Source organism: Diabrotica virgifera, chromosome 7 (genome assembly GCF_917563875.1).
Source record: "Diabrotica virgifera virgifera chromosome 7, PGI_DIABVI_V3a".
In the NCBI taxonomy this organism is placed as follows: domain Eukaryota; kingdom Metazoa; phylum Arthropoda; class Insecta; order Coleoptera; family Chrysomelidae; genus Diabrotica; species Diabrotica virgifera.
This window is the reverse complement of record NC_065449.1, coordinates 24,618,134-24,729,710: the sequence shown is the minus strand read 5'-3', so window position 1 is coordinate 24,729,710 and position 111,577 is coordinate 24,618,134. Positions and strand designations below refer to the sequence as shown.

The 111,577-nt window shown below is 32.2% G+C and overlaps 2 protein-coding genes across 2 annotated transcripts; both read right to left on the bottom strand.

The window, feature by feature from the left end:
- Positions 1-5,485: 5,485 nt before the first annotated feature.
- On the bottom strand, positions 5,486-65,466 carry LOC114333076 (serine protease gd-like). The gene is made up of 7 exons (XM_028282900.2): positions 65,173-65,466; positions 50,786-51,001; positions 42,493-42,646; positions 37,031-37,367; positions 21,862-22,094; positions 17,787-18,035; positions 5,486-5,730 (listed from the first exon to the last, which is right to left on the bottom strand). The coding sequence occupies exons 2-7, from the start codon at positions 50,990-50,992 to the stop codon at positions 5,531-5,533; spliced, it is 1,380 nt and encodes a 459-aa protein (XP_028138701.2). The 5' UTR covers positions 50,993-51,001; positions 65,173-65,466; the 3' UTR covers positions 5,486-5,530.
- Positions 65,467-83,545: 18,079 nt separating this feature from the next.
- LOC114324801 (uncharacterized) lies at positions 83,546-109,361 on the bottom strand. Its single transcript, XM_050655458.1, has 5 exons — positions 109,251-109,361; positions 109,139-109,178; positions 104,905-105,124; positions 100,694-100,850; positions 83,546-83,985 (listed from the first exon to the last, which is right to left on the bottom strand). Exons 3-5 carry the CDS (start codon positions 105,112-105,114, stop codon positions 83,684-83,686), a joined length of 669 nt encoding a protein of 222 aa, XP_050511415.1. The 5' UTR covers positions 105,115-105,124; positions 109,139-109,178; positions 109,251-109,361; the 3' UTR covers positions 83,546-83,683.
- Positions 109,362-111,577: the final 2,216 nt, after the last annotated feature.

The window sequence follows — 111,577 nt, the reverse complement described above, 5'->3', positions numbered from 1 at the left end:
CCTATGTCCAGCAGTGGACGTGAATTGGTTGGAGGATGATGATGATGACAAATACTGTATATTCCAGTGTAGATAGAATTGAAACGAGACAACTAATGTGGTATGGTCACGTGACACGAATGAATGAAGATATATTGCCAAAGAAAGCTTTACATACCACAACAAAGAAGAAGAAAGGAAAGGCCTTCGGTGGCCTGGGAAGAAAATGTACGGCACATCATGAGAGATAGAGCAATCAAAGAAGACGAATCGATGGACACAAAAAGATGGCGATCGAAATGCGAGAAGCCGCAGAGGCTGTAGGAACCTCGCTTATAGATAGATAGAAATTTTAAATCTTCATACTTGTTCCTTGTAGCCAATATCAGCGTGATGTTCTCATGAAGTATTTCTTACTTACTTAGTCCCAAGCATTTCTATAATTAAGTATACCTAAGGCTGGTGGAGTTGAGTTTTGAATTGTTGTCTTCATTCTTTCCAATCTTGTGTTCGGTTTTTTGTACTTTCCAATGTCAATCCCTTCTTCTCGACTTCTTTTCTGATTTCATCTACCCATATACCTCTTGGTCCTAATCTTTTGTTTTCCCCTGTACTCTCGTTCCGATCACCCGTTTTGTTAGTCTCTCGTTCGACATTCTACACACGTGCCCGAACCATCTAGGTTGTTCCTCTACTATTTTTTCATTGATTGGTTCTAGTTTTAGATTTTGTCTGATTGTTTCGTTTCGTATTTTATCTGTCCTCTTTCTGTGTACTATTTTCCTCAGGAGCCTCATTTCCATAGCATTGACTCTGGATTTTTGTCTCACCGTTAATGTCCATGTCTCCCTGGTATTCATGATTTTTGGCCTAACTACTGATCTAACTACTACCATTTTTACCTTCTTCGGTGGTATCTCTTTTTTCCTCAAAAATGTTGTTTTCATAGTGTTAAATAAGTTTCCTGTTCGTCCCATTCTCTCGTTTATTTCCGTATCTTGTTTACCAGTTGATTCAATTACTATTCCTAGGTATTGTATTTAAAATATTCCACTTGCTCTAGTTGTTTCCCGTCTAATTCTATTGCGTGTGTTTTTATCGTATTTGAAATTATCATTGTTTTTGTTTTCTCTGTATTTATTTCAGTGCGGCGGCTCGTATCACTTTAAGTAGGTAGTGCCAGAATTCGGGCAGCTGCCTAAATTTTTAGTGACGGGTTCACGATAGTGTCAAAAAAGGTATAAAATAGAAATTTAAAAAATAGGTACGGATACTTTTACATTATGTAGAGGTATATACCATTTCTGGGGTGTCAAGAAATTTAAACATTTAAAATACATTCAGTGATTGATTTGACATCATGTCCGTCCAACAAGTAAAATCCAAAATCTCTCAACTTATTGCCCTTTAGACAAATATCGGAAAACTATAACCAACTGAAATTCACCAGCTATGCGACGTCTGTCGTTTCATCTACGATGCACTGAAGGAGTTCATTTTGTGTTGTTTTGAGGTACATGCTTTTAAAGATTTGGAAATTTGAATATGAACCTAAGTCGTTGTCTAATTCGGCTAACATTGAACAGTTCCATAAAGATGATTCTATTTTCTGAATTTTCCTTTTCGTCGTGATTTCTCAAAACTGACTCGAAAGCTTCACAAAACTATATAGATATAATTTTTAATTTGATTCAAAACATCGATTGTTTATCTACTTCTTGTTCATTGTGTTTAATTAGACTATCACGATAAGCTGAATTTAACTGGGGTTTTATTAAAAATTAAAAAAATTTAAATTACTTAAAAATATAATAGTTTATAATAAAAAGTTTAATCAATAAAAATGTAATAATTATAAATACAAAAACGAGCGAGCGAGCGCGTAAAGGAACTCGAAAATATAATGTACTACCCTGTACGAGAATCTTTTTGCATCTACGATCCACTATTCACTATGATAACGCTATGATCATAGTAAAAAATATTAGATCTTCCTTGTCGAGCCAGGCACGAATAGTCTCATTTAAACGTGTATTAAAAGTGCAATATCTATCTCTATCTCTGTCACTTATATGGAATGCCCGTAAAATCTTTCTCTTTTCAGCTGAGCCATCTAAGCTTTTGGCACTGGCACTATGCGATCATCCGTCCGCTGTGAGTGGCGCGGGTTGTACTACACTGCACAGTTGCCAGATTTTATATAATTTATAAAGAGAAAAGAAATACGCACAAAAAATGAACGGGCATTAAAACGGTTTAAAGATAAAAAAATATGTTTCTGCATAAAAATAAAGTAGTGCCATGGCTCCATGGTACTACCTCACCGGCCGCCACTGATTTATTTTCATATTTATGTTTGATAGTTCTTCTTCTAGGATTTCAAGATTGTTCTGTAAGTCTTCTCTATTTTCTACTATCAATACCACGTCGTCTGCAAATTGCAGCTCCGATATTTAAGTCTGTTTCATTTGCCAGCATCCTAATGTTCGTTTTTCCTCTCTTCTCTTGGCTTTCTTTATTGCTCCATACAGTACCACTGAGAATATCAGTGAACTCAACACGCGTCCCTATTTGATGCCTTAATTTGTAATAAATTCTCTGGATTCCTCTTTATTGGTTCTTACTCTATTTGTATTATTTTTGTACATAGCCTTTATTACTTCTATTATGTTCCTGTCAAGTCCCCTTTCCTCTAGTGTCTTCCATGCGTTCTTTCTTCGGATTCTGTCAAACACCTTTTCCAGGTCGATGAAGCATATACAAATGTATTTCTCTCTCCTTACTGATTATATTCTCACTTATTTGTCTTATTGTAAATTTAGGTCTTGCGCGCTTCTGTCCTTCGTGAATCCACACTGTATATCTTCCATAGTTGTTTCTATTCGGATTTTTATTCTTGTCTCTATTATTCTAGCGAATACCTTCCCAGAGATACTTGATATGGTGATACGTCGGTAATTATTACAGTTTCTTTTGTATGTCTTTTGTCTGTTCTCTTTTTATGTATTTTTAATAAATGTCTTTCTTCCACTTCTTTGGTATTTCTCGTCACCCGTCAAAATAGCCCGGTCAAAACAGCCCCGTCAAAAAAGCCCTGTCAAAATAGCCCCAACACAAAATAGCCTCGACAAAATAGCCCGCAAACAAAATAGCCCCGACAAAATAGATCGCACACAAAATACAGCCCCGGCTAAAACAGCCCCGGCTAAAACAGCCTCTTATAAACAATTACATAATTATTTATACAAGGTGTCCAAAAACTTTTTTTTAATTTAAATTATGTAACAAAAAGGAAGAATGCATTTAATTTATTTAATTTAAAATGCATTTTACTGTTGCTCAAAAACAGAAAAAAATGTTTATATCATAAATTAATATTGATTTTCGCTTAACTTAAATGTTCAAACTTCCAAGAGGCAGGAAAGAGAGGACTCGAGTTCTCTGAAAAGACAATTTTTATTTAATGTGGTTAAGATAAACATCTGAATAGACGATAATTCTGTCTCCGGTCATTTCGTTTAACTCAAGCATAGGTCTTTTGCATATTCCTGTAATTTGATCGATCCATTATGTTGGGGATCTTCCTCGTGTTTTTCGGCGTTCCACCTTTCCTTTTATAATGAGTCTTTCCATGTTTTCTGTATTTGCTCTCATAACATGTCCAAAGTATTTTAATTGTTGGAGATGGACTTTACTGGAGAGTCGTTATCTAATTTTTAGCTCTCATAAAATTGAATTATTTGTCCTACAGTCGAGTCGGTCCAAGGAATTATTCGTAGCATTCGTCTCCAACAGGATAAAAATAAAAGTTTGTAAGTTTTTATTAAATATAATATGGACACACTCTTTCCTTAACATAAAATATAAATACATTTATTGCGCAAAAATGTATTGCTTGAAAAACATTGCAATGTTGTCGGAGTTGTTTTATTTATAGAATGTGGAATATAGCTTTTCAGAAAGATTTCTTACCTATTATGATCTAATCTAGTTACCATGAGTAAGGTGCCTATCCATACATTGCGTTGGTGCTCCGTGCTTCCTTTGACGCATAACTCAGAATCCCTTACCCATTTTGATGATTTCGATTGTAAATAACTTTCTATTGTTTGTCAAAACTTATGTTCCACGGGTATAGTTGTTCCACAGGTATAGTTGTTTGGTCACTTGTTTCAAAATAGTTCTATAGGTTTTCTAATATGGTTCTATTAATAATAACATGATCAAATCATCAAAAAATTACATTTCCTCATATATATATATATATATAGTGGCTAAACACCCCTTTAGGGGTTACGCCGCTTACGCTCTCTAGATCTATGTTTTGAGGTAGATCAGTCCTCATGTTCGTTATTTAATTTTCTCTGTTATTTTTCTCCACTCTTTCCTGTCTCTGGTTTTCCCTTTCCAATGTCGTATGCCCGCATTGTTGAGATCACTTACTACTTCTTGTAACCATGTAGATCTTGGTCTTCCACGTCTTCTTTTGCCAGCTGGTGTCCATTCCAATATTGAGTATATCGTCGTAGTTGATCCGGATCTCCATATGTGTCCTAGCCATTTTGCTCTTTGCTGTTTTATTTTACATACTATATCCTCCTCAATTTCTTCCAGTAACTCAAGGTTCGTTCTTTGTCTAAATTCATTGTCATTTATTTTTATTGGTCCTAATATTGCTCTTAGTATTTTTCTTTCTTGTATTCTAAGGTTTTCCTCTTGTTTTTTTGTCATGCTAAGAGTTTCGGCTGCATACATCATCGTCGGTCGAATTATTGTTTTGTATACTTTCATTTTTGATTTCTTACTCAATAACTTATTTTTAAGTAATTTTTTATTTGCATGGAAGCTCTTATTTGCTGTAATAATCCTTTCTTTGATTTCGGTTTCTCTTTCTCCATTGTTTGTTATTAATATTCCTAAATATTTAAATTTTTCGACTTCTTCAAAAGTGTATTCTCCTACTCTAACCTTTCTGTTTTCAAAGTTTTTGTCAAATCTCATTATTTTGGTTTTCTCTTGGTTTATTTTTAATCCCATTACTTTTCCTTCTGTTACCATTTCGTTTAACATTCGTTCCATTGTTTTTCTATTTTTTGTTATTAGCACAATATCATCAGCGTATGCTATTATTTGTCCTTCTCTCGTTCGGAGGGTGCCTTTGTTGATCTTCCTGACGACGTATTCTAGGGCAAGATTAAACAGAGTTGCTGATAATGAATCTCCTTGTCTCACCCCTTTATTGATGACAAATTCTTCTGTGTCGCCTACTTGAGTTTTTATACTAACTACAGTTCTACTCATTGTCATTTGTATTAATCTTCTTAATTTATGTTGTATTCCCATTTCTTTCAGAGCTACCATTAGTTTTGATCTATTTATTGTATCAAATGCTTGTCGAAAATCTATAAAAAGCAGTTCAATTTCTATTTATTTCCTCATATACAATGCAAAATAATGCATTACTTACGTAGGAGTATTCTATAAGAACTCGTAAATAAACAACACGTTCTATTATAGCTTTATTTCTTACAAAAACTTAGACTACACTCATTTACGTCATGTGGGATTTTATCCAATCTAGGAATTTGGCAACGTCACTAAACACGGCGTATCTGTTTATCAAAGCACATGTTCCATATTTATCGAAAACATTCGATGCTATACCTCTTAAATAGTATGCTCCGTCCATGAATATGTAAAATCCTGCACCAACGTCTCCTATGCAAGGGCCAGTAACTGTTTCGCGGCGTTCTAAACAAAAAAATACGTTAATAATATTTAAAAATACCCTATAAAGCGAACAGAATAGCAAGATGTCTTAAACACACTATCTGACACGCCAGGTACGATAGCCGGAATATCCGAAATTCGGATGAGTTCGCGCATGACGTCACAATGAGAGTGATTTTAAATATTCCCCATTTAAAACATTAGCGCTCGGAACATAATTATTCTTAAATTGGTCATACAGAGTCATTTTAATAGATTAATATAATTTCTGTTTAACTACTTCGGATTTATTGAAATGTAGGTGTTTTATTATTTTGATTTAAAAAATTAATTAACAATACAATGAACACAACTAAATTTCTAAAATAAATTTGTGAGTTATAATCAAATGTTTTTTTGTATTCGTCGCTTTTTAAATAAATTTTACAAGCTTGTTTTTGATTGGCTTGTCTTATTTGGGGCCAGTGTTAAGGATGGGATCGAGCCATGGGCGTACATATAAAAATTTGTAGGGGGGCTACACTTGAAGATGTTGCACATTACATTTTCTATACTTTGGATGACAATATATAGTTTAAAGCACCCGAAAAGCCATGGGTGGCCACGGCCCCCCTACTCATATGTATGGGCGTCTATGAATGAATCCTTCATTTAGTTGCAGGTAAACATATGAAAATAATTGATTATTAATGGTGTGAAACACAATCACAAAACAAATAAAACACAAGACTTTAAGTTACAATTTTCTCTTATTTCTCATATTTTCTTTAATTGTTAAGTTCAATTTCTTAATCCTAAAATATATGCGCGACCGAAAAAACAGGTGTTTGCTTTTGTAATCACATTCAATCTTTTCCGACAAATCAATCAGTCTTCGCAAATAATTTTTCCCTGACTTTAACTGAAGTCCAGATACATTGAAATCATTAAATGTAGTATCCAGTTGATGCATTTTTACCACCAATTCTTCTGGAGGTTTCTTTAGGCCCCCTTCGGAGACTTGGTCAATCCACGTGTAAGTGGAAGATATTTAATTACCCTATTTTTACCTGCAACGATTTAAACGAAAAAACTGCCATTTTTGACCCTTATTGAACCCATTTGCAACCTGGCTGCTCAAGTGTCCCGACAAAAATCTTATTTCTCTGTTCTAAAATGGAGGTAAGTATATAGGGTGAGGCAGATAATTGGCCTATTAGAAATATCTCGAGAACTAAAGGCAACAGAATCATGAAAATTTGAATGAAGGGGTTTTGAAGGATGATCTATTAAATGAAAATATTTTCATCTCTTTACAACTTCCGGTTATACCCGAAGTTGCTTATAACTTCGTTTTTTAAATGGGACATCCTGTATATTTTTACATTTTTGGATTCTCTTCGATGTCTTCTTTCTTAAAATATAAGGTTTTGTAATATTATACAGGGTATTTTAAAAGATAATTACGTGTTTTTATTAATTTCTTAGCAATATTCACACCCTGTAGAATTGTAGTAGTTTTACATCTAAAACTCTACTTACGTTCAAATGATTTTTAATATACTCTACTATTGTTAAGAATCATTAGTATAGCTAAATTTTTAATTTTAGTATACAGGGTTGGTCGAAACTCGGAATGAGTATTTTCAGAGTTTTCTTAAATGGAACACCCTGTATTTTTGTATTGTAGTGAAATAATATTTTATAGTACTTTTTTATTTCTTAAGCATTTCCTATACCTAACTGCTTTAATTTGTGAGTTATTGGTGATTCAAGTTAAACATTAATTGCAACAAAAAATACGTAAAATTTTATTAGGTTGGCCGTGAAAATACTCAATCCCAAATAATTTTTCAGAAATAAATACATATTAATCCAGACTGGCCCTTAAAATTACCAATAATGGTTTAGCTATCGAAATACCTACTCAGTTAAGATTGTTGGTGCGATTAACAATTAAGCACAAATTAAAGCAGTTAGGTATAGGGAATACTTAAGAAATAAAAAAGTACCATAAAATATCATTTCATTACAATACTAAAATACAGGGTGTTCCGTTTAAGAAAACTCAGAAAATACTCATTCCGAATTTCGACCAACCCTGTATACTAAAATTAAAAATTTAGCTATACTAATGATTCTTAACAATAGTAGAGTATATTAAAAATCATTTGAACGTAAGTAGAGTTTTAGATGTCAAACTACTACAATTCTACAGGGTGTTAATTTTGCTACGAAATCAATAAAAAAACGTAATTATCTTTTAAAATACCCTGTATAATATTACAAAACCTCATATTTTAAGAAAGAAGACATCGAAGAGAATCCAAAAATGTAAAAATATACAGGGTATCCCATTTAAAAAAACGAAGTTATAAGCAACTTCCTGTAGTACCGGAAGTTGCAAAGAGATGAAAACATTTTCATTTAATAGATCATCCTTCAAAACCCCTTTATTCCAATTTTCATGATTCTGTTGCCTTTAGTTCTCGAGATATTTCTAATAGGCCCTTTATTTGCCTCACCCTGTATACATGTGGCAGTATCTAAATAGGTTCCTTTTTTTATTGCCCAATGCCCAGCCGGGGTTGAGTCACTGTAAGAGGATATTTATTTTTTATCTAATAACGTCCAGTCGGAACTATTGATAACTGATACGAATTTATGTCAGAATTTTGTTTTGTGATAGGGCAAAATTTGATGAATAAATAATTATTACATTGGTCTTCAATATAAAATAGTTACCACAGCAATTTTGAAATTTGAACTATTTAACATAGGAAAAATATTGAGTTGATATATACCGACATATATAGCGTAAATAGTAATTAAGAACCTTGGATTTAATTTATATAGTATATCAAATCATCAATATTATACATAATTATATAGTTGTCCATCTTTAAATTTCAATCATTTCTGTAAAATTCAATAATTTGTCGACCGAATGAAATTTCAAAACTAATTTGTACATTATTTATTTAAGGTGATACAGTAGCTATCAACAGGTAGCCAAAACGCGTTCCAAGATTGCAGCTATAATTGAAGACCCTGATGTAAGAAGGGGATAAGTAACAATATGTAAATTTTACAGGAGAAGCAAAAAAAGTTTTATTTTTTAATTTAAAATTTATGTTGTTCATGAAGTAGGGCCTAACTAATACAACAGGTATATGATTTTGCCGCCATTCTACAGCCAAACAACAATGCTATTAAGGAAAAAAAATTTGGTGCAATAATAGGATAAGTTTAAGCCTTTTTTGTACTGTAGTTTACAGCAGGTGCAAAAAGGGGATAAGTTACATTAAAATCCATTTTCAGAAGAAATACTTTATTATTAAATGTGGAGTACTTATTAATAAAAATGAATATAAAATAAAGCAACGCAAATTTTAACAGAAAGTCTATTTCCTATTACCGATATTATTTCCTGCTGTTTTTTGAAAGTTTTTCTATGCATTTCTTACTACATTTGCAACAATCGCCTTGTTTCTTTCTGGTACCACTTTTCCCGTTGTCGTAGATTTATAAGGTTCACATCTAGCTCTTTTTATTTTCTGCACATTTCTTTTCCAGCTCTTGTGATCTATTGTTTTCTTTCGTCCATGTTTATTATTTGCAGCTTCTTTATCAGCGGACTCCTTCTCTTCATATAAATTATTTTCAGATGCACCAGAATCATTCGAAGGCAGAAACTCGCTGCCTGAACTTTGAAATGGTTTATCCTCACTATTTGAACTCATAATGATATCCTATGTTTTAGTAATAATAAAAAAATCCTCGATATTTTACTAAACCGTACCTCTCGCACTAGCACTATGTTAACTCTCCAACAGTTTCTCGGTGACTACGTGACTTAGATCGCGTTCGTGGCTTGTGCAGATACCGGTACCTTACCCAATCGCGGCAAGCCACCGGTGCAATAGTGTGACAGACTAACACACATATAAAAATTAATTCAAATTTGGTGCAAGAATGGGATAAGTTACACATTTCTTATATTGTTCTTGCACCAGACCATACCAGGGGATAAGTAGTTTTCTCTTATAATTTCAGTATCTATTACCTGTACATATCCTATACTTGCGCCAGGCAAGAACAGTTACTTTTTCAACCTAAATAAGCACCTATCTCGCTTTTGCAGAATTTGGTACTTATCCCCTTCTTGCACCAGGGTCTTCAATTTTGAATATTTTTTCGAGATATTTGGCACACGTATTCGTAATATAATAAAGAATGGCGGTACAGAGCCCAATTTGAAAAATATATTAATATGTGGAAATTACTCTGTAATTAAATACAATATTAAAAAAACGAGCCTGTACCGCCATTAAGAAGAACAAAAAATACACTTTCTTCAAATAAACTTTTTTATCCGATGCGTAGATTTTGTGTCATTTTGGAACTACTAATGAAATAAAAAGTTTTAGTAGTTCCAAAATGACACAAAATCTAGGCATCGGATAAAAAAGTTTATTTGAAGAAAGTGTATTTTTTTGTTCTTCTTAATGGCGGTACAGGCTCGTTTTTTTAATATTGTATTTAATTACAGAGTAATTTCCACATATTAATATATTTTTCAAATTGGGCTCTATACCGCCATTCTTTATTAAATTACGAATACGTGTGCCAAATACCTCGAAAAAATATTCAAAATTACAGTCGCAATATTGGAACGCGTTTTCGCTACCTGTTGATCGCTACTGTTTCCTCTTAATAACGGCATGTATTTACAAAAGTTTTAAGAAAGCTGTACTTTATAAACAATAAATTTTCAACTATCAAACATCTCAGAATAATAAACTATAACAAACTTATTTTAAGATACCCTTCAGTTGTTTTTTAAATAAACTAATTTTGGAGACAATACATTAAGGAGTAAATAATAATTCTTTCACACTAACAAGCCTACTAATCAACTTAAATCTCACAAAAATCTCCTCAAAACCTAAAAAATCGATAAAACTTCCATATAAACATATGTATTCCAACAGCGGCTACTCTTATTGTGACGTCGACAGAACGCGATTAGCTGATAGTCGCATGCGCAATATCGTACCTGGCGTCTTTGTACCATGATCTGACGTAACACACATCTACGGACAGAAACAAAGGACAAGATTTATAGGACAGTAGTTAGGCCAATTATGACTGACACTGCGGACACAAGACCCGACATCACAAGAATAATAAGACTGATGGAAAAGTGTGAAATGGAAATATAGGCCAATCAAGTTAGGTTTTTACTAGACATATCGGAAAAGACGAGGTTTGACAGTTGAAATGTGTAGTATGAGATATTACAAAAAGACTACCATCTTTGGATTCATCAATTTTTTAGTGGAACATTTTTTAAATAAACAATCAAAACGTCAAACTTAGTTTTTTACTCATAACTTAAAAACTTGTTTATTTAGAAATTTGACGTCCACAGTTAACTTTCTTAGAAAAAAAAGATACATCGAATGAGATACGCTAAATAAAAATCGGTTAATAAACAAAAAAGTTATTGCAAAACGGATGACAAAATCACTGTTTTTGAATATAGTTAATAACAATTTTATTGTTTGATAAAATACATTTTAATATACCCAAAATTGAGGGCACTATGGTGTTTGAATGGTGTGCAAAAAATGGTCCAGATCTGTTACATAGTTTTCGTAAAATTGAATTTGTTTATAAAATTTTTTGAAAAACGAGCTAATTTCTGAGGCTGGTCCAGTTAATATGGCTGAATGTATCTCAATAATCGGGGACTCATTTCCTTCGTTAAGATGTGTACTAATAAATACCCTATGAAAAAAAAAGTAAAAAAAATTACACGTACGTACACAAAATTATTTGTTAATAAATAGCAGTTTTTAAGCTTAAAAACAATTACAATAATTTCGTAGAAATGAGATCAAATTAAATGACAATAAAAAATACGGAAAGCTGGTTAAAATACACAACTTTCAAAAAAAATTTTTAGGTCTTACGACCCTTGGGGTCTGAGATAGCCCCTTTTTTTGAAAAAAATCACTATTACGTTAATTAACAACACTAAGAGCTGAAATTAACCAATCTTTTATAAGAAAAGTCAAAGTTTTTAACAAAGTTTTTAGTAAGAAAAAATGTCAAAAATTGTTTAAATAGGAGTGTTATAAACACGTAGTATTTTGCGTTCCGACTAAAGTAAAAAATAGCGGGCGTAGTCGACTGACTGAATAGTGGGCGCGGTTGGCGACCGGCATGCGGCAGCAACTATTAAAATTACGTTATCCCGACCACAAAAATCCACTTTAAGGTGAATGACAAATTTTCGTCATTCCTTATGTTTTCGAGGTCTCTGAATCCGAATATGGAGTTAATTTCTTTCTAGGATTAGTGGAACATGTTCAAAAATCAAATTTTATGCAAAAATGCGAAAAATCAATTTTGATGATTTTTCAATTTTAACTCACTGTATTTTTGGTCGCTGTAAATATTTCCTTTTGAAAATTTTACTGTGTTATCTTTGAAGCATTTAGATAACAATGAGATTTGTCCAAAATGACTCGACATGTTAAAAGAGAAGTTGTTAATTTTTAAACATTTTGTCGTCAGATTTCGTTAGTTTCATGTTTACTTAAAAAAGTTGAGTGACAAACTTTTTAGTTTATAATTTTAATTAACACAGAAATAAAATATAATTTATGAAGAAGTTTTCCAAAAAAATTTCATTTAAAATATGCAATAGGAAAAATGTTATGTGACTTTATAGACGAGCGGCACACCCCAAAAAAAAGCTTATTTCTCGAGATACTGATACTAATCTTGGTCATACTTTATCTTTTTGATGGTGCTCAAAACTAAAATTAGGGTTGTTTTGAATTTTACGTGGGGGAACATTATCAAAATCGCAACTTTACCCTAAAAATAAAAAAAAATCACGTTTTTTTGAGTTTAATTTGCTACAACTCTGTTCCATTGTAATATTTTTTTCTGATATTTTTATAGTATATATTTCTCACCTTTCTGAAGACAATGGGACCTGCTTCAATATTTCTGTCTTGCCATAAAGAAAGTTATAAATTGTTTGAAGTAAAAGGTGCAGATTCTTGAATTGCAAAGTTTAATCGCAAAAGTTGAGTAACAAAATTTGAAATTTAGCTATTTAATTAATTTTAAGTTAAAATCTAGAGTACAGAGAACAAAATGTTTTATAGAAAAAAAGGGGTGTAACTTTTAATTTTAAGAAAAACGTGATTTCATTTTTTTTTTATTTTTAGGGTAAAATTGCGATTTTGACAATGTTTCCCCACCTAAACTTCAAAATAAAACTTATTTTCGTTTTCAGCACCATAAAAAGTATAAAGTAAGACCAAAATTAGCCATTCACCACACCGTGGTTGATATCTCGAGAAATGAGCGTTTTTTTGGGGGGGAGTACCACGTACCACTCGTCTATAAGGTCGCGTAACTTTTTTTCTGTTGCATATTTTGACTTTGTGGCCTTTTTATTGTTATTTTTTAAATTTAATTATTTAAAATATAATTTTACTAAATAAATATGCAACATAATAATATTCATAAAATTAATAATATTCATAATAATCTCATTCGGCTGCGCCCGTCATTTTTTTTACTTTAGTCGGAGCGCAAAATATTCTTTCTTTATAAAAATACTGTTTAAACAATTTTTAACATTTTTTCTTGCAAAAAACTTTGTTAAAAACTTTGACCTTTCTTATAAAATATTGGTTAATTTCAGATCGTAGTGTTGTTAATTAACGTAACAGTGATTTTTTCAAAAAAAAGGGGCTATTTCAGACCCCAAGGGTCGTAGGACCTAAAATTTTTTTTAGAAGTTGTGTATTTTAACCAGCTTTCAGTATTTTTTATTGCCATTTAATTTGATCTAATTTCTACGAAATTATTGTAATTGTTTATAAGCTTAAAAACTGCTATTTATTAACAAATAATTTTGTGTACGTACATGTAATTTTTTTTAATTTTTTTTTCATAGGGTATTAGTACACATCTTAACGAAGGAAATGAGTCCTTGATTATTGAGATACATTCAGCCATATTAACTGGACCAGCCTCAGAAATTAGCTCGTTTTTCAAAAAATTTTATAACCAAATTAAATTTTGCAAAAACTATTTAACAGATCTGGACCATTTTTTGCACACCATTCAAAAACCATAATACCCTCAAGTTTAGGTATATTTAAACATATTTTAATAAACAATAAAATTGTTATGAACAATATTCAAAGACAGTGGTTTTGTCGCCCGTTTTACAATAACTTTTTTGTTTATTAACCGATTTTAATTTGGTGTATCTCATTCGATGTATCTTTTTTTTTTCTGAAAAAGTTACCTGTGGACGTCAAATTTCTAAATAAGCAAGTTTTTAAGTTATGAGCAAAAAACTAAGTTTGACGTTTTGATTGTTTATTTAAAAAATGTTCCACTAAAAAATTGATGAATCCCAAGATGGTAGCCTTTTTGTAATATCTCATACTACACATTTCAACTGTCAAACCTCGTCTTTTCCGTTATGTCTAGTAAAAACCTAACTTGATTGGCCTATATTTCCATTTCACACTTTTCTATCAGTCTTATTATTCTTGCGGTGTCGGGTCTTGTGTCCGCAGTGTCAGTCATGTCGAAAAACGGCTTATTTTTTACTAACTTGATTGGTCTAATAGTGCGAAATATCACAGGAAAATCATTATGGGACAGACAACGTAGCACAGGCCTCAAACAAAGCTGATATAGAGAACATAAATGACTGTACACTGAAAAGAAAAAAGAATGGTATAGCCATATAAGCTAAATGGGAGAAGGCAGACGAGTAAAGATAGCACGAGACAGATCACCAAACGGCCGAAGGAGTGTAGGAAGATCAAGGAAGAGATGGAGCGATAACCTGGATATCTGATGAGTAGGCATCCGAAGATGGAACAGGCGCAAGCCTATTAAGGAAGCAGAAAGAATAAGTAGAAAAATTTTACGAAAAAAAAATTATTCGTCATAAAAAGTTCTGCATGGTCTGAAACCTAAAATACAACCATCTTATATCAACATTTTATCAATTTTATACGAGGTAAGACAAAAAAGATGATTTTCGATCAAGAGTAAAGTACCTTCATATTTCGGAATATTTCAATTAGAAATATTATTACATTTTTCATAATCACTTTTCATAATCACAAATTTCGATATTGTGAAAAATAAAGCTATTCTATTTTTTACTCTTACGAAATTCATATTTTTTGACATACCTCGTATATAATTTATAAAATTTGATATAGGATGGTTGTATTCGAGGTTTTAGAACATGCAAAACATTTTGTAAAGAATAACGTTTTTTCATAAAATTAATAATAAAAGAGTTATTATAATTGAAATAATTGAAAATAATATTGATTATCCATAGTCCTGTCGCCAGGGGGGGTACAACGGCCTCGTTAATTCAGATGGACTTACTCAAGTTTTTTTTATGTATTTTGACCCGTAGAACACGAATTTTTTTGGTAACAGTTGATCCGGATGTCGATAAGATTGTTATAGACCAAGAACTTGAGGAATCAAATAACAGCGATTTTTGGCAAAACAAAACAATATTTTGTATTTTTTGGGCCATTTTAAGTAAAAAATATTTCTACAAGTTTTTTTGTAGGATGCACAGTTTTCGAGATAAACGCGGTTGAACTTTAAAAAAATCGAAAAATTGCAATTTTTGAACCCGAATAACTTTTGATTAAAAAATAAAATAGCAAGTCTGCTTACCGCATTTGAAAGTTTAAGTCAAATTATATCGGTTTTGATTATTTGCATTGGTAAAAATTTATTTTTTTATTGTTTAACAAAGCTATAAACACGTAGGGTTTCCCGTGCTTTTACATGCGTTTTAACGCATGTAACGTAGAAATAGTCTTGATTGCACTAGTACCTATTCTACCTACTCGTTCGATTTTAAATGAGAAATCATAGAAACATCACTCACGCACTAGTTGTTTGTAGCTTTGTTTAGCAATAACACAATAAATTTTTAGCAATGCAAATAATCAAAACCGACCTAATTTGACTTGAACTTTCAAAGGCGCTAAGCAGAATTGCTATTTTATTTTTTAATCAAAAGTTATTCGGGTTTAAAAATTGCAGTTTTTCGATTTTTTGAAAGTTCAACCGCGTTTATCTCGAAAACTGTGCATCCTACTAAAAAACTTGTAGAAATATTTTTTGCTTAAAATGACCCAAAAAATACAAAATATTGTTTTGTTTTGCCAAAAATCGCTGTTATTTGATTCCTCAAGTTCTTGGTCTATAACAATCTTATCGACATCCGGATCAACTGTTACCCAAAAAATTCGTGTTCTACGGGTCAAAATACATAAAAAAAATTTGGGTAAGTCCATCTGAATTAACGAGGCCGTTGTACCCCCCCTGGCGACAGGACTACCATAATTATCCGATAATCAATTAATCCGATTATCCGATAATCAATTTGGCTTTATGCAGGGCAGATCAACAACAGATGCAATTTTCATTGTAAAGCAACTGATGGAAAAATACAGGAATAAAGAGACCAACGCTCATATGTTATTCATTGATCTTGAGAAAGCATATTATAGAGTTCCTCGAGAGTTTCTGTGGTGGGCACTCAATAAGAAAGGAGTCCCTGGTGAATATGTAAAGGTTGTGAGGGATATGTATGAGGGAGTAACGACTAGTGTTAGGACAGGTGTAAGCGCGGATACAGAGGGGGGTCAACGGGTCCATGGACCCCCTATTGTGTTTAGTCTATAAGTATTTTTTTATTATTTATTATTTTTTCTGTCAACCAGAGCTCAATTCTTTTGATATCGTAGGTATCTGAGATGACTGAATTTTATCCTTAGAGTAAGCGTGAGTCGTATGGCTAAATCGAGATAATAAAATATTTGCGGTACCCCCTGTTTTGAATTTCTAGATCCGCGCCTGGGTGTGGGAGAGGCTGATAAATTTCAGGTGAAAGTAGGATTGCACCAAGGCTCAGTGCTTAGTCCGTATTTATTCTCATTAGTTTTGGACCAGATAGCAGCGAAACTACAGGGTATAATTCCATGGTGCTTAATGTATGCTCATGATGTAGGAAAAAGGTTTAAAACTTAGTAGGATAAAAACAGAGTATTTGGAATGTTCATTTAAAGATGGAGTTATTACAAATAAAATGGTATCTTTGGATGGTGAAATTATTGTGAAAAGCAATAGTTTTAAGTACCTAGGATCGGCATTACAGAGTAATGGAGACATAGATCGAAATGCATGCAGTAGAATTAGGGCTGGATGGATGAAGTGGAAAGAAGCGAGTGGTGTGTTGTGTGACAAAAAAATTCCAACGAAGCTGAAGGTAAAATTCTATAAAACAGCCATAAGACCGGCTATGATGTACGGAACTGAATGTTGGGCAGTGAAAAAGAAAGAGGAACAACGAATGCATGTGGCGGAAATGAGAGTGCTCAGATGGATAAGTGGAGTGACAAAGAAGTATAAAATTAGAAATGAGCATTTTAGGGGAAGTCTAGCTGTGGCACCAATTGATGCCAAAATGAGAGAGCATAGGTTAAGATGGTTTGGTCATGTTCAACGTCGAGACGTTAATCACCCAATACAAAAAATAGCTTAAGTGCAGATTCCTCGAAGGAGTAGGAGAAGAAGACCAAAGAAAACTTGGGGGGAGACGATAAGGCAGGACATGTTGGTAAAGGGGATTAACATTGATATGACCCAAGATAGAATTGTGAGGAGAAATGCAATTAGGGAAGCCGACCCCGCAAAGAGATAAGGCAAAGAGAATGATGATGATGTTAATTATCCAGAATTTAAGAAAAATTATTTTTTTCCAAACAACTTTTCGTAATAACAATTTTTAATATTGTGAGAAATGAAGCTACTTTACTTTTTGACATACCTCGTATAATATTCATAAAATTTTATATCTGATTTTAGGGTTTAGACCATACAGAACCTTTTATGAACATTAATTTTTTCGTAAAATTAATAATAAAAAAATTTTCCACATGGTTCCAACTTACAGGGATATACTGTATAATATAAATATCCAAACATCTTTTTGAGTTACTTACTTGAGCAGAACGTTTTATCAGACGTAACGTCCTGGAACCCCAGGGGGGTTCCCAGGCATTCGCTTTGAGAGATAATGGTCATTTCCACTCGTTTTTCTCTTAATCTATGTGTCAAACCTATTTCAGGAGTATCATTATCTTGTTCCAAGCCTGTTATAATCCCCAATTTATTGACCAGAGGAGAGAGATCTGTGTTGCCTTTCCATAGACATACTGGACTGAGGACATTGGAAAACTGTACTGGACGGCCTAAAATATAAATTAAAACATGAAAGACATTTCGTTAGCTGCCTACTATGAAGAGGGTTTCACGTGTTCGTCCTTCAAGTAAAGATTATACGATGAGTGGAGGTCACAATTCTAACTGGACTATAAATTTCGAAGAACCGCGTTGAGAATTTAAAACTCGACGTTCCGTGACCCATTTTGGAGCCATTATCAAGAGGGATATGGTTCCGTTCGAGTTAGGGGGTCTCAACCTACCTATATATAAAATGAACTATATAAATATATAAAATTAAATGCAATACATAATATTCAGTGTCCCCACCTCATCAGCCATACGGGTAGAATACGAATTCACAATCAGAACTGAATCGATGTGTCTTGGAACTTCACAGTTTCAATGAAACACCGAAACAGACGCCGAAACATGTACCATCCTATTGAATACCAATTCATATGTACAGGGTGCTTGGACCATTTATTTGGTTTAAAATCGTAGCGTGGGCAAAGATCTTGCCGAAACCTAAATGCACACAACATTTTATAAAGCACAAAAGACATAGAAACCGACTCGATTAGAGACGGCTCTTTTCAAAGCCGTCAGAGTAGATGGCGCTTTTGTGCTTTTCACCAAACTGTGAAGTTTCAAGACACATCGATTCCATTCTGCTTGTGAATTTGTATTCAACCCGGATGGATGATGAGGTGGGGAGACCGAATCATGTATTATCATATTGAATACCAATTCATATGCAGAGGGTGTAACAAATTATGCTCTAGGACCGTTTATTTGGTTTAAAATCATGGCGTGGACAAACTCTTGCCGAAACCTAAATGCACACAGCATTTTATAAAGCACAAAAGATATAGAAACCGACTCGATTCGTGACGGCTCCTTTCAACGCCGGAGTGACAAAGTAGATGACGCTGTTGTGCTTTTCACCAAACTGTGAAGTTTCAAGACACATCGATTCCATTCTGCTTGTGAATTTGTATTCTACCCGGATGGCTGATGAGGTGGGGAGACCGAATCATGTATTTTCATATTGAATACCAATTCATATGCAGAGGGTGTAACGAATTGTGCTCTGGGACGATTTATTTGATTTAAAATCATAGCGTGGACGAAGCTCTTACCCAAGTCTAAATGCACACAACATTTTATAAAGCACAAAAGATATAGAAACCGACTCGATTCGTGACGGCTCCTTTCAACGCCGAAGTGACAAAGTAGATGACGCTGTTGTGCTTTTCACCAAACTGTGAAGTTTCAAGACACATCGATTCCATTCTGCTTGTGAATTTGTATTCTACCCGGATGGCTGATGAGGTGGGGAGACCGAATCATGTATTTTCATATTGAATACCAATTCATATGCAGAGGTTGTAACGAATTGTGCTCTGGGACGATTTATTTGATTTAAAATCATAGCGTGGGCAAAGCTCTTGCTGAAGCCTAAAAGCACCCAATATGTATGAGGATGTATCGTTAAGAGAGTATAAGCTCAAACTTAGGCGACCAATTCTTAAAGCCCCTGCAGGCCACCCGGATCTCTAAGGGTCCAGAAACCAAAACCATCGTGGGATGATGGCAGTAGGAACTGGGGGTATGAGGTGTTTGTTAGGGAATTAATGAGAGAAGATCAGGAACGGGGCCCAGAAAGAAAATTAAGATTGATATTGTTATAGATGAGTGTTAAGTTGGTAATGACAGATTGAGAAGGTACGGTGAGAATGGTCCTATGTAGAAATATGATGATAGGTTATGTAGATGGAAATTTATTTAATGAGGATGTATGTGGGTGATGATGTCAGTAATTTATATATATGTTATGGATAGATAAAAGTGATTCGATGGCTGAAGATGAAAAAGAAATATTGTGGCTAGTACCAGATGAATTATACTGTGAATATAAATAAGGCAGTGTAAGGGATGGTGAAAAGTAGTATTGTAAATGTGTTAAGAAAAAATTTGTCGATGGAGTGGTTGGATGTCCCGATTGAACGAGACATGTCGGTTGACAAAATTCGGACTTTTTTGTTTTTCTTTGATTATTTCTAGGTCCTCGTACAAGTCTAGTTTTAGAATGACTTCCTAAAACTAGACTTGTATGAGGACCTAGAAATAATCAAAGAAAAACTAAAAAGTCCGAATTGTGTCAACCGACATGTCTCGTTCAATCGGGACTTCCAACCACTTGTCCCTCTGTCTTTGCCACTCTGTCTTTAAATATGACAGGCTAATTTTTCAACTTCCTGTGGAACTGTTATTTCTGTCCTGTCAACATTCGGAGGTCTACATCCAACTCTTTGTCACTGTCACTTGCTGCCTGTCTTCCACTATGTAATCAAGTCACACTACAGCTCAGATGTTACCTGGGGCATTTTGAGAATATTTAAAACATCCATGCTTTATTTGGCATTTTAAACTGATGCTTCCTTAACGGACCATGTTTATAGGGCTCTGACCCTCATATTTTTATAAAACTATATTTTGGTGAGTATAACCGACAGCTTTTTTAACTGTAGTCAAAATCTCAATCTTTGCATTATTTTATCTGGTTATATTCATTTTAGGTAAGCACTGATGATGACTGGTAAACCAGTCGAAAACTAGTTATGTATTTGTGATGTAGCCCTTTTTAGGGATTTTAAATATACCTTTTATACAGGATTTGCTGTTTTTTTTTTTAAATCTTATCCTGTATGATCAGTTGCGCGAGCCGTTACTTTTCGTTTCTCATTATGTGTCCATGTAGCTAACTTTTCTAACGTTTATAATCTTTAGCAAATGATCATTTACAAGTTATTAAGGACTTAACAGAAATGAGTGTTGAATATAACAAGCCATTAGTCCTGATATTTGTTGACTACGAAAAAGCTTTCGACACCGGGAGTGCGACAGGGAGACACAATTTCGCCAAAATTGTTTACAACATTATTAGAGCATATGTTTAATAACGCAAATCTGAGTGAAAAAGGAATTAATATCAACGGAGAAATACTTAGTCATTTGAGATTCGCTGACGAGTTTGTTCTTTTTGATGACAGCATCGATGATGCAGTATCGCAACTAGAGAAACTATACCTAGCCTCCTTACAAGTTGGATTAAAAATCAATCATACAAAAACACAAATCATGACAAATCCTGTGTTAAGCGAAAAGATTTCAGTAAATGGCATGATTATTGAAGAAACCACCTCTTATAAGTACTTACGGCATGAGATACGCATAGGAAGAGATAATCAAACGTGCGAACTAATCCGTCGCATAGGACTCACTTGGGTGGCATTCGGCAAATTGAGCTATGTCCTTAAGTCAGAACTGCCTATGTGTCTCAAAAGAAAAGTCTTTGATCAGTGTGTGTTGCCAGTACTTACATATGGTGCAGAAACTTTAACAATAACCAAGAAAGTAAGAAATAAAATTTGTGTTACCCAAAGAGCCACGGAACGCGCAATGTTAAGCATTTCTCGTAGGGATCGAATTACGAACAGGGAGAACGGTAAGTTTTTGTTCCTTGATATTTTCATAACTTTGATGTTTGCCGCATTGATCTGAATCCACAGTTTTTATCAACTCTCAGTAACCCTATTCAACAGTATCTGGAGGCTATGATGGTCCGAATTAGTTATTAAAACCGTGTCATCTGCATAACTGATATTATTACCTCTTTGACCGTTGATCCTAATTCCTTCTGAAGAGTGCGATAAAGCTTTCGAAGACATTACCTGAGAGTAGACGTTAAACAGTATCGGTGATTTCATACAACCCTGTCTGACTGAATATTTTTCAATAAATAATTTAAAAATTCATGCAATTAAATTACTAAAGTATGAAGTATATTACCGGTGAGAACATGTTTATCTGAAATCAATGTTGCAGAGCATTTATAGTCGCATTTGTGTACCATCTTCGAGAACAAAGCGACTAGCCAAGGGTAATGTGAATGTCCAATCCTAGTGTTAGTACCACCTAATATAAACGGTAGTACCTCGTTTTTCTGTTGTTCCTTACCGCATTTGAAGTCGCTATTGGATGATGGAGTCGTAAATGGTGTAGTAAAGAGGTTGTCGATAAATCTGAAAATATACAGCATTGATTAACTCACTGTAGAGTCAATATAGAACGAAAACATGCACTGTTTTGGAAAAATTCAAACAAGCTTATATTTTTCTAAAACGTTTTTGGTTAGTTTCAGTGGCGGCTCGTACCACTTTAAGAAGGTAGTGCCACAACTCGGGCAGCCGCCAAAATTTTTAGTGACGGATTCACGATATTGTCAAAAAAAGGTATACTGACAACAAAAACTAAAAAAAAATATGCGCGGATACTTTTATCTTATGTACATATCTTAAGTTTATTGATCTGAGGTGCCAAGCAATTGTCCAACATTGATCAAAACAGTTCCGTAAATTAATCTATATATATAAAAGAAAGTCGAGGTTGTGTTAGTTACACCATTTATAACTCGAGAACGACTGAACAGATTTTTATGAAATTTTACATGTATATTCTAGCGGTCTGGGAATAGGATAATATGGAGTTTCATACCCGTACGTCATAAGGGGTGTTGCCCCCCCTGATATATTTTTTAAATTTTTGGAAAAACCGTTTTTTACTATTTTTATGAGATGTAGAAGCAAAAGATACATACAATCCTAAATTTTCAATTTTTTATCTCAGACCGTTATTTTTTAATAGCCATTTAAATATTTTACATCTATATATATAAAAGAAAGTCGATGTTGTGTTAGTTACACCATTTATAACTCGAGAACGACTGAACAGATTTTTATGAAATTTTACATGTATATTCTAGCGGTCTGGGAATAGGATAATATGGAGTTTCATACCCGTACGTCATAAGGGGTGTTGCCCCCCTTGATATATTTTTTTAATTTTTGGAAAAACCGTTTTTTACTATTTTTATGAGATGTAGAAGCAAAAGATACATACAATCCTAAATTTTCAATTTTTTATCTCAGACCGTTATTTTTTAATAGCCATTTAAATATTTTACATCTATATATATAAAAGAAAGTCGAGGTTGTGTTAGTTACACCATTTATAACTCGAGAACGACTGAACAGATTTTTATGAAATTTTACATGTATATTCTAGCGGTCTGGGAATAGGATAATATGGAGTTTCATACCCGTACGTCATAAGGGGTGTTGCCCCCCCTGATATATTTTTTTAATTTTTGGAAAAACCGTTTTTTACTATTTTTATGAGATGTAGAAGCAAAAGATACATACAATCCTAAATTTTCAATTTTTTATCTCAGACCGTTATTTTTTAATAGCCATTTAAATATTTTACATCTATATATATAAAAGAAAGTCGAGGTTGTGTTAGTTACACCATTTATAACTCGAGAACGACTGAACAGATTTTTATGAAATTTTACATGTATATTCTAGCGGTCTGGGAATAGGATAATATGGAGTTTCATACCCGTACGTCATAAGGGGTGTTGCCCCCCCTGATATATTTTTTAAATTTTTGGAAAAACCGTTTTTTACTATTTTTATGAGATGTAGAAGCAAAAGATACATACAATCCTAAATTTTCAATTTTTTATCTCAGACCGTTATTTTTTAATAGCCATTTAAATATTTTACATCTATATATATAAAAGAAAGTCGATGTTGTGTTAGTTACACCATTTATAACTCGAGAACGACTGAACAGATTTTTATGAAATTTTACATGTATATTCTAGCGGTCTGGGAATAGGATAATATGGAGTTTCATACCCGTACGTCATAAGGGGTGTTGCCCCCCTTGATATATTTTTTTAATTTTTGGAAAAACCGTTTTTTACTATTTTTATGAGATGTAGAAGCAAAAGATACATACAATCCTAAAATTTCAATTTTTTATCTCAGACCGTTATTTTTTAATAGCCATTTAAATATTTTACATCTATATATATAAAAGAAAGTCGAGGTTGTGTTAGTTACACCATTTATAACTCGAGAACGACTGAACAGATTTTTATGAAATTTTACATGTATATTCTAGCGGTCTGGGAATAGGATAATATGGAGTTTCATACCCGTACGTCATAAGGGGTGTTGCCCCCCCTGATATATTTTTTTAATTTTTGGAAAAACCGTTTTTTACTATTTTTATGAGATGTAGAAGCAAAAGATACATACAATCCTAAATTTTCAATTTTTTATCTCAGACCGTTATTTTTTAATAGCCATTTAAATATTTTACATCTATATAAAAATTCGCCGGTCGCAGTGTTTGTTACCATACTCCTCCGAAACGACTTAACCGATTTTTATGAAATTTTGCAGGTATATTGGACTGTACTGGGAGTAGGTTGCTGTCTATATTTCATACCCGTATGTCATTAGGGGGTTGCCCATGACGCCGTAACTCTCACAATAATGACGTGAAAAATATGAAATTAAGTAGGTAGACTCCTTGCTGAATTCCGAGCAGAACCGTACTAAAATTTTTTGTCTAGCACAATCGGTGTCCGAAATACAATATCTCAAGCCGTAGGAATATTCTGAGGACAGAAGAAGAACGAGCGACAAATTTCATAGAAGAGAAGTGGCACAGTTTAACTTTGGGACTCAAATTGGGCAAAATATGAATTTTTTAATTTTGCGAAATTTTCAAAAAATATCTCTAAACGGAACCGTAAGCAGGAGAAAAATTCTGAGCACACGAAAAGAACAAGCAGCAAATTATAAAATTTTATTTAATTTTAATTCATTTTGTTTAATTTTATTTAGTTTAAGTATTTTATTTATTTTTGTTTATTTTATAAAATTTTATTTAATTTTAATTCATTTTGTTTAATTTTATTTAGTTTAAGTATTTTATTTATTTTTGTTTATTTTATTTTATTTCATTTTATTAAATTTTATTTATTTTTATTAGACTATATTTTCTTTTATTTAATTTTATTATTATTTTTTAATTTATTTATTATTTTTATTTAATTCTTTTTTAACTTTATTTAATTGTATTTAAGTTAATATGATTTTATTTATTTGTATTTAATTTTATTCAGTTTTTTTTATTTTTATTTACGTTTATTCAATTTCATTTAATTTTAATTTACTTCATTTACTTTTTATTTAATTTTAATTGAATTTAATTTTATTTAATCAACACCTATAGACTTGGAATCTCCCCGAACCTAATAATAAATAGATGGTTGTTTTGAATGTAGATATAATAAAGCTGTTATATTCATTATAAGATAAACAAATTTAAGATTGTAACTGTTGCACTACAAACTTTATTTTGTTACTTCTAACTAAACTTTATTATTTCAAACATCATGTGTAATTAATTAAAAATAATAATAAAACCTCATTCACATCGAGCATTTTTGTTTATTAATTACGAATTCCTTTTGTTAATTTTAAGTTTATTGTATACAACAGTTTGTTTTTATCTATTGAGGCAGTACGAAGTCTGCCGGGTCAGCTAGTTAATAATAAAAACCTCTTAACCTACCACCAGCATTTACTGCTGATAGTGCTTGAAAATTGTTATTACGATTTAGTCTCTATTTACCAATTTATAAAAATAATACTATTTCATTATTCACACACATGCACAAATTTTTGTAATGTCACTTTTAAAGTTTACGATATATGAAGTTCATTCTTCTATTTTTTGGTTGCAAAGTTTTCAATGACTTTATAATTAAAATTATCAATACAATTTACAAAATGCTTTTCTGCAGATAGCATACCTAAAGCACTAGGTTTCGATGTAAACATCGAAAAACAGCGTTCTGCTTCAGATGTTGATATAGGAATGGTAACTAAAATACTTAAAAGTTTAATAGTTTCTTCAAATGTGCTTTTTGAACCTTCCCTCTACAATAAAACCGATAGCGAAACAGCCCCAGAGGTAGTACTTAATTCGTCTCGCTAATACAGTACCTACTTCTAATTCAGTTTTAAACCGAGTTTTGCTTAAAAATTAAAATTGTCTCCAGTCTCCATGGTTCATTAAGAAATGATTCGGAGAACTGATGCTTATAAGCAGAAAACTTCTCCGACATAAATAAATTAGAAGCAACTAAATGTCCGGAGAAGGTAGACCTTTGAAAGATCTGGTACTTTGAATAATATGAACCTTTAAGTCGTTGTCTAATTCGGCGCTAAAATTGACCAGCTCCTTAAATATGCCTCTATTTTCTGAATTTTCTCTTTCGTCGTGACCTCTTAAAGCTAACTCGAAAGCTCCACAACACCTTATAACATTTGTAGTTTTTTTTCTAGCGAAAAACCACCAAAAAAAAATTTAAAATACTAATCTTTATTGTCAATTAATAAATTAAACTTAAGAAATAATCAAAATATTATCAAAATACCCATGATCATGATGCACCAAAAGTTTAATTATAAATACAAAAACTTTTTAACAGAAAATATACATAATAAAAGCGACAAACCAGTACGTAAAGAAACTCAAAATAAATAGACCTGGCTTCATACCCTCGTGCCTGGCACAGAGATTCTAATAGCTTTGATCGCGCAGTACGTCCTGGGTATACACAGAGGGAGAACGCCTGCGCATTACAAAATTGGGCGTTCGCGGAGTCCAAATCTTTCCCTCTGAACACCCTCCGGATTTTTAATTCGGTGTTCGCGCAGTACAGAAAAAAGATCCTGAACATGCCCGGGGTACGCTCTCGACGTTCGAGGATTTTGTTTCGGATTTTAAGTTCGCACAGGCGCACAAAATATTTGGGAAGAATTTCTTGACATTCTGTTCTTACTCCTTCCAATTCTTAACCTAAAATATTGTTTTGTTAAACAACTTGTAGATGTAGATTCTGGTTGTTAAAGTTTTGAAATTATGTAAAGTGTTGTGTCATTTAAATATTCTTCAAACAAATTTTAATATTTTTTATATTAAAGCTTTTTTAGTTGTTTTTGTCAATGTTTTCAATTTCGTATGTTTATAAATAAGTAGGTACCTTTTCAAGTATTATTTTCATTCGATATTCGATAATTATCTATTACGGTAGTATGTATTACAATAAATTGTACTCTGTTTTTACTTAATTTCTTCTATCTAAATGAGCTTATAAGTACCTAAATATTCTTGTGGTTTATTTTTCAGTTTAATTTATGAGTTAAATTAGTCTCTAATTGAATATAATGAAACATAAACAATACATCAAACTTATTCTGAAACTATTTCTTGTGTCTTGTTATATTTCATTATTTTTGTGGTGTAATAAACCACAACACAATGCCACAACCCATTAAATTCAATACATAGATATCAAAATTGGAAATTATTGTTTTACTAAATTATTCCTTCCTTCAGATAATGTTAAACCCTCATGAAGTTAAAGGTAATTTTTATATCTACATATCAACAATCTTTTACTCTCTACAAAAATGTAAGCTGGATTTCAGAGTGGAAATAACCACATTATATTGTGGACTTGTGGAAATAATAAAGAAAGACTCTAATCAAATTTCTACCTTCTAAGAAAGGCATTGAATTATTGAATAGAAAGTTAATCCTTTGCCTGTTGCCTTTATTCTCTTTTCTTTTTCTCTTTGTTGACATACAAATTTGTTGCATTTGCATTTTTTTTGACATTTATTTCGAAATAAGAAAGAGACAACAAAAAGCTTCCTTCTCTAACCTTAATGTATGCAACCCGTCATTACATTGCGAATCCGAAAATTGTTCGCGGAGCGAAAAATCCTGAGCATGTCCAGGATAAGTTTACGTTGACGCCTGCGCATTGGAAACTAATCCCGAACTTACTCTGGGTATGCTCGATTTGTACTGCGCGAACACTACTAATGTTAAGGTATACTAATAGTCCAATATAGCTCTTTCTCTGTCACTTACATATAATGCTCGTAAAATCTTTCTCTCTTTACTCGTGCCAGTACTGACTTCGGCGCGAAGGAGATTCTCCTGTCGAATACTCTCCGCTGTCGGCAGGGATTGTATTGCGCCCATAGTTGCCATATTTTATATAATTTATGAAGATCAAAAGAAATACACACAAAAAAATTAATAGGAATTAAAAAGTTTTGAAGATAAAAAATATGTTTATGGATAGTTAGCAAGGTAGTGCCATGGCTCTATGGCACTACCTCACGGGCCGCCACTGGTTAGTTTACATGTTAAAGTAAAAAGTTCTGCTCACAGATTTTGCCGCTAATTGTTTATGAATTGTTTAAACAATAACAATTGTTTTGTATAAATAATTTTAAAAATATAATAGAGGTAGGTTGAATGCTCGAATATATGGAATTTATAGGAACAAAATGCAGATTTCGAGCATATAGTTTAATCAAATCTTACCCAAGTATATTTTCGCTAACTAAGCATCATCAGGGGCATCTGAAATAAGCCAAAAGAACGCCATTGTAACAAAAGAAATAAGTGGAAAAAACTGACAAAAAATCAAAGTTGATATTAGACAAAAAATTACAATAACGTAGACTTACTTCGTCGAAACAGGAAGATATCCCAGCAAAATGTAGATATAGCCTAATAAAATAAAAAAAAGTCAAAATTTAAATTCGTACAGGTTGAAACAAATTTTATATCAAAGTTTAGGTGGGTACAAAAGATATTTTCAAAAAAGTATCCAAATCATACAAGGGGATCATTGTTTAAATAATTAAAAGGGGTCATTTTTGCAAAAAAAAAATACTTTTTTAACTGCTGAGGTAATTCACTTATTAACGAAGGTCTATAGGATTTTTTTCTGCAAAGTTTAAGGGTAAATCTTTCACATAAGACTTACTAAATTAAATTTGACTCCCTATTTATTTAAATAATTGTATATAAAAATTTAAAAACAAATTTGCAAAAAATTATTTTTAGCTTTTTAAATAAGCATTATAAAATATCTTATTTTACAGACTAAGTTGCGCTATGTTACCAGTATTAAGCAAAAAAAATGGTCGAAAAATATTTAATATTTTTTGAGATATTGAATTTGTTTTTTAAATGTTAGTATATTTTCAATTGCAAAAACGCGGTTGTTGCCAAAGATATATTCACCTGCGTAAGATCCAATTATTTTTATTTTTATGTATGTTTTCGATAAATGTATTGATAAATTCAAATTTCAATTAAACTCCCCCCTAAAATAGAATTTGAAAATTATTCAAATTTGTTTATGATTTGTTTTTTTAATAATGTCGCGGGGATATTTTGAAATGCCGTTTCGATAATTGGGTTCCTGGGAATTTTTTACTAATTAATAAATTTTTTTGTCGTTCTTTTTCTTCTTCTTTTTTTTCTTGGACTTATATTACTACGGGCCCTATTAGGGTTAAATTTCATTAAGAATATTGCATCTCTGGGTTGTAAATTCTAGACCTAAAAATATTAAGATTTAACTAAAGTCTCTTAAATAAAATGTGGCTACTTACTCAGTTACAGGGTGTTTTATTTAAAAATTTAAAAATTATTGTTACCAAGTACTTTAAAACTATTTGACGTATCCTTATCATACTTGGCATAAAGTGTGGCTATTATACACCCTACTAAATTATAATTAATAACCGTTTGTAGCTACTGCCAGAGGCGTGTGACAGGGGATAGTGAATGATTGACCCTTTCCAAATTCTACGCCACTGAGTGAGTTAATATTTTAGCGAAATTTTTCGATTCTCCAATACTTTGTGTGTAAATAACTTTATTGGTATCGATAAAGTCATCAGTTTGCGAGATATTGGAAGTTTAAAATGAATGAATGAATCAAAATAACTATGCCGTTTCATTTTGAACGTCCAATATCTCGAAACCTAATGACTTAATCGTTACTAATAAAGAGAATATTATTTACAGAGAAGGTATTGAAGAATCTAAAAATTTTGCTAAAATAGTAATAGCCTCAGTGGCGTAGAATTTGAAAACAGTCAACCATTCACTATCCCCTGTCGTACGCCTCTGGTAGTAGATAGAAACTTTTGTTTATCACAATTTAGTAGACTGTATAGTAGCCACATCACGTATAGTAGACGCTGACATCAGTGATACTCAGTTCGGGTTTCGAAACGGGCTTGGAACAAGGGAAGCACTATTTGCACTTAATATCATGTGCCAAAGATGCCTGGATGTTAACCAGGATATATATATGTGCTTTATTGACTACAACAAGGCGTTCGATAAAGTTCGCCACGAACACCTGATGAGACTGTTGGTAGAGAAAAACTTGGATAAAAGGGACCTCAGAATTATTTTCAATATTTACTATAACCAGAAGGCGAATATTAGAGTAGAACGGGAAACAACCGAGGAACTCGAGATCAAAAAAGGCGTAAGGCAGGGATGCATACTTTCACCAACCTTGTTTAACTTATATTCAGAAGATATTATAAACAGAGCCCTTGCTGACCAAGATATAGGAGTTAAAATAAATGGCACTTTAATAAACAATTTGAGATACGCTGATGACACAGTATTAATAGCAGAAACCCCGGAAGATCTCCAAACACTGATAAACAGAATAGTAGAGTGCAGCGAAAAGTTCGGTTTATCACTTAACATCAAAAAAACAAAAATAATGATGGTGTCGAAATCTCCACAGAATTTTTCTGACATAACCGTACATGATCAAAGAATTGAGCGTGTTAGAAAATATAATTACCTGGGAACTGTGATTAATGAAAACAACGACAACTCTGAATAAATCAAGATCAGAATAGAAAAAGCTAGAGCTACTTTTACCAAAATGAAAACAGTTTTATGCGGAAGAGAGCTAAGTTTAAATCTTAAAATTCGCCTGATGAGATGTTACGTGCTGTCAGTTCTTTTCTATGGAATGGAAGCTTGGACACTGAAAAAGATCGATACAAGGAAAATAGAAGCATTCGAGATGTGGATGTACCGCAGGATACTGAGAATATCGTGGACAGAGAGAGTGACAAACATGGAAGTGTTGCGAAGGATGCAGAAAGAAAAAGAACTTGCGCTTACTATTAAAAAGCGCAAACTGCAATACTTGGGACATATAATGAGGGGACAAAAGTACCAGCTACTACAATTAATTATTCAGGGAAAAATAATAGGTAAAAGATCCATTGGCAGAAGAAAACATTCATGGTTGAAGAATTTAAGAGACTGGTACAAGTGCAGCAGCTGCCAATTATTTAGATCTACGGTATCAAAAATACGCATAGCCTTGATGATAGCCAAACTTCGGAACGAGGACGGCACCTGAAGAAGAAGATAGTAGCCACACTTTCTGCCAAGTATGATAAGGATACGCCAATTAGTTTGAAAGTACTTGGTAAAAATAATTTTTAAATTTTTAAATAAAACACCCTGTAACTCAGTAAGTAGCCACATTTTATTTAAGTGATTTTAGACCAATCTTAATATTTTTAGGTCTAGAATCTACAACTTAGAGATTCGACATTCTTAATGAAACTTAACCCTAAAAGAGCCCTTAATACATAAAACTCCAAGAAAAAAAAAAAGAAGACGAAAAAAAGACAAAAAGATTTGATAATTAGTGAAAAATTCCCGGGAACCCAATTATCGAAACGGCATTTTAAAATATTTAATCCACGCGATGTTATTAAAAAAACAAATTATAAACAAATTTGAATAATTTTCAAATGCCATTTTAGGGGGAAGTTTAATTGAAATTTTAATTTATCAATACATTTATCGAAAATATATTTCTTTAGCAACAACCGCGTTTTTGCAATTGAAAATAGAGTAACATTTAAAAAACAAATTCAATATCTCAAAAAATATTTAATATTTTAGCCCGATTTTTTTCTTATTAATACTGATAACATAGCCCAACTTCTCCTGTAAGATAAGATATTTTATAGTGTTTATTTAAAACGCTAAAAATAATTTTTTGAAAATTTGTTTTTAAGCTTTATATATAATTATTTAAATAAATAGGGGGTCAAATTTAATTTAGTAAGTCTTATGTAAAATATTTACCCTTCAACTTTGCAGAAAAAAATCATATAGAATTTCATTAGTAGTTGAATGACCTCAGTAGTTAAAAAAGTAATTTTTTTGCAAAAATGACCCCTTTTTAATTATTTAAACAATGATCCCCTTGTATGATTTGGATACTTTCTTGAAAATATCTTTTGTCTCCACCTAAATTTTGATATAAAATTAGTTTCAACCTGTACGAATTTACATTGTGATTTACATGTAGTGGAATTTTATTTTACTAGTCTAATAACATTTGTATGGCAAGAAAGTAATCTAAAAAATTTTGCAACTAATAAATACAAAAAACACACTGGACGAAGGGCAAACAAATCAAAAAATTAAAATTTGCCGGATACTACATCTTGGCAAAAAAAATGCAAGAACAACTGTTACTACAACTTGGCAAGAAAAATGTAAGAAAAACTGTTCTTACATTTTTCTTGCCAAGATGTAGTATCCGGAAACTTTAATTAATTTTTGATCTGTTTGTCCTTCGTCCAGTGTGTATTTAATGTTATTTATTAGTTGCAACATTTTTTAAATTACTTTCTTGCCATACAAATGTTATCTACAATTTGCTGGGATATCTTCCTGTTTTGACGAAGTAATTCTAAGTTATTGTAATTTTTTGTCTAACATCAACTTTGATTTTTTGTCAAAGTTTTTCCACTTATTTCTTTTGTTACAATGGCGTTCTTTTGGCTTATTTCAGATGCCCCTGATGATGCTAAATTAGCGAAAGTATACTTGGGAAAGATTTGATTAAACTATACCTATGCTCGAAATCTGCCTTTTATTCCTATAAATTTTAAAAATATCGTTAAATTCATCATTTTACTTTGTTTCCAATATGTTTTTATTTTGTTTTTGATAATGCCAGTGGCGGCTCGTGATTTTTTACAATAGGGGAGGCTATACCTAACTCTAAAATATGTAGACAAATTTGCACTAGCAGAAAAATGCGCCAAAAAATGTAATTTAAGGCCCCATTTTTTGACCATTTTTTATTTACATTTCATAATATCATCATAAATTCATAATTTCATAATATCATATCATTTTAAAAATAATTAGTCTAATTGTAAAAGTTTAATACCAAAGTTTGTGTCGTTTATTTGTTAACAATTCCATCTTTGTAAGTAGATATGCATATCAAAATAAATACAGATTTAAAGTTTTGCAGTCCATACAGGTTCAAGGTTAACATTTTTTAAGATACTCAACTGAATTTTTTTAATTCTAAAAGCGACCTACTGCGAATCCAAAAACATGATAAATTACCGACATTTTGCTTTGCGTTACAAATATCGGAAGAAGTTATTTGAACAAGTTGTTCCAAATATTATTCTAACCCCAAATACCAAATTTCATAACAAAATTCGCACTTTTAGTTTTTTCATTATTTTTAGTCAAGACCCTAAAATTCGTTGTTCCGAGATGCATGCAACGTCAACGGAGTCGAGAAGCTAGTTAGCCTCCGTTGGTAAATCTCCGGGCAGCGTGTGATGGTACTGTAGATGCCACTGTTAGGAGACCGGGTCTCATTAAACGCCTGCTGCCCTGCACGGAGCATTAGCAACGGAGGCTAGCCGGCTTCTCGGCTCCGTTCATGCATCTCGGCATAACCCAGGGTCCTGCCTACAATAATAATAAAAAAACTGAGACGCAATCATGCGTTCTAATGCTAATGCTCCATGCGTATGGATATTTAGTGATAATATGGAATTTACACGTTGTATAATAGTGAGAGTGCTTGTTGTTTTCGAGATTTAAGATAAACAAAACAGTGTAGCGTGTGTAAAAAAATTTATGGGGAGGCTAAGCCTCCCTTGCCTCCTCTGAATAGCCGCCACTGGATAATGCTGAATCCGAATATGGCATTACAATTTGAAAATTTTTATACAGAAGCTCTTATACAGTATGTCTGCATAGCTAGGAACCATATGGGAAACTTTTTTATTATCAATTTTACCAAAAAAATTTATTCTTCATAAAATGCTTCATCAGATATCCAATTTTATCAATTTTATACAAGGCATGTCAAAAATATGAATTTCGTTAAAGAGTAATGTAACTTTATATTCCAGAATATCAAAAATTGTTATTATGAAAAGTTGTTTGGAATTAAAAACTATATTTTAATACATATACGATTACATCCTTTTACTTGAATTTTTTTTTCAATTTGTTCTCAAATTACGGATACCCATCATCATTTTACTAAAATTATGATAACTGTTTTATTATCAATTTTACGAAAAAAAAAGTTATTCTTCATAAAATGGTCTATCTGGTTTAAAATGTAAGATACAACCATCAGATATCAAACTTTTTCAATTTTATACGAGGTATGTAAAAATATGAATTTCGCTTAACGGTTAAGTACCTTTATAGTTCACAATATTTCAGTTAGAAGGATTTAATTGAACATTGAAACATAGTTTTTAATTCCAAACAACTTTTCTACTTTTCTTAATAACAATTTTCGATAATGTGAAATATAAAGGTGCTTTACTCTTGAGTGAAATTGATATTTTTTGATATACCTATAAAATTAATAACATTTGATATCTGATGGTTGAATCTTAGATTCTATACGATGCAGAGTATTTTATAAAGAATAACTTTTTTTCGTAAAACTGATAATAAAACAGTTATCAATAGGTTCCTCCAAGTTACACAGACATATACTGTATAAGAGTTCAAAAAAAAATTTTGTTGAACATTTATTATGGTTGAAGCTTATTGTTAAATGTATTTTAGGTAAGTTGTACAGAAAAAAAGCTTTGATCACTTTCTATAAACATTTTTGTAGCTGGTAATTTTAGTTCTTTGTATTATATTTCTTAATCTTTCTTAATTTTCTCAAAAAGTAATTTTTAATTTCATTTGTAGAGTACAATAATTTAGTGCATTTTAAAGAAAACATCCTAAGATTTAAAAAAACACCTACAGAATACCACTGGAAAAGGAAATGAGTCAATACTCGCAATCTTATAGTTTGTATGTTATTTATTAGTTGTTACAATCATGGGGCAACCGGTTTCGAAACTTACATTTTATGCTTCACCTTCAGGCCCAGTACATATAGTCTTCACATATACAAACTACTAGATATCAGTATTTGGAACTGTTCTACAGCCAAAGATATTATTCCGGAAGTCACCAGCCTCATCAAAAAGCAGACTAGTTTTATTTTTAGAATCTTGTGTTGCAAATGATGGATTTTTGTAGCTACAGTTGGTTTTTTGTCTCAAAAATTATTTTCAAGGCAGTTGTTTTTACTTTGTGTTTAATTTTTGTATAAGTGTAAAAAACATTTAAATTTAACACTGGGACATCACTCACAAATTAACAAACACAAAATTTAAAAAAAAGAGGGTTTCTTAGGATGCCATGGAGATATTTTATTTTTTCTATTTTTATATGTCAGATTTCCCAAAAAAAAAGTACTGGGAAATCTGACATATAAAAATAGAAAAATAAAATATCCCAAAGTACCCAGTACTTTTTTTTGGGAAATCTGACATATAAAAATAGAAAAAATAAAATATCTCCATGGCATCCTAAGAAACCCTCTTTTTTTAAAAATTTTGTGCTTGTTAATTTGTGAGTAATGTCCCAGTGTTAAATTTAAATGTTTTTTACATTTATACAAAAATTAAACACAAAGTAAAAACAACTGCATTGAAAAAAATTTTTGAGACAAAAAACCAACTGTAGCCACAAAAATCCATCATTTGCAACACAAGATTCTAAAAATAAAACTAGTCTGCTTTTTGATGGGACTGGTGACTTCCGGAATAATACCTTTGGCTGTAGAACAGTTCCAAATACTGATATCTAGTAGTTTGTATATGTGAAGACTATATGTACTGGGCCTGAAGATGAAGCATAAAATGTAAGCTTCGAAACCGGTTGTCCCATGATTGTAACAACTAATAAATAACATACATACTATAAGATGGCGAGTATTGACTTATTTCCTTATCCAGTGGTATAATGGACTCGCATTGGCAACCCTTTCATCACCTACAGAATTGTAATAAATTTGTTCAAACTTGAGTAATACCGTCTTAAAGTGGAAGGTAGTAATTCTCTAAAACTACGAAGTTGTCAAAAATTACATTTTTTGAGACGTCGTATCAATTGAATTAAATTTTTGATATTGTTTTTGATAGAAACATCATTTAGTTAGATATTTCAAAGGTAAGTTGTGCAAATTTGAGAGTTTTGTAGGTAAAATTGTATTAGTTATACATTTTTAAATAATTTTTAAACAAAATTGATGTAAGTCTCACTTTCCGCCCACACCGTACTTATGCCCACAAATTTTATTTCTTTTTATTATAACCACCAGATAGCTTAGTTATTCTTCTTTTACGTCCAATTTGTAGAATTTGATTTGATCCATCAGTTAAAGAATTATATTAAAATAACTCAACCGTGCACTTTGCCGATCGCTAGTTTATAGTGCGCCAATGTTTGTGAGAAGGGTGGCTTTAGCGTTATAAATAAAAAATTATAGAAGCTATAGATTTAAATTTAGAAAAATCTTTATGTAAGGTTTTTTAAATTATCTGAATTTTTCAATGGTCAAGATAGTTTTTTTCTAGGATTTATGTTTTCGGAGGTATTTAAAAAAACAACTAATTTCGCAGTTTATTTGTAATAAAACCTCCCCCACTTCTGGAGTAGAACTTTTTGATATGTTGTTTATTAAACATTTCTTAATCAAATTACAGAAAGTTCTATCTTGTTTGATTTTTTCCGAAGTCAAAATCTTGATCCACTGCTATTTAAATGCTTTAATTTTTTTCGAATGCTAAGAAAACTAATATATATTTTTGAAAAATTTAAACGCAGAATCAAAGATTATATTATTACCGAGGGTCAAAAGTCTCTGAAAACTTCTGTAATGCTTATTTTAAAAAGTTACAGGAGTGAAAAAAAAAGAGAAAATTTAGTGTGATTTTTAAACATAACTTCTAATTATCTCTGATATATTTCTGATTAGCACGCGCATAAAAAAGAGAGTTTATGAGTTTTATAGTAAAATATTTTGATATACTTCTCATCAATTAGATCCGTATCAGTCTCAGTAGGGTTAGGAACGGGAGGTAGTATGTCCTGAGAAGGTTTCAGGAATGAGTTGGGTGGATCAAGTACAGTAGGTGATTCATTTAGTTTGTGCTGTGGTGGTAGCATCTGAGGAGGTACTGGTGTGACTCTGTCTGGAGTCGGTTTTGCTACTCGTGGAGTTGTCGTTGGTTTTTCAATTGGGTTTTTAACAGGAATATTGTCTTCTGAAATATCTTGTTCAGTTTCAGGTTTGTAGAATCCTTTTTCTTGTCTAGTAAAATTGGAGTCGTGTTGGTACCTAACGTTAACTATTCTTGTTGCGCCTACTAAAAGTAAAAATAAAGAATATTATTTAGATTATGTTTGTATTATTTTTATTTATTGTTTTTATTATCTATAACAAAATTTGAAAATATAAATAACAATACAAATACACTTTTGAAAACACTAGAGGACAAAGATCTATGATCGACTATATTCTGTCGAATAGAGAGTTACACCCGTCTCTAATCTTGGATGTAAGAGCACTAACATCAGCAGAAATAGGAAGCGATCATAAATTGGTATTGTGCAAAATCAGAATGAAAACACATATATGTGATAACAAAACAGCAGAATACACGACCAAGATTAAAGCCGAAAGCTTACAGGACGACTCCACAAGATAACTATTCCAAAAAAACTAACGGAAAAAAGCAGCAACATGTATATCACAGAAAGTGACGGAGTCGAAGAAAGCTGGGCAAAAATTAAGTTTAATATCTTAGCCTCAGCCAAGGAAGTTCTTGGTGAAAGAAACATTAATAAAAATAAATCGCTTCCAAGACGAAGAACTCCATGGATTTGTACAGAAGTGAAGGAAAAATGTAAAGAGAAGAAAAAAGCTTACCTAAAATACATGTCAACTAAAACACAAGAGGCATACGATAATTATAAGACTATAAGAAACGAAATACGTTCAGTAGTAAGAAGAATAAAAAATGATCACTGGGAACGTTTTTCGAAAGAAATGGAACATGATCTTTATGGACTCCAAAAGGAAATATGGCGCTTTATAAGAGGTCAAAGAACGGAGGTAAAGGAACTAATAGAACCAAAACACATAGAAAAGGATACATGGATTGACTACCTAAAAAAGCTCTATGCAGAGGAAGAATAAATGATGCTAGAACCGGAAACACCAGAAATTACCACAAATGAAGATGTTAATATAAGTGCAAAGGAAGTACGAAAAACACTCGAAAAGCTGAAGAACAGAAAAGCTGCAGGTAAGGATGGAATACCAAACGAATGACTGAAATATTGTGGAACAGCAATGACAGAACAATTAACAACATTAATTAACAAAATCATAAAACACAATAAAATACCGGAAGAGTGGAGAACGAGCGAACTAATTCTACTATTCAAAAAAGGAGATAAAAAGCAGCCAGAAAACTACAGAGGTATCAACTTGTTAAATACTACCCTAAAACTAACAACTAAAATCTTACAAGACGTAATGAATCAGAGGATAAGTTTAGCAGATGAACAGCAGGGTTTTTGTACTGGAAGATCGTGTACAGATGCAATATTCGTCATAAAGCAAATTACTGAGAAATCACTAGAGTATAATAGACCAGCATTTCTATGTCTGATTGACTTAAAGAAAGCATTTGACAGAGTAAGACGCAAAGATGTAATCCATCTTCTGTATAATAGAGAAGTCCCTCTAGATATCATAAAAACTATTGAGAACATCTACCAAAACAACAAAATGGAAGTCAGAATAGATGGACAACTTACAGAACCTATAGATATAGGCAGCGGAATAAGACAGGGAGACTCATTGAGTACTATGCTTTTCAATTTAATCATGGATGAAATCATCAAAAACGTCAACAAATGAAGAGGTTAGAATAGAATGGGAAACAAAGAAGTAAAAATACTCTGCTACGCAGACGACGCAATATTGATAGCCCAAGATGAAGATAGCCTGCAAAGATTAGTCCACAGATTTAACATAAGAGCAAAAGAATTCAATATGGCAATTTCATCTCAGAAACCCAAATCAATAATAATCAGTAAAGAACCAATCAGATGCAAAATAGAAATTGATGGTATCAGTATTGAGCAAGTAATGGAAATAAAATACCTTGGAATTACATTGTCAAGTTACGGAGACCTAGACAAAGAAGTGAGAAATCAAGTACAAAAAGCAAATAGATTGGCAGGATGCCTTAATAACACTATATGGCGAAACCGACATATTAACACTGAGATGAAGTCAAGAATTTATAAAGCCAGTATAAGACCAATAATGACATATGCATCAGAAACAAGACCCGATACAGCCACAACACAAAGACTACTGGAAAAGGCAGAGATGAGAGTACTAAGAAAAATTACAGGAAATACACTGAGAGATCGAAAAAGGAGCGAAGATATTAGAAGACAATGTAGCGTACAGTGTATAAACGAATAGATTCTAAATAGAAAAAAAGAATGGAACAACCACATAACCAGAATGGAGGAGACACGTGTGGTCAAAATAGTACGAGATAAATCACCAATCGGTAGAAGTATCGGCCTACCGCGCAAAAGATGGAGTGACAACCTTCCATAGAGGTATCAATCCGCCAATGAACAAGCATAATTGCTTATAAAGAAGAAGAAGAAGAAGAAAATTTGAAAATTGTCTAGGTGAATATCAAGCGGGTTTTAGAGCACATACAGTCGGAAAAATGAAAGAATACCCATGAACGAACATATAAAACACGCTGTATTTTCCTGTCACCGTGTCACCAAGAAAATTGTCCAGTGCAAGTACATGTAACAATAATTATTACATGTACTTGCGCTGGCCAATTTTTTGTGTGACACGGTGACAGGAAAATACAGCGTGTTTTATATGTTCGTTCATGGGTATTCTTTCATTTTTCCTACTGTAGATCGGTAATAGACCAAATTTTTGCAATGAAACAGATTATATCTAGCTTAAATGAATTAAATCTAGCATTAAATATGTTATTTCTTGATCCTAGAAAGGCATACAATACCATAAAAAGAAGTAAAGTATATGGAAAGCAAGAATATTTTGAATTTCTACCAAAAATAGTAAGATTGACTAAATGCATAATCAGTGACACTAAAAGTAAAGTTATGTAGAAGGACGGGTTTCGGATAGCTTTATCACCAATAGAGGCCTGCGACAAGGTGGAAGATTTTACGAGAATGCAACATATATACTAGAGGAACAATATATCATCACAGGAATCAATGTGTAGCATACGCAGATGATATTACCTTAATAACAAGGAGACCTGTAGAATTAAGAGAAAACTTTAATATACTAGAGAAAAGAACCAAGGAATATGGTTTAGAAATAAACGAAGAAAAAACGAAATATACGGTAATGAAGGGAAATGAAAATCATCTGGGACAGTACTTTAAGATACAAAGCTCAAGTAACGAATATATCTTCGAAATTGTCGGCCAATTCGATTACTTGGGAGTAACACTAACAAATAGGAACGAAGATAACCAAGAAATGACAAAAAAATGGCGAACGGTAGTAAGAGTGCTGGGAGTCTAACTCAGAGACTGAGGTCGAATGGCTCAAATGGCGACCAAGGGCAAGCAAAAGAAGTAGAGGCAGACCTCAAACAAGATGGACTGATGACACCAAGCGAATGGCTGATCACGAATGGATGCAAAAAACAGCAAACAGATATGAATGGACGCACCTAAGGGGGGCTTACATCCGACGAAGGATGGAATAGGTGTTGATGATGATGATGATAAAATTCCTTGTACGGCTAAAATCACAATTAAAAAGTATTCAGACACATTGGAAATAATGGGAAACTTCTGAAGAGAGTTAAAATAAGAAAAACATGAAGCATGCAAGGAAGAATAGATGATAGAAAAGGTGTGAGACGAACAAGCAAATCTTGGCTGAGTAATATCAGGGATTGGACTGACCTTCACTGGGTCATGATTAAGGATTATGCAAATATTAGACTATTTTATAATGTTTATGTAAAGTGCTACGATTATTTGAAATTTAAATAATCACCGCGTACCAAAAAAGTTTATTAATAGCAAGCTGAAAATTTGTTAATAGCTTAACGGTGTCTAGTAGGACAAACTTTGATGTACGGGAACACTGGAATATTGGAAGTTTTAATTCTGGAACAGGTTACAGGTTTCGAACGTCAGACTACGAAAACGTCCCATGTATTTTGTCGGACAGAATTTCCAATTGATTTGTTACCCTTTCATTAAACTCTCATGCAAACATCAGACTGCTATTTACCATCAATATAATTTCTGTCATTTGGCATGTTCTATGTGTCGGACGTATTAAAATGCCCAACATATACAGAGAGCACGTAAAGGTTGGAATAAATTAATTTTCTCGAGAATGGACAATTTTGGAAAAAAATCCCGAAAGATGTCAATTTTTATTTTTAAATTACGACTTTTTGTCATATATATCATACTAGTGACTTCACCCATCTGGGCGTGATGACGTCATCGATTATTTTTTTAAATGGGAATAGGGGTCGTGTGATAGCTCATTTGAATGGTAATTTAATTTTCTATGCAGTAATATAAACATTTACATATTTATTTATATAGGGTGTCCAAAAGAAATTGTTTTGAATTAAATTTATTGACATAAAAAGAAGGATGAATGTAATTTATTTAGTTCAAAATACATTTTACTGTTCTCAGAAAACAGAAAAAATATTTATTTGGAAAATAATCATTCCTTTTCGCTTAAATCAAAAGTTCAAACTGTTAAGAGGAAGGTGGGTGGCGGCTTTAATATTGAGTTTATGCAAAAAACAATATTTAGTTGTCAAAAAAACATTATTTCCTGTTTTTTCTGACAGCAGTAAAATGTATTTTAAGTTAAATATATTACACAAATTCTTCTTTTTGTCAATAAATTTAATTCAAAAAAATTTTTTTTGGACACCCTGTATAAATAATTAGTTAATGTTTATATTACTGAATAGAGAATTGAATTACCTTGCAAATAAGCTATCACACGACCCCTATTCTCATTTAAAAACATTATAGATGACGTCATCACGTACAGATGGGTGACGTCACTAGTATGATACATATGTCAAAAGTCGCAATTTGAAATTAAAAATTGACCTGTTTTGAGATTTTTTACCAAAATCGTCCATTCTCGAGAAAATGAATTTATTCCAACCTTTACATGCTCACTGTATGTATATTAAAATGCCCAGTATATTATTATGCCCAAATATATATTTTTTTTATATATTATGTACAGCTTGCTATTGAATAAACTTAAAAACAACCTGCTAGTTTTCACAATCATAAACTTGTCAGGATGAACAGAACTTGTCAGAAGATATGAATAAAGATATTTAAATAAATGAGCGAAGGATGCAACCAAACAAAATATGATATAGTTTTTAAAAGACTTACGTGGTTCATAACTGCTACAGTACATTATATTGTTATATGTGATTCCAGTTATTTTAGGTATAACTTCGTTAGATGGAAAGTATATGTTGTATGTAACTTCCGTCGTGCCATCATTAAGTTCGTGTACTTTAGTTAGTCTTTCTAGTCTCAGTTTCTACAAAAAAAAAAAATAAATAAAAAAATGAAACGAAAAAATATGGAAGGTAAAGTTTTCAATCCTAATTATTGGAAATGACATTAATAATATTGGAAAATATTAAAAATATTATTAAAAGATTTTTAAATTGAAAAATTATTGGTCCATTTCACTGGTGACACCTCCAAGGCTTCTACAATATGCAAGCCAAATGGATGCTGCAGTGAAGACAAAAGGGAAGGAATTCTACACTATGCAATTCACAACCCCCGTCTGCAGCTTGGTAAAGTTCCAACGGAAAATTGAACTAGTTACTCTATAGGAGTAATACTAATATAAAAATAAAAATAAAAATGGATACCATTTTTATTCAGTTGCAATGCGAAGGCAAAATAATCTTATTTCTCACATAGAATACGTAGAGCAGTTCAGCACTCTGAATCGACGATTTTAGACTCTTATTGGAGTCTCATCGGAGAGACGTAGGCCTGCTGCTTCATATACTCGGGGCTAATTAGCAAAATTCATGGAAAAGTTATTTACTAGCAATTTTATTGCTGGAATCGAATTATAAGATCTTATATATTAATAATATAGGTATGCAAAGTCCGCAGATAGTGTGCTACTTTTTTTATAAACAAAATGGCGCCGACAAATCTTATTTTTTTCAATTATTGCTCTATAACTCCGAAGATTTTAACTTTACAACAAAAACACTCAAATAATAATTCATCGCAATTAAATTCTGCATAGAGATATGTTTTTCCTGATTTGCTCCGACGAAAATTTTCCTCGGAAAATGCGGGTTTTCCCTACAAAAACTCTAATTTTCAAATAAAGTTTTAGGTAAGTAATTATTAATCAATAATTAAATTACTTAGTGACATTAAAGCTCTCTTGGTATAGATTGTAATTCCAGAATCCGGTGAAAATAAAACGAATATTTTAGCAACAATTCAATTGTAAATAAACAATTTACGATCGCACTAATAACCAAAATAATCATGATACGTTGATCAAACTTATAAGGATTATAAAGATGAGATGCTTATTTAATATTTTATAGACATAATATAAATAAATTTTTCGTTTTTTTGCATAATCTTTAAATTTTGAAAAAAAAAATAGTTATAATACGCTGGTCTAATTAGTAAAGTACAAAGAAAGGTTATTTACCAGCAATTTTATTACCGGAATCGAATATTATGATCCTATATATTAATAATATAGGTATGCAAAGTACGCACATAGTGTGCTACTTTTTTTATTAACACAATGGCGCCCCCAAATCGTGTTTTTTTCAATTATTGGTCTATAACTCCGAAGATTTTAACTTTACACCAAAAACACTCAAATTAAAAATTCACCCCAATTTAATTCTACATAGAGGAATGTTTTTCCCGATGTGCTCCGACGAAAATTTACCTCGGAAAATGTGGGTTTTCCCAACAAAATCTTGAATTTTCAAATAAATTTTTTGGCAAGTAATTATATATCAATAATTAAATAACTTGGTGAAATAAAAGATTTCTTAATATAGATTATAACTGCAGAAGTCGGTGAAAATTAAACGAATATTTTAGCAACAATTCAATTGTAAATTAACAATTTACAGTCGCAATAAAAACCAAAATAATCATGAGACATTGATCAAACTTAGAAAGATTATAAAGATGTGATGCCTATTTAATATTTTGTCGACAAAATATAAATTTTTTTTTGGATAATCTTTAAATGTTAAAAAAAATAGTTATAAACAAATTAACATTTTTCAGAAATTCTTTATATTCTAATTTTAAAAAATACTTAAAATGCGTATTTCAAAGGTCTTGAAAATGAGTGCTTCAAAAAATGTTTCCAACTATTTGCAAAAAAGTTATGAAACAGCAAAATAAATATACGATAGCTCCGTTGTTTATAATTGGTTTTAATTGTTTCACAGCTTAAAAGTGAGTCTGTGGTACAATCTAATTACTCACAAAGAATATAAAATATTAGTTCAATGGTTCTATTTTAATCAAAGATTAAAAATAATTTTTTGTAATTTTTAGCGCTAAAGTATGCTTGATACAGAGCCGGAGATGTTCACTCGAAGCGACTGACACGCTTTAAACTCGCGCGAGTTGTGTATGTGTACGGGTAAATACATAATACTTTTACGCTTTTAAAGAATTAAAAAAAATTATAAACAACGCAGTAATCGTATGTTTACTTTGCTGTTTCATAACTTTTTTGCAAATGTTGTAAAAAAGTTTTAAAACATTCCTTTTCAAGATATTTGAAATACGCATTTTAACTATTTTTTGAAATTAGAATATAATAAAAACTTTCTGATAAACGTTAATTTGTTTATAACTATTTTTTTAACATTTAAAGATTATGCAAAAAAATAAAAAATTTATATTTTGTCGACAAAATGTTAAATAGGCATCTCATCTTTATAAGATTTCAAAGTTTGGTTAGTATATCACAATTATTTTGGTTATTATTGCGACCGTAAATTATTTTTTAACAATTAAATTGTTGCTAAAATATTCGTTTAATTTTTACCAGCTTCTGGAGCTATAATCCAAACCAAGAAGGCTTTTAAGTCACCAAATTATTTAATTATTGGTAGATAATTACTTATCTAAAACTTTATTTGAAAATTAAAGGTTTTGTTGGGAAAACCCGCATTTTCCGAGGAAAATTTTCGTCGGAGCAGATCGGAAAAACATATCTCTATGCAGAATTTAATTGCGGTGAATTTTTATTTGAGTGTTTTTTTGTAAATTTAAAATCTTCGGAGTTATAGTGCAATAATTGAAAAAACACGATTTTCGGGCGCCATTTTGTTTATAAAAAAAGTAGCGCACTCTCTGCGGACTTTGCATATCTATATTATTAATATATATATAATCATAAGCTTCGATTCCAGCAATAAAATTGCTGGTAAATAACTTTTCCCAAAAATGGCCTATTCTCTGATAATCAGCCCAGACTAATACTCTAGATAGCGTATTTGTCTTCAGCCACCCCAATAAACGCCAAACTACAAAATCTGGCCCTTAGTATGCTTATTTTGACATGTTTATGGCCTTTTGGATGTATTTTATGCACTTATTCTATAGTAGACTTTTTCCTCACATCTATTTTGTGCTAAATACACTTTTCTATTAGAAGCTTCGTAAAAACCCACATCACAAAAATGTGAATTAGTCAAATCATAACACTAGACTAAAGCCAAAATAGCGCCAAGGTGGCAGACGAAGTATAAACCGTCGATAGTGAATTGAGAAGACACTGAGAAGACATAATAGACTCTATAGGTGAAATTTCTTAATCATTTTAGGCACGATGGGACCCTATAACTTAAATAGTAGAACCTAAAAGAAAACGTTTGAACACTGTGCCGTCACTTTTCAGTGGCACATGCGTCGACAGTGGCGCATCAAACGTTCCACTTATGGACGGGAAAAATAAATTAAAAGTTACCCTCCCTTACTAACAGAATTAATTTTTTTTTAATTTTTTAAGTTCTATGTGATTAAGACATAGGATTCAGCGTAATTTTAACCCACCACCCCCTTCCCCCTGCCCCAACCATCAAAAAATTCATTTTTCGTTTTTAGTTTTTATTGGTGGGATGCAATCAGTTTTAAAATTTCAAAAAATTCACACGCATAGCTGAGGCTTTTATAAAACATGCCTATTTTTTATAGACTCATAGGTAGAGTGTACATAACCTCAAAAAATTAAAAGAATTTTTTATTTCAAAAAAGCGTATAACTTTTTTTGAGGAATAGCTGCAGGTCTAATTTTTTCTCAATCTTGTGTGTTTTATCAAACACTATATTTTTAATTTTTTTCAGATTTTTCCGTAAGGCTCCCCACCTTAAAAAATCCGAAAAACTGTTTTTTGTGGGGTTTTGGGGGATTTTCTCTATTTTATAAACTTCTTAATATATCAAATCAATTTTGTTTTTATAGGTTATATGTAACTTGAAGTAACTGCGTCCTTTAGAATATTTAAAAATTAGAAAAACACGTTCAAACCCCCCAAAACCCCCTTATAAAACAGTTTTTTGGATTTTTGAAGGTGACCAGCGTTACAAAAAATCTGAAAAAAATTAGAAATATAGTGTTTGATGAAATACATAAGACTAAGAAAAAATAAGATCTGCAGCTATCCCCAAAAAAAAAGTTATATACTTTTTTCCAAAAAAAAAAAATTAAAAATCTTTTGAGGTTATGTACACTCAACCTACAGGTCTATAAGAAATAGACGCGTTTTATAAAAGCCTTAACTATTTAATTTTAAAATTGTTTGCATCCCACCAAAAAAAAAAATAAAATCGAAAAATAAAGTTTTTGATGATGGGGGCAGGGAGAAGGGGGTGGTGGGTTAAAATTACGATGAATCTTATGTCTTAATCACATAGAACTTAAAAAAATGAAAAAAATTAAATTCTGGTGGAAAGTGGAAAGTTTGATGCGCCACTGTAGACGCATGTGCCACTGAAAAATGACGGCATAGTGTTCAAACGTTTTCTTTTAGCTTCTACTATTTAAGTTACAGGGTCCTGTTGTGCCTAAAATGATTAAGAAATTTCACCTATAGTGGCTCTTAGTCTATAAGAAGATATTGACCATTCGGTATTCGCCACAGCTAGGGCTGTTGAGCATTTAACAAGAATTTTATTTATTTCTATTTTAAAGATCATTATAAATACCACCACCCGTGTGGTTCAGTGGTAAGAGGGCCTACTTTTAGATCCAAGGGTTGCAAGTTAGAATCTCAGCAGGGTGGAGAATTTTTCGTTTATTAAAAATCAATGAATGAAAATAATTTTTATCCTTGTGGTATAGGTTCTCACCGGAGCGGAGGGACAGCAGACGTTCGGATACAATTAGCGTCTCTTTGCAGAGATAATCATATTGACTTTACTAAGTTACAAGACATTTACTCAACACATATATTACACATTACACTATATCCTGATTTCGAAATCAACTGTACCCTGCAAATGGGCTTAGTTTTCAAGGTATTTAAGCTAAATAAAAAAATCACAAACAATAGTGCAATGAACTAGACACACCATTGCGGTTTTACCAAATTGTGTTTATGCATACCAGTCCTTATGTTAATGATTAACATCAATAAACGATTTTCGTAGAAAACAATTTTAAGATTTGGGAATTCTACAAACAAATATTTATTTCTTGTTTTTTTTTAATTAGTCTAAAAAAGTGTTTTCCACAATATGACTAAGAGAATAATTTTGCAATACCAATTAATCAAATATTTCGTCTGCGGGACACAAATCTTAGTTATGTAAAAATATAGTTCCTTTAGTTATCTACATAAAATTTATAGTCACTTTTGCTTAATAGGCCAGGGTCAATAGATTTAGAGACGAAAAAAAAAACCGGCACGTGCGATATCAAAGCGATAGCAAAGCTTTTGCTGAAATTTTCAAACTTTTGCAAATTTTGTATGGCTTAAAAGACAGGAAACGATATTAGTGAATCGTTTTCGTTTACGGCTATTAAAGAACATGGCACTTTTGTAGCTAACCACTTGACGTGGTAAATTCTTCTTCTTGATGTGCCTATCAGCATGGCAATCTTCACTTTATCTGCAACAACGCGGGAAACTGCACAGATGTTGTGTTGAACCAGGTTCTGAGGTTCTTCCTGTTGAATCTGTTGAACCAGGATGTCCTTCTTCTTGACCGCGCTTTCCAAATATTTTTCCTTGCAGGATGGCTTGTAGGAGGGCATTGAGGGCTTCGCATAATGTGTCCAAAGTATTCCAAGTTTCGAGATTTGATGGTGGTTAGTACCTCTCGGTTCTTCCCCATTCTTCTAAGGACCTGCTCATTTTGTGTCCCGATCAGTCAATGGGATTTTAAGAATTCTCCGATATAGCCACATCTCAAATGCTTCCAATTTTCGGCACATATCTTCGTTCAAGGTCCATGATTCGACATCATAAAAAAGGCAGAGAAGACGTAACATCTCAGCATTCTTACTTTTATACCAAGAGAAAGGTTGTGGGCTCTTGAAAAAAGCTCCCATACGATTGAAGGTTGATCCAGCCTTTCCGACGCACTCTTATCTCTTGGTTGTTGATCCATTCTTCATTTATTATGGTGCCGAGGTAGTCGTAGTGCCTCTCTCTTTCTACAGGGGTTTGGTTGATGTAGAGTTGACCTTCTGTTATCTTTTTCCTGCTAATGATCATAAGCTTTGTCTTCTTTACGTTCAGATTGAGTCCATATTGTTGACTGTAATACGTGATTTTGTTCATGAGGACTTGTGGGTCTTCTAGATTGTCCGCAAATACAATGGTGTCATCTCTAGACCTGATGTTATTTAGCCGGTAACCGTTTAGTAGAATACCTTTTTCAGTTTCGTGCAAAGCTTCGATAAATATTCTTTCAGAGGAAAGATTGAAAATTAGGGGGGACAAAATGCAGCCTTGGCTCACTCCACGCATGATTTTCACATATTCGGTGTGTTCACCGTCAACTCTGAGCTTTGCAGTTTGATTCCAGTAAAGGTTTCTAATTATTTTCAGATCTTGGTTGTTAATTCCTTCCTGCTTCTTTTAGTATTTGCATCATCTTGGCGTGCTGCTCTCGATCAAACTCTTTCTCGTAATTAACCAGACATCTGTACCCTCTCTCGTACCAACAACATTTATGAATCCAAAATTCTTCTTCTTCTACGGCGCTACAGCCCAAATTGAGCCTTGGCCTACTTTATTTTTTGCCTCCAGCCTTGCTTGTCTGTGGCTGCTCTTCTCCATACACGGACTCCTAAAAGGGCTGGTGCGTCGCTGTTTACTGTGTCTATCACATGTCCGACCCATTGCAATCTTTGTATTCTAATGAAGTCTGATAGGGCTGCTTCCCTATAAAGTTGATAAAGTTCGTTGTTGTATCTACTTCTGAAGATACCGTTTTCCCTCAAACTTTCCTTTCGAAGGTGTCGAGTTTGTTTTTGGATGTTTCTTTCAGGACCCAGGCTTCACTGCCATAGCATATTATTGGCCGAATTAAAGTTTTATAGATTCTTATCTTTGTATTTCGGTGGACACTTTTAGACCGAAATATATGGGAGACAGCAAAATAAGCTCTGTTTGCCTGCGTTATTTTCTTCCGTATTTTTCCATCTTCTGATCCGTCGGCATATATTTCTACTCCCAGGTATGTAAACTTTCCAACCGTTTCAATGTCATCTTCATGTAGGATGTTTTGTGGGAGTATATTTCTTCTCGTCTGAGTCATTATTTTTGTTTTTTCTGTGTTAATTTCCAGACCTAGCATTTTTGTTTGAGTTTTTCCAGACCTAGCATGTTTCCTGCGCTCCTGTTGATGTTCTACTCATAATATTAATATCATCGGCATAAGCGGCCAGTTGAACCGTTCGGTTGGTCAGTAGGTTATGAATCCGAACTAGTTAGGCAAAATTTGACTTTTAACGTGGTAAATTACAGGAGACATATGTTGACCATTCCCTGTATCAATTTGAATCAGCCCGAGTGACGATGCAGGGATGCATGACTATCACTATTCGCACGACGGAACATTAGACAAAGTCATAAAAGAAAGACGTACGTCAGGTAGAAAAGCCATCACAAAGTTAAACAGTATTTTATGGGAACTACCAATCCTTCAGCAAAGAAAATAACAAGAGGATATTAATATGAGACTATAGTGAAAAATATCACTCTACACAGCTGTGAGGTATGGCCACTGAAAGACAGAACAGCGGCAACGCTGAGAGCAATGGAAATTGATTTTGGAGAAGAGCAGCAGGAAGATCTAGAAGAGAAAATATTATCAATGAACGCATTAGAGAAATAATGGGAACCGAACGAACAATCACGGATAACAAATCGACAAAACATCTTATCTGGTTCGGACATATACAAAGAATGGATAAACAACGAATACCAAAGGAAATACTAAAATGACAACCCGATGGAAAGAGAAATCGAGGTAGACCGAGAAAAAGATGGAGCGAAGGAATAGACAAAGAGCAGAGAGAAAGAAACATAGAAGGGGATCTATGGAGCAACCGGACGAAGTAGCGATTGGAAGTCGGAAAATATTGGAGAGTGTCATAAACTGACATGTAGTAGAAGAAGAAAAAAATAAAAATACTTACCGTTTGTTTAGGATTTCCCACGAAAGATGCATTTACACTAAAGATTAATGACGTGGCGTCATCGTATGGTAGATTCACCACTCCATATATTATTCCTTCATCATCTTTGTAGTAGTGAAAGATATCAGGGCAGGGATTGGGAGGTACTCTGCTCAGGATCATTGGCAGCCAAATTAGTAGAAAAGAAAGCCTATATTTGTACTTCATTTTAATGATCTGAAAACAAAAAAAAAATTATTGTAAAAAAAATATTTCTGGGTATTAAAATAAACAGTATAAAATATAAAATTCTATCATAGGCTGATACTATATAGTGTAGGAAACAAAGGTTGAACCTTGCAAAATGGACACAATTCCGGTTTAATTTTTTTCTGGTATATCAAGGGGTGCTTATTATAAAACTAAATTTTTCTGAAAAAATTTCGCTCCGGAACCCCCCTTTTCACCCCTTTAAAGGGGGTAATTTGTGGTTTTTGGGGGACGTAGCCCTTCCTGTACCTTTTACAAAAATTTTTTTTATAGAAATATAAAGAGGACTATATTTTCTACGATTTATTTCCCTACAGCATATGTCTACCATCCACCGTTTAGCGGGGGTGGCGCCCCAAAGTTGACAAGTTTTTAAAAAAGATGTTTTTAAAAAATATATATTTTTCCCTAACTGTAAAGGAAATTACGAAGAAATCCTGCGGTAATTATTCATAAATAAGTGACTGATTTTTTGGTATAGGTTTCACTTAAGGATAATTGCCCTATTTTTAATTACAGGGTGTTACATTTTAAAAAACCCCATTTTATACCATCTGAACCGTGTATGCTAGAGTAAAAAGACTTTCAGCGATTCCCCATGTACTGGTGCTATTTAAAAATTTGTATAATGCACCCCCATTTTTTTCCCGGAACCACCCCAAAAAATAGAAGAATTATTAAATAAAGTGATTTTATTGGAATCCTTCACACACAATGCCCTTTATTAATATGCTTTATATATCATTTTGTGCACGTTATTATTACCCATGCATGGACACCAAAAGCTATTTCCTAGTGCAACCCCTGCAGCCAAAAAAAATAAATAAAATGGGGGGTTGAAAATTTTTTTTTGTTTTTTGCTTTTTAATTTATGTGGGCATATGAATCATCAATAGTGCTTTTCAAAAATATATATGGTTATTGCAACATCCCTGCGGAAACCACCCCTATCCTTGAAAATATACTGCAGAAACTACCCCTATCCCTTGGCGAGCATGTTTTTACGATTTTCTCATTACCTATGCATTCTTTTTAAACAAAACTTATACAAGGTTAAAGACCACTATTTACTCTAAAAATTAGATCCCATTCAGTTTTTTCGTATAAGCAACCGTTACGGCACAGTGGCGCCGTAAACTTCATATATGCTTTGGCGGGCTCCAGTTTTTGTTTTTTTTTTCGTCATCTGTTCGTTTTATTGATAAAGTACTTATGTAAAATAAAACAACACAGTGTTACCTACAAATTATGACCTGTGCACATTTTACATTCTTTGCGCCCCCAAAGCCACAGTGGTGGCCCAAAATCAATTTTTGCATATTTTCGCCACCTACAGTGGCTAACTTAATAGCACAACATTCACCCTTAAGTGGTCGCTAAGCAGTGGCGGATCCAAGGAGGGGTGATGGGGGCGATCACCCCCCCCTCTCAAACCAAGTGATATTATATTTAAAGATTATAAAAATATTCATCTACATATTTTTTTAGAAATTTAGCCAATTGGCACCCCCCTCTTAACGATGCTGGATCCGCCACTGTCGCTAAAGCATAAAAAGTACGCCATTCTTATAAAAATAATAATATATAAGTATTTCTATAAAAATAAATGAATATTTTTATAATCTTTAAATATAATATCACTTGGTTTGAGAGGGGGAGGGGGTGATCCCCTTATCACCCCCCTGGATCCGCCACTGCTTAGCGACCACTTAAGGGTGAATATTGTGCTATTAAGGTAGCATTAATGCAATAAAATGCGTGTAGGTGGCGAATATATGCAAAAATTGATTTTGGGCCACCACTGTGGCTTTGGGGCGCAAAGAATGTAAAATGTGCATAGGTCATAATTTGTAGGTTAAACTATGTTGTTTTATTTTACATAAGTACTTTATCAATAAAACGAACAGATGACGAAAAAAATAACAAAAACTGGAGCCCGCCAAAGCATATATGGAGTTTACGGCGCCACTGTGCCGTAACGGTTGCTTATACGAAAAAAATGAATAGGACCTAATTTTTAGAGTAAATATTGGTCTTTAACCTTGTATAAGTTTTGTTTAAAAAGAATGCATAGGTAATGAGAAAATCGTAAAAACATGCTCGCCAAGGGATAGGGGTAGTTTCTGCAGTATATTTTCAAGGATAGGGGTGGTTTCCGCAGAGATGTTGCAATAACCATATATATTTCTGAAAAGCACTATTGATGAAGCATATGCCCTTATGGATCAAAAAGCAAAAAACGAAAAAAAATTTTCAACCCCCCATTTTATTTATTTTTTTTTGTCTACAGGGGTTATACTAGGAAATCTTTTTTGGAGTCAATGCATGGGTAATAATAACGTGCACAAAATGATATATGAAGCATATTAATAAAGGGCATTGTGTGTGAAGGATTCCAAGAAAATCACTTTATTTATTAATTCTTCTTTTTTTTTGGGGTGGTTCCGGGGAAAAAATGGGCATGCATTATACAAATTTATAAATAGCACTAGTACATGGGTAATCGCTGAAAGTCTTTTTACTCTAGCATAAACGGTTCAGATGGTATAAAAAGGGGTTTTTTAAAATGTAACACCCTGTAATTAAAAATAAGGCAATTACCCTTAAGTAAAACCTATACCAAAAAATCAGTAACTTATTTATGAATAATTGTCGCAGGATTTCTTCGTAATATCCGTTACACTTAGGGAAAAATATATTTTTTTTAAAACATCTTTTTTAAAAACTTGTCAACTTTGGGGCGCCACCCCCGCTAAACGGTGGATGATAGACATATGCTGTCGGAAATAAATCGTATAAAATGTAGTCCATTTTATATTTCTATAAAAAAATTTTTTTGTAAAAGGTACAGGAAGGGCTACGTCCCGCAAAAACCACAAATTACCCCCTTTAAAGGGGTGAAAAGGGAAGTTCCGGGGCGAAATTTTTTCAGAAAAAGTTAGTCTTATAATAAGCACTTCTTTATATACCAGAAAAAAAAATAAAATCGGACTTGTGTCCATTTTGCAAGGTTCAACCTTTGTTTCCTACACTAATAAGAGTATTTTGGATTTCAATCAACAGTAGAAACAAGACTTCCTTCACATGATTTTGCCTTAGAATCATTTTTGCTTTAATCCGATCTTCTTTGTGTACCTATTTCGTTCTTGATTATTGCATTTTTCACTCATTGAATCGTTTGTACCAATTTCTTCTTTTTCTTGTTTTTTTCTTGTCTAAAATTTCATAAACTGTTCTTCCTGAGAAAAAAAAGTTTATGATAGTAAATTTAGAACATATAAACATACATGTTCTAAACTTATTGTTGTTCTGAAGCTATTTCCTTGTTGCATTTTTATAATTAAATTATATCGAGTTAGTACAAATTTTATATTTTAGTATTACTTATTGTATATCTATGCATTATTAATATTATTTATAATTTAAACATATTACAGTCAGAATTTGGTATTAGTTTTTTGAAAGTAAATTAAATGTAAGACGATGTATCACGAGGTTTTTTTCCTGGTTTTCCCTCGTGATTTACTATGGAATCTCTAACGCGAGAATTTTACTGTCATCGTTGCATTTGGTTGTCTTTTTAAAGAGATTACATGCTATGATTTTTATGGCGATAAATATTGGCGATATCATTTTAAAGTCTTCTACTTTAAAATGTATAATATACGTCTGAACTGCCAATATAAATGAGTCAGATTAAATAAATTATTAGAAGAATTTTTTTACTTAGCAACAACATTTTTGTTTATTTTAATAGTATTTGTATTTTGACCACGAAACCCGATTTTTGCTTCGAAACGTTAATAAATTCATTTTTTAGTAAAATTGTGACTTATTTCCCATAGAAAATACTTGTTCTAAACTTGTCTCATTCATATTTTATACCTAGATTTTTAGATTGATCTTTGTTAAAGATCACTTACAGTTTTTTTGTAGCGAATATACAATAACAGCTTTGAGTTAATATTTCTAAACTGAATAAAGCCTACTACTATAGTCCGTCCCACCTTGACTTTACAGTATAAGGAACATAAGCATTGCCTGTTATTTATACTGTAAAGTCAAGGTGGGACGGACTATAGATATATAGATATGTTACAGTTCAAGTTGATTATCCAGTTGGAGTTGACTCCAACTAGTTGGAGTCAACTCTAACGGCTGGTTTCAGTAAAAGTTGATTATAAATATAAAATGAAGATTTATATTCAACATTTACTAGTAAAAGTAGACTCCAACTAGGAAAAGTATACTCTTCCCAATGCCATTTAGTAAAAGTTGATTCTGATTCACACAAACAGCCGATTCTAGAAATTAAATGTTACTGAATATGTTCAAATTAGTCTAGGCTGTATCGTCGCCCCCGTTAGGTAAATTACTCCGATTCGAATTTTTTGCACAAACTTACTCAAAAAGAGTTCCTTATAACAAATCTACTGGGTGCCAGGCAGTACCTTGATCGATAAATTGTTTAAACACTTTTTTTAGACAAATTTACAAAAATAATTTTTTCTCTTCGAACAATTTTTTTTAGATCATTTGGGTTATTCTGAGCAAAAAACGTATTTTGTGATTTTTCTCTAAAATTGATTGTTGTCGAGTTATACGCGATTTAAAATTTGAAAAATGCGAAAATAGCCATTTTCAAGGCTTAATATCTCGGTTAAAATCCATTATTATGAAAGTCAGAAAGTGACCAAATCAAAGTTTATAGCCCCCTCTACAAGATCCAGCAGAAATTTTTGTCACTAGTTTATTACTAAGCGTTATCTTTAATTATTAACAATGAGCGCTAAGTGCGTATTAGGCGGCCGTCAATGGTGAGTGCTAAAGAGATGCACCATTCCAGCCGTCCAATAGTGAATCTCACTCGCACTCACATTGACGGCCGCCTCAATACACGGTTAGCGCTCATTGTTGATAATTAAAAATAATATCTTAATAATGAAATAATGACAAAAATTTCTTCAGGATCTTATAGAGGTAGCTTTAATCTTTGATTTTTTTAGTTTCTGACTTTCATAATATATAATATCGTATGGCATTTTTGCCTTTCGGACAGTTCCGGCGCCAATTACATATTTAACCCTGTTTCAAGTAACTAGTGACGATGTACACTAGCCCAGGGGGACCGACGGCTTAACATGCTCTCCGAGGTACGGTGAGACGGCTCATGTCATTATTGGAAATGAAAATGGTTTGTCTTTAGCAGGGCTCGAACCCACGTGCACTGGCGTATGAGGCCAGCGATTATGCCGTTACTCCACGGCCGCTCGCTCGACTTTCACAATAATTATCTTTAACCGAGTTATTAAACCTTGAAAATGGTTATTTTGGCGTTTTTCATATTATAAGTCGCTAATAACTCGACAACAGTCAATTTTAAAGAAAAAAATGCCCAACGGATCTAAAAAAAAATTTGTACCAAGTTAAAAAATTACACACACCGGCAAAATTAGCCGAGCACCTTAAAAATGGGACATGTTTGATGTCTCGAATTTCCTAAACCTGTTGTCCGATTTGAGTGATTCTTTTATTAAGTTATAGCCTTATTAGTTAAGAATATCGGTGTAATAATATTGTTGCTAGACAGGTACATGTCGTTTTATACCGGGTGTTACAATCATACTGTGTTTTTTTCTTAAAGTTCTGAACACCCTGTGAAATATTCTAGTATATATAATATTTTAAAATTAAAACTCAATTGTAGACTTAGGCTTTCTTAACATTTTCTTTTTTGATTCATCTGCTTATGTTGGAAAATAAAAAAGTTATGTGCTTTAACAACTAGCCATGTTTTTTATCAATAAATCCTCATAGTAGGGGAGGAAAGTATGCTAAATTTGCAGTTTGTAAAGATGTCTCCTATTTAAGATTTTAAAGTAACCCCCCAGCCCACCTCCGTCAGGGTCGTGTTTGGTGCCATTCGGTAGATTTTTGAAAAATATTGAATAGGTGTATTTTGCAGTTTTACGATCTGATGTTCATTTCGCGAAATATCGCAGGGTTCGTATTTAAAAATTTTAATTTACCCCCCTCCCCTCTCCGTGGGGTGTCACGAACCTCCTCGGAGGTGGGGTGGTGGATTTAATGTAAAATCTCAAATAGAAGCCCCCAATTTTTATTGCAGATTTGGATTCTTTACGTAAAAATAAGCAACTTTTATTCGACACATTTTTTCTAATTATGGATAGATAGCGCTATAATCGGAGAAAAATGATTGTTTCAAATGGAAAATTAAATTAAAAAATGAAAAGTCCCCCACTTTATGGAAAATTTAACTTAACCTTTTTATGATTTTAGCACATACTCTTCACAATCCAATAGGTTCCATAAAGCTCGAGTAACTGCAAATTTAGTATACTTTCCTCCCCTACTATGAGGATTTATTGATGAAAAACATGGATAGTTGTTAACGCACATAACTTTTTTATTATCTCACATAAGTAAATGAATCAAAAAGAAAAATGTTAAGAAAGCCCAAATCTACAATCGACTGTTAATTTTAATATTTTACATGTGCTAGAATATTCCGCAGGGTGTTCCAAACTTTAAGAAAAAAATACAGCATGATTTGTACACCCGGTATAAAATGATATTTACCTATCTAGCAACAATATTATTACAACGAGATTCTTCAAAAATAAGGCTATAACAAACTAAAAGAATCACTCAAATCGGATCAGTGGTTTAGAAAACTCGAGACATCAAACATGTCCCATTTTTAAGGCGTTCGGCTAATTTTGCCGGTGTGTGTATTTTTGCGAATTTGTTTAAAATCATTGTTTATCGCCAAACATCACTAAAATCATTCATTATTGTACTCATTTGCCCTCATTTTCGGCAGTGAAGTAAGACTTTCTTGTATTGAAAGAAGAATGTTACTTTACCTGCCGCGATAATTAATCAAATTAACTGAGATTGAATGTAAGTGGTCAATGGCAGCAATCGATTATTTATTTGAGTGAAATTAAAATTTATTTACTTTAATTATTAAAAATATTGTACAAAATTTATCTTATTATTAATAAAATTTATGTCAAAAAGTAAAATTATGTAGTGTTTCGCAATTATATTCATACAAAATAAATCAAAACTTTACAGATTTAGTAATTAGGTAGGTATACAATATTGATAACTATCGATTAAACATCAAATCCGGCCATCATGCAAAAGTCATTTGTGATTACTGTCATTACTGTCATACGAATTTTTTATTTCGTCTAAACTTAAAAAAATTTCCTCAAAGATGTAAGTAAGTGTTAATGTTTTTTAAGATTGAGGATACAATTTTGTACGCACCACCTCAATACTCTTTATCGAACGCGTCTGTTCCTCTGCTCGTAATATCAGACTCGTTCGATAAAGAGTCACTTTACTGACTGACTTTATTGAAATTGGTTAAACAATTTTTCGATCGCGGGACCGCGTGACACCCTGCGTATTTGTTATAAGGATTGTTATACGGATGTATTTCTTTAAGTAAGTTTGTGCAAAAAATCGAATCAGAATAATTTACCTAACGGGGGCGACGTTACAGACTATACTAATAAGTAGTTGAAACGGTCAAAACAAAGAAACGCACACTCATTAAAAATGCACTTGAGATTCTCGTATAATCAACATTTACTGAATCGATCCAGGAAGAGTCAACTCCAACTAGTAAAAGTTGATTTAAATTTTTAAAATCAACTTTTACTGCTCGTTTCAGTTGGAGTTGACTCCAACTAGTTGGAGTCAACTCTAACTGAGAATCAACTTGAACTGTAACAGATATATTAAATGAGGTGGCTTTTGACCTATTCCACTACGACCCTTTCAGATATTTTGTGGATTACTTATACAGGGCACCCTGTATAAATAATTATGTTATTGTTCATATTACTGAATAGAGAATTGAATAGCATTTCAAATGAGCTAGCACATGACCCCATTCTCATTTTAAAAAATCATCGATTACGTCATTACGCCCAGATGGATGGCGTCACTACACTTAAAAGCAAAATAATCGACTCACTTGCTGAATTGTACACGTTAGAAGTCTCGAATTTCCTAAGCCTGTTGTCCGATTTGAGTGATTTTTTTTAGTATGTTATAGCTATCATTTAAGAAAATCGATGTAATATTATTGTTGCTAGGCTGGTAAAGGTCTTTTATACCGAGTGTAACAATCACACACTGTGTTTTTTTCTTAAAGTTCCGAACACCCTGTGGAATATTCTAGCATATAAAAAATATTTAAATTAAAACTCAATTGTAGCCTTAGGCTTTATTAACATTTTCTTTTTTCATTCATTTGCTTATGTTGGATAATAAAAAGTTAGGTACGTTAACAACTAGCGATATTTTTCATCAATAAATTCCCATTTTCTGCTTAGTTTAACCCTAGGATGTATAACATGAGTCTAAGAGACTCGAGCGTACATTTACATCTTCGTAAAATGTGATTAAATCCATACCAATCATTACCGATTTAGGAATTCGTTTTTGACATGTATGACTGTTTGTAAGTGTATAAAAATTTAAATAGTATACACAAAAAACTAAAAAAAAAAATAATTTCCATTCATACCCCCATAATGCATACCATGAGTCCGGGAGACTCTTATCGAATTAGTGGTCAAAGGTTTGTCGTGAATCACCGCGATCCTTCGGTACTATTCCATTACGCATATTATTTATCTATTGCCTAAACTGTAAAGCTAAGAAAAAGGAATTTAGTCACGTTTTGAAGTGTCAAGGTATTAGCGTTAGTACGTTGTCTGCTTTCATAGTTTATATTTGTGTTATTCGCATGATTATTCAAGTAAGTGCACTAATTTTGGATCAGTTTATTACTTAGTCAATAGTCTCATCCACAATTTTATTTTTATAAAAAAGTAAAATTTATTTTTATAAGTGAGGTAGTAGAAAATTGATAATAAATATTGATAAATATTTTTTGGGCTCACTTCTTAGAAAAATCATTTTATATAACGAGTGCTCTTTTGCGATAGACTCCTGTGTTTTTGTTTTTACAGATATCAAAACAGAAGTAGTATACAAAAATTCATTCACACATTTCATCAAAAAAGGAAAATCATGTTATATAACGAGTGCTCTTTCGCGACAGACTTCTGTGTTTTTGTTTTTACAGATTATCAAAACAGAAGTAGTATACAAAAATTGTATTTTCAAATGCAAAAAGTTGGCTTTCAAGTAAAATACTCTATATTTTCAGGCCAGCATTATGACATCCTCGAGTAGAAAAAGATCAGTTCACCCCAACGATAATATTTATGAGGAAATCTTACGTACGTGGTATGAGGAGGATGACAACGATTCCATAACTAGTGAAAGTGAAGTATCGGACGCTGATCAAGAATACGAGCAGCCTGCAGTATACAAAGATAGTTCAGACGAGTATTCCGAAAATTCTTCGAGTAGTGATGATATGAACTTGAATCAAAATAATTTAACAATTGAAACAGCAGGTACATCATTTATTAGCAGAAACAATTTTGAATGGAGATCTACGCCTCCTTTGCAAGGAAGAACAAAAATTCACAATCTATATCGTTTCACGGCGGGACCGAAAGTAAGAAACGAAATGTTGTCTCCGAAAAATGATTGGGATAAATTTGTGACTGCTGAAATGGTTGAAGAAATAATAATATGTACCAATAGAGAAGCCAACCGAATATTGGAGGCCAAGGGAAAGGTATGGCCAAAAATTGAAAAAGACGAAATGAACGCATTTTTGGCCTGCTGCTACTGGCTGGTGTCGAGAAGAACTGGGATACGCCTGTCAGAGAGTTGTTCTTAGATAAATCATCAAATCCACTGTATAAAGCTACAATGGCAGTAAATCGTTTTGAAAATATAAGACGATTCGTACGACTTGACGACCGACGAACACGTTCAACTAGGTTGGAAACTGACAAATTTACTTATGTCCGGTATGTATGGGAGTTGTTTGTGAAACAGTGCCAAACAGTTATGGTACCAGAATTGGATGTAACCATTGACGAACAGTTACTTGCATTTAGAGGTCGTTGTAATTTTATTCACTACATGCCATCGAAACCTGCAAAATATGGCATTAAATTTTTTTGGCTTTGTGAAAGTGAAACAGGATATGCAGTTGATGGGCAGATATACTTAAGTCGTCAACCTGGTGAAAATATTCAACAAAATGTAGGGGAAAATGTTGTAAGGTCCTTGACCGCTTCCACAAAAAATTCTGGTCGCAACTTGAAAATTGACAACTTTTTTACTAGCATCCCTTTAGCACAGCATTTACTGTCTATAGGAATAACTTGTGTTGGGACATTACGAAAAAATAAGAAAGAGATCCCCTACGAATTTCAAGCTCAAAAGAAAGATGCGTTTTTCCTCTATTTTTGGATTCAATGATAATTTGACTTTGGTAAGTTATGTGCCAAAGAAAAATAAAGCTGTCATTCTTCTTAGTTCAACGCACCATGATCAATCTGTAGATATTGAGAGTCAAGCAAAGAAGCCCGAAATTATCAAATTTTACAACCAAACAAAAGGTGGGGTTGATAAATTGGACCAGATGATCGGTAACTACACGCTAAAGCGTCAAACTAGACGTTGGCCTTTTGTCGTTTGGTACAATATTATGGATGTAGCAGCTCTTAATGCGTTTCTCCTTTATACAAATCAAAATAAAAATTTTGCTGCAGGAAAAACAAATAAAAGACGATACTTTCTCAAAGATTTAGTAAATGAGTTAGTTTTACCATTTATGAAAAGAAGGGCTAGAAACCCTAAACTTACAAACACAATCCGAAGACATATGGGTAATTCTATCGAGTTTCCTCAAGAAAATTTAGGGATAGATTTGGCTCATAGAAAGAAAAGGAGATGTTCCGAGTGCCCTTCACACATTGCAAGAATGAGCACACAAATTTGTCAGAAGTGTTAGTGTCCAATTTGCAAAGAACACAGTGTTTTAATATGCAAGAATTGTATTGAGTAGTTTCTTACCAGGTATTTATTATTTGTTTATGCTTATATTATTATAAATAAAGAAATATTAAATAAATATTTGACAACAATTAAAGAAAATATCTATTTTAGTACTTTATTTACAAAGCGAGTCTGCGAGATTCATGTTATGCCATAACGTAGAAAAATTTGCGTATGCATCCTAGAGTTAATAAAGAAGCCTAAAGTAGGCTATGAGAAATTAACAATTTAATGGATGTCAAATGGTTAACAGTCAAAAAGTGTCTGGTTTGTTGTGAAAATTAGTAGATTTATCATTTAAAGTTTCAATTAAGTCCGTAGTTTTTTTTTGTTAATTGGTAAATGGAATGCGCTACAAGGAATTTGACTCGCGACGAGTGTGTTCAAGCAGTGATCTTACATAGCGAAGGACTTAGCTACCATGCTATCGGCTCCTTATATTGGTAACAATTTTTTGCTAATGCACGGTAATGTAAGACCTCACGTTCACGAACTGTAACCGAATATTTACAACAGGTAAATATTCGGGCTTCGCATTGGCCATCGCATAGTCCAGATCTTAACCGGATCAAACATTTGTGGGACATAATTGGCAGAAGACTACGACAGCGTTTGCCACCTCCTAGAACCTTACAAAAGGTAGAGACAGTAGCTCTCGTGATTTGGAATCATATTGATCAAGAACAAATAGCATACCTCATTTCTAATATAAAAGTACATATCAACAAGATGTTAAGAAAGCCTACAGTTGAGTTTTAATTAAAATTTTTATATACTAGACTATTACACAGGGTGTTCCGAACTTTAAGAAAAAACACAGTACGATTGTTACACCCGGTATAAAATGACCTTTACCTGTCTATCAACAATAATATTACAACGATTTTCTTAAACAATAAGGCTATAACATACTAAACAAATCACTCAAATCAGACAACAGGTTTAAGAAATTCGAGACTTTTAACGTGTACAATTCTGCAAGTGAGTCGATTATTTTGCTCTCAAGTGTAGTATGCTATTACATATTGCCAAAAAATCGTAATTTAAAAATAATAAAAATATATAAAAAAAATTTATAGGAAACGCTTTTCTTTAGTTGCGAGTGACTAAAATTAAAAATATTATAAAAAAATCAACTAAAAAGCAAAAAATAAAAAAAATTCAAACACATTCGTTAAAGAAAAGCGTGGGGCGAAAACCGTTTATTCGATGAAGATGCGCCCCACGCTTTTCTTTAACGAATGTGTTTGAATTTTTTTTATTTTTTGCTTTTTAGTTGATTTTTTTATAATATTTTTAATTTTAGTCACTCGCAACTAAAGAAAAGCGTTTCCTATAAATTTTTTTTATATTTTTTTATTTTTTACTTTTTAGTCTAACAGTTTTCAAACATTAAAATATATCATGTTTATTAAAATATATGTATAAAACATCACATGATTAACAAACATGAAAATTAGTCGGAATCGGCAAAAAAATTTAATCTCTATTGTTTATTTATGAAGCATAATGTAAACAATTAACGTAAAAAGTGAAATTATGTATAGTTCATATAACTAGCTACAATCTCTAAAACTTTCAAGTTTCTTCATTGTAAAAAACAAGGGAATTTAAGCATTTTCCATTAAAATCGTGTTTTTTTATTTAAACAATTAATATACATAAAACAATTTTATTGACTATTCGTGTATTGTTCCTGCGAATGCATATTCAAAATGTCTGCAAATTTTAATTCATTTTCATTGAAGAAAAGGCAGTCAAATTAACGTCTAAATATTTGACACAAACGATTGAACTAAAGAAAAGTGTTTAATAATAAATTACATACATTCTTCTTTTTTGTCAAATAATTTAATTAAAAAATTATTTTTGGACATCCTACACAAATAATTATATTACTGAATAAAGAATTGAATGACCTTTCAAATGAGCTATCGCATGTCCCCTATTCTCATTAAAAAAAATCATCGATTACGTCATCGCGCCCAGATGGATGACGTCACTAGTATGACATATATGCCAAAATATCGTAATTTAAAAATAAAAATCGACCTCTTTAGGGATTTTTCCTTGAAGTCGCCTTTTTACGAAATAACGAATTTATTTCTTTCATTTGTATCGTACTGTATAAACAAATATATGAGTGTTCAGAATTTAAAACTTTATTGTTTATTTATGACGCATAACGTAAACAATTAACGTAAAAAGTGAAATTATGTATAGGTTATATCATTAGCTACAATTCGTAAAAGTTTCAAGTTTCTGCATTGTAAAAAACAAGTGAATTTAGGCCTTTTTCCATTAAAATCGTTTTTTTTTATTTAAACAATTAATAAACATAAACAAAAATTTTTTGTTGTCTATTCGTGTATCGTTCCCGCGAATGCATATGTCTGCAAATTTTCATTCATTTGCATGGAAGAAAAGGTAGTCAAATTAACATCCAAAGATTTGACGCAATCTATTGAACTAAATAAAAGCGTTTAAAAATCGACCATTTTCGGGATTTTTCCTTAAAGTCACCAGCTTATGAAATAACGAATTTATTCCTTTCATTTCCACCATACTGTATGATAAGTGCTTTTCTATAAACATTTTATTAAGCCAGTATGGACATATTATGGTATTCAGTTCTGGGGATGTACAAATAAAAGCAATATTATTATGACAGGTACAAAGATTTCAAAACAATGTGCTGAGGAATATTGAAAACGCATCCTTATACATCAAAAATAGCAATATCTACAGAGATCTAGGGATGGAGACTGTGGACCAAACTATAATAAAATTTGCCAAAAGTCTTCTCGGTAACACACATCGTACAAGAAGACTCTAGAGAAGGAAGCCATTTGAGTTGGTGAGTTGATCAGTTTTAAAAGCTTAACATTGTGCGTTTAGTGCATGTATAAGTTCGTTATTATCTAAGAAACACGACTGAGTGAGTACTAAGTTTATATACCCCTGTAGTAATGTAAGTTAGAACAAAGGAATATCTACATTGATCAGATCTTGTGATCAGATTCACAGATTGTAGTAATAATAACCACCCCCTACGGGTGTGTTAATTTGAATAAAACAGCATTTTTTTTTAATTTAGAGAGATCTCAAACATTTAGAAAAAAATAAACAAATATAAATTAAAAATTAAGCATATTATTCTTACCTACCTGTTGTTAATATTATTTTTGTTTAATAAACTTCACACCTACAAAAGTTTTTTATACTAATCATTACTAAACTATCTGCAGCTACACATTTGAATAAAATTGTATTCCTTGAATATCTGATTAAACTGTCAACCTCTAACAAAACAACACTTTGCTACGCGAATATAAACGAAAATAAAAAATGGTTAAAACCGCGAACTTAAACACAGTAGGCTGCTGATGATCTGTCGGAGTAACTTGAACTTAATGGTAGGGGGGCCCAAGCGGGGATTTTTGCAGTTACTCGAGCGAGTCAGATAGTCAGATTATTAAATGGGGAGAAACGTTGTACCCTGTAAATATACCTCTACCACAGTATACAGATCTCTACCATATAATGGCTATTAATAAAGGGACGTTAAGGGGGGTCCGAAAAAAAATTTATCCTTAGAAAAACTCGAAATCGTCATATTAAGATATAAATTAAGTACATGCAAAACAGTGTATATTATTTAAAAAATCTGACGATTTGAACGGGGGGTGAGGAAATGGGCGAGTCACAAAGTTTTACAAAAAAGCGAATATTTCGCGGAGTGAACGTCAGATCGAAAAACTAAAAAATACTTGTACAATATTTTTCACAAATCTATCGAATCATACCAAACACGACCCCCCACTGAGAGGGGTGGGAGGTAAATTTAAAATTTTAAATACGAACCACGCGATATTTCCCGAAATGAACATGTGATCGAACAACTGAAAAATATATAGATAAGATATTATTGCAGATTTTGATTCCTTACGTAAAAATAAGTAACTTTTATTCGAGATATTTTTTTCGAATTATGGATAGATGGAGCTATAATCGGAAAAAACGATTGTTGGAAATGGAAAATTAAATTAAAAAATTGAAAGTCCCCCACATGGGTGGAAAACTTAACTTAATGTGATACAGTAGCGATCAACAGGGAGCCAAAACGCGTTCCAAGATTGCGGATGTAATCTTGAATATTTTTTCGAGATATTTGGCACACGTATTCTTAATATAATAAAGAATGGCGGTACAAAGCCCAATTTGAAAAATATATTAATATATGGAAATTACTCTGTAATTAAATACAACATTAAAAAAACGAGCCTGTACCGCCATTAAGAAGAACAAAAAAATACACTTTCTTCAAATAAACTTTTTTATTCGATGCCTAGATTTTGTGTCATTTTGGAACTACTAATGAAATAAAAAATTTTAGTTTTAGCCAGTTAAATTGTAGCTTATTTTCTAATGGTAGGGGAGCAAAGTATGCTAAATGTGCAGTCACTCGAGCGTTATGGGGACCTATTGGGTTGTGAAGAGTAGGTTCTAAAACCAAAAAAAGTTAAGTAAAGTTTTCCATTTTAGTGGGCGCTTGCCATTTTTTAATTTAATTTTCCATTTCCAACAATCGTTTATTCCGATTATAACGCCATCTATCCATAATTCGAAAAAATGTTTCGAATAAAAGTTACTTATTTTTAGGTAAGGAATACAAATCTGCAATAAAAAAATTAGGGCTCCTATTTAAGATTTTAAAGTAACCCCCCACCCCACCTCCGTGGGGGGTCGTGTTTGGTGTCATTCGATAGATTTTTCAAAAATATTGAATAAGTGTATTTTACAGTTTTTCGATCTGATGTTCATTTCGCGAAATATCGCGGGGGACATATTTTTTAGTTTTTCGATCAGTCATTCGTTTCGGGAAATATTCTCTTTTTTCTTGTGAAACTTTGGGACTCACCCATTTCCTTACGCCCGGCTCAAATCGTCAGATTTTTTAAATATACACTCTTTTGCATGTACTTAACTTACCTTATCTTAATCTGACAATTTCGAGTTTTTTTAAGGATATATTTTTATTTTCGGGTCCCCCTTAACGAACTCCCCTGTGTTAAATGCCAATATATAGTAGAGGTACATCTGCAGGTTATCAGGTTTCTCCCCATATGATAATCTGACGCGCTCGAGTAACTGCAAAAATCCCCGTTTGGGCTCCCCTACCATAATTAAAATAGTGATTTAAAATAAATGGTACTCTGTTTTGACTGTTTTGACCGGGGCTATTTTGTGTGCGATCTATTTTGTCGGGGCTGTTTTGTCGAGGATATTTTGTATCCGGGCTATTTTGACGGGGCTGTTTTGACCGGGTTATTTTGACGGGTCATGGTTTTGCTTGTGTCTGGTCTTGTTTCGACCGTGTAAGTTATAACTTGCCTAAAAAAATGACTTATATATTCGGACCTTTGTTTCCACTCTAAGGTGTTTGTTTTTCCAAATTGTGTAGTTTAGGCATCCGGCCGTTCTACTGGCTTTAATTATTTGGTCTTTTTCCTCTTCTTCGATATTGTTGTCGGCTCCTAGCTTAATTTCCAGGTATTTGAAAGTCATTACTTGTTGTATAATTTGATTGTCTAACTCCAATTTGCATCTTATTGGTTCTTTGGCCAGGCACGTAGGCCAGGAAATGTGCTTGAGGGGGATCCAAACACAACTCATTTTTTTTGTTAGATTAGACGGTAAGGTATTGAAAAAAATATTCAGAATAAATTTTAGATCCATATGCAAAGTTTGAAAAAACTATTTCAATCCTAGAATACTAATACTCGTAAAATATACGACGCCGAATTATTTTCTGCGAACTTTCTCAACAACCGAAAATCCCAAGAACTTGGGTTCCACAGTCCTTTTTCTTTGGTACTAGAGTAAACGTTGGTGTATAAACGTCAGTTAAATATTGTGCGCAGAAGTGTGTGAATTAAGTATCCTGTCGTAAATACATAATTACGACGCTTTAGTGTTAACGATAGTGACATAAGCCGTCTAAGTACAGCATAAAGATTGCTATGCTTTGCGGTTCATTCTCCAAATATATGATTGATGCCACGATGCCAGTCCCTATCTTGACAAAAACACCGGTACCGGAGGATTACTCTTACAAATTTTTATATGAAGGAATTGTCAAAATCGGTCCATGGTAGTGACCTTAACATTACTTGATACTGTGTGTTTTTATGGGATTATAAATATAAGTATTATCAATTTGTATGTGATATACTTCTTCTTCTTCTTGACTGGCTTTACAACTCGGAGTGAGTCTTCGCCGCATTCACTATGGCCCTCCATCGTCTGCGATCTTGCGCTTCGATTTGCCATTGTTGTACCCCAATCCTAGATAGATCGGTTTCAACATCATCCTTCCATCTTATTCTGGGACGGCCCACTGATCTTCTACCGTCTGGTCTCTCGAAGAACACTGTCTTTAGCACTCTGTCTTCCTCTGATCTTACTACATGACCTGCCCATCTTATCCGATTAGCTTTTATATGTCTGACGATGTTTTCAGTACCATATAGAGTCACCAATTCAGCATTGCGGCGTCTTCTCCACTCTCCTGTCAATTCATCTCTTTGAGGACCAAATATCATTCTGAGGACTTTCCTTTCAAATATCAGCAATTTATTTATTTCTCGCTGGTGTATAGTCCATGTTTCACTCCCATATGTAACAACTGGGCGAATAATTGACATGTACAGTCTTAATTTAGATTGTCTTTTCAGCAGCTTAGATCTTAATAATGATGATAGGGAGTATAATGCTCTATTTCCCGCAGCTATTCTTGCTGAGACCTCTTTTTCTATGTGATTGTCCTCTGTGATTACTGCTCCCAGATATTTAAACTCTTTTACTACTTCAAAGTTGTGGTCATTAATAGTTACGTTCTGCCTAACTCTTGGTCTTTGATTTTTGGTCACCAGCATATATTTCGTCTTCTCTTCATTTATTCGAAGGCCCAGGTTACCTGTTTCCTCCTCGAGCTGTGAAAATACCTCTCTTACGTCTCTTGTAGAATGAGCGACTGCATCTAGATCATCGGCAAAGGCCAACAATAGTTTTGATCCTCGATTTGCGAATCCCCTGTTAGTTCAGACGATATTTTACTTATTGCGTATTCTGCAGGTATGTGATATACCTACTGCAATAATTCGCACAAAACAAGTAGGAGGCCAGTTTTCCACTCTCAGTTTATGTTTGATTTGGGCAAAAGCCTTGATGAGTCATATATGCGCAAAAGATTAAATACATCTTTACGGCGCAATATTCGACAGGACATAAACGAAATCCTAAATATACAAAAAGTTTGTCAACCGAATAATCCTATCTAAAGAAAACTAACAGTATTATACTCTTTATTCCCTAGGCCTAGGCCCTAGCCGTCTAAGAATGACAACAAACTTTTGTGAACAGTGCAAACGAGCAATCTGTGGACAACACAACAAGAATTGCTGTCCAGAATGCAGGAGATCTAAAAGGTAAAAGACTTTGAAATGCTGATAGAATACTTTCGTTTTTGCTAAATCTGATATGATGTTTAAATTGGATAGATATAAGTTGATCCGTACACTGAATAAAAATAAAAATAATCCTAATAAAAAATAATAATAATTTCGTTCACTCTTTCAAAAAAATGATAATAACTTGGGGATAAACTTGCTGCCTTGGTACCAAATCCGGGACAGTTTTGGGAGGGGTCCGGACCCCATGGACCCTCTCCCTTGGATACGTGCCTGTCTTTGGCTATTCCTAAGCTTTTTGTTTTTTAAACTCACTGGAAAAATTCTCACCGCTCACTTTAAAAATGGGTAATTTTTGATTTCACGTATTTCCTAAACCTGTTATCCGATTTAATTGAATTTTTAATATGTTTCTTTATTAATATGTTTATTCTTTAACAATATCGCTGTATAAATATTGTTGGTAGACAGGTAAATTTTCATTTTATACCGGGTGTACCAATCAAACTATTTATTTATTTTTATTTATTTATTACATATGACCTGGCCTCTAGTGACTAATCCAGGTCGTTTTTTCCTGATGGGATTACAGATATTTTTTTTTATATTTTTACATTTTTTACTCAACTATTAAATCTATTCTTACAATTAACAATTTGCCATAATCTATTAATTACGTTTAACAAACAAATTTAAATAAACAATTTAAAATATTTTTGGTACTATCAACTCCCTTCTAAGTTATAAAGACAGTCCCTCTATTTTCAGAAGAGAGTTGGTAGTTTTTTTTTTTTTAATTTCATGAATTATGTATTGAATTATTATTTTTATTTATTTATTTTATATTGAATTATTATTATTATAATTGTAAATATCTATTTTTGAATTTATATTTTATTTTATTTATTTTAACTTTATCTTACTCAACTTCATTAGGGTTGGATTATTGGTTGTCTTCTTCTATTATTATAGATTTCTTGTTGTTTTTTAGATATTATTTGTGTGAGATTGTTTAATATTTCAAAATATTCTTTTTTGTAATATATCTCTTATTTCAATTCTTTCTAATCTTCTTCTCATTTCTTTATGTTCTTCATTTTCTATAGTATTTTCACAATGTAACACTATATGTTCTGGTGTACCTAGTTCTCCACATTCACAATATGCATCATCTTTTAAGTTAAATCTTTCCAAATAGGTATGTTGGGTACGGTCCATGTCCTGTTAAAAAGTGTACTAAACCTTGTTTTGGATTAAAATAATTTGGAATGTTTTCTAATATTGGTATAAAATTGTATTAACGTCTAGATTTTGTTGAATTTTCCCATTCATTTTGTCTTTTTCTATTTATTATTTCTTTTAATTCTCTTTTATTTCTTATATCTAATCCTATTATTTGTATTATTTTTTCATATTTTTTTTTTTTAGACAATAATTACATGCTCTTTTTGTGTTTCTAAATGCATTGGCATTACTCCAGTTAAAACTGTGAGTGCCTGTGTTGCAGTTGTTCCAAATGCTCCCGTCATTCTTACAAGAAATCCTCTCTGAGCTCTATTTAATTTTTCTGCATTTTTTTTATTTATTAATCTATGTGCCCATACACTTGAACCGTACCCTGCAATTGATGCAAGTATTGTACTTAGGTATATTCTCATCTGTCGGAACGAAATTCTATATTCCTTCTGTGCTAGACTAGCAATGCTATGCATGATCTTTGTTGCCTTTTCACAGACACAATTAATGTGTTTTGTAATACTAAATATCTTGTTTCCATTTTTCTTTTTATTGTTTTCCCTCTAATTTTTATAATTGGATCTCTTTCTAAATTTCCTTTTATTAAACTATATGTTGTTTTTGAATCTGATATTGTTAATTTTACTTTATTCATCCAATCATTTACTCTTATTAATACTTCATTTGATTTATTTTCTAATTCTCTTCTTGAGTTTGCATCTATGATCAACAACAAATCATCTGCATATGCTATGCTTCCAAGCACTTCAGGATCTATAGTCAATTGTTCCAACAGTTCCTCTAGCATTACATCCCAGAACATAGGTCCACAAACTGATCCTTGTGGACATCCTTTTGTGATATGTTTTGTCTTTTTTCCTGTTGGACAGCTTAGGCTTCCATATCGGTCTTGACAGTAGTTTCTGAGACTTCCGTACAGATTCTTTGGACATCTCATTCTTCGAAGTCTTTCAAAGAATGACGGCCACCAAAGATTGCCAAAAGCCCCAGACACGTCTATAAAGATCAATAAAACATACTTTTTTATGCTTTCGTTTACTATTTCAAATACTTTATTTATTGCATCTTCTGTTGATCTACCTTTCCTAAAACCATACTGACCAGGATGTAATCCAATTTCTGTTCTTATTTGATTTAATTTTTTACATAGTAATTTTTCTTGTAATTTTCCCATTGTATTCAATAAACATACCGGTCTATATGATTTCGGTAAGGCAGGATCTTTATCTTCCCCTTTATGTATTATTATAACTTCTGCTTGTTTAAAATTATTGGGAAACCTTCTTTGTCTAAGACATTCATTATATAATGATGTTAGTACTGGAATTATTTGTTCCGACAATGCTTGAAGTATTTCAACATGAATATTATCCGGTCCAGGTGCCTTCTTTCTTTTCATTTCTCTCATACTTTCATATACTTCTTCTTCTGTGAATTCCTCTATTTCTCTTTCTTCTTCTATTTAGTATTCTTGTATCATTTCTTCTCTTATATTTCTTTGTTCTAATGTTTCTCCTTCTAATTTATCTGGAGGTAATAATACATTAAGTAATGTTTCGGCCGATTCTTCCCAACTTTCTGTAAATGTTCCATCTTCTTTTTTTAAAGTAGAAAGCATTGTCGGACATCTTATTTTTTTAGAAACTATTTTATATGGTATTCCCCACATATCTAATTCTAAGTGTCTTGATACGAAGGTTTCCCAAGTTTTAGCTTTTGTTATTTTTATTTCTTGTTTATATTCTTGTTTTAGTCTTCTATACTCACCTAGAAGGATTTGCCTCTCAAGATAGATACCACATCGTTGATATCGCTTTCGCGCATATCTAACTCTGCTTCTCATTCTTGTGAGGTTTTCCTTCCAGGCTGAGTTTTTTACTTTACTATTTTCTTTTATTTTTGGTATTGCTATATCCATTGCTTTTTTAATTTGTTTGGTTAATTCTTTTGTTGCAATATTTATATTAGATCCCCTTTGTACCAGACAAGGTGGTCGAAACTCAGACTTTAATAGTTCATAATTTGCTTTACCTATATTGTATCTCACCGAAGATATTTCCGTATTACGTGGATTCAGGTTATTAAGATTGAAAGTTATAAGTTTGTGATCACTTATTGTTGCATGCTACATCACTTTCCAATCCTTAACTAGGTGTGCTACTGCAACATTTGATATTGTTATATCTATATTGCTAGCCGCACCAGCTCTGTTCTGAAAAGTTGGTGGGTTTCCTGGTTTATTGTGTACTATCAACTCTAGTTCATTAATCATATCTTCTACTAATAATCCTTTTTGATCTGTTTGAGTTGAATTCCACAATATTGATTTTGCATTTACGTCTGCTACAACTATAACTTTTTCCTCTCTATACGTTATAAATATAGCTCTTATCTTTTCCACGTATTCATCAATATCTTCACAGAACTGACAATATAGGTTAGCTATGATAAATTTACCTGCTTTTGTTAGCAATTCTACACAGATACAGTGTCGATCACTAAATTGTTTTAGAATTAGAAGTCTCATATTTTTATTGAATAATACGGTTACCGCCATTGGATTTTCTCCTATGCTTGCACATTGTGCATTAATTGGCATGTGTTGAATTTTTCCTAGTCTTGTGTATGGTTCTTGAATGCAAACCATATCAAGACTATTTTCTTCTGCTGTTTTTCTTATTTCATGTAGTACTGTGATACTTCTCATACCATTTATTTGTCCTATTTTTATATTGAATGTTTTATTTGTCATTAATTAATTTGGTTTGTTTTTTTTATTAATTTCATTTTGGTTTCCGTGTTTATTAGAATCGAATAAATTTTCATTTTTAGTATTTTATCACCATATCTGTGTATTTTATTATTTTTAATTATTTTATCTGAGTTTATTCCCTCTTCTCTGATACAATAATTTTTATTATTTTTAAAGTATTTTTGTTTTATATTATGATTTATATTTTTTGTATTTTTAGCATTTAAAGTATGATTTTTTGTTCTCATGACTCTGTTTTTAACCAATGCATCACATTGGTTTTTATGTTTTTGAAATTTTTGATTTTTTATTATATTAATTTTTAATGTTATAAAATTTAATTTTAATTTAATTTTAATTTCAAATTTAATTTTAATTTTCATTTTAATTTTAATTTTAATTAAATTTTAAATAATATTTATGTACCATAGTCTGTTTTTTGAATTAGACGATTTAAAAGTAGAGCATAAGTTGTACAATTTTTATTTTCTTTATTACATTGTTTTCCTCTGTGTTTGCAAGGTATGCATATCTTTGGCTGTCCTGTTTTATTACAATTTTTTCTTTCGTGATTTTCACCACAATGGTTACATGTTGATTCTTTATTACAGTGTTTGCTTACGTGTCCTAGATCATTACATTTATTACATTTTATTACCACTACGTAATCTTTTGTGTTTACACTTGTAAAACCAACATATGTTGTATTTATTATTAATTGTTTTCTTATATCAGGTGATACTTCTAATACATAATGGACCGTAGATTTCTCTCTTGGTCCTGTCTTAAATTTTAATTTACAATTGTTTGTAAAGTCTTCTTTTGTTATATTTTCAAAATTTTGAGTATACATTTTATTTAATATAATTTCTTCTTTTTCATTGCTTGGTAAATCATACATTATTACTAGTGGTTTTCTTTTTTTTTTGGAAGTTCACATTTAAACTTTTCTTTTATTTTTCATTATTTTTTATTTTTTCAATGTCTTCTAGTGTTGGAGTTTCAATTACTCTTCCTGATGTTCTTATTTTATTTATTTTTAATTTATTTTTTTCTGGATCTAGAACTTTCGTAAGTTCTTCTTGTACTTTTCTTCCAGTTTGTGCTCTTTCACTTGTTATAAAAAGAGTGTTTATTTGTTTTTTTGTCTCTATTAGTTTTCGATTTTCAGTTTTATTATTTATTGGTTTTGATGTTATTGCAGCATATGTTTGTTTCGTTTCTTGTGTTTGTGTTATTTTTCTTAATTTTTCATATTCTATTCTTTGTCTATTATTTTCTTCTTTTAATATTTTTATTTGTCCTTCCATATTTCCATATTCCATTGCTAATAACATTATTCTATTTTTTAAATCATCTTTTCCTATTTTACTTAATCTTTTACCTATTTCCATTTCACCTTCAATGAAGTCAAGTAAGTCTTTAATTTTTGTTTTAGTATTATCAATAATTTCATTCAAATTTATATTTAATTCAGTATTATTTATATTATTATCTACAATACTATTATCTAATATTTCATTATTATTATTTTGAGATAAGGTATTAATACTAATTCTAAAACTATTTTCAATTATGTCATCTATTTGAGATGAATTACCTCCAAAAGAAGTAATTTTCTTTTTATCTCCCATTTTTTCCACTTTTTTACCTACAATTTCTTCAGTGTGCTCTTAGCTTACCACTGAGCTTGTTGTGGGAGGACCCCGACTTATGGCAGTGGAGTGGTTGCCCGCCTCTAACCACGTGGAGGTGGCAGGAGTACTAACTACTAACACTAAAGAAATACAGGATACATACACAGATGTTCTTACCAAAATAAATAGAAATGTTCTAACCTATTTGAATTTGGATGCCTGTTATAAAATCCTCCTCCATGGGGTTAACGTTTATATATATTACAACTAGTTGATGGGATCATCAAGGAGAGTTCGTTTCACACTTTCGTATGATTTGAGACCGTTAACGGGATTCTCTTAACGGGATATCAACAGATTTTATTAAAGTTTTGACGTCTATTTGTGTCACTTCTTCAGTAAGAGCTTCACTGATTTCTTGAACACTAACAATTTTTACCTTTATCTGGATATAAATGTAATCCTTTATATTATGGTCAATTAAATCACTAAATCACCGCGATCATGGCTGAAAATATCGAAGATCTTCAATTCCTTATAGATCGAGTCACTAGAGAATGCTCCAATAACGGACTTAACATAAATGCAACAAAGACAAAGTTACTTGTGGTTAGTAAACAAGACGTCGGCCCTATGCAACTAATTGCCAATGATGAATCAACAACAAAAGTTAACCATTTTAAATACCTAGGATGTTGGATAAACGAGACACTAAATCCGGATGAAGAAATTAAAACTCGTATAGAAATTGCAAGAGGAGCATTTATGAAACTTAGATCTATTCTGAGCAACTCTCAGCTGAAGTTACAACTAAGAATAAGTTCCTAAAATGTTATGTGTATCCTGTATTACTATATGGATGTGAAACCTGGATCAGGAAGGTTAACATGATGAACAAATTAGAAGCCTTTGAGATGTGGTCGTATCGTAGAATGCTCAGAATATCTTGGGTTCAACGCATTTCAAACAGAGAAGTCTTAAACAGAGTAGGTCAAGGCGAAGGTGACTTAATGAAGATGATAAAAAAGAGAAAACTTGAATATCTGGGGCATATAATGAGAGGTAGCAGATACAGGATGCTGCAGTTAATACTCAATGGAAAGATCGACGGAAAAAGAGGAATTGGTCGAAAGAAATATTCATGGCTCCGAAACCTTCGTCAATGGACTGGCTTATCAGCAGATCAATTGTTACATGCCGCACAAGATCGAGAACGATATCGGCAAATTGTTATGGAAGCTACCCACGCCTAACAATTTGGGCACGGTACTTAAAGAAGAAGAAGAAATCACTAAAAAAGGATACATGTACTAATATAGTTTTCTTTCAGTGAGGAATTCACTATTTCTTTGCGTAATAATAATTACTATATATATTTTGATATAAATATATTCTCTTGCACCTTTACAGCTTCCAAAATAACTAAAAAATCAATTTTCTTCTAAAAAAACCTTGATAAGTACTTCGACATAAAAAAAAATAAACCAATCAAACTGTGGTTTTTCTCTTAAAGTTCGTATCACTTGTCGAATATTCTAGCATTTATAAAATTATTGAAATTCGGTCAGCCACTGTCACCAGCCACTATCGCCGATCCTCGTCACTATGGCGTCCATTAGGGCCAAACCAGACGGACCACTCTGCAGCGCTACTCTGTGGATTCACAAAGCAGCTTCCGATGATTGACCGTGGGTTCTTATGTGAAGTGGACGTCGCAACCCAGACGAGCGACTGTGGCCAGCCACAGTCGCCGAGTCTCACTGCTAGTGTTGTCCACTAGTGGCAAAATCCACTCAGACGGACCACTTTTGTAGCTGCCACAAATATTGACGAGAGTTTACATGGTGAGCACGTAAAATGAATTTTGATTCCGAAAGATTTTTAATTGAATTCCAAAACAGACCGGCTATATGGGATACAAGAACCCGAGGGTATAGTTATAAAGCATTGAAATGAAAAGCGTGGGACGAGATCTTTGAATTATTTGTTCCTGATTTTAAGGAAGGTAGCCCTATCGAAAAGAATAAATCCAGTAAGCAATATTTCCTCTATTTATATTTACATTTTATTACACATTTTGACGAGAAAGAAGACTTTCGTCATCTGAATCCATCATTGAACTGAACAAAACAAATACTCACAATCTTGTTTGTTTATTTATGTTAAATAATGGGGTCCCATCCTCGGCTAAAAAAGGTTTTATTGTTTGTTGTTGAAAACAAAACGATAAGATATCAGTTAAAAGAGGCTTGCAAGTTACCATGTTTACATATCTGTGTATCGGAGGTAAACTACACTATGTCATAAAATGTAGTTTTGAGAAAAGGCGGTTTATAGTACGCCGTAGCTCTAAAATAATAATTATTATTAAGACTTTTTTAATTATCAACACTAAATTGCAATTTAAAAGACAAATAGAATAATTACCTACTTTTGCATGTATTTTTGCAGTTAAACTTAATTTAGGAAGGGATGAAATTTTTTTTTTAATTAACATAGTGTTGTATACCTCTAATCGTTTACATGAGTTCATGACATAATGTTAATAGATCCTGATATTATTGTAATGTTTTATGGTAATTAAACATTTTTTGAAGGGTTTCCGGTTTTGAAATAAAAAAAAATAAGTCATCGTATCATTTATTATTCATTAATTGGCAATTCTGGAAAATCAGAAGCATTCTCTTCTTTATAGGCAGAGACTTATAATAAGCATGACATTCACTGGATAAAAACGGCAGTAATGACATTAAATCATTGTATTTTGCTAAAGATATTGAATTTTGTTGTGTTCGACTTATGGCAAGAGATTGAGGAAATATAGCGTTTCTTTTTTTTAAGCTAAGGTGTTTAAATTCTTCTTCAAAAGCTGTTTTGTAATAGAGCTCTCCTAGGTTTTCTTGGCGGACCTGGATGTAGACACATTCGGAAATCGAAAATTTTCTGTACACCAACGGTATTTGTTCTTGTTTAAAATTTGCATTACTGCCTGTGGATTTTTTATACAGATCAGTACATTTTTTAAAGTCATTTAATTCCATGTTATGAACTAATATTTTTGGTAAACATCCACGTATAAATTGTTGCCAATCCCAAGGGGTTTGGATAGTCATATTATGCGTTTTCTTTCGCTTTCTCTCAATCAAATCGTGTATAGTATCAGCCTCTATATGCGTATGGCCTTTAAGCAAATATTTTTGATTAATAATATAATCTTAATTTGTGGCCATTTATGCAAAATCCAAAATAAACAGGCTATTAGCATAATGTTCTTATTTTGCCCGGAGCAATTGTCTGACCACAACGTTATTTCTTCGACATCAGCATTGGGAATTACCCATTCAGCCCATTTGAGAAGGGCAGATGCTATCTCGTCACCACCACGGCCAGCTTTTGATTCGTCCCATATCATACAATGAGCTGTTCCTTCTGAAGCTTCATGAATGGTAAAATCAAATTTCCATAATTTCCGTTTGTAGAAATTTAATCCACGTGTCAACATTGGAGGAGGCAAACATTTTTGCAGATATGCAGTCAATACTTTATGTTTATTATTATGTTTGGAAATATCCTTATCATAATTTTTTAAAACTTATCTGTGCTTTGCATCGGCTAGGTGAGCATCATATCTTTTCTGTAGGTTTTCTTGGTCGGTTGAACTTAAAAGGGGGTCTTTCAATTGGCTGCAGTACATATCACAAGTATCACATGTGTCATTTTCTACAACTTTGAATCTCAACTTAAATTGTGTATTAAAAACATGTGTATAAACCCATTTTTTAGCAATTTCAGACGTAGGTATATTGGTGTCTTCACAGTATTTTAGGTAATGATACATTTTCTCGATATGTAACTCTGGAGACAAAAATTTACTTTCAGTTTGTTCTCTAGAGTAATGACTCTCATATGAAGGAAACGACAGTATATGTTGAGTAACGTTCTGGATAACAACTTCGGATGTTTTGTTACTAGGAACTTGTCGTCCCCTTTGGTCTGATTCAATTATTCCCCCAGGTTGTCTTTTTTTTTAAAGCAGTTATAACAACCGAATTTGAAATTTCAAGCGTATTTAAAAACATAGTTTTACATACTTTAATGGCTACACTGTTAACGAAAAACTTATAAATCAGCGTACTTTGTTTTGGTTTTGTGACGTTCCGTCTCATTGTTGCTGTGGGTTTACTTTCCACGCAAGAAACAATATAAATTGACGCTTGATATTATAATCAGCCGTAGAGCTCCAATAGTGATTAAAAATAGTGAGCCTATCAATATGTGTAAATTTTTCAAAGCATTTCGTTCTACAAGAACACACGGCTTTCATTTCTCTTGCAGAAACCGTCTTTCCTTTTTTGGACACATATGTTTCTCTAGCTGCGTAACTTAGTTTTCGTTTATTACACTACCACTTATTAACGTGTACGACTTTCTTTTTGCCCACTTGTTGAAGTTCCGTTTTGTTTTTGACTTTTCTTTTTTTTTCTTTTCTTTTTTCTTTTCTCGAACTTGAATACCGTTATTAAATACCATGACAAGCTTGCCATAGTTGCCACTTACACCGACCATATTTTTCTAAACACAAAGAATCTCATGTTATATACCTAGAGGAAGACTACACTATGTTTAGATAGTGCAAAGAAAATGTGACAATCTTAATAGGAACACAACACCAAGTACTGTTGGTGATATATACCTCTATAGAAATTAATAAATAGTGTAATATACACTCTAGAATAATGCTTTTATATTAGAGCTAGGACATAGTGGATTATACCTTTAGAAAGAGAATTTAAAATTACGTAACACTATGTCAAGCTCTCAATATTACACTAAGTTGACATAGTGTAGTTTACCTCCGACACACAGATATATTTAATGTCATCATCTCCTTAAAAACAGCACCTCGTTCACTCAGTTGTAATGGGAACCTTACTATTTGTGTGTGTTTTTTTGTTTTGAAAATTGTATCAAACTATTTTACGGCTGTATGATACCAGATGTACCGGTTAATTTTTATGTGCTTCTTTCTGTGATATAGCTGCTTTTGTCTGATTCTTCTTAATTTCATTTATGGAGTTTCTTGGTATTTTTTCAAAAGGGTAGACATTTTATAAAATATTTAAAACTAGGGACATTACAAACACTGACTTTGACGTTTACACTTTTTTAAAAGATTATTAGCCGGCAAGTTTTTAATCATTTGAACAAGCTTACTTTTTTTCTCACTTATTACATTAAACGCCGCACCCTTCCAAACGATCCACTTCGCAGCGTAGTCGCCGGCGCAAGAAAATCGCCTGTTTCAGCCACTCTGTGCATCCACAGAGTAGCGCTGCAGAGTGGCTCGTCTAGTTTGGCCCTTACAAAATCATTGGGGCTACAAAATCGCCTGTTTAAGCCATTTTGTGGATCCACGGAGTAGCGCTGAAGAGAGGTTCGTCTGTTTTTGAAACTCTTCAATGTATTTGAAACGTATATTAAAATTAGAAGCGTACAAAAAAAAGGACAAAAAATATTTTGCACAAACCTTTATATCAAAAAAATTCTTAGATGAACAAAGTTTAGAATAAAATAATTGATTATTATAAATTGATTTTCTCAAAATTGTAGGTGATAAATTTTAAATACATAGTTAAATACATGATTTAGCATGTAATTGTAGGTTACATTGTTTACTGTAAATAGGCAATTAATTATGTACTATAGAAAGGAACTACAACGTTAACGGGGTTTTATTATTTCATATGGTCAATGAATCTCTATATCTGAAAAAACCGCGGAGTGCTACCATTTAAAGGGGTGCGTTTTTGAGAAACGGATGAATTAGTCCCTGGGCACAGGTTACATTAGGGTGAGTTTTATGCAGTTTTGGTACAAACACGTCTACATAAAAATTGTTCCTGGTTAAATTCCCTATCTAAATATAACATTTTAAAGTCAAAGATACTTTTTTTTACAAAAATATATTCAAAAGAAAAGCACAAAGAAACCCAAAAGAAAGAAATTTTGTTTTTTGTCCCATAACTTTTGTCCACGTGGATATAGGTATAGACATTGCTTCACAGAAAAAAAACCTACATATTTTCTCTTCAAAACCATGTTCAGTGGAGGTCATTAGGATTTACAGTTTTCGAAATACGATTTTTCAAATTTCGCCACTCACAGCAATTTTGGGCAATTTTCCTTGTTATTTCGCAAATATTGTTCTGTAACTTTTTTCTACGCAACTTTAGGCATATGCAATGGTACACGTAAGAGGAATAGAAATCAATTACCTTTAAAATGGTCTACTGTATAATGTTGTATGACTTCTTTTAAAGAGGTTATAGGTGAAAGTTAATTTTTTACGGTTATTTTTTAAATTCCCCATTATAACTTTTTTTCTATATGGTATATATTATGTAATAAAAAAGAAAGCTTATTCTGTTTACTTTAAAATGGTGTATTATAAAAAATTCTAGGGTTATTTTTGAATAAGATATGCTTTTTCAAATTGTAATATATAATTTATTTATATGTGAAAATATTTAACTTAAAATTAATTTGTAATTATGTTAGTATTGAATTATTCTATTATAATATTGTTATATATGAGAGCATAATGAGAAGTAAATAAACATTATTATTATTATAATAAGTACTTGCAACGATTTTTGATTTTAGGATTATTTTTTAAATTCCTCATTATAACTTTTTTATGTGATTGTGTGTTATGATTGAATCTTATTTTTTATACGTAATACTTTGGATCCACTTGTCTCTGCCGGGCAAACTTGAAAAGATGGATTAATTCCAATATTTACTGTCAAAGCTCCTGCACCACAAGCTTTGCTTGAAAAAATAGCATGTAAATGTACCAAAGGATGTACAAAAAACTGCGGTTGTAGGAAGATAGGAATTAGTTATTCAATATTCTGCAAAGGGTGCATGTGCACTGTGCAGTGCATGCGTACTAATTGTGGGAAGTTTAAGATAACTGAGGTGTCAGAGGAAGATATTGAAGCTAATGCTAACGAAGAGATGGACTTTGATTTTGAAAATTTTTTAAACGTTTAAATAATTTTAACTAAAGTGATGTTTTTTAAGACTAATGTTTATGTAATTTTTGTAAAAGAAAGAATTTTAAATAATACAGGTAAAAAATATCAAAGAATCACTCGGTTTCCATTATGTATTTAAATATAGATGATACATCATTTTAAAGGACAGAAAGTAAGCCCTCTTTGTTGCGCAATATATAGATAGTATATTCATGTACAAGAAAAAAAAGTTATAATGAGAAATTTCAAAAATAATCGTAAAAAATAATATTTTTGTTATATCAGGTATTATATAATATATAATATATTATATAATAATTTTGTTTCATTTTTATATTATATTATAAAAAAATCGTTAAAAGTATAAAACCTTGAAAAACCATAATCTCTTTAAAAAATGTCGTACAACGTTATACGGTAGACCATTTTAAAGGTAATTGATTTCTATTCCTATTGCGTGTACCATTGCATATACCTAAAGTTACGTAGAAAAAAGTTGCAGAACAATATTTGCGAAATAGCAAGGAAAATTACCCAAAATTGCTGTGAGTGGCGAATTTTGAAAAATCATATTTCGAAAACTGTAAATCCTAATGACCTATACCAAACATCATTTTAAAGAGAAAATATGTAAGTTTTTTTTCTGTGAAGCAATGTCTATACCCATATCCCCGTGGACAAAAGTTATGGGACAAAAAACAAAATTTCTTTCTTTTGGGTTTCTTTGTGCTTTTTCTTTTGAATATATTTTTGTAAAAAAAAGTATCTTTGACTTTAAAAAGTTATATTTAGATAGGAACTTTAACCAGGAACAATTTTTATGTAGACGTATTTGTATCAAAAGTGCATAGAACTCACCCTAATGTAACCTGTGCCCAGGGACTAATTCACCCATTTCTCAAAAACGCACCCCTTTAAATGGTAGCACTCCGCGGTTTTTTCATATATAGATGTCCATTGACCATATCAAATAATAAAACCTCGTTAACGTTGTAGTTCCTTTTAGCTATCTTATTTTGAATATAATGAATAGCCTAAAATATTTTATGATTAATTATTTATATGGGAAATAAGCCACAATTAAAATGAAAAAAATAATTTTATTAACGTTTCGACGCCCAAATCGGGTGCCGTTGTCAAAATACAAAATATTACTGAAATAAGTATTATGAAAATATATGAAAAAATTACAAAAAAGTAATATTTTGTATTTTGACAACGGCACCCGATTTGGGCGTCGAAACGTTAATAAAATTATTTTTTTCATTTTAATTGTGGCTTATTTCCCATATAAATAATTAATCATAAAAATGCCACAAGGAAATAGCTTCAGAACAACATTAAAATATTTTAGGTGTACATTTTTGTAATAAAACTATATGTTAAAAAAAATTATTTTTATATTCCTAAAAAACATTAAGAACAACGACTAAGCCGCAGGTAGACACGGGACTCAATTTACCCATCTTCGGGACTGAACTCGGCTACTAGAAAAACGGACTATAAATTCTGGGACTCAACTAGGCTACTTCGTTCTGATTAACTGGATCCGAATTAGGATCAGTCGGGTTAGGAACAGCAGGTGGTTTGTTTGGTATGTCCATGTCGGGAGTAGTAGATGGATCAGTCTGTTGCGGTGGAACCTGAGGCGATACTGGAGTGATTCTCTGTGTAACCGGCTTTAGTAGTGGTGGATTTGCCGTTGGGGTCTCCTTTCCACTTTTAAGAGGAATATCGTCTGGAATATCAGTAAATTTTTTTGGATTCAACAGTATGCTGAGTTGGGACCAAACCTTTGTTATTCCGGGTTCTCCTGGTATTACTAGTAGTAATAAAAAATATATTATTATTTTAACAGATTGATTATTAATATCCAATAATTAAAAAATTTCTTACGATAATAAAAATATACCTTTATTAAGAGCGTAGGCGCAAATATTTTAGGCTATCCCTACTTTTTCTTTTTTACACGGCAAATGACGTGTAGTAAATTTACACTCGTATGGATATGTAAACATTAGTTGACAACGACATTGTCATCATTAACCTAGAGATGGCTATTTCGTTCAGCTTTTGATTGTTCTTGGATAACCGTTACTCATATAATCGCTTAAATTATTAATTCAGTTAATTAATATGATTATTATTTCCACTATGTATTCGGAGATTACAATAATCTATATACTATAAAATAAAAACTAATAATCGAGAAAAGAGAAAAACGATACAGTGATTGTAATAATATATTGTTAATATAAAACGCTTAGATAAATTCTGAACGTATTTAACAACAAAATACTTGGATCACAGAATATACCCGGGTGTATTCTGTTCTTGGATCTTCCATAAATAATAAACAATAAATAACTTTTTATTAATTTCACGTCTTAAATCAATTATTTATCAAATACATTATCAATATTATTTAATGAACAACTCAAAATATTCTTGAAGCCGTGTCAAATATTTAGTAACAAAAAGAAAATAATCGTTTTGTTTTGATTCAATTCAAGTCTCTTGTCATCCTCTGACACCTGATGTTTCGGAATCTCCTCCTTGTCAAAGAAGCTTTGCAAAAGAAGAAAGAAATACCTAAGAATATAAAAACGGAAATAGTAAAAAAGATTGTGAAATCCACTCTAACCTATGCCTGTGAATCTTGGGCATTAACAAAAAGGCAAAAGAATAGACTAATAAGCACAGAAATGAGATTTTTGAGAACAATAGAGGGGAAAACAAGGAAAGATAAAATTAGAAATCAAACCTTTAGAGAAAATATGAAAGTACATCCAGTTACAGCAACAATCGAACAAGGACAACTTAGATGGCTCGGACATGTACTGAGAAGAGGAGAAGAGAAATAGTAAGACAAATATATGAAGCGGGAGATATGGGAAGAAAGCAGAGAGGAAAACCAAAAAAGACGTGGACAGAAGAAGTGAGGTAAGCGGCCGACAGAAGAGGAATAAAATGGGAGGAAACAAAAGCATTGGCCATGGATAGAAGGAAATAGAAGGAAATGTGGAAGAAAACAACAGAGAACCTAACTCCGTAATAACTCACACCGAAAGGTAGACGAGTTCTGGATTAAGAATGTAAGTAAGTACATTAACAATATTGTTTAATGAACAACTCAAAATATTCCTGAAGCCGTGTCAAATATTTAGTAACACAAAAGAAAATAATCGTTTCATTTTGATTCAATTCGAGTCTCTTGCCATCCTCTGATACCTGATGTTTCGGAATCTCTTCCTTGTCAAAGAAGCTTTGCAAAAAAAAGAAATACCTTAGAACATAAAAACGGAAATAGTAAAAAAGATTGTGAAATCCACTCTAACCTATGCCTGTGAATCTTGGGCATTAACAAAAAGGCAAAAGAATAGACTAATATGCACAGAAATGAGATTTTTGAAAACAATAGAGGGGTAAACAAGGAAAGATAAAATTAGAAATCAAACCTTTAGAGAAAATATGAAAATACATCCAGTTACAGCAACAATCGAGCAAGGACAACTTAGATGGCTCGGACATGTACTGAGAAGAGGAGAAGAGAAATAGTAAGACAAATATATGAAGCTAGAGATATGGGAAGAAAGAAGAGAGGAAGACCAAGAAAGAAGTGGACAGAAGAAGTGAGGTAAGCGGCCGACAGAAGAGGAATAAAATGAGAGGAAACAAAAGCATTGGCCATGGATAGAAGGAAATGGAAGGAAATGTGGAAGAAAACAACAGAGAACCTAACTCCGGAATAACTCACACCGAAAGGTAGACAAGTTCTGGATTAAGTAAGTAAGTAAGTACATTAACAATATTATTTAATGAACAACTCAAAATATTTCTGAAGCCATGTCAAATATTTAGTAACAAAAAGAAAATAATCGTTTCGTTTTGATTCAATTCGAGTCTCTTGCCATCCTCTGACACCTGATGTTTCGGAATCTATTCCTTGTCAAAGAGGCTTTGCAAGAAGACTGAATTGGACCATAACGAAACGAAGAAGATGGTGCCATATATTAAAATATTTGCACCGGAGTATGGTCTTCTAACGGGGAACGATGAAATGAGTGAAGAATTTCGACCACGAATCAAGTAATCTGTTAACCGAGGTACACAGTACAAAGCGGCGCCGCTAGGAGAATACTCCAATAATGAGTTGCTGATTACTAGTGTTGCCCAAATGCAAGACCAAGACGAGACTTGGATAGTCTTGGTCTTGGTCTTGCACCAGTACACCTGGTCTTGGTCTTGGTCTTGGTATTGCACTCCCAGTCTTGGTCTTGGTCTTGGTCTTGCAGCAAGAGTCTTGCAAGTCTCGCAGTTACCCACTAGCTATATTGCTATTTATTAATAAACAACTCACATTAGGTGGGTTTGAACCCACGATCTAAACTATCCCTGCCTATACTCTAACTAACTGGGCTATCTACCATGTCCCACGGGAGTTAGTCTGTTTCTTAATAAACGTTTGCATTTAATAACCTGACATGTGCTAAAACATGGTGAAAACACAAAAAAAAAAAACAGATAAATGACATAAAATTGACTGTATTTTAAAGAACATTATCTGTCTAGAAAGGGATTGATGGACTCTCACATTAAGTATATGAAATGAAATGGAATAAAAGAGTTCTACAATTTGCCATTTATTCAAATAAAAAATAAAAAAAAAATACAGATTAAATTAGAGCACAGTACGCAATAGCTTGACACTATTATTAGTTGATAATTTTTGTTTGCTATTAGTTGAAAATTTTAAGATTGACTTTTTTTTTAATAAGAATTAATACACAGTAATACACGCAGTTTAATTAAATAACATTTATTCAGAGTGAGTTTTATGTATGGAACGCCTCAAATATCTCGAAAACGACTTGAACGATTTTTATAGAATTTGGTGAGTAAAGGTCTTTTAATGCGGCCGATATTATAGTGGTAATTACACATTGTTGTCAGATCTTTCTTTTTTTTGAAAATATAATGAACTTTCGTATTTCGAATAGAACACCCTGTATATTTTTGCATTTTCAACCATAATAACTACTAATTAATTTTCATGTAATATTTTCTATACCGAAATGCCGTAATTTCTGAGTTATTTCTATATTTATTCAAAAAATAATTTAAACAAATTATAAAAATCAATTGTTTCAGCCCTGGCAGACTTATTATAGGTTCTTTGAATCATATGGAACAAAAAAGGTCTTATGTTGTTTTTGTCTAAAGTTATTCGTTTCCGAGTTATAAACAATTTAAAACTGAAAAAAATCGAAAAATGACGATTTTCAAGGCTCAAAAACAAAAGTAAAAATTATTATTTTCGAAATCTCGAAGTGCCTAAACTGAAGTTTAAACTTTATTTATCAGTTGTCGATAAGTAATTTGTTTGTTTCATTTTAAAAAAACATTGTTTTTTAGTTTTTAATCGCCTATCCTCTCATAAGTTCTTCATTAACAATAAAAAAAACAATGGCAAAATCACACATCGGCCAATATCTGTTTTTATATAATAATATCTCTTTTTTTGAAATTTGAAGGTTTTGTATTTAACATTTTACCGTGCGTGAATGGACTATACAAGGTAGCCAGGCATTATCTTATCTAGTGCTTTTTCAGCAAAAAATTTTGTTTGGCCGATTGAACTAATATCTAATTGCACACCCTGCAAACAGTAGGACGTTTAGTCTTTACGATATGGATAAGGAAAAACAATTGAGTGGTTGTCCGTAACACAAGATATGCTATTCGTATTATATTTCTATCACTTTAGGCGACATACTTCTTTAAAAGTGTTAATGCGTTATTATTATACTGTCTTGTCGGCATCACACAACACAAGACGATTATTTTATGAAAGGTTGCTATTCTCAAAATCTAGACAATTGCTCAATTGTAATTAATTTCGGAGCGAAGGCGTCGTCTGATATTAGGAAAGAATGAAATATTTTATTTCTACATTGTATAATAATTTATTATGACCTCTGAGTACGTAGGTATCCAATAAATAAATATTTATATTTTTAATTCGGTATGTAAGTTCATCGTATTGTTCATAATGCGGATAAATCCAATTTTCCAAATTTTTGTTACATATTTTTCTGTATCTCATAGTCTCTAAGCATATACAGGGTGTAACGAAAATACAGGTCATAAATTTAATCACATATTTTGGGACCAAAAATAGTTTGATTGAACCTAACTTACCTTAGTACAAATGTGCATATAAAATATATCGAAAACTAATAAAGATTTTTTATTGAAAATGGACGTATGGCATTCTTATGACAGTAGCATCTTAAGAAAAAATTATAGTGAAATTTGGACACCCTATAAAAATTTTATGTGGGTTTAGTTCCTTTAAACCCCCCAAACTTTTGTGTACGTTCCAATTAAATTATTATTGTAGTACCATTACTTAAAAACGATATTTTTAAAACTTTTTTGGCTCTTTTTACTTTTTTGAAAAGTCAATTTTTATCGAGATATTTTGAATATTTGTCAAATCCACCACATATTTGTATATGGTTAAGTACGATTATGGAGACTTGGTAATATTATTAAAATTTATGTATGATTTAAATTTTTAGGTATATTTTGAACCGTATTAAAAAAGAAGCCATATCTCGATAAAAGGTGCCTTCTCGAAAAAATACAAAGAGGCAAAAAAGTTTTAAAAACACTGTGTTTAACTAATGGTACTGCAGCAATATTTTAATTGGAACGTACACAAACATTTGGGGGGTTTAAAAGAACAAAATCCCCATACAATTTTTATGTAAACATATTAAAAATAAGCCTTAACTCGATAAAAACTGCCTTATTGAAAAAATACTAGGAGGCAAAAAAGTTTTAAGAATATTAAATTTAACTAATGGTACCACAATAATAATTAAATTGAGACGTACACAAAAGTTTGGGGGGGTTTAAGGGAACAAAACCCCCATAAAATTTTTATGGGGTGCACAAATTTCACTATAATTTTTCTTTAAGATGCTCCTGCCATAAAAATGCCACATATCCATTTTCAATAAAAAATATCTAATAGTTTTCGATATATTCGAAAAAATAGATTTTCATTTTGTAACTTCAAAGGGCTATAACTTTTTTTATGTGTATATTTGTACTAAGGTAAGTTAGGTTCATTCGAACTATTTTTGGTCCCAAAATATGTGATTTAATTTATGACCGATATTTTTGTTACACCCTGTATATCCGAACTAATATGCAGGGTGTAACAAAAATACAGGTCATAAAGTAAATCACCTATTCTAGGACCAAAAATAGTTCGAATGAACCTAACTTACCTTGGTACAAATATGCACATAAAAAAAGTTACAACCCTTTGAAGTTACAAAATGAAAATCGATTTTTTCCAATACATATATCGAAAACTATTAGAGATTTTTTATTGAAAATGGACATGTGGCATTTTTATGGCAGGAATATCTTAAAGAAAAATTATAGTGAAATTTGTGCACCCCATAAAAATGTTATGGGGGTTTTGTTTCCTTTTGTGCCAAACTTTTGTTGTGTACGTTCCAATTAAATTATTATTGTGATACTATTAGTTAAACTCAATATTTTTAAAACTTTTTTGGTTCTTAGTATTTTTTCGACAAGGCAGTTTTTATCGAGTTGCGGCTTCTTTTCTAATATGTTTACGTAGAGATTTTATGGGCGTTTTGTTCCTTTAATCCTCCCAAACGGTTGTGTACGTTCCAATTAAACTATTACTGCGATACCATTAGTTAAACACAGTGTTTTTAAAACTTTTTTGCTTCTTTGTATTTTTTCGATAAGGCATATTTTATCGAGATGTGACTTCTTTTTTAATATGGTTCAAAATATACCTAAAAATATAAATCATAAATAAATTTTCCTATTATTATCAAGTCTCCATAATCGTACTTAGCCATATACAAATATGTGATGGATTTGACAAATAATATGCAAAATATCTCGACAAATACTAACTTCTCGAAAAAGTACCAAGAGGCAAAGAAGTTTTTAAAACATTGTGTTTAACTAATGGTACTACAATAATAATCAAATTGAAACGTACACAAAAGTTTGGCGGGGGGGGGGGGGTTTAAAGGAACCAAACCCCCATAAAATTTTTATGGGGTGTCTAAATTTCACTATAATTTTTTCTTAAGATACTACTGAGATAAGAATGCCACATGTTCATCTTCAATAAAAAATGTTTAATAGTTTTCGATATATTGGAAAAAATCGATTTTCATCTTGTAACTTCAAAGGGCTGTAACTTTTTTATGTGCACATTTGTACTAAGGTAAGTTAGGTTCAATCGAACTATTTTTGCTCCCAGAATATGTGATTAAATTTATGACCTGTATTTTTGTTACACCCTGTATTATTCCATAAAACGACACTCAAACTGCAAGACGCAGGAGTCTCGCAGGCTTAGTCTTGTTCTTGCTCAAGTCTTGCACGGTCAGTCTTGGTCTTGGTCTTGCTAAAATAAGGCGGTCTTGGTCTTGGTCTTGGTCTTGCTAAAACGCAAGAACAAGACCAAGACTGCAAGACCAAGACCGATTTTGGGCAACACTACTGATTACTTATATGAGACGTGGTCATTTAAAAGAAATGTATTTTGTTTATACGCGTTCATTGAAAAGTAATCTGCGACGCATTATTGAGTATTCTCCTAGCGGCGCCGCTTGGTACTGTGTACATCGGTTAACAAATTACTTGATTCGTGGTCGAAATTCTTTTCACTCGTTTAAAATATTTAGTAGCCTTGTTTGTCACTGTCTTCCACTGTCACCACATACTGTTCGACGAAGTGCATTGTAGGGGCGTAACAGAAACCCCCGCAGCGTGAAGCTTGCGGTTGGGCCCCAACCGCTTAGGGGCCCCATCTTGTCATCTGATTATATGTAAAAATCTGTTATTGTTATATTATTTTACGTTGTGTGTTTAAAATTGGAAACTTAAATTTCTAGGTAGACGTATTTGCCAAGTTAATCATCTTATAATATCTAGAAACTTAATCCCTTTCGGCCTACTGACATTTTATGGTAACAACAATAAACTTGCTTTGTACGTGACTATTGAAAGATTTGAGAATTACAATTTGCCGAATTTTAGAAAAATATTTCTAAATCTAGAAATGAGTTTTCTCTTTAATCTTTACCTACGTTTAGTATTTTGATACAATTATCCAGAGGCGTAACAGAGGCCCCCGCAGCATCAAGCCTCAATATGTCAAGGGTCCCATCTTGTTGTCTAATATATGTAAAAATGTGTTGTTATATTATTTGCATACATACGTTTTTTAGGCAGTGGAATATTGAAAATGAATTTGTCCATCCGAATTAATAAGATTGTAGAAATATTCACATCTCATAGAATAATACTGTAAATGTAATCATTTAGTAATTTTTGTTCTATTTTATTCTATACCAGTAAAGAGAAGAAAAATGTAAGTCGTCATAAACAATTCATGAATACACCAATAGCTCAGTAAATGACAGTTTTGGAGTGAAATTATCAGCGTCACGACGGACGTATTTGCTTGACAATTTGGATTTAGGTTCTAGTTACACTCCACTTTAAAGTTGGATTTATGCCGTTGGTTGCTTTTACATCAGGGGTGACACCCCTCCTTGGGGTGAAAAACATACGTTTAAAATAAGTTCGGAAATGTATAAATTGATTAATTATAAGCAACGTTTGTTCTTCTATAGAGTTTTTTTATCTATGCTAATACTTTTCAAGTCATTTGCGAGTGAAAATGTTTATTTTTCAAAAAAAAAACAACAAAAATAACTCAAAAATAACTATTTATAGAATTAAATATTAGATAACGAAAAAATATTTGTAGTAAAAATGTAGCTTATAAGATACAGTAAATGGTGTACTTATTCATGAACTCTATCGACACAGTAAAAGCACAGTTGAAGCTCATGAAAAATTATTCTTACTTGTCCAATTCCAAATCGAATATTTCAACCTGAAATGACCAAAAAATTAAGCAATTTTCGGGAAAAACTCTTAAAACTTTTTTAAATGATTAACAAAAAAAGCTTTATTTAAATTTTTGTAAAATTTTCTAGCACCAAAACTGTACAAGTTACGCTCAAAATAATGTTCGCCCCTTTTTTGGTAAAAAAAAAACGTGAAAATCTGCCCCTATTTCGCACCCCAAATAAAATTTATCATTAGCGCTTTACCATTTACTTTAAATATTTATTGTTTATAAATATGATCTGTATGTTTGACCGTTTCGAAGTTCTTATTTTTGAAAAAATTTAAAAGTTTTTTTACTTTGGAAAAATGCCTTTTTTCAAAATAACTTTTAAAGTATTAGTGATACGAAAAATCTTAAAGAGTAAAGAAATGTAGAAATCTTGCTTTTATAAATATTTTGGCTTTATTTTGTTTTTCTGTAAGACAAAAATTGGTTAATACATGGCTGTTTAAAATTTGCATATAATCGAGATTAGTGACTAGTTCAAGACCTTCAACTAGAACCCTTTTAAAAATACGCACTTTGAACCGGTGAAACTTACAGGTGGTATAAAAAAATTAGGTACTTTGTAAGGTGATCATGATTAGTTTCATTTGGGGTGCTAAATAGGGGGAGATTTTCACAATTTTTTACCAAAAAATGGGATTGACTGTATTTTGAGCGTAACTGCCTTGGTTTTGATGCTAGAAACTTTTGTAAAAAATAAAGCTTCTTTACTTTAAAAAAGTTCTAATGAGTTTCCTCGAACAGTATTTCATTTTTTGGTTATTTCACGTTGAAATATTCAATTTGGAATTTGACGAATAAAAAACACTTTTCATGAGATACAAGTTTTCTTTTACTGAGTCGATAGACTTCATTTTTGTTTCATTTTTTTATAAGCTAGATATATTTTTGCTAACAATATTCTTTTGAAGACTTACTCTTTGAACTATATGCGAAAAATCTCCTAAAAAGGTGTTTTTTTTTAACAGTAAAAATTTGTACTCATAAATAACTCGAAAAGTGTTGAGTTGACCACTTCGATGGTGATACTGAAAATGATAGTTCTTAGGCCCCCATATAAAATTATTATTTATGACCACACCGTTAAAACTTTTTGTACTTGTTAATTGGGTGGAGTCGGACAAATTTGGAGCTTAGCGCATCATGGCAGTGGGGCGTTTGTCTGTCAAGCGGTCACGAAGTTGTCAATTTTATGCAAGAAAAAAATATATAACCACATTGGTCATTTTATTTTAATCAATGGTTTTTATCATATAAACAGCGAAAACAATTTTGCCGGACAAAAATATTGGGGCATATGACGCGTCGGACACGCTAAATATGTCAAATTTATAAAAATAATAAATTTATCACCACATGGATAATTTTAACGGTATCTATTATAAAAACTTTTTATAATGATGTGGTAAGCTTGTCGGACAATTTTCACGGGGCATATGAGCAGTCTGATGCGCCGAAGATGTCAATTTCCTGGAATTTTTTTATTTATTACCGCAGATGTCATTTTTATTTTGTACTGTTCTTTTACATGTGTAATGCATATTGGATCACTTGTCGGACAAAAATAATGGTGCGTTGTGGTACAATTAAAAAAAAAAGTAATTTTTATACATACAGGGTGTTTGGTAAAGGTTAACCTCAGGTTCCTGAGGTTAAAATAGGCCGATTTAAGCTAACTTACCTTAGTACAAAGTTTATAATAACCGAGATACAGGGTGTCAAAGTTAAACTTTTTTTAAATTTATTATTGAATATTTCCTGACAGGTATGAGATAACAACATGAAATTTGATATGTGGGGGTTTTTTGGGTGGAGAAAATTAAATTCCCTACCAAAAATTATGCATTACCTAGAGGACGCCACATACGCCTTTCAGCACCCATTTATTACGTTCAATTTTTTTTATCCCTCACTCTGTATAATTTTGACATTAAAATTTTTATTCTCCTATTAGTTTTACTTAAAAAAGGTATACTTCTTTCATCTCCCTAAACTCAACCGTTTTCGAGATAAACGCATTTTAAATCTGCGATACACCATCATTTTTAGCATAATATCATTGTAGTTACACCCGAAAAATAACCTAAAACCATAAAAATATCCGAAAATGTATCGCAAATTTCTTCAAATGGAATTTGCGATGCAATGACATAAATTTGAGAACAGGTGCGAGAGCACGCCAAATAGAATTCTATTTTGCTGACGTCACAAAATAGAATTTTATAATGGGAGAATCGTCGGTTGCCAGGCAACGTGACGTCACTAAAATAGAATTCTATTTGGCGTGCTCCCGCTTCTGGCATAATTATTATGGTATTTATATTATTATAATACATTCTATTTTAAATAGAAATTGAATAACATTTCTGAGTTCGGTAACTTTTGAATGGTATAACCAATTTTCAAATTAAACATGCGTTGGAAAGGTAATGATCAGTACTATAGGAAGCCGTAAAGGTCGGACTTAAATTTTCGAAATTTTTGGGAGTTTTGGGGACGAGAACGAAAAACAGACCCTAGATTGGAGGGCCGTAAAATCCACACCCTTGGATCAAAATGGATGGTTGACATTTGGATGGGCGAGCCTTTTCCTATATTTTAAGATTGGATTTGGCCCAATTTTTTCAATTCAGCCACATTTAGAAAATAGAAACTTTCTTGTATATATAGTGTCACATGTACGGGAACAGCCGTTCTCTGGGATATAAAAAAATAATAAGCAGGCCAAAATAAGGAGGCCAAAGCAAACTATAAACAATATTTCTCGGTTAGCTCTACATAGGTCAAACTGAAAATTTGTAGAAATACTCCTTATAATATAAGGGCGTAACGTAGAGAACTTTCCAAAATTTTCGAAAAATTTTCCGAAATTATCCCTTTTGTAGGATTTTTTTTTTAAATTCGAAAAAAAAAACTACAGAACGATGTTTGACATTGTTCGAAGAATATGTGCACAAACTTTCAGATAACAATTTTTCCTAGATTTTCCCTATTGTCGGAAATTTTTTTTTGGAAAATTTTGGGTACAACTCTACGTCATGCCTTTTTAAGTGTTGTACTTAGTGTGTGTACCAATTTTCAGGTAAATCGATTCAAAAGTAACCGAGAAAAACTGTTTGAAAATATTATTTCACAATAACTCCTCGTCGATACCCTAAAATCATTAAGTCTTCTGTTCGTTTGCCCCAATATTTTTGTCTGACAAAATTGTTTTCGCTGTTTATATGATAAAAACCATTGATTAAAATAAAACGACCAATGTGGTTATAAATTTTTTTCTTGCATAAAATTGACAACTTCGTCACCGCTTGACAGACAAACGCCCCACTACCATAATGCGCCAAGCTCCAAATTTGTTCGACTCCACCCAAATAACAAGTACAAAAACTTTCAACGGTGTGGTCATAAATAATAATTTTATATGTGGGCCCAAGGCCTATTATACGGTATCGCCACATTTTACGTTGATTTACTAGGCTGTAACACATATAGGTATTTGTTACACATGTCGCATTTGGTAATTTTTTAAAGGGGCCCCATTTCCAATTCTGCGGGGGGTGGGGCCGACGGAGTTTGTTACACCACTGGTGCATTGATACATTGAACGACGTATGACAAAGAAAACAAATGTTCGGTTTGGAACATATCACCACGGACATGGTGTTCATTTTTTTCGAATCGTGTATAATACATATTTGTGAAAAATTTAACGCAGAATGAAAGATTGCCGAAGGTAGAAAGTCCCTTAAAATAAACAAAAAGTTTCTTTTGAATCAGATATTGGAACTCAAAAATCATACTCAATTTTTTCTTCTTTTTAATCCCTGCAACTTATTAAAATAAATATTCTAGAAATTTTCAGACTTTCTACCCTCGATAATAATGCAATCTTTCATTCTGCGTTTAAATTTTTCAAAAATACTTATTAGTTTTCTCAGGATACGAAAAGAAAATCAATGCATTTAAAAAGCATTGTATGAAATTTTGCGCCTACGCTCTTAAAGTACCTATTAATATACGAATTAGGCCATTACAAAAAAAAAACATCTAAAAAATCTTATACCTACGGGTTTTTAAAGGTTCTAAATAGACAAGGTAAAAACGGCGGGTTCTTTGGAGAAAATACTCCCATGAGATTTTTTTGCATAATCACATTCGTGAGACATTCCAGAATAAGATTCAAGAAGTCGTTCACGCGAAAAGTGGTCCAAATTTTTTTTAACAATTTTTTTTAATCAAATTGAAAAAATCAATGTTTTTGGCCCGGAATTTTTTTAGGTTTTTTGGACTATTCTGGATAAAAAAGGTCTCTTATAATTTTTCCCTGAAGTTGATAGTTTTCGAGGTAAAAGCATTTTAAAATTGAAAAAAAAAAAACGAAAAATGGCGATTTTCAATGCTTAATAACTCGGTTAAAAATTATTACGATCAAAGGCAGAAAGTAACTCAATCAAAGTTTAAAGCCCCCCCCCCCTACAAGATTCTGAAGAAATTTTTGTCATTATTTGATTACTAAACTATTATTTTTAAGTAAAAATAATGAGCGCCATGCAAGTATTAGGGGCCGTCTATGATGAGTGCGAAAGAGATGCAATTCAGGCAGTCCAATGGCGAATCTCACTCGCACTCACATTTACAGCCGCGTCAATACGATCTTACCGCTCATTATTAATAAATAAAAATAACAGCTTAGTAATAAATTAATGACACAATTTTCTTCAGGATCATGAAGGGGGGCTTTAAATTTGATTTAGAAACTTTCTGACTTTCATAATAATAATCTTTAAGCGAGTTATTAAGTCTTAAAAATGGCCATTTTCGCGTTTTTCAAATTTTAAATTATTTATAACTCGAACACCTTTTCTAAGCCTCAGAGCCTAATTCAACACAACATCTGTGCAGCTTTTCCGCGCTGCTACAAATAAGATAAAGATTGCCATGATGATCGCCAACATTCTTATCTGCTCGTAAAATTAACGAACGTTATGTTAGGTAGTCTTAACATGTATTCTAGGATTAAAGAGTAAAGATTCTGGTGAGTTTGAATATTGTGATTTGAATAGTCCACATTTACACCGATTAAAAAAATAAGTTAACACTTCTTAAAGAAAAGACATATGGTTCAGAAACTTGGTAATTTACACATACCAAGAACTTCTCAAACGTTTCGAGCGAAAAATCCTAAGGAGAATATATGAAAGGATAAAAGAACAAGGTTTGTGGCGCAGGCCTGAACAAGGTTTGAGTTGTATGGAAGTTTTGGAGAATCTGGCGTTGTAAAATTCATTAAGGTAACACGTCTTAGATAGATAAGGTATGTTATCAGACGAGAGGAAGAGACCATGGTCAGAAACACTCACAAACACTCACAGGTGCAGAGAGCATGGTAAAAATCCAAAACGATCTCTCAAAACCCTTCTATTGCAAAAATAGACTAAGACAGAGGGTGATGGACTATTGTGTCTATGATTTAACCTGGCATTAGAAAAATTAATTCGAGAGTCCCAGATTACTACGAATGGTACTATCTTTAACAAATCAGTACAAATTGCCGGATACGCAGATGACATAGACATCATAGGTAGGTCCACAGAATCTCTGACTGAAGCAATTCGGTCGTTAAGAGCATCTGCACACAGAATTGGACTAAATATAAATGTTCAAAAGACCAAATATACAGGGTGGTTCACCTTATTCGCCTCGGTCTCTGTACGGACAACCACTTGATATTTTAAAAAAATTTCTTCACAGAAATATACAGGGCCTTTAATACTACAACCTAAAAATAATGTGAATTATACAGGGTGCTCCAAAAAAGAGTGGTATATCAAAGTTATATTTTTTCTTATGGAATGTACTATATCTAATGACATTACTGAATTGACCTTAAAAAATAAACTATACTTTTATAAGGGTTCCCTATACCTAAATACAGGGTGTTTTGATTTATTTCGATTTTTATGAAAATGTAAGGTTTTAGAAAAAAATAAATATCTACGAATCTAAGAATCATTAAAGAAGTCTTTCTTGGATCTTAATCTTAGACTATTTAGCATACTTAAAAAGATGCTTGCTGCAACAAAATTTCTTACAGGGTGGTCAAAATATGAGATTGTTCTATTAACAAATTCAAGCTGTAATAACTTACTTATTTTAAATGGAACACCCTGTATCTTACTAATCTATCGCGTATAAAATTTACTTTGCTTTCAATTCTTATTAGGGTTACCTATGCCTATCTCCCTTCATTTTTGAAATATTTAAAGATTTCCTAATTTGTAAGCTTTAAAAATTAGAATCAAGTACCTATGTCGTGGTTATGTACAACACATCACCAACACCGGCAATATACTTAAATATCTTAGTCAAGATACTTTCGTTAATAAAATTCATATTTTTATAATTTAATCACACAGAGTGTTCTTATTTTAAATGACATACTCGATATTCTATTCTTTATAATGGAAGATATTTAAAATCTCTTCGATTCCATGTAAACATCCTCAATACACATGTTATTCTGTAAATGTTAATTCCCATGTTATTCTGTAAATATCCATTTTTACATATTTTTGTACAATAGGCTCGTTTTCGTCATAGTAGCCATTGCATTTAATTGTCTGTAATTGTGATTCAAAGATTCAAACAAAACGTGGTGTTCTTAAATTTATTTAATAACCATTGGTTTAAGATATGGAAAATACTTATACGGAATGAAATATAATTTAAGTATCTTCCAGAATACGGCATCTAATATAGGGTATGCAGTTTAATATAAACATATTATTCAATGTCACATGTAGGCCAAAATCAACTAAAATAATACAACACTCTGTGTGATTACATGATAATAATGAAAATTTTATTACTGACAGTATTATGTCTAAGTATATTGCCGGTGTTGGTGATGTGTTGTACATAATATGTAACCACGACATATTTACTTAATTCTAATTTTTAAAGCTTGCAAATTAGGAAATCTTTAAATATTTAACAAATGAAGGGAGATAGGTATAGGAAACCCTAATAAGAATTGAAAGCTAAATAAATTGTCTACGCGATAGGCTAGTAAGATACAGGGTGTTCGATTTAAAATAAGTAAGGTATTGCAGCTTGAATTTTTTAATAGAACAATCTAATATTTTGACCACCCTGTAAAAAGATAGGTGTAGGAAACCTTAATTCAAATTGAAAGATAAGTATATTTTCTACGCGATAGACTAGTAAGGTACAGGGTGTTCCATTTAAATTAAGTAAGTTATTACAGCTTGAATTTGTTAATAGAACAATCTCATATTTTGACCACCCTGTAAGAAATTTTGTTGCAGTAAGCATCTGTTTAAGTATGATAAATAGTCTATTATTAAGATCCAAGAAGGAATTTGTTACTGATTCTTAGATTCGTAGATATTTTTTTTTCTAAAACCTTACATTTTCATAAAAATCGAAATAAATCAAAACACCCTGTATTTAGGTATAGGGAACCCTTATAAAAGTATAGCTTATTTTTTAAGGTTAATTCAGTAATGCCATCAGATATAGGGCATTCCATAAGAAAAAATATAACTTTGATATACCACTCTTTTTTGGAGCACCCTGTATAATTCACATTATTTTTAGATTGTAGTATTAATGGCTCTATATATTACAGTGAAGAAATTTTTTTAAAATATCAAGTGGTTTTCCGTACAGACACCGAGGCGAGTAAGATGAACCACCCTGTATATGTTGTACTAAGTCAAACCCACACCTACAAGAATAATAATTGATGATCTAGAACTGGAAGGTGTCGACACCTTCATATACTTAGGCTCGCTGCTAAGTAAAGACAACAATGTCAGTGAAGAAATTAAAAGAAGAATAGTGCTCGCCAATAGGGGTTACTATGGCTTAAGAAGACAGATGGCCTCAAAAATGCCTAGAAAAATGAAACTGACTATACAAAACACTAATAAGACCAGTGTTAACATATGGTTCAGAAACTTGGTCACTTACACAGAATGACCAAGAATTGCTTAAAGGTTTTGAGAGAAAAATACTAAGACGAATATATGGAGGCATATAAGAACAAGTTTATGGCGCAGGCGTTACAACTTTGAGTTGTATAGAAGTTTCGGATAACCTGACGTTGTAAAATTCATTAAGGTAGCCCCCATTAGATGGATAGGTCATGTAATCAGACAAGAGAAAAATGCCATAGTCAGAAAAGTTTCTGACCAAAAAGGGACGATTGGACAGCGACCAAGACGAAGACTGAGACTTAGGTACCAAGACAACTTAGAGAATGATTTAAAATCTATTGGAATTAGAACATGCAGAAGAAGTGCCAGAGAGAGCGGCGAATGGATGATTGTTCTGAAAAGGGGTTTGGCTCATAATTAGCGTCACCACTGTGACGTCACTGATGATGATGATGATGATGATGATGATGATGATGATGATGATGATGATGATGATGATGAAAGAAAAGATATACATAAAGTATTAAAAAATGCAACTGAACAAAATATGATGTAGTTTTTAAAAGACTTACTTGGTTCATTAGGACCGCTACAGTATGTTCTATTGTTATATGTGAGTTTAGTGATTTTAGGTATAACGTTGTTAAATGGAAAAAATATATTGTATATAACGTGCGATGTGCCATGGATAAAATCTTGCACTTTAGTTACTAATTTCAGTTTCAGTTTCTAAAAAAAAAAATATTTTAATTGGAGATCATACTACGTTGATTATAACTATTTATAACTTTTCCTCTACTAAACACAGCGAAAGAAGTCCTAGGAACAAAGACACAACGGAGAGAAGAAACATGGTTCGATGAAGAATGCAAACAAGCTATACAGGAAAGAAATGAAGCACATAAGAATTACATACTCAGACGTACTAGAGAGAGAAAAACAGAATTTAAGAACAAAAGACGAAGAGCAGGTAAACTGTGCAGGCAGAAAAAGAGAAAGTACGAAAACTAACGGATACTAAATATAGAGAGAGAGTTTAAGGAAAACGAAACACGTAGTGCATACCAACTTATTAAACATTTAAGACAGGGATACAAACCGAAGACTAGCCTCTGCAAAAATAAGAAGGGTGAAATCATTAGCGATATGGACGAAATTAAGATAAGTATTAAACAAAGGGGCACAACCACCATTACAACAACAGAGGCAGCAGCAGGCACGGCAGGAGGTACAACAACAAGAGCTGGGGGAAGATGGAGAAGAAAATGAATTAACTAGACCCCCAACGCTAGAGGAGGTCCAAACGGCAATCCACATACAGAAAAGCCATAAAGCACCGGGAATAGATAAAATACCGGCAGAACTACTCAAGCAAGGAGGAAGGAATTTGACACAACAGATGTACCAGCTAATACGAGAGATATGGATAGAAGAAGAAATCCCCCAACAATGGAAGAAAAGTATAATCTGCCCTATTCATAAAAAAGGAGACAAACTGTTGTATCAGAATTATAGAGGCATCTCTTTACTTTGTTCGGGATACAAAATATTCACAAACATCCTTAATCGAAGACTTCAACCTCTCACGGAAAAAATCATCGGGGAATATCAAGCAGGGTTTAGGCAAAATAGATCTACCATTGACCAACTATTTACAGTTAAACAAATACTAGCCAAAGCATGGGAATATGACATGGACGTTTACAATCTCTTTGTAGATTTTAAACAAGCCTGTGATTCAATAGATAGAACAATTCTACCTAATATACTGGAAGAATTTGGCATACCATCAAAATTAATACGACTAGTGCAGACAATGACAGAAACAGAAGCACAGGTATGTATTCAAGGGCAGATCACTGATGCGTTTACGATAACGCAAGGACTGAAACAAGGCGACGGACTGGCTCCAACGCTTTTTAACCTGGTTCTTGAATATGTAATTAGACGGTTGACGGTGAGCGGAAATAACATACTTACAAACAAATCTATACAATTAGCAGCATACGCAGATGATATAAACATAATGAGCAGAACAATGAATGCAGCGGAAGAAACCTACGTTGAGTTGAAACAGAGTGCAGAAGCAGTAGGGCTAGCAATAAATACAAATAAAACAAAACTACTCATACAAACCAGATCAAATAGACCGGCGCAACAACACTTTATTGACGATATAGAACATGTGAATAGATTCACGTACCTAGGAATGGATCTGGTTGCAAGCAATGAAGAAGAACCGGAAATAAATAGAAGGCTTGTGCTGGCAAATAAAGCCTATTTCGCGATGGGTCACATATTCAAATCGCGAGACGTACACCGGAAAACAAAACTCCGGGTCTATAAAACAATAATCAGGCCCATAGTAAGTCATGGCTGCGAAACATGGGTGGTGACACAGAAATCTGCCAATGCATTAGATGTGTTTGAAAGAAAAGTATTACGTAGGATACTGGGCCCAATAAGTGAAAATAACAACTGGAGAATTAGGTATAATAGAGAAATACACGAGCAATACAGCGAACCAACTCTAGCACAATACACTAAACTGCAGAGATTACGGTGGGCAGGGCACGTGGTCCGCATGCATGAGAATAGAATCCCCAAAAAATTGCTGAATGCAAGGATGCAGGGAAGAAGACCTGTTGGAAGACCTAAAAAGAGATGGGAAAACGAAGTCGATGAAGATGCCAGGAACTTCCTGGGAACGCGTTCATGGAAAAGAACAGCGGTAAATCGAAATTATTGGAGAAGCTTGTTGAAGGAGGCCAAGGCTCGATTTGGGCTGTAGTGCCATTGGATGGATGGGATAACTTTTCCTCTTCCAAGTCTCCAGCTTGTTTATTCTTCCTGGTTCACTGCCCAAGTTTCACATTCATAAAACATCGTTGGTATCAGCATTGTTTCATAAGTTCGAATCTTGGGGCCTGATTCTAATTCATTTCGATGCCGCAATTTAATTTCGACTCCGCCATGACAGATGCAATTTATAGCGATTCTTATTCTTTTCGATTAGTTCCAACTGAGGATATTAACGTTATCATTTTGACACTGCTCAGAATTTGGGTTGGTCCTTCTGTTTATTGGATTTATTGGCTATACAACCACCGAAACGGTTGTTGATAGTCTAGGCAAATTATCGAAAAAATGTCATTTTGTGTGTGTTATGCCAAAGTGTGTTATTTTATTTATAAACAAATTAGCACTCCCAAAAAAATCTTATGTGTCAATTTTTATTTATCACATCTAGAAAAAAAAATTAAAAAAAATTGTTTATAACATATTGACCAATTGACATAATAATAATTGATGAATATTTATTGTTAAAAGTGTAATTTAAATGTTACTACTTTTATAAGCTACCATTAGCTAAAAAAACATTGAAATTGGTCCATTTAAACGAAGATAATAAATATGTGATAGTAAATATTTTTAAACTTGGAAAAGCTATCTAGGCAAGAAATGGATCTAGAATTTTTTTCTTGTGTAAGTGTGCCAAAAACTACCAGGAACACAAATATCAAAAAATAATTTCAAAATTTTTAATCCCGGTGATGTTATTAAAAAAACAAGTTTTAAACAAATTATACAAATTTTCAAACGCTATTTTGAAGGGGTGTTTAACTAAAATTTTAATTTGTCAATACATTTATCGAAAATATGCATAACAGCAAAAAAAATGAGACCTTAACAACTTGTATACTGTATCGGCAACAACGGCGTTTTTGTAATTGAAAAAATGGTAATTCTTTATAAACAAATTAAATATCTCATAAACTACTCATTATTTATCAACCAATTTTTTTGTAAAATAGTGATATCATAGCGCAACTGTTTCTGTAAAACAAAATATTTTATAGTGCTTATTTATATTACAAATAATATTTTTTTGGAAATTTGTTTTTCAATTTTGATTCACAATTATTTAAATAAATTAATGGTCAAATTTAATTTAGTAAGTCGCATGTAAAAAATGTTTCTTCATCTTTGCAGAAAAAAATTGTAAAATCCTTAATAAAAACACGAATTACCGCAGTAGTTAAACAAGTAAATTTTGTGCAAAAATTGCCCATTTTTAATTATTTAAACAATGATCCCCTCATATGAATCATATACTTTCTTGAAAATATCTTTTTTCTATGGATGCTATACAATGTGCAACTTCTCTCACTACTTACATACATTCAAAATTAACAATTTCTCAGGCAGTGAAAAAAGTCGGCCATTGCAGTGAGAAATATTTTTTCTCACGGGTTCACCGCCGGTTTACATACATATGATCGCCATTTCCATGGTAACATGCACAATACAAACACAATTATTTCTGTCAAACAAAATGTGTTCAAACTTGTCAAAACTTATCAAAAATTACCTTTTAAGACTGTTCAACTGTGAATTATAATTTTAAATAAATAAATATATAAATATTGGGAATATTAAATACATATGTGTATATATGTATTTTATTTCAATTTAAGCATATAATATACCTAAAAGCACCTAAATTATTTAATTTTGAAGTTTGAACTCTTGACAAAAACGCATCCATAGAACAAGTACAGTGTACAACACGAGAGAAAATGACATATTTCTATCTCGCTTGATTTGCGGCACTCGCCTCGTGCCAACAAACTTCTGTGCTCGTGAGAAATATGTATTTTTTCTCTCTTGTTGTAAAATATACTATTGTTTTGACCTAAACTTTAATAAAAAATTTATTCCAACCTGTAGGGAATTACATTAATTTTGATTTTATTTTATTGGGCTATAGTGAAATACTTACCGGTCGGCTAAAATTTCCCACCATAGATGCGTTTACTTTAAATACTAACAAAGTGGCATTATCGTATGGCATTCTCGCTTCTCCGTATATTGCTCCTTGGTAATTTTTGTAGTAATTAAACATATCAGGGCAGGGATTAGGAGGTATTCTTATACTCAGTATCACTGGCAGCCAAATTAGCAGAAAAGCAAGGCCATATCTGTGCTTCATTTTTAATGATCTGAAATTAAAATAATTATAAATAAAAATAAACTTAAAATACACCGCAAAAGTTTTCCACCACCAAAAATTATGCTTATTTTCATAGTTAATTTTTTCGTGAACGGATTCCGCTAATTTTTTTTATTATTTTAATTTATTTTTGGAATTTACACTGTTGGGCAAAGGTTTACTCAAATTTCTTTTTTGAGCTTATACTGCGTGAAAGAAAATAAATTTTATTATGTTAAGTTTGAGACACCCTGTAGGGAGGAAAAGGTACAAAGTTGGGAATACATATATATCAAAAAACGAATGAAATCCTTTATAAAAAGTATACAGGGTGATTTATTAGTAGGGTAAAGCTCAATAGCTCCGCTATAGTAATAGATAGCAATAAAAGTTAATAACAAAAATTTTAGCCACCTTTGAGCATTACAAAATTAGTTAGAATGTTACAGGGTGTTCGATAACACAGTGGCAGACCAAACCTTTTTTTTTTTTAATGGAACACCCAATATTTTATTTTAAATTCGATATCCTGTTAACTTCTCCATCACAAAAATATAAAGGTTTGTTATGTTATACAGGGTATTTACAAAGTTATAACCAATTTTATATGAAAATTGTAACAAGTTCAACTCCCTGTATAAATAAAAATAAGCAAAACAACAATGGTTTTTTAATGCCATATTTTTTAACGTATTGTCAAAATTTTTAAGAATGGTCGATATTGCTAATTTTTTTTATATCAAATACAGGGTGAGCCAAAACGCAAGTACATTATTTTCTCAGTAATTTTAAATGGAACACTCTGTATTTTAAATCACTATTGAAAAGTACCATTACCGTACTTTAATTTTTGGATAACATTCCCTATGTCTAAATTTATTAGTTTTCGAGATATTTTCATTTTGTCAATGGACCAGTAGCGTGGCTTCCCAAATCACCAGAATTTAATAAACTGGACTGATTTTTTTGGGGTTACGTTAATAATAAAGTTTATAGAATACCTCAACAAGGGATGAGATGAAAAATAGAAAACAAAGTGTATTTCGATGTGTTCAATTTACAAATGCTCCGTAGAGTAAGTAGCTCATTCAATGATCGTTTTTAGGCGTACATAAATGTGTTAGGAGATAATTTTGAACACCTTATTTAATTAAATATTAAAAATATTTTATTAAAAGTAGCTTCTAATTTTTTCAAACACGTTTTTTTGCAAAATGTATTACTAATAAATTATGTTTCGTTCTTTGTTACATTGTTACATTTACTTACAAAAGTAGTGTTTAACTGTCTTCACAAAATATTGTATTTTGTGTTTGTGTGTTTTTTTGTAAAATTTATTACTAATTTTCTTTGTTTATTTGTTGCATTTACATAAAAAGATTGTTTTTAATTGTTTCAAAAATGTTGCATGTAGTGGTTGTGTTTTTGTTCGTAAAATGTATTACTAATAAATTATTTTTATTTCTTTATTTGCTACAGTGTTACATTGATTACCGGATTGATAATCGGTAATCTTCAATTGTCAATTCAGTCATGGCTTACTTAAAATTTAGATAAATTTAAACACCTAAAATAATTTGCTCTGAAAAATGAAAATATCTCGAAAACTAATAAATTTGGGCATAGGGAATGTTATATAAAAATTAAAGTACGTTAATGTTACTTTTCAATAATGATATAAAATAGAGGGTGTTCCATTTAACATTACTGAGAAAATAATGTACTTGCTTTTTGACTCACCCTGTATTTGATATAAAGAAAATTAGCAATATCAATCATTCTTAAAAATTTTGACAATAAATAAAAAATATGGCATTAATAAACCATTGCTGTTGTGCTTATTTTTATTTATACAGGGAGTTGAACTTGTTACGATTTTCATACAAAATTGGTTATAACTTTGGAAATACCCTGTATAACATTGGTTGACCAATCATCATCAGTGCTTACGTGATTTATGTAACATGCTAACCACCAAAATATAATATTACAAAAATATGAGGGTAAAAACCCTTTAAAATTAATCCGCCAAGGAAACAAAGTCGTATTAGAGCTTAGATGGTACCGAGAGCGTAGTACATCGAATATTTTAAACATACATGCTTAAGTTAGCATATTTCATCAATGTTTCCTTGACGGATTAATTTTAAAGGGTTTTTACCCTCATATTTTTGCAATATTATATTTTGGTGGTTAGCATGTTAGATCACGTAAGCACTGATGATGATTGGTCAACCAATCGAAAACTAGTTCTGTGATGTAGCCCTTTTTAGGGATTTTAAATATATACTTTTTATAAAGGATTTTATTCGTTTTTTTGTATTATATGGTATACAGCCAACTATAGGAAAACCTTTTTCCTTGTGGACATATACAGGGTGTCCAGAAACTCTGCCGACAAACGGAGACAGGAGATTCTTCAGATAATTTTAAGACAATTTAGGTCAATTCGCCTAGTCCGAAAATGCTTCCTAAAGGAGCTAGAGCTCTTTGAAGATGGCTTCTTCTAATTAGTTTTTCGTAAATACCCTCCAGAACGCTTCAATTTAGAAAACCGAAAATCGGTACGTATATTTATCTTCCAGAGATAAATCGATTCCTTTCATTGCCAATTTCTAGTACTGATCATAGGCGTCCGTTTTGGGTAGGGCAACGGTTATTTTATCACATAACTTTTTTGTCTCTCACTTTTAAGCATTTTTGATACTGGATTATTAAATTGTCAGGTATTTTAGTACTAAAAGGTACTCTTGGTTTAAGTCCGTAGGACATACGGTTTTCTAGAAAAATCGAATTGAAAATTTTTCGTTTTTTGAATTTGAATAAAAATTGAAAATTAAAAAAAAAACGGTGTATTTTATCAACTTAAAGCAAGAGTAACTTTTAGTACCAGAATACCTCATAACTTAATAATCAAGAGTCAAAAATGCTTAAAAATGAAAGACAAAAATGTTATGCGATAAAATAACCGTTGACCTACCCAAAAAGGACGCATATGACCCGTACTAGAAATTCGCAGTTAATGAAATCGATTCATCTCTGAAATATAAATAAACGTACCAGTTTTCAGATTTCTAAATAGTTTTTTTTTGAAATTTCTTTTGGAAATTCAAAAAAAGAAAAATTTTCAAATTGATTTTTCTAGAAAATGTGTATCCTATCGACCTAAAACAAGAGTTCCTTTTAGTTGTAGAATATCTCACAATTTAATAATCTGGAGTCAAAAATGCTTAAAAATTAAAGATAAAAAAGTTATGCGATAAAATAATTGTTGCCCTAGCCAAAACGGACGCCTATGACCGGTACTAGAAATTCGCCATGCATGGAGTCGATTTATCTCTGGAAGATAAATATGTGTACCAATTTTCGTTTTTCTCAATAGAAGCGTTCTGGAGTTATTTAAGAAAAACTACTTACAAGACGCCAACTTCAAAGAGCTCTAGCTCCTTTAGGAAGCATTTTCGGACTAGGTGAATTGGGTTAAAATATCTTAAAATTATCTGAGGAATCTCCTGTCTTCGTTTGTCGGTAGAGTTTCTGGATGGAGTATATCAAAATCATGGTGTAGTTTCATGTTTTTTTAACATTTTATTCTTCCTGATATCTTTAAAAACAAATAAACTAGACTACTACACAGTTTTACTTTTTAACATGTGTTTTAACCGAAACAATAGTAAAGTAACAATAAAAAATAATTTAAAAACACAAAACATAACGTAAACTAATATCAACTGTTCTTCTTCTAATTCTAATATTAGAATTAATTAAACCTAAGAAATGTAATTAACCACATTTTAAAAATATTAATTAATGTTTCAATATGCAAATTTACAAATAGATTAAAATTCATTGTCTGTGAGTGTTAACAAGAAATAATGAAGATTAGAGGAAATTAAAAATTTAAGTCTTAAAAAAATACAAAAGTAATAATTTGTGCTAAAGCTCCTTATTTATACATATTACATATTACAGAATAATTATCTCATAAGCATGAGCATATTTCATTAGAATTAAAAATTCTTACCTGTTTTCGGTATGTTATTCTTATTTAATAAACTTCACACCTACAAATATTTAAATGTCTGTATTTTAAAATGTACTATTATAGAAACTTGATCTGGAGATATACTACTAACCTCTGGCCTAACAAGAATTTGACGCAAATATAAATAAAAATAAGAAATGCTTAAAACCGCGAACTCAAAGGCACTAGGTTGCTGAAGTTGAAACTAAAAGAAATGTCAGACTAACTGCAACTGACTTAGCTGAACTTTATATTGGTAATATATATTTAATATAGCACAGGAAAAGTAGTTAATGACTTGTAACATAATATATTTTAATGTTTTAGTTTCATTCTTCTTCTTTTTAAAGTGCCCTCAGCCCTCTCCTCAGTGAAGGTTGTCTACTCCCATTGCAAATTCTGGTCTGTCTTCAGCTGTTCCTATAGGTTGTTCAAAATTTAGCTCTGCCCATTGTCGGATATTTCTTAGCCACGATCATTTTTTCCTTCCCACTCCTCTCTTTCTCACAGAAGAGAATGAGATTATGGAGAGGTGGAGAGAATACTTTGAAGAACTCTTGGAAGTGGAACAAGTAGAAGGAAATAAGTTAGAACAAAACAAAAATCAACACACCCCACAAGAGCAACAGGAACAGATAGAAAATATAACACAAAAAGAATTAACAAATGCAATCAACAAAATCAAGCTGGGAAAAGCACCAGGACATGACGATATAACTGCAGAAATGGTCAAATACATGAATGAAGAAAGACAACAGGAATTATTAAACATCATGAACCAAGCTAAGAAAGAAAAGAAAGTACCACTAGACTGGCAGATAGGCATTATAACACCATTGTATAAAAAAGGAGATAGCAAAGAATGCTAAAACTATAGAGTAATAACACTAGGAAGCACAGTAGGAAAACTTTATGCCAGTATACTAGAAAACAGACTAAGATAAAAACTAGAGAACACCTTTGAGGAGAGCCAGAGTGGTTTCAGAAAAGAAAGAGGGACGAATGATCAGATTTTCATAATCAGACAAATAATAGAAAAAGTTCTTAAAACAGAAAAAGGAATACATGCATGTTTTATAGATATGGAAAAAGTTTTCGACAGAATTAAAAGAGAAGATATTTGGAAATTACTAGAGAAGAGAAAAATTGAACAAGGTCTAATAGGATGCATCCAGAGTTTATATGAAAAAACGAAAAGCTATGTAACGACAAGAAATGAAAAATCAAAAGTATTCGACAGCAACATTGGATTAAAACAGGGTTGTGTCCTGAGTCCACTACTCTTTAACCTAGTACTAGATGACGTAATAAAAATCTGCAAACACAAATGGAGAAATTATAATGTAGGATATTGGAAGTTGAGAATGATACAAATGACAGAACTATGCTACGCAGACGACCTGGTGATCATTGGGGAGTCAGAAAAACAATTACAAGAAAATATAAACATATTGTATGAAGAACTAAAAATCAGAAACATGAAAATAAACAAAGAAAAATCAAAAACAATGATAATTGGAAGACAAAACGGAAAACACAAAATAGAAGTAGATGGCAAGCAACTTGAACAGGTAGACAGATATAAGTATTTGGGGGTAATCATAAGCCGGAATGGAAAATTAGAAGATGAGATATATGAAAGAATTGAAAAGACTGGTAAGCTGTACAATAGTATTAAGAGTAACTTTTTAAAAAAGAAAGAAATACCTAAGAATATAAAAACCGAAATAGTAAAAAAGATTGTGAAACCCACTCTAACCTATGCCTGTGAATCTTGGGCATTAACAAAAAGGCAAAAAATAGACTAATAAGCACAGAAATAAGATTTTTGAGAACAATGGAGGGAAAAACAAGGAAAGATAAAATTAGAAATCAAACCTTTAGACAAAATCTGAAAATACACTAAGTTACAACAACAATCGAACAAGGACAACTTAGATAGCTCGGACATGTACTGAGAAGAGGAGAAGAAAAAATAGTAAGACAGATATATGAAGCGGGAGATATGGGAAGAAAGAAGAGAGGACGACCAAGAAAGACGTGGACAGAAGAAGTGAGGGAAGCGGAAGACAAAAGAGGAATAAAATGGGAGGAAACAAAAGCATTGGGCATGGATAGAAGGAAATGGAAGGAAATGTGGAAGAAAACGACGGAGAACCTAACTCCGTAACAACTCACACCGAAAAGTAGACGAGTTCTGGATTAAGTAAGTAAGTAAGTCCTCTCTTTCCCTTGATATTGTTACTTATTTTTAATGATAGTTAAGCATACTTCTTCTTCTTCTTCTACGGCACTACAGCCCAAATTGAGCCTTGGCCTCCTTTATTTTTTGCCTCCACCCTTGCCTGTCTGTGGCTGCTCTTCTCCATACGCGGACTCCTAAAAGGGCTTGTGCGTCGCTGTTTACTGTGTCTTCCCAGCGCTTTCGTGGCTTCCCAA

Bases quoted from the DNA above. Each gene is read 5' to 3' on its own strand.
- LOC114324801 (XM_050655458.1), bottom strand. From the start codon at position 105,114: ATGAAGCACAGATATGGCCTTGCTTTTCTGCTAATTTGGCTGCCAGTG. The intron at 100,851-104,904 runs GTAAGTATTTCA...TTTTTTTTTTAG, and splicing joins TGGGAAATTTTAGCCGACCG to AAACTGAAACTGAAATTAGT. The intron at 83,986-100,693 runs GTAAGTCTTTTA...TATTACTACTAG, and splicing joins TAGCGGTCCTAATGAACCAA to TAATACCAGGAGAACCCGGA.
- LOC114333076 (XM_028282900.2), bottom strand. From the start codon at position 50,992: ATGAAGTACAAATATAGGCTTTCTTTTCTACTAATTTGGCTGCCAATG. The intron at 37,368-42,492 runs GTAAGTCTTTTA...TTTTACTTTTAG, and splicing joins CTGTAGCAGTTATGAACCAC to TAGGCGCAACAAGAATAGTT. The intron at 18,036-21,861 runs GTAATATACTTC...TTTATATTTTAG, and splicing joins AGATAAACATGTTCTCACCG to GCCGTCCAGTACAGTTTTCC.